At 49.9% G+C, this 111,277-nt stretch overlaps 3 protein-coding genes across 6 annotated transcripts; 2 read left to right on the forward strand and 1 right to left on the reverse strand.

Moving 5' to 3' along the window:
* Positions 1-16,178: 16,178 nt before the first annotated feature.
* Top2a (DNA topoisomerase II alpha) lies at positions 16,179-47,151 on the forward strand. Its single transcript, XM_032913131.1, has 35 exons — positions 16,179-16,324; positions 17,377-17,529; positions 18,065-18,155; positions 19,057-19,120; positions 21,794-21,939; positions 23,411-23,508; positions 23,696-23,908; positions 24,835-25,008; positions 25,136-25,237; positions 25,361-25,498; positions 26,957-27,095; positions 29,374-29,531; positions 29,834-29,959; positions 30,261-30,371; positions 30,487-30,592; positions 30,677-30,786; positions 31,166-31,258; positions 32,716-32,830; positions 32,931-33,052; positions 33,499-33,647; positions 36,127-36,358; positions 36,512-36,646; positions 36,764-36,964; positions 37,463-37,658; positions 39,020-39,111; positions 39,518-39,679; positions 39,805-39,888; positions 41,457-41,639; positions 42,402-42,492; positions 43,531-43,683; positions 44,303-44,426; positions 44,550-44,605; positions 44,941-45,075; positions 45,709-45,908; positions 46,163-47,151. The coding sequence occupies exons 1-35, from the start codon at positions 16,304-16,306 to the stop codon at positions 46,286-46,288; spliced, it is 4,599 nt and encodes a 1,532-aa protein (XP_032769022.1). The 5' UTR covers positions 16,179-16,303; the 3' UTR covers positions 46,289-47,151.
* Positions 47,152-57,041: 9,890 nt separating this feature from the next.
* Gjd3 (gap junction protein delta 3) lies at positions 57,042-59,058 on the forward strand. The gene is made up of 2 exons (XM_032913493.1): positions 57,042-57,108; positions 57,785-59,058. Exon 2 carries the CDS (start codon positions 57,789-57,791, stop codon positions 58,623-58,625), a length of 837 nt encoding a protein of 278 aa, XP_032769384.1. The 5' UTR covers positions 57,042-57,108; positions 57,785-57,788; the 3' UTR covers positions 58,626-59,058.
* Positions 59,059-63,749: 4,691 nt separating this feature from the next.
* Positions 63,750-109,054, reverse strand: Rara (retinoic acid receptor alpha). 4 transcript variants are annotated; one of them, XM_032912614.1, is made up of 10 exons: positions 98,706-98,916; positions 89,478-89,646; positions 86,493-87,045; positions 71,556-71,704; positions 69,965-70,106; positions 67,891-68,051; positions 67,573-67,749; positions 66,554-66,758; positions 65,998-66,156; positions 63,750-65,259 (listed from the first exon to the last, which is right to left on the reverse strand). In XM_032912614.1, exons 3-10 carry the CDS (start codon positions 86,668-86,670, stop codon positions 65,042-65,044), a joined length of 1,389 nt encoding a protein of 462 aa, XP_032768505.1. In that variant the 5' UTR covers positions 86,671-87,045; positions 89,478-89,646; positions 98,706-98,916; the 3' UTR covers positions 63,750-65,041. The 4 variants fall into 4 exon arrangements, with proteins under 4 accessions (XP_032768505.1, XP_032768504.1, XP_032768506.1 ...); XM_032912613.1 differs by lacking the exons at positions 89,478-89,646; positions 98,706-98,916 and adding an exon at positions 108,960-109,054; XM_032912615.1 differs by lacking the exon at positions 89,478-89,646.
* Positions 109,055-111,277: the final 2,223 nt, after the last annotated feature.

Raw genomic sequence — 111,277 nt, forward strand, 5'->3', positions numbered from 1 at the left:
CGCAAGGCCCTGGGTTTGGTCCCCAGCTCTGGGAAAAAAAAAAAAAGAAAAGAAATAGACACCAAGTCTTTCGTCCTTCCTAGACCTGCATTGCTAAGAACCCATCCCAGATTACAGGAGCTCTCCTGATGGTGCGACCTGTGTCTCCCCCACCGCACTGGGACTCTTACGGTTTAGCGTGCCTCTCAGCAGGAGAAGCTGGTCAAGGAGGATAGCATAAACAGAAGTCAGAGCGGGGCTCTGAGTGTAAGTTGTCGCAGATCTGCTACTTAGCATCCTTTTATTTAAAAAAAAAGATTTATTGGTATTTATTTATTTTGAGATGGGGGGTCTCATTATGTAACCTTTGCTGGCCTAGAAGTCACTGTGTAGACCAGGCTAGCCCTGAATTCATGGAGATCCACTTACCTCTGGTTCCTGAGTGCTAGCATTGAAGACGTGCCACCAAGCCCAGCTATTTTTTAATTGTGTGTTTAAGTGTGTGTCTGTTACGTGGACGCGTACATGAGTGCAGGAACCCACAAAGGCAGGGAGGCCAGATCCTCTTGGAGCTGGGGCTCTAGGCAGCTGTAAGCCACCCGAGAACTTCTGGGAACTGAAGTGGAATTCTCTGGAAGCTGAGCCATTTCTCACAGGTCCCCATTTAACATTTAAATGGGTAATTTTCATTACTGAAGAAATGAAGGGCCGGAGGTAAGAAAGGAAGTTGGGGGGAGGGGCAAAATTCTTGGGCTCAACCACAGAGAATGGTTAGAAGAAAACATGAGGTGATGACAGGGGTTCTGAGAACTGGAGATATAGCTTATGGTAGAGTATTTACCTGGCAATGCCTGAGGTCCTGGATTCAAATCTCTGTAGCCCTCGAAGATCATTTTCTCCAGGCACAGTTGTCCATGCCTATATGCCCAGTACTTGGGAGAGGCCAGCCTGGGCCATACAGTAAGACTCTCTCTCAAACCATCACCACCATCCAGAAGAATGGGTGTAGTCTGAAATCCACAGGCAAGAGTTACTGGCACCGACTGGTTCCTCCATCTGGCTTTTTGCCTCCTGTGGGCTGGATGCTCCCACAGTGTGCCTCCCGGAAACAGAATTCAGTCCTATTTCCCTGCTCTTGCCTAGGCCAGAGCCTGGACGGCTTTGTCAGTCCCTGCTTCCTGGGACCTGGGAAGACACTCTAGCTGCTGCGCAGATGAGGAAAATCTTCCACTCCCTTTCATTCAACCCCTTCCACTCCATTCTCTCTCTGACTTGTTGTTCAGCCAGTCTCACTAGCTAGCTGCCTGACTGGGACAGTTCCAGACTTCTGCTGACCCTGAACACTCCTCACAGAACAGATTCGGGGTCGGGGTCCAGGTCCGGGCTCTCAAAGCCAATAAAGGCAGAGTTGTGGCTGGGCATGGTGGTGCATATACTTAATCCCAGCACAAGCAGAGACAGGAGGGGAGCTCTGTGAGTTTGAGACCAATCTGATCTACATAGTGCGTTCCAGGACAGTCAGGGCTACACAGTGAGAGCCTCTCGTAAAAGTAAATAAATAAATAAATAAATAAATTCTGTTCTCAGGGAACGCCCAATCTGATAAGCTTGCCCTCGTGGGCATCTTGTCTGATGGAATAGACAAAATATATAATTATGAGAATTAACCCTTTATCTACCACTGACCGTGTCACTCGGAGCTTCACAAAGTCCACGTTATCAGTATTGTCCTTTTTAAGACAGGAAAAACGAGGCACATAAGGATTACATAACTCACTCACAGTCCCCTAGCAAGTAGAGGGACACGGATGTGAACCTAAGCTGTCTGGCTCCAGTCTGCACAATTAACTCTTACGCCTCACCGTCCCTCGAATCAGCCATCAGCAACACTCGACATGGACATCAAGGGCAGAAGACTATGACAGAGCTTAAACTGAGCACTCCGGGTCAGGTGGAGGTAGTATCTGTATGGGAACATGCCCCAGGCTCCTTACAATTTCACTATCCAGCCCACTCCTGACTGCCCTGGACTTTACTGTGTCGACAGTGATCCCCTTCATATCCGCTGATATCCAAGTACTGATAGGGCAGCCCCATAGGTGCCTCCCCGTGTGGGCCACGCAAAAGCATAGCAGGACAGCCTTCTTCCTGCCTACCAGGGCTTCATACTTACAGAGATGTCATCGGGAGAGCCAGGCTCGTCAGAGAAGCCCCGCAATGCAGAGAGACCTCTAGTTCAGCCTATCTCTAGAGATTTCTCCCCTCCCTTCCATCCTACTGAAGGACAGGCAGGGGAGAAGGCACAAAGAGGGCAGTCAGGCCATCTGCACTTGGGCTGCTGGGCACCCTGTTTCCTGTCTTCAGGTCAGCCAGCTTTGTGAGCATTTCTTTTCCTCACTACACCCTCACTCTTTGTACAGTGGCGTGGGAGAACCCGTTGGGTTTTGAAGCCCTGTCCACTGCTGACAATCTTGGAATATTAGAATTCTGGAGGATATTGTTTGCTTTTGCTTTTTGCTTTTTGTTTTTTGTTTTTCTTCTTTTGAGACAGGGTTTCTCTGTGTAGCCCTTCCTTGAACTCAAGAGTTCCACTCGCCTCTGCTTCCCAACTGCTGGGATTGAAGGCATGTACCACCACCACCACCACCACCACCATCACCACCACCACCATCACCACTACTACCACCACCACCACCACCACCATCATCATCACAACCACCACCATCATCACAACCACCACCATCATCACAACCACCACCATCATCACCACCACCACCACCACCGGCAAAATTCCGGAGTTCCTTTGTGGAGAGACAAAGCACCCTCTGACACAGCTCCCAACACTCCAGAGTCTGCATTGTCTCCAGGCCAGTGGGCAACGATGAAATCTCTTTCTCACTGACTGGAGCCTATAGAGAAGATAAGCCAAGAGAACAGTGTTGGACTCCCTAAGAGCTCTGTCACCACCCGCAGAATGATAAGACTCGCCCAAAGGCAAGAAGGTAGCCAATGATCCTGCAAGTCCTGTGTGTAACAGATCAACTTCCTGTGCACACTCCTACCTCTGTGCCAGAGCTGTTACCACAAGTTCCGAACTCAAGGAAGGCTGGAAGGGAGAGAAGAAAGGGCAGTCTAGAAGGTTCTACAGACTCTCGGCAGACAGAGCCATGAGCTAGCATAGAGAGAGCACTTGCTTTGTCTTCTCTACCAGGAAGGTCAGAAATCCCTGTCTTTTCTCCTCCACACACTAGAGGGCTCCCAGGCCTTGCCTCCTAACCTCCCAACTCTGGGGAACAAAGTGCTTGTTACCTACCCACTAAAGAAACTCTACCAAAGGACCTTTGAGCCAAAAGGAGAACCCTCAAAAGGGCTCCAAGCTTAGAGAGACCTCACAGAGGGTCCCTGGACTCAGCAAACCCCAGAGAGAGTTAAGTCGAAATGCAGAGAAATCCCAATACCTGTACACACCCATAAATCATTCATCCCGCACCTATATGGCTTCTCTTTCCTGACAAGCACTAGGAGTCTGCACACTGCCCTCTGCTGACTTCCGGACCTCTTCGTGTCACCAAAGTGGTAAAAACTCTAAATCCTGACAATACCAGGATTTGTAGAGGAAGGGGGCTTTCCACTCAGGCTGCTAGATATTAAGAAGACAAAAATGGGGGTTGGGGATTTAGCTCAGTGGTAGAGCGCTTGCCTAGCAACCGCAAGGCCCTGGGTTCGGTCCCCAGCTCCAGGGGGAAAAAAAAAAAAAGAAGAAGACAAAAATGTACTACTGCCTGGACAAAACCTCTAATTCCACCCCTCAATGCGCATTCCCAATACAAACGGGTGTGTTCTGAAAAGCATCCGAGTGCGTTCCCCAGGTGCTGTTTAAAATACTACAGTGGGTGCAGAAGAGATGGCTCAGTGGTTAGGAACACTGGCTGCCCTTCTATGTAAGCTTCAGTTCCTAGCACTCACGTCTTGGCTCAAAACTGTCAATAACTCCAGTTCTAGGGGATCCAAGACCCTCTTCTGGCCCCCAGGGCACCGGGCACACATGTGGCACATAGACATACATGTAGGCAAATCACTCCTACATATAAAACTTTAGAAAATATAGTCCCCAGTGAGTTGATGAAGTACCTCGCAGGTAGGGGCACCTGTCATCCAATCCTGACAAACTAGAGCCCACCATGGAAGGAGAGAATGAACCCCCAAAAGTCCTCTGACCTCCAAAGACATATGTGCAAGCAAAACACCCATACACATAAAATTAAATTAAAATTTAAAAAAAATTTTGGTGGTAAAAATTACTGACATAGAAACTTAAGGGTTCTTTAGAGAGTCGATTGTGTCGGATGGTAGTTTGCTGAAGCACGACCCGTGCTGAGGCAAGGCATGTGGAGGACACGTGATGTTTGCAGGATATAAATAGGACTCCACGGAGTGACAAAGACAGAGCTTAGCTAGCTGTGCAACGCTTGTGGGCCTTGCATCTTCGCTGATCTTCGATTCCCTGAGAGGCACAGTTGAAAACTTTTCCTGTTGTTCCTGTTGGTTCCTCCTGCTGACTAGAGCCGAGGCTGAGGCCTGACTCTCTGCTAGGCCGCGTCACCGCTGTTGCTAACCTGACTCTAGCAAACTGCGAGCACTGCTGGTGTATCCATGAGACATTTGAGAGTGCATTGACCTGCAGCTGCCAACCTGTGAACTGAACCAGCGATTTCCAGCCAAAGAACCTTTCTAAACAGGTCCACTTCCCCCATATCCTTTCTGTTCAACTACCTCTGGTGGGTCGTGGGCTAAAGGGAGGTTAAAGCGTTTCAGAACCACCATTAAAAATAGGATTTGAAGAAAATTCAAGTTACAAGTTACCGCCAGGAAAAAGAATGGGGACAAACGTATGGAATATGATTAATGATTATCATTTATTTATCGGGTACATACACTCGCTACGTGAATATTCACTGAGCTACACGTCTTTTGTTTCTTCACACTTCTCTGTACAAACGCTATGTTGGAACACGGTCAAAGGAATGACGCATAGTGAACTGTGCCTTGGGGAACTGTGAGAGAGGCTCCAGGGAAAAAAAGAAAGAGGACCTTTAGCTCAAGTGCATTTTGTTCCCTGAACTGTTCTTGGATGTGATTTTGTGCTCCTGCAACAAACGTTTACGTTCAATTTACACGACAAGTTTATTCTTGTTGGGTGTCGGAACACAGCTACTGAAGGCAATCTGGTGAAAGGCTGTGCTGGGCGCTGTCCTCAGAGTGCCCTGGATCTGGAGCTGGCCTTCTGCCTGGCTTCGTGTCTTCCCAGAAATAATCTCCAGCACGCGCCAGGCGACTGTGTTTAGGTTAGTCGGCCCTGGGAAAGTTCTGGGAACCAGCTGCTCTGTTAATATTTAGTACGTGCTTACTGGCATTTATTTACATGATTTTCTGAACTCAGCCTTCCTTGGATTACTACTTTAATGGTTTGGTGTACATATGGGTGTAATATATGTGTGTCTGTGATCGCAACTCTGTGTGTGTGTGTGTGTGTGTGTGTGTGATGTGTGTGTGTGATGTGTATGTGCTCGCGCACATGCGTGCACGCACACCGCACTCTGCTGAAAAGGTGCGTGTTGTTTAAGCAGAGGCAGGCATCAGCTGTCTTCCTCCATTACTCTCCACACTAGCTTTTGAGACAGGGTCTCTCCCTGAACCTGGTGCTCACAGATGGCTACAATGGCTGGCTAGTGTGGTCTGGGTATCAGCCTGCCTGCCCACTGTCCACACCACCTAAGATTAGAGAGGCAGGTGATGACATCCAGCTCCTACATCAGTGCTGTAGTATCCTAACGTGTGCCCTCATGTCTTGCTTCAGGTACCTGATCCACTGAGCTAGCCCCTCAAACCCTATACTTCATTAAAAAAAAAAAAAAAAGGCTAGTGAGACAGCTCACCTGGTAAAAAGAGCTTAGTGCCAAATGTGAGGGCTTGAGTTCCCATCACCTAAAACCTGCCTGGGAAAAGAAGAGACCGGACTTCTAAAAGTTGTCTTCTGACACTACACGCTACACACACACATGCATGCATGCACATGGACATGCACACACACACACACACACACACACACACACCTAAATAAATAAAGTGTTTTGAAAGGTTAAATCTTTTGTTTGTTGTTTTGTAGTGACAACTACAGATACAGCCTTTCGGAGCTGTATTCCTGCCAACAGAGTCCAGAGTTAGCCAGTGCCTCAGTGTCCCTGTCTTTCACAGGAAGCGAATTTCACATAGGGTGATTAAGACGATTAAAAAACAAAAAGAGGGGGTTGGGGATTTAGCTCAGAGGTAGAGCGCTTGCCTAGCAGTGCTTAAGGCCCTGGGTTCGGTCCCCAGCTCCAAAAAAAAAAAAAAAAAAAAAAAAAACAAAAAGAGTCCAGGCATGGTGGTGGTGCACACCTTTAATCCCAGCCCTCAGGAGGCAGAAGCAGGTGGATCTCTGTGAGTTTGAGACAGAAAGTTACAGAGAGAAACATGTAATGAATGTCCCAAAAATGAAAGAAAGAAAGAAAGAAAGAAAGAAAGAAAGAAAGAAAGAAAGAAAGGGAGGAAGGAAGGAAGAAGAAAAGAAGTAAATAAAGAAAAGAAAAAAGGGGGGCTGGAGAGGTGGCTCAGCAGTTAAGAGCACTGACTGCTCTTCCAGAGGTCCTCAGTTCAATTCCCAGCAACCACATGGTGGCTCACAACCATCTGTAATGGGATCTGATGCCCTTTTCTGGTGTGTCTGAAGAGAGCAACAGTGTACTCATATACATAAAATAAAGACATTTAAAAAAAAAAGAAAAAAAGAAGAGAAAAGAAGACCTTCAATAAAATACTCAAAATGGTACCCAATACATAGTAAGTGCCCAGTGAGTATTATTAACCATGACTGGCCAAGTGAGTGGGAAGTCAAAATGCCTAAAGTGGTCCTGGATTTGCTCTTAACTGGCTCTGGGATTTGGCAGTAATGTCTTCTCTCTATCCTCGAATGCCCTCTGTTGTAACCGAGGGATAGTGTCAGCCCAGCCTGAGAGGATTGGGCAAAACTTCGGGGATGACACTATGTCTGGCAGGGTTGGTGTCAGAACGTTAGCCACTGTGATCATAGTTACCATGGTAACCCTATAAACCTACATATAGATAGAGCTCCAGGCAGTAAAAAGACCAGCCTAAGGTCATTACAGCTAAATATGATTGAACCTATTTGTGAGACAACGGAGCTTTGACTCCACTGACAACTACCCAGCCTTCAACACATACACACATATGTGCATATATACATACATACATACATACACATGCACATGCATGCACGCGGGCACATACACTCAGACTTGTATGTACATGGACATGTGTACACATACATTCACATTCATGCAGATGCATACACATTGACACACGTGCACACATACATATACACACAGAGGTACCAAAGCCTTGGGTTTCCTCGAACCTAGCAGTGTCTCTTCCACCATTGGGCAATGTTGTTAGCCCCTACCCTTCGAGCTGCAGCAACCAGAGTCCCTGTGTCCCCATGAGCCAGCTGTAGAGCCAACCTGACAGTTCTGAAACTCTCGGTCAGGGTGATGAAGACACAGCCCTGGCACCAAGTCCAACTATGGGCAAACAGACTCTCAGAGAGAAACCCCAGGACTTCTCCCTCTGATACTAAGACACTCTTCTGCTGCAGTCTTGTCCTTGGCCTGACAGAAGAAGTCACACTCTGAAAACGGGAACTGGTTAAGGGCAGAGGGACGAGACTATGTGGCCCTAGAAACAAGGCCTACTGTACCCGATTCCCTAATCATTTAGCCCCCTGTTCATTCCTGAAATCTCCCCACGCTCCCTCAGCCCATTGTGTCTCCAGAGACTTTATGTTTGGGGAGAGCAAATTTCCAGATCTGTGCAGTCAGATTCCCATCCTACCAAGTCACAGTGCCAGAAGGGCATCAGAAACTGGGCCCTATGCTAGACGGGACGCAGAGGACCAATGACAGAGGAGATCTCTGCTCCCAGATTTGTATGCACTAGTAAGACTGAGAGCCTGGTGTCCCGCTGTCAGAGCCAGGGCTGCAAGGCCATCTCTGTCCCTATCAGCTGTGCCATGTGAGCTCCCCTCTCCAGTATGGTTGGCCTCGCCTTTGACATCTGGTCCCTGATTCTCTCTGTAAGACTGTTGAGAAGGACCAGATCGGGGCTGGAGAGATGGCTCAGCGTTAAGAACAGCGATGCTCTTGCAGAGGGCCCTTTTTAAAGGGAATACAACTCAAAATTTAATTGTCTTTTCACACAGCCTGACAATATAAAATATAATCTTAGAGTATAGATATAATAGTTTGATGTTGACAAAAATACGTATTGTCATGTTTCCACATACCAGATATGGTCATTTAAAGTAATGGTCCCCATTTTTAAAATTTCACTTTATCAAATTGTTTCTAACCAAAAAATGGTGTTTTATTTAAAATTCTGCTTTTAATTCATTAAATAATGGCTGGCATTGTTAATATTTGAAACAAATGTACAAAGTTCATCACACTTGGAAGCAAGTAATACCACTCAGACACTTTCCGTTTGGATCCATCCCTTAGGTGCGAACTTCGACTGACGTCTCCTACAAAGCTCTCAGGTGCTTATTCCTTAAGAAGAGTCTGATGCAAACATTTATTACAGTCACCTTATCCTTCTACAGAACTCTGGTAGGTGACCCAGCCAGTCGTACAACTGCCTTTAACCTGATGTTAACTTCATATTTAATCTTACTTTATACTGATTGATGTTAACCTTCATGTAAAAGTTTTCTTCCTGTAACTTTGTCTTTTAATATTACCCACAGAGTCACACAGTTATTACCTCCCGCTTACATCCTGGAATTTTGCTAACTGTTAAGTTTCATCATGGCCCCTTGGATGGACCCTCTCCTGCTGTTCCCCTTGGTGTCCTTTGACAGCCTTAAAGAAGTTACTAAGAAGCCAGGTGGCGCTGGCACACTCACAGTTAGTCCCAGCACTCCAGTCAGAGGCAGGTGGATCTCGGCGTTCAGAGACAACCTGGTCTACAGAGTGAGTTCCAGGACAGCCAAGGCTACACAGAGAAACCCTGTCTCAAAAAAGAAGAGGAGAGGGCTGGAGAGATGGCTCAGCAGTTAAGAGCACCCGACTGCTCTTCCAAAGGTCATGAGTTCAATTCCCAGCAACCACATGGTGGCTCACAACCATCTGTAAAGAGATCCGATGCCCTCTTCTGGTGTATCTGAAGACAGCTACAGTGTACTTATATATAATAAAAAAATGAATAAATCTTTAAAAAAAAAAAAAGAAGAGGAGAAGGAGGAGGAGGAAGAAGAAGAAGAAGAAGAGGAGGGGGAGAGGAGAAAGAAAAAGAAAGAAGAGGAAGAGGAAGAAGTAGTTGTGTTGTTAGTTGTTATTTGGAGACCAATACCCCAAACCCCAAAATCCCTGAAAGCAATTCAGGCAACCCCTAAAAGAGAGACTCCTGGGGCCAACGCATCCCTCTTCTATCCATGGAGGGCATGGGCATTGTTTCTAGGATTCAGAACTAAAACAGCTGGGCTGAAGCCTTCTTTGCCTCACTTGACTTGTGTTTCATCAGCTCAGTTCATAAGCTCAGATCAGCTTATCCTCAGGACCAGCAGAACTCCTTGATCGCCACAGTGCTCCACCATGAGAAGGGACAGCTCTGACTGCTGCTAAGGATGGGACCTGTGTCCTCCTCCACCAACACTGTTCCATCCATGCCGACAAATCCTAACTAGTTTGAAATGGGGTCTAAAGACAGGGGACTGGACAAAATTCTTTCTGGTTCCCTCCCACTCTGGCTCCTCCTCCTGTGGGGTCGCTCCTCCCTCCCACTCTGGCTCCTCCTCCTGTGGGGTCGCTCCTCCCTCCCACTCTGGCTCCTCCTCCTGTGGGGTCGCTCCTCCCTCCTACTCTGGCTCCTCCTCCTGTGGGGTCGCTCCTCCCTCCCACTCTGGCTCCTCCTCCTGTGGGGTCGCTCCTCCCTCCTACTCTGGCTCCTCCTCCTGTGGGGTCGCTCCTCCCTCCTACTCTGGCTCCTCCTCCTGGGGGGTCACTCTTTTGTTGTATGCCCTGAAGTTATCTGTATTTTGATGCTAATTCCACTGCCCCAAGGACAGCTGCCTAGTCAGTACTCAGGAATCAGGTACTTCACCAGAACCTCCCCATTGAATTTGTAAAGTACAGGTGAAGGGCAGGTACAGGATAGAAGGAAGCCTGTCATTGGAGGAAAAGGAAGGATGGGCGGGAGAGAAGTTTGAAGGAAGAGGAGGAGACTAGAGGAGAAGGAGAAACAGGAGAGAGGAGAAGGGGAGAAGTCATGGCAGGTGATGTTAAGATTCTGCTCTGTGTATTTACAGGTTGATATCAATGTTCCTAAGGGATGGATGGTACCGGGCTTTGTATGTTTAAGTGGGCAATTATATCTTACCAATTGGGTCAAAGATTATTGTGTTGTGTGTTCTTTTATGTGAGGGTTTGAGTGTAGGAAAGTGTGCGGCTGGGATGTGTTTCCCCAAGATATCTGCTCTTGGGGCACTGCGGTGCGGACCTAGCGGGGTAAAAGACCACACTACCTATTTTATTTTTATATTTTTACAACAACATCACTCCTCCTCGTTCTCCTCATATTGGTGTTTTCCTTTTAAACTTTTTACTTAATGAACTTCACCCTATACCCACACAAAATGTCCCAGGCAAGCTCTCTCAGTAACTCTAATCCTACAACAGTTTGCTTCGATACATCTGCAAAAAGACCTTTCAGATGCTGTGGGGAAACTGACCAACAGGCTGGCCTTGAATTTACAGAGATCCATGTGCCTCTGCCTACTGAGTCCTGGGATTAAATGACGTGCGCCACCACTGTCTGGCTGCAGTCCATTAGTACTCTTCCCCTCTTATATGACCAGAGGACCCCCCCCCCTTCAATGGACTCAGAACTACCCCCTCTGACAAAGACCCTCCTCAGCAGAAAACAGCTTATAACGCCCCTGCCCTGCATTTTTTTTTTTTTTTTAAATCTCCTCTCAGTGTTAAGAATGCTTGCTTCCCGCTGCAAGACTACACTTCCCAGCTTCCCTTGTGGACTCCGGAAGCCAGTTTTGCCTCAGAAGGAGCGCATCTTCCCTGGCAGACATTTTGACCATCCACATGTGTGGGTGACAGAGACACCCCCTCACTGTGGCTATGAATAAACATGATCCCTCCTGAGCTTAGCATCTCTTTCTTTCTACCTTCCATCGCCCTTCAGTCGTTTTAATAATCTAAACAAACATAAAGCACTGTGCAAGTCAGTGAGGTTGTGGGATAGCATTTGTGATTCCTAGACACTAAGTTGTTGAATAGATACATAGAGCCAGAGGGAACTTCTCAGCACATTTGAGAGTTAATGGTCCCGAGTCACCTCCCATTGGGACCTCCTTTATTCTTTTCTGAGGTATGTGGTCCTCTATCTCCCCTTTGGGGCAGGCCTCCCAGAGACTGAGCTCTGTAGGCGATCTGGGGATCCAACTCCTGGGTAGTATTCTGAGTAAATGGGAGGAGGGAGGATACAGAGAGAGAGAGAGAGACAGGGGGCCAGGGAAGGGAAGAGGGGGTAAAAAAAAATCCAGAGCTCCTACTCAATTGGTAGTTAATCTCATTGAGGGAAGGAGAAAAGCCACCAACCCAAACCAACATGGCCAAGTTAATTAAAACAAGCTTTTTTAAAGTTTGGATACACGGGCTGCCTCCCCCTTAAAGCAAGGTTTGAGGGGTCAGTCTTGGATGTGAGGAAGACAAGGTTTTAATTGTCCAAGTGCAGGGGTTTCCAGATACAGGATTTAGTGGGCAAAATAAGTGGGGTTACAGGAGCAGAAAAAAAACACAACAAGTTAGTCCTATCAACCTTCCAGAACCAAGACAGGACTGTGAGGTGGGCGTAACAGCCGGCAGTCACAGCAAGGCATCCATAACAAACCTTTTGTAACAAAGGTAGGGTCGCAAGATGGTTATTAACTTTTTTGAAAGGAAACCACCATTGCCATTCTTGGAGCGGGAAGTATAGAACTGTTCATGGTTAAGGTTACAGGTGGAGGATAGCCCAATCCTTGAGAAACAAGTTTAATCAGAAAAGGGAATGAGGGGTTGGGGATTTAGCTCAGTGGTAGAGCACTTGCCTTGCAAGCGCAAGGCCCTGGGTTCGGTCCCCGGCTCCGAAAAAAAGAAAAAAAAGAAAAGGGAATGAGCTCAGTTCATCTTTATTGTAAGAGGGCTTTAAAGTCTAAGATGGGGACAGGTTGGTTCCTCACAACCCACTACAGGGAAGACAGGCAGCTCCGACCCAGGAGTGGCACACAGAGCCTTTGGAACCTCCTAACCTCTTACAGCTGCACCAGAAAGACCAGACACACACAGGAGAAAATAGCCAAACCCTTATTAAAGAAGTGCACATGCTCATGTAAATACACGGCTGACAGAGACACTCCCTAGACACAGGACTGACTGTTGAGGCGGTGTGGGGAGAAGGGGAAGCCAGTCCTGAAGGGAAGTAGAGGTGAGCACTGTGGATATCTGCTGAGCACCTCGTCTTTCCTAAGTCGTTTACGGGGCACTTTATCTGTGAGTCTTCACCCCGACTCTCAGGAGGAGCTCTCAGTCAGCGCCATTTTAGATGAAGGAACCCACCCACCACACAGCAAGTTGGCACAGCAAGATCCAGTGGCTTGCCCAAGTCCAGATACCTAGCAAGTACTCAGTGACATCCCTTCGGGTGGAGGCAGGTCTGAGGCTGGAGAGCAGAAGCCAGTTTAGGCCCCTGTAGAGTCAGGAGGGTCATATGGATGGTAGCCTTCCCCTCCCTTCTGCCATCACCACAGAACTTTGGAACTGAGTCCAAAAGCCTGGACTCTCCAACATGTAATGACTGGAGAGGTGGCTCAGTGGTTAAGGGCACTGACTGCTCTTCCAGAGGCCCTGAGTTCAATTCCCAGCAACCACATGGTGGCTCACAACCATCTGTAATGGGATCCGATGCCCTCTTCTGGTGTGTCTGAAGACAGCGACAGTGTACTCACACATATATAAATAAATACATCTTTTTAAAAAGTCAGTTAGTGGGCTGGAGAAATGGCTCAGCGGTTAAGAGTTCCGACTGCTCTTCCAGAGGTCCTGAGTTCAATTCCCAGCAACCACATGGTGGCTCACAACCATCTGTAATGAGGTCTGGTGTGTCTGAAGACAGCTACAGTGTACTCATATACATTAAATAAATAAATAAATAAATAAATAAATAAATCTTTAAAAAGTCAGTTAGCATCTAGCTAATTCTGGAATTCTCTTTGTGGGCAATGCCTTTCAGTTCTGTCATTCCCATACATGCCTACCCTACCCCCACATACATCCTACTTCCACCTTCAATGGATCCTACAAGTCCTGTAAGACACCCCACCCTAGAGGACTCCTAGGAAGAGAGAGTTCTGGCAGAAATGGGAGGGAGCTTGCATCCAGAAAAAAAGGAAGGGAGGGTCAGAGCAAAATGCTACCTTTAATATCTAACACTAAGCCAGCATCTGGGAGGCAAAGACAGGAGGATCTGAGTTCAAAGCAGATCTGAGTTCAGGCAGATGTTGAGTTCAAGGCCAGCCTGGTCTGCAGAGCAAGTTCCAGGACAGCCAGGGATACATAGAGAAGCCCTGTCTCCAAAAACCGAAATAAATTAAGTATTAACATTAAGTGCCCCCATATCCCATTTAGCTCCATGTACCTTTAGCAATGGGTAATGTCATGTGGGGAGGGGGCTGAGGCAGAAGTTATTTGGGGGCTGGTGGTGTATTCAGTTAGTGGAGTGGTTGCCTAGTATGCATGAAGCCCTGTATTTGATCCTGAGCACTGCACTTTTTTTTTTTTTTTAAGGTTTATTTATTTATTATATAGAAGTACGCTGTAGCTGTCTTCAGACACTCAGAAGAGGGCATCAGATCCCATTACAGATGGTTGTGAGCCACCATGTGGTTGCTGGGAATTGAACTCAGGACCACTGGAAGAGCAGTCAGTGCTCTTAACCACTGAGCCATCTCTCCAGCCCCTAGCCTTAACCCTTAGGAGGCAGAAGGGAAAGAATCAGTCAGAGGTTCAAGAGCATCCTTGGACACAGCAGGCTTCAGGTCCAGTTTGGGATACCTGAGGCCTGCAGGGATGGGAGGAGTGACTCTGCCTTCTGAGATTTAGAACAGACAGAAAGTCATGATCCAGTTGAACTTGTGGGGAGACTTTAAAGCTCATGCCTCTCATCTCCACTGAAGCTGTCCTAGAAAACAGGGTTGAAACTGCTTCCTGTGGGAACTGAACTCCTGTGGCCTCGTCTCCAGGTAGAGCCTGCAGGCTTCGAGCTGGGATGAACTACAGGACAGAGGACCGGAGCGAAAGGGCCTCCTTGGGAGGAAGCATAGCCACCTGGCTTCTGTGCTCCAAGAGGGGAGGTAGCTTGCCTGGCTTCTGAACATCAAGGAAAGCTGCAGAGAATGACAACCCTGGATGTGGCACCCATAGCCTCGTCGGTCTTCCGACTGGACAGAAGTCCTAATTGCAGAGTCCCTACTGGCCCTAAGCATTGAAGTCAGCCTCCTTTATTAACACACAGGATAAGGCTGAAAACACTGAAGAGAAAGAGAAAGACCAGAATAAGATCAAAACTCTATTCCTTTGGTTTTCCTATCATCCAGGCCACATTCCTTCACTGACCTTCTCTTTCATTTGCCAGTGGGGTAATTGTTGGACGTGTGGAGTTATTTAATAATGGTTGACCCTGGGCTTCTTTTGGAAAGGAAAAATATTTTAACTCACCAAATTCGTTGCTGATAATAGCTAGCTTTTTTTTAGGGGGGTGGTGGGGTTAGAGACAGGGTTTCTCTGTGTAGCCCTGGCTGCTCTGGAACTCACTCTGTAGACCAGGCTGACCATAAACTCTGAGATCCACCTGTTCCTGCCTCCCAAGTGCTGGGATTAAAGGTGTGGTGTCGCACACTAGCTTCTTATATCTATCATTTCTGGGTTTGTTTGTTTGTTGGTTTGTTTGTTTGTTTGTTTTTAGCACAGGAAATTGAAGCTTTCTCCACCGAGAACCCACCAAGCCCCAGCCTCCCATGTCAAACTGAACGGCGCTCTAGACTGCATTGTGCGTAGAGGGCAAACATAAAGAACACTTGTGGGTTCCCTCACCAGCTGAGGGAGACGTTATGGTCTCATGACCGCTTCTCATCTTCTCCACTGAAGAAGCACGAATGAATCTTTTTTTTTTTTTTTTTTTTCCCGGAGCTGGGGACCCCAACCCCAGGACCTTGCGCTTCCTAGGCAAGCGCCTACCACTGAGCCAAATCCCCAACCCCACGAATGAATCTTTTTATCAGTGGTGATCCACAGGGGATGTTAGCGCTGTCTACGATTCTACTTGGTGTCTACTCTTTCTGTATGGAAGGCTAAGTCCACAGCGGAAGAACTTTACAGAATTTCTCCAGAGCTAACCCAGTGCGTCTCAACTTCCACTTCCTAAGGTTGCAGCCCTTTAACACAGTTCCCTTATGTTGTGGTGCCGTCCTATCATAATCATCCCATTGCCATTTTATCACTGTAATTTTTGCTGCCGTTATGAATTGTAGCGTAATTATCTTCTATAGGATCCCCCTCAAAGGGGTCACGACCCACAGGTTGAGAACCGCTGCCCCTCGTCAACCCCGCGAGAGAATGGGCGTTGCTTCCTTGGTCAGAAAAAAAAAAAGCACATCCCAGGATTAGGAGAGAATCTCTGTAATATCAACGAATCTGAAACAAAGAATGTGCATCCGTGTTCTAGTTTTATTCAGGAAGACAGTTTAGTCAACCGCTTTGCACTTCCAAAAAGCCTTCTCTCTTCAGAGTATCTCTCAGAGCACAAAGACCCTCCTCATTGGTCAGATTTCCTGTCAGTCACAGTTACAATAGCTATTGGTCCATCTTGCGGTTTCTCCCGCCTCCCTTTACCTAATTGGTTCATTCGAAAAGGCCGCCTGTTGAGTAAAAGACCTTTGTGAGTAAAAGACCGTCTGCGATTGATTGCTGTAAAAGAGCAAATGAGAGCGAGTCGGTGATTGGTTCCTCTGATTTGGGCGGGCTAGATGAATGTTCAAATGAAACTAGGGAAGCTCTCCTAACCGACGCACGTCTGTGGAGAAGCGCCCAAGTCGCCGGTCGCCTAGCGTTTCTCACTGATTTTGTCGCTTTTAGGATTCTCGAGCCCCTTCAGGACGGTCACCATGGAGTTGTCACCGCTGCAGGTACAGCTCGCGGATGGGACCGGGTGGTAGAGCCTTTACGCGGCCTCTGCGTTCATGGCGGGTGATGAAAGTTGAGGCTCCTGGGCCGAGGGCTGGCCGGCGACCGGCTAGGATCTGGTCAACTCCATCTTCTGGGCCTTGAGGGGTCATGGACAGGGTGAAGCTCTTTACGAAATGATATCTATAATCTAATCTGGCTTCTTGAGTGTCGTGTTTTTATTGTTGGTGGGGGCAGGTTCAACTGGTCCTGTGATCGGTCTGTATTCTAATGGCCCTAGGGTGACTTCCAACCGGCTTATAGTTAAATTCGATGGCCCACTTTCCTTCCCTGGTTGATTTGAATAACTCATCACGGAAGGTGCAGAGCATGACAGTTCCCACTGAGGAGCTGGCCGACCGAGTGGCTCAAAAAAGTCCAGTTTCAGGATGTGAATGTGGCCAAGGGTTTGCATCCCTAGCATCCCAACTACTATGGCTGGATAACACCACCATCTGCAATCTGCACGAGACTGTGTGGGCACTCTGTAAACATTTTTCCATTAGATGAAAGAAGTTGAGTGCAGTTTATCGATGACGTAAAAATATTATCCAAGGCAGAAATTTCCATACTTGGCTGAAATAAAATACTGTTTTAAACGGGCACCTGTTGCCAGACCTAGTGGGGCAGGCCTGGAATGGCATCTGCTCCAGAGACTGAGGCAGGAGGATGGCTTAAGCTAACTAATGAGACACTATCTCAGAAACAGCAACAGGGGGTTTTGAAAAGCAGGTCTGGGGAATTTGCTCAGTGGTCAGAGCATTTGCCAAGCACGTGCATGCAAGGAAGGCCTTGCGTTCCATCCCCAGCACCACACATACACAAACCACAGAACCTAGTTCCAAGGATTTTAATTGAATTGTTTGTTCGAAACTATGCAAACTCTCCCGGTACCTACAAGCAGAGGACAGATTGTGATGCAGTGTATTGACTTTATCATAACTGCAGATACTTTGTTGGCCACTTCTGATAAGGTTGTAAAAATCAGTTTATTTTTGCTTCCCCTAATGACTAGCCTGTAAATGAAAATATGCTACTCAACAAAAAGAAGAATGAAGATGGCAAGAAAAGACTGTCCGTTGAAAGAATCTATCAGAAAAAAACACAACTGGAACATATACTGCTCCGCCCAGATACCTACATTGGCTCTGTGGAGTTAGTGACCCAGGTAAAACCAAACTAGCTAAGTGCACTTGCTCTATTGTTACACGGCATACTGTGTCAGGTTAATGTTTCTTACTTTACTTGGCATCACTGGAACTGATCCTTCATTGATGCAGATACGGACTCTGTGTGTGTGTTTCAACATTTATTCTAGAAGACTTTACTCCTGGATGTATTGGGCAGGCCTTTAATCTCAGCACTCAGGAGTCAGAGGCACATGGATCTCTTGAGTTTGAGGCCAGCCTGGTCTGTGTAGCCAGTCTCTGGCCAGTCAGTGCTACGTAGTGAGACACTGTCTCAGAAAAGGCAAGAATATTAATGTCAAAACAATAAATAAATAAATAAAACTAGTGAGACACTGTCTCAGAAAAAGCAAAGTATTGGGGTTGGGGATTTAGCTCAGTGGTAGAGCGCTTGCCTAGCAAGTGCAAGGCCCTGGGTTCGGTCCCCAGCTCCAAAAAAAAAAAAAAAAAAAAAAAGCAAGAGTATTAATGACAAAACAATAAATAAATAAAAATAACTTTCTTTGCCTTTTCTAGCAAATGTGGGTTTACGATGAAGATGTTGGTATTAACTACAGGGAAGTCACTTTTGTTCCTGGTTTGTATAAAATCTTTGATGAAATTCTAGGTAAGTAAATATTTTTATATAAAGATCTCCTGGTTAAGTTCCTAGGTATCATGCATACCAAACCTTCTGTAGACATAGCCCCTGCTCCTGTCATTTCAGGTAATTAGTGGTCAAAAGTGAGGCAGTCAGGCTGCCTGTGGCAGTCACGTCTTTAATCACTTTGGGGTACAGGTGGGCAAATGTCTGCATTTAAAATTGGCTTGAGGGTTGGGGATTTAGCTCAGTGGTAGAGCGCTTGCCAAGCGCAAGGCCCTGGGTTTGGTCTCCAGCTCCGAAAAAAAAAAAAAAAAGAAAAGAAAAAAAAAAAAGAATAAAGTCGACTGATCTAAGTAGTGAATTAAAGGCACTTAGACCCTACCGCCAAAAAGGAAAACAGACAAAAAAAAAAAAAGATAATCCAAATAAAGTCCAGAAAGTTAAGTTTTTCTCTGAAAGTAGTACTATGAACAGAGATTGGTATACTAAAGCAGCGAGGTGTTAATTCTAATGCCCAGGAGAAAGATGCAGAAAACTCAAAAGTTCAAGGTTATTCTTCACCACGTAGCAAGTTCAAAGTCAGCACGAGATGCGTGTGATTCTGTCTCAATAAAAACTGCTGTAAACGGGGGCTGGAGAGATGGCTCAGTGGTTAAGAGCACCCGACTGTCTCAGAGGTCATGAGTTCAATTCCAAACCTGGTGGCTCACAACCATCTGTAAAGAGATCCGATGCCCTCTTCTGGTGTATCTGAATACAGTACTGGAATAAAAATAAAAAAAAAAAAAAAAACTGCTGTAAACTAATTTTTGTTGGGGTTTTTTGTTTTTTTTTTGTTACTTAGAATGTGTTTTTCTTTATTATAGACCTAGTGTGTTGTAAAGCACTTTAATGCCTTCTAAGTGTGTATTTTATTTTCTTACAGTTAATGCTGCTGATAACAAACAAAGGGACCCAAAAATGTCTTGCATTAGAGTCACAATTGATGCGTAAGTGAAGCTGTCTGTGCTAGCGCTCCTATTCTTGTGCTTGCTTTGATTACCGTGAAGATAGCTTCTTTAAAATTAATGTTTCAGGGGGTTGGGGATTTAGCTCAGTGGTAGAGCGCTTGCCTAGGAAGGGCAAGGCCCTGGGTTCGATCCCCAGCTCCGAAAAAAAGAACCAAAAAAAAAAAAAAAATTAATGTTTCAGGGGCTGGAGAGATGGCTCAGAGGTTAGAGCACTGACTGCTCTTCCAGAGGTCCTGAGTTCAATCCCCAGCAACCACATGGTGGCTCACAACCATCTGTAATGGAATCTGATGCCCTCCTCTGGTGTGTCTGAAGACAGCTACAGTGTACTTATATATAGTAAATAAATAAATAAATCTTAAAAAAAAAAAAATTAAGGTTTCAGGCTGGAGAGATGGCTCAGCCGTTAAAGGCTTACAACCAAAAATATAAAATGGAGATTTCCTGCTGGTCGTGGTAGCACACACTTTTAATCTTAGCAGTTTTGGGAGACAGAGGCAGACTGATCTCTGAATTCAAGGCCAACTTGTTCTACAAAGAGAGTCCAGGAAAGTCAGGGCTACACAGAACAATCTTGTCTCAAAAAAAAAAAAGAAAAAAGAAAGAAAAGAAAAGAAAAAAGTTTGAATTAGTACAGAAAGACAGGATTCTAAAATGAGTAGTCTGTGGGTACCCAACAATTAAAACTAATATGTATCGGTAGTTTTGGTTTTTTCCTTTGGTGTTTTTTGCTTGCTTGTTTTAGTTGGTGGATGGGGGTCTCAGTGTGTGGCTCTAGCTAGTGTGGACCTTGCTATATAACTTCAGTGTGCTGGCCAAACTCAGGGACCCACCTGCCTGTGCCTCTCAAGCACTGTGATTAACTGTGAGCACCTAATGCCGTCAACAGTTTCTAGTTGGGTCTGGTGGTAGAGGCTGTAATCCCAACTGCTTGGGAGGGTGAGGCAGGAACGTGACAAGCTGAAAGCCAGCCTGAGCAATGTATTGAGACCATGTCCCAAAAATGTCCCAAACAAAAAGTGTTAAATTAAAGGACCGAGAGGGCTGGAGAGATGGCTCAGCAGTTAAGAGCACTGACTTTTCTCTTCCACAGGTCCTGAGTTCAATCCCCAGCAACCACATGGTGGCTAATGATCCAATAATGAGATCTGGTGCCCTCTTCTGGCCTGCAGGCATACACGGATGCAGAGCACTATACATAATAAATAAATCTTTGGGGGGGAAAAAGGACTGAGTGTAGCTGGGTGGTAGCATGTGTGTAGTCCAGACCCAGGACTACAAAACCAAAAAGCTTACCAGATGTGGTGGGTGGCATATACACTTCATCCCTTCAGGAAGAGGCAGAGACAGATATCTGTGCATACCAGGCCACCTAGAATTTCGTGGTGAGACCCTGTCTCAAAACAAAACAAATTTCCATAGTTGCTCTGAACCATTTCAAAATAATTTATAGACATTATGCTTAACCATGCAGTCATGGTTGAGACAGGGCAGGATGTCAGCTAACATTTGCAATAATTATTCTAGTCATCTGAAAGTCTAGAAGGATTTGGGGTTTTTGTTACTGTTATTTCCTTTTTGATGATGCTATTGAAACAGCAAGCCAGCAGCTGGTAGTGGAGAATAATTTGGGTTTATATTTCTGGTTTTAAATGCGAGTGTGCCTGATTCACATTTTTTATTACCCTGATCCATGTGATGTAAACTGTTTAAGGCTCCTGGAAGGGGTATGTTATTGATGACCAAGTACTTGAGTGCACTTAAGGACTTGATAATGATCTTTTCAGGAATGTTGACCTAGTTTTTTTTTTTTTTTTTAAAGATTTATTTATTCATTTATTATATATAAGACACTGAAGCTGTCTTCAGATGCACCAGAAGAGGGCATTTTCGGATCTCCTTACAGATGGTTGTGAGCCACCATGTGGTTGTTGAATTGAACCTCTGGAAGAGTTTTAACCACTGAGCTGATAAGTTTTTTAACTTTTTTAATAATATTAAACCAGTATTCTGAGAATTAACCCAAAATAAGATAAAAGTCCTAGTAACTGAGCTGGGAACATGGGTCAGTTTTGAGAACTTGGTATTCTTGTATAGGTACCTGAGTTTGGTTGCCAGCACCCACACTGGGGTGACGGGGGAGTCCAATGCCTCTAAGCTATGCAAGCTCTTGCACTTATGTGCAAATAGGTACACACACCTGTAGACAATTAAAAAAAAAGTCTGAGTGACCGTCAACATTTTGCTAGTGAGCAGGGAAGTTTGTTTATTATGGGTAATATTTTTCCTTTTTAATGCTTTTCAGTGTGCTTTATTGGGTGGGAACACTAAAGGAAGTACGAACACACAGATGATCCTCTTGAAAATGGTATTATTTCCTGATTTTCTTTCTTTCTGTTAGCATAACTAATTTTCTTTTGTTTATCCTAGTATTTTTAAATTTCATGTTTTTTCAGCATTATCAGTGTCTATCCAGGTGTTGGAAAAGGTTTCTATTCCCAACCCTGCCTGGTGGAAAAGGCTGACCATGCTAGCGAGTAGCTTCAGAGGGAGTCACAATGAAATACACTTGTAGATTTATGTAGTTTATTTTTCAATGTTAAGCATTAATTTAACATTTGTTGTATAATAAAATTTTCTATCTTTTCTCAGAGAAAATAATTTAATTAGTATATGGAATAATGGAAAAGGAATTCCTGTTGTTGAACACAAAGTGGAGAAAATGTATGTCCCAGCTCTCATATTTGGGCAGCTCCTGACCTCCAGTAACTACGATGATGATGAGAAGAAAGTGACAGGTAGACTACTGCTAGAAAAGAATGCTTGTGGCTGGGAAAGACACATCTTTTAAATCACTGTCTGCGGTATGAGGATTAATAATATGGAATTAGGGGACTAGAGAGATGGCTTATTGATTAAGAGAATTGACTCCTCTCTGAGAGGACCCAAGTTTAACTGTGAGCATCTAAGACTTGTAACTATATTAGATGGCCTCTTCTAACCTCTGTGAGACCATGCATACATGGTGCACTGACATACATACAGGTAAAATATGCATACAATTAAAGTTTAATACAAATTTCAATATGGGAATAAGCTGGATATAGTATCTGGAAGCAAAGGCTCACTGTGTGGCTCTGGCTGGCCTAGAAATCTACTATGTAGATCAGGCTGGTCTTGGTGTCAAGACAGCCAGGGCTACATAAAGAAACCCCGTCTTGAAAAACCAAAGGAAAAAGACGAATGTCTTAGGGTTTTACTGCTGTGAACAGACACCATGACCAAGGCAACTCTTATAAGGACAACATTTAATTAGGGCTAACATACAGGTTCAGAGATTCAGTCCATTATCATCAAGATGGGAGCATAGCAGCATCCAGGCAGGCATGGTGCAGGAAGAGCTGAGAGTTCTACATCTTCATCTGAAGGCCTCTAGAGGAAGACTTGCTTCCAGGCAGTTAGGGCAAGGTTGTGAAAGAAAGCCCACGCCCACATTGACACACCTACTCCAACAAGGCCACACCTCCTAATAGTGCCATTCCCTGGGCCAAGCATATACACACCATCACAAGGAGATAGAGAAACAGGAGGAAATCTACTCACAGAGATGTTCCTGCCTCTGTCTCCCAACTGCTGAGATTAAAGAGGTGTACCACCACTTTATGTGACTGACTCAGAATGAGAAGGCTAAGCTCGGTGATGCACACATTTAATCCCAGCACTGGGAGGCAGAGGCAGGTGGCTCTGTGAGAAGCCAACCTGGTCTATAGAGCGAGTCTTAAGACAGGGCTATACAGAAGAAACTCTGTCTCTAAAAACAAAGGGAAAGGGGGGAGAGAAAGGAGGAAATTGATTAGTAAATAAGGTAAACTGTATTTAATAACTTCTATGAGCAATAAAGAAAACTTGGAGAAATGCATTTGCCAGGTCCAATTACAGTACCCAGATGGTGCTTCACAACCATGTGCGATTCCAGGCCTAGCAGAGCAGACACCCTTTCTGGGTTCCGCACATGCAGGCAAAACCCCAATGTGCACGCGCGCACACACACACACACACACACACACACACACACACACACACACTCTCTCTCTCTCTCTCTCTCTCTCTCTCTCTCATTCACCTCAAAATACTAAAGCTGTGTGTGCTCAGTAGTAGATTGCTGGCTGCTATGGGCAAGGCGGTGTTCCCCTTCTAGTATTCAAAAAGAAAATAACCATAAGAAAAGGAATTTAGTTGAGTAATAGTGTTATATATTTACTTGCCCAGGTGGTCGAAATGGCTATGGAGCTAAACTGTGTAACATATTCAGCACCAAATTTACTGTGGAAACAGCCAGTAGAGAATACAAGAAAATGTTCAAACAGGTAAGTAAATAGGTATCTTGTGATTTGCTAAATTGCAGACCAGTCATTTATAGCATCACTAATGTTCGGCTAAATTGAACAATTTTTAAACTACATAAAATTACTTTCCAGCTGTACACTTACATTGTTTGCCTCTAGGTTGTGAACTGAATCGCTTTTTCCTCGTTCCTTTTCTTTACTGCCATAGACATGGATGGATAACATGGGGAGAGCTGGTGACATGGAGCTCAAGCCCTTTAGCGGAGAGGATTACACGTGTATTACCTTCCAGCCTGACTTATCGAAGTTTAAAATGCAAAGCCTGGACAAAGATATTGTCGCACTGATGGTCAGAAGAGCGTACGATATTGCTGGTTCCACCAAAGATGTCAAAGTCTTTCTTAATGGAAATAGGCTGCCAGTGAGTATTTTCCTGGGAATGCAGGCTGCAAAGGAATTCCTGATCATTATCGTCAACTGCACAATTTGTTTTCCACCCTCATTTTTCTTACTACTTCTCAGATAAGTTCCTGAAAGAAAAGACTAGACTAGCACAATTTATAAGAATTATCTAATTTTAAGCTTAGAGAAAGAAACTATTGTTTCTTTTTTTTTTGAGACAGGATGCCACTGTGTAGCTCTGGCTGGCCTAGAATTCCACTATGTAGATCAGGCTGGCCTTCTAAGTCCTTGTAAGTTTTTTATGCATGTGGGCTTTTGCCTGGCCTGTGTAAGTATGTGTGCAACGTGTGTGCACACATGAGACTTTTTTATACATTTATTTGTGTGTGCATGTGATAACACATACTACATGCCACAGGGGTGTTTGGAGGTCAGGGGACTGTTCTGTGCAATCAGTTCTCTTCTACCATATGGATCCCAGCGGTTGAGCCTGACCACCTGAGTTCCATTCTCTGGAACACATATGGGTAGGAGTGACTGAGTCCTGACATTTCTGCACCTCTGTGCATACTGCCACGGCACATCCCTCTTCTCTCCCTCCTCTTTCACATGTACATAAGCTAAAGTTTCAAAATAAAAAAATTACAATCCTCATTTTTTTATTTTAAACATTTATTTTATATGTGTGAATGTCTTATTTGCACATATGCATATGCATCCCATGAGAATACTTGGTGCCCAAGAAGGTCAGAAGAGGTCATCAGATCTCTTGAAACTGAAGTTAAAGATAGTTGTGGACTTCTGTATGGGTGCTGAGACATAAATGCTGGTGCTGCTCAAGAGGAACAACATCTCTTCAGCCCTCTCACAGTTTATTGTTGATTTTATTTTCCATTGTTTAAGTTTCCCATTATTTTAGCACGCCCTTCTTTAATTCCTCTCCAGGTCAAAGGGTTCCGTAGTTATGTGGATATGTATTTGAAGGATAAGGTTGATGAAACTGGGAACGCACTGAAGGTGGTGCATGAACAAGTAAATCCCCGGTGGGAAGTGTGCTTAACAATGAGCGAGAAAGGCTTTCAGCAGATTAGCTTCGTCAACAGCATCGCTACTTCTAAGGTGAGTTCTGAGAATTCTTACTAGGTTTTTACTATATAATGTAAAGTGGAAGTGGGTTTAGACCTTTGTCTAAGTTATGTTTACAGTTATAATCTGGAGGAGTTTTAAAATGATATTTTTTCTTTAGGGTGGCAGACATGTCGATTATGTAGCTGATCAGATTGTGAGTAAACTCGTTGATGTGGTAAAAAAGAAGAACAAGGGAGGTGTTGCAGTGAAGGCCCATCAGGTATGCAGCTTGTCAACTCCCCTGTTCTAGAATCAGGAAGATGAAGCGCTGGGGTATAGAACATTTGCTTTAAGTACAGCAGGACATAAAGACATTTCCGTGACATATCATCTTTCACTACAGGTGAAGAATCACATGTGGATTTTTGTAAATGCCTTAATTGAAAACCCAACCTTTGACTCTCAAACAAAAGAAAACATGACTTTACAAGCCAAGAGCTTTGGATCAACTTGTCAATTAAGTGAAAAATTCATCAAAGCTGTGAGTACCTACATGGAAATTAAAATAGAGAAGTCTTATTTTTCATTATCCTCCACTCTGCAGAAGCAAAGATTGCCTGCTGAGCTGTGCCTCTTCAGAACTTCTGCCTTAGTTTGGCTTCTACTGTGTGAAGAGACACTGTGACCATAGTAACTTTTCCTCCAAACAGGGACATGTGACGAAGCCTGTCACACTGTCACAACACCCTACTCCTGATGCAAGCTTGTCCAGTTAGTGTTGCTCTGGGTTAATTCAGCTCACACTTCCCGGTCATAGTCAAATCACAGGGTCTAGCTTTGTAGCCCATGCTGGACTCTTAACTCAAAGTCCTCCTACCTTGTACCCCAGTAGTGCTGGAGTTAAGCAGTACACCTCTATGCCTAGCCCTGATCTGACAGGCTCACCAGTCTTACCCAGGTGCTGTCTTACCCTTGACTTGTCTGTATTCCCCCAAAACACAAATTGAACTAGTTATCCAATACTCATCCTCTTAAAAGGAACCCTGCTCTCCACCAAACAAAACTGTTAGTTTAAAAGCGTAAATGTATTTTTTATTGTTTTGTTCTCCCCACCACCGCACCCAGAGGCAGGGTTTCTCTGTGTAGCCTTGACTGTTCTGAAACTTGCTCTGTAGGCCAGGGACTGGCCTCGTACTCACAGAAGTCTTCCTGCCTCTTGGCTCCTGGGTGCTGGGGTTAAAGGCATGCGCCACTTGTAACTTCTTATTTCTGTCTTCCATGTTATACTTTCAACTACATGAAGACACAAATATGGCTTGTTTGCTTTTCTGTTTTATATGCATGTAGTGTGCATATGTGTGTTCATGGTTTGATTCTTTAGGCACATACATATGTGTGAGAGATGTGCATGGATGTGGACGCCTGCCTGGGTTGAACTTGAGGATTATTCTGGATCACTCTTCCCCTGAATTCAATGAGGCAGGTCTCTCAATCCAACTTAGAACTGGCCAATGTCTAGTCTCACTCTCCCAGGCTGGGATCAGAGGTAGCCTGCCATACCTCTCTGGTATTTACTTGGGATCTATACAATAAGCCATTATACTTCTGTCCACAAGCTATCTCTTGTCCTAATTTTGACCACTGTATCACCAACAAGTTGCTCAGTGCCAGGCACAGCATAAGTTCATTAAAAACACTGAGCCGAAGCACCAGCCTCCTTACTGATAACAGCTAACATGGAGAGATCCAGGGTCACTATGGCACACACACCACACCCAGTCTAGAAATGTTGCAAGTTTTTCAAGTTTTGTTTTGCTTTGTGGTGTTGGTTGTTTTTTAAATATCTCATTAGATAATGGTGGCTGGTCTTAAACTCACAGAAATCCACCTGCCTCTACCAGCCAAATGCTAGGATCAGTGGTTTATGCCAACATACCCAACTTGTATTCTATATTTGACTGAGTCTTCCTTTCCTAATGCGAATGTTTTTGTTTTGAAGGCAATTGGTTGTGGTATTGTGGAAAGCATACTAAACTGGGTGAAGTTTAAGGCCCAAATCCAATTAAACAAGAAGTGTTCAGCTGTAAAACATAACAGGATCAAGGGAATCCCCAAACTTGATGACGCCAATGACGCAGGTACACACCTCACATGTCTCTTTCAGTGATAGCAGCACACCCACACTCACAATAGCCAGCACAATAGCTCTCTTTAAAAAATTAAACAATAGGGGTTGGGGATTTAGCTCAGTGGTTAGAGAGCGCTTGCCTAGGAAGCGCAAGGCCCTGGGTTTCGGTCCCCAGCTCCAAAAAAAAAAAAAAAAAAAATTAAACAATTTCTTATTGAATATTTAGGTTATTTTAAATTTGTGGCATTTTAAATAATATTGAGATGAAAGTGGTGATCTACCTAACAAGTATTTATAATATGATATGAAATGACTATCCAACAGCAGCATAATTATTATGAGGCATTGGTCTAATAGATTATGATGTTAAACCTGGGAATGGTGGCTCTCGCCTTTAATCCTAGCACTTGGGATGCAGAGACAGGTGGATCTCTGAGTTCAAGGCCAGCCTGGTCTACAGAATGAATTCTAGGACAGCCAGGGCTACACAAAGAAACCCTGTCTTGGGAGTTGGGGGTTTACAATACTCCATTATTTGTATGGGGATGTTTTCTTAAAGCCTCAGTGAGTTCCAGATACAACCCCTGGAATTCTTTTTCTTTCTTTCTTTTTTTTTTTTTTTTTCCGGGGCGGGGGACTGAACCCAGGGCCTTGCGCTCTACCACTGAGCTAAATCCCCAACCCCCTGGAATTCTTATACTTATGATAAAATCACAGTGATTGTAGCTGATAGAACAGTTAAAGCAATGTACACTATAATAACTATGTCACTTTGCTGCACTCACCTTATTTATGCATTCTGGGGAATGTTCTATTGTAAGAGAGATGAGTAAGTTCATATATGGTATTGCTTGCTTGTATCCCCAACATAGCCAGGCAGGTCTCTGATCAAGGCCAGCCTAGCTTATGCAATGTGTTCTAGGCCAGCCACATGATGAGAGAGATGAATGACAAGCAATGTGACGTTATGTTTATTTACTATTAATGATTATTTGAATTCATATTCAAGTACTGTGGTGCCAAGAAAAATGATCTGACAGCTGAGAGATCTACTAAGTGACTAACAGACAAATAGTGTATGAGCACTTTGAGAAAGTAATAACTGATGTTCCAGGCAGAATTGCATGAAGTTTGGAAACATCAGAGAAACCTAATGAATTGTCTTTTCTTGAACCTTTGGAAATGTGTGTGTGCTATAGCACACGTGCAAAGGTCAGGACAGCTTGCAAATGGTTTTTCTTCTTTTACCATTGGGTCCCAGGCTGTCTTTGGAGACAAGGGCTGGCTCTGTTTTAGGGTTTTTGAGGCAAAGTTGTATTAGAAAACTCAGGCTGGTTTTGAATTCATGATCTTATTTTCTAAAGTTCTAGGCTTACAGGCGTGAGCTGTCATAATTGGGTATGAATTTTCCCTTAATATTCTCAGGCTATTGTTAATTGGAAATGTGGAAAAGTAAAACCATAAGGCCTAGAGAGATAGTTCAGCTTTAAAAAGCCTGTACTAGTGTTACGGGGGAGCCAGGATGGGTTCCCAGTGCTTATGTTGGATGACTCACAGCTTCCTGTAACTCCAGCACCAGGGGAATCCAATGCCTCTGACCTCTGCAGGTACCTGCAGTCACACAAATGAACCTCACAGACATAGAGTCCAAAATAATAGAAATATGTTTTTAAAGCACACCATAGGTAAGGTGTACTACTGTATTAATTTACTTATGATCCTTAACTGGAAAAGAAATGAGTATGAGGGAGTGTGGTGGAGAGTTAGTTCAGCAGTTAAGAATACTTGGGCGTCTAGCAAACGCAAAGGCCCTGGTTGGGTCCCCAGCCCCAAAAAAAAAAAAAAAAAAAAAAAGAATACTTGGGCTTGGGGTTGGGGATTTAGCTCAGTTATAGAGCGCTTGCCTAGCAAGCGCAAGGCCCTGGATTCGGTCCCCAGCTCCGAAAAAAAGATAAGAAAAAAAAAAAAAATACTTGAGCTTGAGAGATGGCTCAGAGGTTAAGAGCACTGACTGCTCTTCCAGAGGTCCTGAGTTCAAATCCCAGCAACCACGTGGTAGCTCACAACCATCTGTAATAGGATCCATGCCTTCTTCGGGTATGTCTGCAGATGGCTATACTGTACTCATATAAAAATAAATAAATAAGAATACTTGATGCTCTTAGAGAGGATACAAGTTCAGGTTCCCACATTATCTGCTTTATTATAGTTTATTGACAGTATATTTAAATGATTATGCTTTAAATTGAGTTAAATGTGCTAAAATTAATTTGTATGTTTTATTTTAGGGAGCCGAAACTCTGCTGAATGCACACTTATCCTGACTGAAGGGGACTCAGCCAAAACTCTGGCAGTCTCAGGACTTGGAGTGGTTGGAAGAGACAAATATGGGGTGTTCCCTCTCAGAGGAAAGATACTCAATGTGCGAGAAGCTTCTCATAAACAGGTAAGTGGTTATACTATTTTCAGAATCTGAACCTAGGGCTGAGAGTGCAGCTCTGGTACAGCACTTGTCTGGAATGCACAAGGCCCTGTGTTTAATCCCCAGTACTGCAGAGGGGCTGGGGGAGGGAAGGGAAGGGGATCTACGTCTCGTTTATAATGCAGGACTCCATGCTTGTATTTTGCTTCCTCACTCACTGGCGTCTTAATAGACCTGATTTACTAAAGTGTAAATAATGATTCAAAATATAGAGGCTTATAAACACTCAAGCAAAACCTATGATTATATCTCTTTATTCTTTTCAGATCATGGAAAATGCTGAAATTAACAATATCATCAAGATTGTGGGGCTTCAGTACAAGAAAAACTATGAGGATGAAGATTCATTGAAAACTCTTCGTTATGGGAAGATCATGATTATGACAGATCAGGTCAGTTATGTCAGATTTTTAAACTGCTGTCAAATGTGTGGGCTCAGCTCTCCAGCTCCTACAGCCCACAGAATGACTGGGACTAAAGCAGGTGTTACTATTGCTCTACTTCCTGCCACAAAAAGATGTTTCTAGAAACTTTGTCCATTATCTCTAGTAAACATATGTACAGAACAAGTGAATTTACTTTTAAATAGGCTTTGTTTTTAATTTGCATAGAAGAATTTTTGTAAAGTTGCCTATCGGTGGTAATTTTATTTCTAAATAGTTCTTTGTGTTTTGGCTTTTCAAATATTTGTAGGACCAAGATGGTTCCCACATCAAAGGCTTGCTGATCAATTTTATCCATCACAATTGGCCATCTCTTCTGCGACATCGTTTTCTAGAAGAATTTATCACTCCTATTGTAAAGGTATGAATGTTCAAGGATGCAAAAAGACTCTAAGGCCATGCTCAATGCTGGGTGTACCTGTAACTGGCTACGTTATGTAGGGAGCCTGCAATGACAGATGTGCTCTTTACCACAGGTGTCTAAAAACAAGCAAGAAATAGCATTCTACAGCCTTCCCGAGTTTGAAGAATGGAAGAGTGCAAATCCAAATCATAAAAAATGGAAAGTCAAATACTACAAAGGTTTGTGATGAAACCTACGTAGAAATTCTCAGTTTTGTCTGTAGGGCTACGTGGGGAACTGACCTGTTTTGTTTGTCTCTGTAGGTTTGGGCACGAGCACATCAAAGGAAGCTAAGGAGTATTTTGCAAATATGAAACGACATCGTATTCAGTTCAAATACTCTGGCCCTGAAGACGATGCTGCAATCAGCCTGGTGAGTTGGAGTCAGACTGTCCCTGTCCATTCTGCCTCCAGAAGTCACTATCAGTGTGCTCGGTTACAGTGCTTAGCTCCCAGAAGAGGGTGTGTGCTAAATTTTAGCAGTTAACCCTAGAAGAGTTTTTTATGAAATAAACTGTTTTTTGAGGGCTGGAGAGATGGCTCAGAGGTTAAGAGCACTGACTGCTCTTCCAGAGGTCCTGAGTTCAGTTCCCAACAACCACACGGTGGCTCACAACCATCTGTAATGAGATCTGATGCCCTCTTCTGGTGTGTCTGAGGACAGTGACAGTGTGCTCATATACATAAATAAATTTAAAAAAAGATGGAACCAGTAAGTACCAGTGACATCTTTTCTACCTTCTAATCTGTAGGCCTTTAGTAAAAAACAGGTCGATGATCGAAAGGAATGGTTAACTAATTTCATGGAAGATAGAAGACAACGGAAGTTACTTGGCCTTCCTGAGGTAAGAGCTTTAAATATATCCCATAAAATATGCTATTTTAATTGACTTTAGAATTGGTGTTACACCAAGTTAAAATTACTAAACAGTTTCAGTAAAAAATTTGTAATAACTATAGTATATAACACTGGTCCTATGAGATTATGATAGCATTGAAAAAGTTTGGGTTTTGGGGGTTCTTTTGTTTGTTTGTTTGTTTGGATTTTTTTGTTTTTTGTTTTTTTTTTTTCCAGACAGGGTTTCTCTGAGTAGCCCTGGCTGGCCTGGAATTTGTTTTGTAGACCAGGCTGGCTTTGAATTCACACAGATCCTCCTGCCTCTACTTCCCAGTATTTGGATCATACGCCTGACCACCTCCTTAAATGTCTTGAAGTTAAGAGGCAAGTTTATGCTGATGCTGCTATAAACAGTTACCATGTGGTCAGGCACCTGCAAGTGTGTGCCCTTGTGTGTAATACGAAGTATTTATATGACAAGCAGCCAGGCCAGGCTGGGCTAGAGAATAAGTAAAAAAAAAAAATTTAAGGGCTGGAGCTACAGCTGAGATCAAGTGCTTGCCTGGGCCTTGAGTTTAATTCTTAGTATCACTCCACTTCCCCTACAAAAGAGCTTCAGTGTTTTACACACCATGGTGTTAGGCAGCAGCAACATCATCCACCTGTTGATTTCCTTTTGTGATTGTCTCTTTGTTTTTCTCTGTTTGTCCTCGGCTGTTGTAAAACTTGCTCTGTAGATCAGGCTGCCCTTGAACTCACAGAGAAGAGATCTCTACCTGCCCTCTGCCTCCCGAGCACTGGGATTAAAGGTGTGTGCCACCACTTTCTGGCTCACCGATTGGTTTTGTTTTTGTTTTAATTGTGGAATATTTATTATTGCAATGAAGAATATGTATAGTATAAATGGACAAATGAAATTAATTCATACAATATACTGAATAGAATCCAAATCAATTAAGACAGAAACACAGGAGATATTTTAAAGACAGAATGTTCTCAATTACAAAAAGACAGAAGGAAGCATCAACTTAGATGGCTTCTCTCAGTTTGTGCTTGGTGTTTTGAGTATTTTCTGGAGGAATTCACTTACTTCTGTACAGGCAGGATTTAAACTAAGTTCTAACAAATTCTGCCAGCATTTTGAAAAGGAGTTGTCAAGAATGCTCAAACATCAAATGAAGAAGGAAGAAATATGTGGTTACAGGGATTCTAGTCTCTAATGAAAGAAAAAAAAATTATGGACAGCTAGCTAAACAGACAGGTCTAGAGAAGACCTCAGACCACCTACTGCAGTTGTCCCTGCTGCAGAACACTGGTCTTCAGTGGTCTCTTGCCAGCTCACTTAGGGTTTTTTAAGGAGTGAAGAAGTGATAGTTCTGAGTGTTTTTAGTGTTGTACTAAGTGTTGGTAAGACCAGCAGTTTATTTCCAAGCAGACCCTGTAATGCTGTCTTTGGTCCCTTAGGATTACTTGTATGGACAAACCACTATGTACCTGACCTATAATGACTTCATTAACAAGGAACTTATCCTCTTTTCAAACTCTGATAATGAAAGATCTATCCCATCTATGGTAGATGGTAAGTGCCAGTGGGTTAGACTGTTTTTACCATGAAATGGTGATTTATGCCCAGAAATTACTAAATTGAAAATGCTAATGATTGTTCTTTCATTTTAAAGGTTTGAAACCAGGTCAGAGAAAGGTTTTGTTTACTTGTTTCAAACGGAATGACAAGCGAGAGGTGAAAGTTGCCCAGTTAGCTGGGTCAGTGGCAGAAATGTCCTCTTATCACCATGGTGAGGTAAATGCACAGTCTTTAACACTTCCACCATGTCTTAGAGCAGGGATAATTGAAAGTTATTCTGGAAACACAGTTGGTACAAGTGTAAGCTGCTCTCTCTGTCCATAGTAGACAACAGCTTGTAAAACCTGTCAAAACTAAAATGTGATTACCCTCTGACCAACAGTTCTATTTCTAGAAATAACATTCCACTAGGATAGGCCAAGTTATGTTCATAGGTTTTTAGTAAGATTTAGTATTCCTGTGTGATGTAAAAGTTTAGACACCTTGAAGTCTTATGTTTTGTGCCCTTTCTGCCATCTATCCATCTTGAAAAGATCACTAAGCATCTAACCCTCACAACCTTAGAAGATTGCATGACTGAGTCGAGGTAGTGAAGACGTACACAGACACAGGTTTGTGTCCCTCTTTGGATCAGAGCAATGATTGTTCTTTTCCCTCCACAGATGTCGCTGATGATGACCATTATCAATTTGGCTCAGAATTTTGTGGGTAGCAATAATTTGAACCTTTTACAGCCTATTGGTCAGTTTGGTACCAGGCTGCATGGTGGCAAGGACTCAGCCAGCCCTAGGTACATCTTTACAATGCTCAGGTGAGTTGCTTTAGTGCCTGGAAGCAATATGCAACCAAAGGATAAAAAGGTCAGTGCTATGGATGGTCAGTTTTCAGCCTCAGCCTCACCTTTGCAACAACACTTAGCAGTTGTCGACCACTGTCCACACTAAACACTGGCCTATGAAAGGACTTCTTCATCACACTGATCTAAAAAAGCCACTTCCAACCAAAAAAATGTATACATACACACATCCTCCAAAACCAAACCCTCGGCTAAGATTAGCTTAGTCAGCAAAGTGCCTGCTGTGCAAACATGCAGATCTGAGCTCACACTCAGAATTCATGTTGTTAAAGAAAGCGTCAGGTGTAAGGGCCAGAGAGATGGCTCAGCATTTAAGAGCATTTGCTGCTCTTCTATGAAGACCCAGTTTGACTCCAGGCTCCTCATGGTGGCTCACAGATGTCTGCGCTCCACTTACTTCCAAGGGATCTGGCACTCTCAACTGGCCTCCTTGGTCACCAGGCCACACGTATGGTACACAGACATACACGAATGTAAAGCACTCATTTTGTTCTTTGCTTTGTTTGTTTGTTTGCTTTTTGAGACAGGGTTTCTCTGTAGAGCCCTGGCTGCCCTGGAACTCACCCTGAAGACCAGGCTGGCATCGAACTCACAAAGATATACCTAAATCTGCCTCCTAAGTGCTATTTTTTTTCATAATTTATAATTATTAACTTACGATCCCTACACTGGTAAGGTGGAAACAGGCAGGTTCCTGGGGTTTGCTAGGCATCCATCTAAGCTAATTATGGAGCCTCAAATAAGAGATGCTGTCTCAAAAATCAGAAAACTGAGGGGTTGGGGATTTAGCTCAGTGGTAGAGCACTTGCCTAGGAAGCGCAAGGCCCTGGGTTCGGTCCCCAGCTCAGAAAACTGTGGATGGCTCCTGAGGAATGGCACCCAAAGTTGATCTCTGACCTTTACGTGCATATGTACATGTACATATGACCTTATGCAAAAGACAAAAAGTTCAAAATCAAAATTCATTTATTCTTTTGCTTTTTTTGTTTGAGATCAGGTCTCACTATGTAGCACCGGAACTCACCAGAGACCGGGCTGCCTCTGACTCCCCAGTGGGAAAGGTGTGGGCCACCACACCTAGCATTTCCTGGGGTTTTTTGTTTTGTTTGTTTGTTTTTCAAATCCTGAATTGTCCTTATTAAAAAAACAAAACAAAACATGTTCTCCTTCTAATTGTTCAGGCTAAAACCTTGAAGTCACCCCTGACCCTTTCTTACTATTGTATTCAGTTTATTAGCAAGTGCTGTGATTCTGCACTGGATAAGTAGTAAGCACTCACCTCACCATCTTCCCAGTTAGTGTCTCACCAAGAGACGGCTCAGTGAGGGATGCTCTTGCCTCACAAGCAAGTGCCTGCATTCGGAGTCCCAAAACCCACATAAGAACTGGGTGCAGTAGTTGGCACATGTCTCTGATCCTGTGCTCTGATGACATTATGGAGGTGGAGGCAGTAGAGTCTGTGTAAGCTTGAGGTGGAGTGAGGAGACAACAACAAGGTAACCTGGCCTCACAGTAACAAACAACGAAAGACCCTGTCTCAAAAAGGTGGAAGCAAGGACTGACATCCAGGGTTGCCTTGTACCTCCACATGTGCGTCCACACTAACACTCTCCATGCACATAATGCATATTACATACACACCTTCTCAACATATATACACAGAGAGAGGTAGAAAAGAGAGGTCGGAAGAAACTCATGTCGCCCAGGTTAAACTAACTCCGGGCCTGAAGAAATCCATTTGTACCAGCTTTCCACGGGCGCATGCCTCAATTTGACACTGTTTTGTAAGTTCTTACCCAGTTTAGCATTCTTTTGTGTCCATACATGCATGTCTGGGCAGCCTTGGGTGTCATCCGCCCCCTTTCTTTTTTTAAGGCAACACCTCTCCTGACCTAGAAAAAGGTGGGCTGGCTAGGCTACCTGTTTTCACTTGTCCAGCACCAGGGTTATAACTGAGTGTGTTGTTCTGGGGTTAACACTCATGTCCTTGTGCTAGCATATGGACTGAGCTGTCTACCCAGCCCCAGCACCTGCTTTATTTAGTTTGGTTTTAATTTGGGATTTTTGAAGCAGTCTTGATACATATCCAAGGTAAGCCCCAAACTCAAAATTGTCTGACTGCATCTTCAGGTCCAGCGTTATAGACATGTTACTATAACACTCATTTCTTCGCACCCTAAGTAATCTATTATTTAAGTTTCCTTTTTAGCCTTCTGCCCTACAGAATACATGTTCATTATCTGCCTGCCTATACTGAATCTTGAGCTTGAGAGGCTTGCTGTTGAAGCAAGGTCTCACCATGTACCCCGCCTGGCCTAGAAGTCAGAGAGCTGCCTGAGGCCTTTGCCCAGAGAGTGCAGGCTTGTGTCACCACGCCCAACTGAGTGAAAAGTGTCAGGACCATTTTCTAAATGATGTTCTTTGCTTTCTTTAGCCCTTTGGCTCGGTTGTTGTTTCCATCAAAAGATGATCACACATTACGGTTTCTGTATGACGACAACCAGCGTGTTGAGCCTGAATGGTACATCCCTATTATACCCATGGTGCTGATAAATGGTGCCGAGGGAATTGGTACTGGGTGGTCCTGCAAAATCCCCAACTTTGATGTTCGTGAAGTCGTAAATAATATCAGGCGGCTGTTGGATGGAGAAGAGCCCCTGCCCATGGTGAGTGCTCTGGGTTAACTGTTTCTCCTCAGGCACAGTTGAGTAGATTGGACAGTAAGAGAGGGTATAAGTACGAGATTTATTTCTTAGTTTAGATTTGTTTGTCGAACATATTTGTGATATAACATTTAGAAATCTTTGTTATTAATTTAGCTCCCAAGTTATAAGAATTACAAAGGTACTATTGAAGAACTGGCGTCAAATCAGTATGTGATTAATGGAGAAGTAGCTATTCTGAATTCCACAACCATTGAGATCACTGAGCTTCCCATCAGAACATGGACCCAGGTAAGTAACTATTGAATTCTTGGATTTTCAAGAGAAAGATACTGTTTTTGCTGTTGACTGTTCAAGAGACTCCTTAACAAAGGTTATTGTGTTTTGGTTTTTGGTTTTGTTTTTTAGACATATAAGGAACAGGTTCTAGAACCTATGTTGAATGGCACTGAGAAGACACCCCCTCTAATAACAGACTATAGGGAATACCACACAGATACCACTGTGAAGTTTGTCATAAAGATGACTGAAGAAAAATTGGCAGAGGCAGAGAGAGTGGGACTACACAAAGTCTTCAAACTCCAGACTAGTCTCACTTGCAACTCTATGGTATGTCTTATTTTGTAAAAGATAATACTTTAAAACTATTATCATCATAATCCTAGCACTCAGGAGATCCCTATGAAGTCCAAGGTTATCCTGGGCTATGTAGTCAGACCCTGTCTCAAAAACAAAGGCTGGAGCGATGGCTCAATGATTGAGAGCACTGACTCTTCTTCCAGAGGTTCTGTAAGATCCGATGCCCTCTTCTGGTGTCTGAAGACAGTGACAGTGTACTCATAAGAGCACTTAGTACTTGTACATTGGACCTGTGTTCTGTTCTCGGCACTCACACCAGTTCACGACTGTCTGACTCAGCCATAAGTGATTCAAGGTCCTCTTCTGGCCTTCATGGGATAGTGCTACAAGCATAAGCTGCACATATACATGTAGACAAACATCTGTGTAAATTAAAAATTATACATCACAATTTTAAAGGGTGTATCAGGCAACTTTTATGAGGGTTAACCAATTTATTGTTTAATTTAATGTGCTTTTCTCTTCCAGGTGCTTTTTGACCATGTTGGTTGCTTAAAGAAATATGACACTGTGTTGGATATTCTAAGAGACTTCTTTGAGCTCAGGCTTAAATATTATGGATTAAGAAAAGAGTGGCTTCTAGGAATGCTTGGTGCAGAATCTTCTAAACTGAATAATCAAGCTCGCTTTATATTAGAGAAAATAGATGGCAAAATAGTCATTGGTATGTAAATACCTATAAATATCTAAATGGTGGGGACCGCTCTTCCTGGATCGTTTATTATTTGAAAAGCTTTAGTGGTACTGGGACTCAAATACAGGGCCTTGTACTTGCTAAGCCTATATTCTGCATTAGCTTCATCCCCCTAGATTGAACATTGAAGAAATCTATACTCAGTTAATGTTTACACAAAATCTAGAGAACTAAAAGACCTTGTGTGGGGCTGGGGTGTAGCTCTCAAAGTGGTAGAATGCTTTCCTGACATCCACAGATCCTAGGTCCACCCCCAGTCTCTGCATTAGCTTTATGTGTTAGTGCATGCCGTGATCCCAGCACTCGGGGGGAGGCAGAGAATCAAGGCTAGCGAGCACATGACCCCTTGTATAGCTAAATTGATCACAAGAAGAGACACTGATTTGATCTTAAAATGAAGGAAGGTTATAAATGCCTTATAAGCACAGAAGACTGGAAAATGGCAAATCTTCGTGATGTTTTATCTTTTGCTTTACTAGAACTTTCATAAGCAATTAAACAGGGTTTAAATGAGTAGAAAGAGTCTTGACTGAAGCTGAATATAAGAAGGAAGATTAGGGGTTGGAGAGATGGCTCAGTGGTTACAGCTCTTATTTATAAACAGCCCAAGTTCAGTTCCTAGCACGTGTTGTTTTGCTATCATCCATAACTCCAGTCCCAAGGGAGCTGCTGCCCTCTTATGGCCTGCATAGGCACCACACAGACACATGCACAATAGGTACATTGCTAGTGATTTTGACTGACTTTAAAGCATGATGGTCTGCAACAGACACTGAGAGAACTGCTAGAGAAAGGGAACAGACGTGCCCCGTGCTTCTGTAATTAAGAGATTCAAGCTCTGTGCAAACTGCCCTAAAACCTAGCCTGATGAAGTGTTGAAATAAAAGCCAGAAAACATGATTGAGTTCCAGGCTCTTCAGAAGTGGAGGTTTTCATTCTATTTTAAGATTATGTAGATTACTGTCTCATCTATGGTCTAACTGGAACTGTCCCACGGTAATTCCTTTGTCCTGGCTTACAGAAACTTGTCTGTTCTGCACAAAAATGTAGGCAAAACATAGTTTTGCAGGGAGGAGAGTTGGGATAGGGGAATTGTTGGTTTGTTTTTCACGACAGGGTTTCCCTGTGTAACCCTGGCTATCCTGGAACTCACTCTGTAGACAAGGCTGGCCCCACTCAGAGACCCTCCTGCCTCTGCCTCCTGGGTGCTGGGATTAGATTTGAGTGCTGCCACCACCTGGCTCTAATTTTCCAGTTTTAATCTTTTGACTTAACGTAAAAATAACTTGTTTTTCCAAATCTTACTCAAAGCTTTCTCTCTTTTTAAATAGAAAATAAACCTAAGAAAGAATTAATTAAAGTTCTGATTCAGAGAGGCTATGACTCCGACCCTGTGAAGGCCTGGAAAGAAGCTCAGCAGAAGGTATTTCCTCCCTCTCTGTCAGCCCTGCAGCTCCACATGTGCTCGTCCTGCTTACGATCCTGCTGTGACACACACAGAAAGAAAGTAGAAAAAATACTTCGTTAAAACATGTAAAATTTGGGGCTGGAGTGGTGGCTCAGTGGTTAAGAGCACTGACTGCTTTTCCAGAGGTCCTGAGTTCAAATCCCAACAACCACATGGTGGCTCACAACCATCTGTAATGGGATCTGACGCCCTCCTTCTGGTGTGTCTGAAGAGAGTGACAGTGTACTTATATATAATAAATAAATAAATCTTAAAAATAAAAAAAGTAAAATTTACTTTCTAGCATTTCTAGAGGTCATAGTTCAGAGTATAGGAAGCTGTGTGTCTGTATTTCATAGTCTGTGTGCAATTCACCCTTCAGGTCCCAGAAGAAGAGGAGAATGAAGAGAATGAAGAGAGCGAGGGTGAAAGCAGCAGCCCTGCAGCGGAGTCTGGACCGACCTTCAACTACCTTCTTGATATGCCCCTGTGGTATCTAACCAAGGAGAAGAAGGACGAGCTGTGCAAGCAAAGGGACGAGAAGGTAAGCTGCTGGTAGGAGGGGTGCTCAGTGTTTAATTCCGTTCTCATGGGAAAATGGTGTTCTGTTTAAAAACGAATGGTCCTTGTACATATTTACTAACCCCATATTTTGGTAATCTTATGAAGGAACAAGAGCTCAACACATTAAAGAAAAAGACTCCATCGGATTTGTGGAAGGAAGACCTGGCTGCTTTTGTGGAAGAACTGGAGGTTTGCATTTATAAAGCCTGTATTACTATTTACAGCCTAGCAACATTCCCTTTCTTATTTTCCTTATGGATGTGGGGGCGGAGGGGGAGTAGGTGCAGGTGCCCACAGAAGCCAAGGTGCCAGTCTCCCAGAGCTTCAGTTGTGAGTCACCCAGGGTGTGTGCTAAGGACAGAACTCAGTCTTTGCAGCAGTAAGGGCTCCTAACCACCGAGCCATCCTTCCAGCACGAGCAACCTATCTTTTTATCAAGAAAGTTCCATTGGATAAAAGAAAAAATATAGGAAGAGAGACTACATGACAAAATAATGAAGAGGCTGACTGTGGTAGCCATGTAGACAGCCCTCAGACTAAGGCAGGGACATCACAAGTCTGCGGAGCCTGGGCTACCAAGTGAGTTCAAGTCCAGACTAAACCATAACACAGTAAGACTGTGTCAAAAACCAAGGTCTAGGATGTAATACAATTATAGAGCACTTTCCATACACTTAGAAACCTTTGCCCTCTATGCTTTGCACTTCAAAAAATAATAATGTGGCACAAAAAATAATGGCATAGCATATGGTGAGTGAACATAAAAGAACCCTGGCTGGGCTGGAGAGATGGCTCAGCGGTTAAGAGCACCCGACTACTCTTCCAGAGGTCCTGAGTTCAATTCCCAACAACCACATGGTGGTTCACAACCATCTGTAATGAGATCCGATGCCCTCTTCTGGTGTGTCTGAAGACAGCTACAGTGTACTCATATATAATAAACGAATAAATCTTTAAAAAAAAAAAAAAAAGAACCCTAGCTGGGGTGGTACAAGCCTTTAATCCCAGCACTCAGGATGCAGAGGCAGGCAGATCTCTGAGTTCAAGGCAGCCGGGGCTATACAGAGAACCCCTCTCGGAAGAGGGGAACCACACGTTAGGCTGGTGTGGCACACCAGGGATTGGAGGCCTCCTGCACAGCTTGGAGACAGAAGCAGAGAGGGCAGTCAAGGTGGCTCAGCCAATAACGCCCGACAGAGAGAGTTCAGTCCCCAGAGCCCAGGGGAGGCGCAGAGTGCTCCTCTGGTTCTGTAAGGTTGCTGTGGTGTGACCGTGACCGTGCACACACACATCAGTAATGATAATGTGTGTGCTTGTAGAGAGAGAAGGAAAAACAACATTATTAAGTAACAGCCTGAAGCAAATGATGGCAAGAAATAAACTAAAATTAATATTTTTACAAAAGAAAGGGTAGAATTGTTCATTTTGGGGGTGGTCCCTCTGTTACCGAATGTCCTTTGTTACTTAAATCCCCCAAACAATACTTTGTTTCTGGATATTGCAGATATATGTGTGTGTGCATGGTTTACCTTATAGCACAGCTTCCTCTTTGTTTCAGAAAGGTTAAGTGATGAAGTTAGGCATAGGCACTCAATTCTTTTGTTTCTGCTTTTTCAAAGTAAGCCCACACTGTGTCTTCATCATGGCTGATCACAGAATCACCTCAACTGTAAAATTCTAAAGTTTGCTCAACTGATGCTTTTTAGGTGTTGTATTTTCTCCACGTATACATTTGTTCTCACTCTTCCCTCTCATAGGTTGTTGAAGCCAAGGAAAAACAGGATGAACAAGTAGGACTTCCTGGAAAGGGGGTGAAAGCGAAGGGGAAGAAAGCGCAGATGTCTGAAGTCCTGCCTTCTCCTGTGGGGAAAAGGGTCATCCCGCAGGTGACTATGGAGATGAGAGCTGAGGCAGAGAAGAAAATCAGGAGGAAAATTAAGGTAATAACAAATTAAAAATAGGGCCAGTCAGATGGCTCAGGTATAGGTTTGAATGACCAACGTTTTAGTCCCTGGGATCACATGGTGGATGAAGAGAGCTGGCATCTGACCATAAATAAATAAGTGAAATACCATTTTTTTTTCCAATGGAAAAAATAATATATAAATTTCTAATCCTACTGATGAAAATTTATCCTATGTCCAACTAGCTTTCCTTTTTCAAGCACCCAATTTTTTTAATTCTTAAATATTAGAGATCATGACTTACCTGTATTTGGATCTCTTAATATTTTACGTCTATGGACATTTGCCTACACCACGTTCATTGTCCACAGAAACCAGAAGATGACATTGGATCCCTTGGAACTAGAGGTACAGACAGTTGTGAACCTCCATGTGGGTGCTGGGAACTGAACCCTGGTCCTCTGGAAGAGTAGCCAGTGATCTTAACCACTGAGCCATCTCTCTGGCCCTTTAATTAAGACTTCTTTTCTTTTTGTTGGTTTTGTTTTGTTTCCAGACAGCCTCACTATATAGCTCTGACTGTCCTGGAGCTTACGAGATAGACCAGGCTGGCCTTGAACTCTGCCCCCTCCACACCCAAGTGCTGGGATTAAAGGCTGACTTATTTTTTCACTGTATTTGTGTCTCTGTCATCTATATATGTGAATATTTGACTTTATTATTCCAAATTGTAAGACAGAAGTTGAGTGGTTCTGTTTTGCTGAGTTTCCTTATTCCTTGCATGTTGCTATCTTTTAGAGCGAGAATGTTGAGGGCACCCCTGCTGAGGATGGTGCCGAGCCAGGAGGCCTCCGGCAGAGACTAGAGAAGAGGCAGAAGAGAGAGCCAGGTATTGTAGTGTTGAGCAGGATGGTATAAATTCTCGTTTAAACTGTTAACTATAGCCTACATAGGTGTTGTTTTTGTACAGTTGGACTACGTGTGTAAAGGAAAGTGCACATGAGTTTTATTTGGACCTTGTGTTGCCCTTGATGTTTGACTTATTTTAGAAGAGTCTCTTAGAATATAGTTATTAGGGGGCTGGAGAGAAGGCTCAGCAGTTAAGAGCACTGACTGCTCTTCCAGACGACCTGAGTTCAATTCCCAGCAACCACATGGTGGCTCACAACCATCTGTAATGAGATCTGATTCCCTCTTCTGCTGTGTCTGAAGACAGTGATGGTGTACTTATATATAATAAATGAATAAATCTTTAGAATATAGTTATTAATCTAATGACTTGAATTCCTTAGTTGGGATCTAAAATAGCTCCCAGCCTTTCCAGGAAGTCCTACTTGTTTCTCCTGGGCTTCAACAGCCTACAGGAGAGAGATGTGAGAGCAAATTCATAACTATTAAAGCATTGTAGCACGTGAGACTATCTTTACAGCCTGTGAGCATGGGTGACAGAAAGAGGAAGGGTAATTCCTAGTGAGCCCCAGATCTCAGCTCAGACATCTACTTCTCAGGGAACGTTGATACTTAGGCATTTGTATCACATTATTTACTAGAAATACATCATCATATACTTGTGTATTAAATAAGCAAACTCTATAGGAACAGGAAATGCAGCTGTTTCTACTCATGCTTATACCTTACCCCTTTACAGTATATAGGTAATGATGAAGAGGCCAGAGTATATCATACAGTTATTTTCTGGGCCAGTAGAGTGGCTTACTGTGTACAGGACCATGTCATTAAGACTAACAACTTGAGTTTGATTCCCCACGACCCATATGGCAGAAGGAAAGAACCAACTCCCCATAAGCTGTCCTCTGACCTTCATTCAGTGCGTGCGCGCACACACACACACACACAAATGTAATAATATAAAACTTTTTTTTAATATAAAACTTTTATAAATAGTAAATTCCTGTCTCCCTTCTAGGTACCAGGGCAAAGAAGCAAACTACATTGCCATTTAAGCCTATCAAAAAAGGGAAAAAGAAAAACCCCTGGTCTGATTCTGAATCAGATATGAGCAGTAACGAAAGTAATTTTGATGTCCCTCCACGAGAGAAAGAGCCAAGAATTGCTGCAAGTAAGGAAAACTACAGAAGAGCATGCTAGCAGTGCTGGAGGATTGGGTGGCCATTGGGCAGTGGTGGCACACGGCTTCATTCCAGCACTTGGGAGGCAGACACAGACAAATCTCTGTGAGTTCACAGAGTCTAAAGAGTGTGGTCCAGAACAGCCAGGGCTACATAGAAAGGCCCTGTCTTGAAAAAAAGAAAAGAAAAATAATGTAGTATACATATTCCTAAAAAGTCAGGGTCTGGAGAGGGTCTCAGTGGTTAACACAGTGGCTGCACTTGACAGCAGTGGTGTGGGTGTGTTCCTTTAATGCCAGTTCTCTCTCTCTCAGTTCAAGGTACAGGACCGACAGAGAAGTTTTGCAGAGAAACTCTGTCTTAACCCCACCACCACCAAAAAAAGAAAAAAAACATTAGTTGCTCTTCCCGAGTACCTGGTTCCATCCCCAGCACCCACATGCATTATCCCGAGGTTCTGTCTTCTGGCCTCCACTAGAATCAGGTGTCCACGTAGTACACAGACAGAAATGCAGTGAAGTGAGCACTATGGTAATGCGTGTGCACAAGACGGATAACCTATGCTTAGTGTCTGTATCCTCTCTGCTTGTTCGTGTATGTATTCAACAGCAAAAGCCAAATTCACGGCGGATTTAGACTCTGAGGACGATTTCTCAGGCTTGGATGAGAAGGATGAGGATGAAGATTTCCTCCCATTAGATGATACTCCACCTAAGACCAAAATGCCCCCAAAGTAAGTACCTTATCTAACGTAGTTAACCATGGCTATTTGTCTATTTCTTGATCATTGATGTTTTACACAGGTAGAGTGGGTTGGCGGGATGTCTTCTGAGTGCTTTTGTTCTTTTTCTTTTAGAAATACTAAAAAAGCACTGAAGCCACAGAAGAGCGCCACATCAGGTATGCATGTGGGTAGGATCATTAGAGCTGCACATCAGGTATGCATGTGGATAGAACCATTCAGTGCTTGGAAGATGGCTCGGTCAGTCCTGTGTGTGCTACCCAAGGGTGAGGACCTAAGTTCTGCCCACAGCACCTGCATAAGCGCTCAGGACTTAGAGGAAGGAGGTTTGTAAGTTCAGAGCCAACTTGTGCAAAGCTCTGTGCCCCAAAAAGTAAAAAACTTAAATTCAACTAAGTTCTAAGATTATTTAAAATAGTCCAAGCAAGTTAGGATGGGAATACATAGCAGCAGTGGAATGTTTGAAATTGTTATCATGACCAAACATTTTCCTTCCTGTTTGAAGTTGATCTTGAAAGTGATGGGAAAGACAGTGTGCCAGCTTCTCCAGGCGCTCCTGCTGCTGACGTCCCAGCCGAGACTGAACCCTCCAAGCCGCCCTCCAAGCAGACAGTGGGAGTGAAGAAGACAATAACCAAAGGTAAGCCTGGAGACCGCTGGCATTAACTCACTTGGCCAAGTTAAGCTTAATTTTTATTCTGAAAATATCTGTTGATCATGAAGTAAAACATTATCCAAATGGGAGTGGCATCTTTTACATCTTTATTTTCAAATAAAATATAGTGGGTGCTTAGAGAGATGGTTCGGTGGTTAAGAACATTGCCTACTTTTCCAAAGGACCTGGGTTCAATTCCCAGCACCCACCTGATAGCTCACCACCGTCTGTAATTCCAGTTCCAGGAGATCTGACACCCTCACACAGGCATCATGGAGGAAAAATACTAGTGCTCTAAAATAAAAATAATTATTTTAAAAACCAAAATTCAAAGTTTAAACTCAGCACATTACTTAGACTCCAGACATTGTGTAGTTCATTTCTTTGAATACAGAAGGAATTTCTAGGCGCTGGAAGTAATCCGTATAAGGTAACTTAGAAACCTAGGCTGGGCGGTGGCTCGGCTGGTGGGTTGCTGACCTAGAACGTATGAATCGCTCTCCAGCACAGCATGCACCAGGCGTGTGGTGACTGATTACAGTGCTGGGGCAGGAGATAGAGTTCACAACGAGAAGACTTTCCAGAGCGACTGTGACCCACACTCATGTTGACTTACAGGCCAGCCTTTAACCTCCACTGCTGGTACCAAAAAGAGAGCTGTACCAAAGGAGACCAAGTCAGACTCAGCCTTGAATGCTCATGTCTCCAAAAAGCCTGCTCCTGCCAAAGCCAAGAACAGTCGCAAGAGGAAGCCGTCTTCTTCTGACAGCTCGGACTCTGAGTTTGAGAAGGCGATTTCTAAAGGTGCCACAAGCAAGGTATTTATCACTGCTTAACTCATCCGCCCTAGGTGTCCTACGTAGGTTTTGCTCTTAATTTTCCATATTTTTAAGGAAGTAAATTTTAAACCTCAGAGTTCATTCCCATTTCACTGTAGGAGGTTTAATCTGTCAGTCATTTGCTTTGGACCTTTTCCTCACTACTTAGTAGAAGGTGGGGAGTGACCCCGGAGCCGTGGGAGCTGCCCCTGTGCATTAACCATGGTAAATTACTTGGATTTTCTCTTTTTTAGAAACCCAAGGGAGAGGAGCGGGATTTCCATGTGGACTTAGATGACACTGTGGCTCCTCGAGCAAAATCCGGACGAGCAAGGAAACCAATTAAGTACCTGGAGGAGTCGGATGACGATCTCTTCTAAGGGGTGAGGGAGATTTCAGGAATGATTTTACTGAGCCACGTTAGTTTTAAAGTTCTTCCTTAACCACTCTGAATTTAATTGGGGGAAGACTTTTTTTTTAAATAAGAATATGCAAGTGAGCAGGGCCCGTGTGGCCTTCACCTTTGTTCTCAACATACTGTCAGTAGTGGCCATCTCGTGGGCATTGTCGTCTTCTCTGATTCGTCTGTTTTATGTCTGTTTTCTTTGGTCTCTGAAACCTGGCGTGAATTTTTTTTTGGATTCCACATAATTATATGCTTACTCAGCACAGTAGCATTTATTAATTTAAACTAAAGTGGAAATGGTTTCAAAAGCACTCCTGCCTCCTTTCCTATCCCACTAAATATGAGGTAAGACAGCCCTTGTTTTCAATTTTATAGGTAGAATTCAGTCATAAAGAACGGGTTAGTTCTAGTACAGATACAGTGCCCAGCCTCTGATGTGATGGACTTTTGTTTGGCCATGAGAAATTGCTCGTACCTTTTGAACATCATCAGAGGCTGGAGGAAGTCACCTTGACCGTGTCTTCATGACTCAGCACAAGCAGCAGGATGAAGAAAGTTAGGCCAGTTACTTGAAATCTTGACTCTTGTTGGGGGTGCCTTCCGAACTCGCGATCCCTGGGGGGAGGCAGGACTGTTGACATCTCCACACTCAGCCAGAAGTGCGATCCGTGCCAATCTCCGTAATTCCGACTTGTGAATGCTGAGACCTTCTGTGCTGTTGTATATGTTACTTAAGTGCTGTTATCAGTGTCTTTTGTAAATATTTAATATGTCTGTCTATTCAGCTTAATTCCATCTATTTTGTACTTTAATAAATGTTCTAAACATCGAAAGTCATCCACTCTTATTTTACATTGTCTCCTATAGTCAGGTCTTGTTACAGCAATATTCTGCTAAGACTGTCAGCCTGTGGCAGGTAAGTATCCAAAAGAGAGACACTGTGTCCTAGATGGGTCCGGTTTTACTTAGAATCTTATACATGGCTTCTCAGTGCTCAGGGAGTTAATTATAAAAGTGCAGGTATCGCGTCAGGAATGGAGCTGGCTGGCATGCTCTGGTGCTTGCCGAGCGTGCACGAGGCCCTGGATTCAGTCCCCAGCGCTGCATAGATAACGGTATGGTAGCATCCACCTGGAATCCCAGCACAACGGAAGTGGAAGCAACAGGCTCAGGAGTTCAAGGCTGCACTCTCTCAAGTTTGCACTATGTGTGCACATTTTTGAGACAGGGTTTCTCTCTGTAGCCCTACATGTCCTGGAACTGGTACTGTAGACCAGGTTAGCCTCAAACTCAGAGGTCCACCAGCCTCTGGGTCCCAAGTGCTGGGATTAAAGGCATGTGCTAGGCCACCTGGGAGTATATGAGACAAAACAAAAAAAGCATATATCTTTTAAAAGATGACTACCTTAGCCATTTTGACAACCTAGTCAACTACTAGATGGAATCAATAAAGTTATATTGGAGCGACTGGTTAATCCCTCTAGATAAAATGGTAAATTTACTTCCTTCCTTAATATATGACACAAAATTCCATCAAAATAGAGAGTTTTGTTTTTATGCTGAAGATCAAGTCTGGAGTGTGGTGGATATTCTGGGAATTGTACCAAAGCTACCACCCACCCGAGACCAAGTACTTAGATGTCAAAGATTAGAAAGTATTTCTCGGGGTGGAGAAAGGTGACTGTCCACAAGCCTGACCTGACTTGGATCTCCAGGACCCACGCGGTGGACAAAACTGACGCCCACGAGGCTTTCTCTGGCTTCCTCACGGCAAATGACTTCTTCCCCTCCCCCAACACACACACACAGAAATGCATTTCGTGTTTGTAGGAGCGGAGAGCACTGATGAGCTGCTCAGTGGTTAAGAGGAGCTGGGTTCAATTCCCCTTTCCCAGGGGAGGCTCACAGCCATCTGTAACTCTAGTAGCAGGGAATCGTGACACACATGGGGTGCACGAACAAACGTATTTGCTAGAGTTTCAGTGACAAAGTGAGCAGTTATCTATGTCCAGGGCCGGGGACTGAACAACAGGACTAAACATGGCAAATGCTCACTGGACACAGCTGTACCCTTGACAGGTTGGACCTTGCTGAGTGGAAAGCAGCAGCTTCGAGGCAAGAAACACAGTCTGGTGGGAGAAGACCACAAATTCACAAAGGAAAAATCAGAAAAGGTTTGCTCTGGCTGGTCACACGTGCTGTGACTAGAGAAGTTAGTACCTTGACTAGTCACTCTTCCTCATGCTAATATTCAAGGCCTTTTCTTTTTTAAAAGAAAACCTACCACTAACAACTCGATGGTTACAGAAATGTGGACTCTTCTTTAGAGAATTTGGTTGTTTTCCTATATGTATGAAGCATGATATAGTTATTTATTATAAACAGTTATTGAGAGAAGGGATTCAAATCCTGTATTAAGGGGCTGGGGAGATGGCTAGGTGCATGCTGAGTTAGGCTTACAGCCTTCCCCATGACCTCAGCACTGGGGAGCCATGACTCTCCAGGGGACTCAGCCAGCCTAGCTGCAGCTGAGCTCCGGGTTCAGTAGAGTCCCAAAAGCTAGGTGGGAGAATGAGAAAACCACCCAGTATTGACTCCTGGCCACCGTACTGGCGAGTGTGCCCACCCAAACACCGACATACCGTCTAGCGTCGCACCAAACCAAAAAAACTAGTGATACGTGAGCTGTCCAGACCTATCCATATCTAGACTTCGTCCACAATTCCACTTCGCTAAGTTGTGTGAACAAGGGCCGGTGTGGCGGTGCAGGCCTGCGACCCCAGCTTCTTCAGTAGTACCAAGAGGCTCTATATGGCTCTAGCCCATCTCAAAAGTAAAAAGATGAGACACAGACCTAGAGACGGCTCAGCAGGTAGGAGTTTGACCCTTCTTACAGAGGACCTGGTCAGTCATCAGCACATGCATCGGGCGGTTCCCACGCAGCTGTATTTCCAGGGGATCCAGTACCTCTGACCTCCTAGGGTATCTGCCCTTCCATGTGTACACTCCTCTCAACACAGAAACATAATGAAAAGTAATAAAAGTTAAACCTAAAAACATACGTCCAGAGCCAGTCATCGAGTCGAGCATCTAACTCAAGTTCAAGGCCAGACTGGACAATTCGAGAGCTGTCCATCTTGCAAACAACAGGTATCCATTAAAGCGCTATTTTCACAGGTGGGCAATTGGGACCAGCACTGATGTCAGCCACGGGGTCACTGAGATTGAGCCAGATGCGGTGGCTGTCGCCTGTAACCCCAGCACTGCGGAGACGGAGACGGAAGGATCTCTGCCAGTTCTGAGTCCAGCCTGAGCTGGAGTGAGACCGTGCCTCAGAAGGAAAAACAGAAAACACTTCATTTCTCATCTGCAGTGAACCACACAGCCACCAAACACCTTTCCCCCTGTATACTTAACACAAAAACATCCTCAAGCTGGTGTTTGCTTCTTATTGCTGGGATAAACACCAGTGACCCCCCACCCCACCCCCCCAAAAAAAAAGCACCTCAGAGAGGAAAGTGTTTGGCTTGCCATCACCGAAGGAAGGAAGCAGGAACCTGGAGGCAGGAACTAAGGCAGAGGCCATGGAGGAGTGCTGCTCACTAGATTGCTCTCAGGCCTGCATTCAGCTACATTTTTATACAACCAAGGACCCCCTTCTCAGGGATGGCACCACCCATAGTGCAGTGCAAGGGACCCTCCCATGTCAATCATGAATTCTAAAAACTACCCCACAGGCTTGTGTGCAGGCAGTTAAGGTTCCCTCTTCCCAGATTCCCGTAGCTTGTGTTAAACTCACAAACTAACCAGCACAATAGCGGAAGCAGAGCTCGACCCCTGATCCTCTTGCCTCTGCCTCCCAAATGCTGGGCTACAGCATGCAGCGTCACACCCAGCATAGTGTATTTGACTTCTAGAAAACTTCATTCCAGTGCATGGTCCTCAGACCAGCCGTCACAGCACCACCCACAGCATGGGGGGCTGAAGAGATGGCTCAGGGGTTAAGATCACTGACCGCCCTTCCACAGATCTCTGGTTCAATCTCCAGCAACCACATGGCTGCTAACGAGTCTGCCACTCCAGTTCCAGGGCATCTGATGCTTTCTGGCCCCCACCAATACTGCACGCACGTGGCGCGCAGACACTCCTGCAGGCGGAAAACCCAGACGCGTCAAATAAGAATTGTAGCTTTTTGTTATTTTGTTCGTTAGAAAGTAAGGAACGAACAAAAAGGGGGGGGGGAGAGAGAGTGATCAAAATTCTGGGCTCAAAAAGACTTCTTCTTTAAAATGACGCTCAGCTGGGGAGGTGACTTGGGGACTGATCACTGTTCTTAAACTGAAAACAGGGGCTGAGAGATGGCTCAGCTTAAGAGCACCGACTGGAGGTCATGAGTTCAATTCCCAGCAACCATGGTGGCTCACAACCATCTGTAAAGAGATCTGATGCCCTCTTCTGGTGTATCTGAAGACAGCTACAGTGTGCTTATATATAAATAAATAAATCTTTAAAAAAAAAAAAAAAAAAAAAAAAAAAAAAAAAAAAAAGGAACTGAAAACAATGAGTTTTCTTGTTTGTTCAGGTGGGTGTTCCTGCTCTTTAGCCTGGGTTTGCCTTGACCCCTTCTCCCTCAGGCACCACATCAGGCTGTTTGAAAGCCTTTACCTCTGCATGCTAACAGGCCTCATCAGATACCTCGGAGCCAACCACGGATCTGCTGTCCACACCTACGGGTCACTTGTTCCTGTTCCATTCCCCCTAGAAGTGGAATAAACCAGTGTCCCGGTCTTCGTGCTTAGCTTCTTTTATTTAGTACGACAATGTCTTCCATTTTATTCCTAGTTAGGGACTGGGGATGGCTCAGTGGGTAGAGGAGTTTGCCACACAAACCTGAAAACCAGAGTTTGTGCCCCAAAACCCAAACGAAGATGGAAGATCTGACTCCACAGAAATGTCCTCTGACCTCCGGGTTTGCTGTGGGACATGAACCCCTACCCCACAATGATGGTTTTTGAAAAATAAGTGTTAGCAAGTTAGAGTGATGGCTCAGTGGGTAGGACCAGGGTTCAAGTCCCAGCACCTACACGGTAGTTCAACTCTCTCCGTAACTCCAGTTCCCAGGAATCTTATACTTTCTGTGACCTCCTCAGGGGACGAGCTCTCATGTGGCACGAAGACACGCATACAGGCAAAGAACTCCTATACATAAAACTAAAAATATGGAAGAAAGCCAGACAGGGTGACCCACACCTTTAACCACAGCACTTGGGGAACAGAAGCAGGACGATCTCTGAGTTTGAGGGCTGCATAACCTGGTCTACATAGCAAGTTCCAGGACAGCCAGGAGATATATATGTATGTATATATGTGTGTATGTGTGTATATACATATATACATATGACAAGACAAGCAGTGTCATCAAGCAGTGCAAAACCTTTAAAATAAAATAAAAATGTTAAATAAAATTTAAAATGTACCTATACTGCATATATCGGTAGTCCCTTTTTCAAAACAGACAAAACAAATACTTTCTTTTTTATTACTGCCGAGTATTACTCCATTGTACAGGTTTGTTTATCCAGTCACCTGTTGATGGATATTTGGGTCATTTCCAGGTTGGACCTGTTCTCTATGGGTGGAATTCCTGGCATGGGACCTCTGGGTCCTGTGTTTAACTTTATAAACCGAAGAGCTGTCTTTCCAAACTCGGGTTCATTTATACTCCCTCTTACATTTTTCCTGGAAAATCAGACGCGTTTCTTTGGTATAAAATGTCACACTCACTCACCTCAGGTTTCCCAGTATATCCTCAAATCAAAAGATGTGCCAGAAAATGTCATTTTAGCAGGAGGAAAGGAAGCCCAGCCTACAGGTGAACTTTCTAAGGTCCGTCTCAAGCTTGGTCCTTTGGATGGAGAGAGGCTGCCAAGGAGGATACGGCTGTGGTCCACCAGTGCCTTGGTTTCGGGTGGAGCTGATTCCTGCTCTGCCTACATCATCTTCCTCAGCAGATAGACCTCGGAGTGTTGTCAGGACCACACCAACGGCAGGATCTTATGCCTCGGGAAATGGCAGCTAGGAGCAGGCTGTGTGTAGCGATGTGGCTGCTTGTATATGCACACAGAGACGCAGGGTTTGCTGTTTGCTTTGAGACAGAGTCTTGCTCTGTCATCCAGGATAGCCTTGAACTTGCCCCCTGATTCAACATCCAAAATATAGGAATTACCAATCTGTGCTACCATCTGGCCGCCTTTATCTTGAAGTTCACAGACACCAGCCAGCCAGTCTGAGCTTCGCGGAGAGGGACTTTGAAATGTTTTGTTCTTAAGGATTTTCTTTAAATTTTAAGTTTAGGAGTATTTAACCTGCATGTATGTGTGTTCACCACATATGTACCTGGTGCCTGAGGAGGACAAAAGGCAGCCTTGGATCCCTGGAACTGGGGTTACAAATTGTGAGCTGACATGTGGGCGCTGGGAACCAAACCTGAGTTCTCTGTAAGTTCTCCCAATCGCTGAGCTGTCTCTCCAGCCCCAAAAGATGCTACTTAAAGAGTCAAGCCCAGGGGTTGGGGATTTAGCTCAGTGGTAGAGCGCTTGCTTAGCAAGAGCAAGGCCCTGGGTTCGGTCCCCAGCCCCGGAAAAAAAGAAAAAAAAAAAAAAAAAAGAGTCAAGCCCAGGGCTGGAGAGATGGCCAGGACTACACAGAGAAACCCTGTCTTGAAAAATCAACCAATGGGGCTGGAGAGATGGCTCAGTGGTTAAGGGCACTGACTGCTCTTCCAGAGGTCCTGAGTTCAATTCCAGCAACCACATGGTGGCTCATGACCATCTGTAATGAGATCTGATGCCCTCTACATGGTGAGTTCTAGGACAGCTAGGTCTATGTAGAGAGACCTTGTCTCAAAAAACCAACAAAAAGAATATAATAAAAATTTAAAAGACGGAGCATAGCAAGTGAGATGGCTCAGCCTAACGGCCTGATCCCAATGCCTGGGACACAGATGCTTCAAGGAGAGAAATAATTCCCAAAAGTTGTCCTGTGACTTCCATATGCATGCTGTGGCCACCTCCCCTGACTCCACCACACACACACACACACACACACACACACACACACACACACACACACACCTATAAATATAACAAACGTTTCTAAGAGGGTCGATCAGCGAGATACTTCAGGGGGTAAAAGCACTTGCTACACAAGCTCCCCGACCACCTGAGTTTGGACCCTGAACTCTCCAGAGACATCATGTGGAGCAGGTCTTAGGCAATGTCCCCATGGTGTCGACTGCACGATGGTTGCAGTCCTTTGTCCTTCTTTGTGGAAAGTCACTACCCTCTCTGTTAATTAAGCCACTGGTTACGACCAAACCAAATAGGATAGAATTCCAAAGGGGGTATCCAAGCAGAAGGAGATGGGTTCTAACTGTAAGGACTGCAGCACACAGAAGCCAAGGCCTTGTAGTCATGAGGTGTCCTGGGATGAGGGGGACATGAGGCCGTGAAAAGGTTCAAAGGCTCAGGTGTCAGTGGCTTTTAAGTGTCGCACTTTTCCTCTTAACCCAGCTAGCTCCCAAATAATTGACACTGGATTGTTATATTTGTTTAACAAGCTTTAAGGGCACAACGACTGAGCAGTAGCGTTCTATCTTAATCCTCTAAACTAATCTGCCTACCTCCCAGTCAGAATCCCAGTGACACTTGCATTTTAGTACGGATCTGGTTCTCAGGGTTCCAGATGTTTTCTCATGGCGTCTCCTGGACTCTCTCCCCCTGTCAAATCCTCATGTCTTTCTCCTTCCCGCCTCTCCTGGCTGGGAGGAAGTCCAGCCCTATTGGCTGATCAGCTCTTATTGACAAATCAGAGAATAAATGGGGAGCAGTGCTTATACAACATTGAGGCAGGAGATAATTAGACTAAGCCTCGAAACCAGACATGGAGGCAGGGGTCAGCATTTGAATAATAAAGATAATCTTTACAGAGTCTACAAACAACGACTCACGATATTACGCCTACACTCAAGAGCTATGCAGGTTTGAAGGTAGCTACAGAAGGACCGGAAATGCTGGAGAGCTCCCACCCCTGACCCCACTCAGGAGCTGGCCCTTCTGCGCAGGCCTGTGCATTTTGCATGGAAATCTCATACTGACTGGAACACTTACTGGACAGAAGGCCAGGGGAACAGGGAGAGCAGTCGGCTGTGGATTGGCTCTGACCGTGCCACCCCCTTTATCTGCCCAACGGACAGCTCAGTCCGCTCCTAGCGATCGAGGGGCTGGGGCGGGGTCATGGAAGGGAGCGCCCAAAGTCCCACCACTAATAGCGCTTATACGTTTAGCTGAACAGACAAATAAAATATCTAATGATCAGTACAGAGGAGAAAGGCAGGAGGGGATTAAGTTCAAATATAACAATACCACCGAGAAGGCCAGGAATGATTCCTCGGGTTTTTTGGGGGGTGGGGTGGGGGAGGCTTATTTGTTTCATTTTCAAAACTGCCGCCCTGTGTCTGTTACGGCACTGTTATGAACCTATTAGATACGAACATGTCCACGCCCCTGTGTGTGTCCACGTGTGACTGATACAGGACTATGGCTCTCCAGCCAGACTGAAGTGTCTGGGACACAGACAAACAGGGGAGCACTCTCTCATCCCAGCCCTTCTTCAAGCAGGGCCAAGAAGGGCCAATGCCACCAGCTCTGGGTATCGTCAGCAACACCTTCCAGGCTGCCCGCTGCTATCTGGGAAGGGGACCGGGTCCTGGAGACTGTCGAGTCTCCTCTGGCATGGGGAGCTAGGTGGGGGACAGGACAGAGTGACGGTGGCGCTCCATCTACTGCTCCACCCCAGCTATCACCATGGCACTTTCCCACTCCTGCAGTGCCACACAGGGCGGGATAGGGTGGGGTCTGGTGGGCTTTTTCCAGCCTGACGAAGCAGGAGTAATGGGACTGGGGCCCTTCCTGGGCAGTTAGGAGAGAAGAGATGTGACCCCGAGCCTCCACAGCTGAGGACAGGGAGCAGACGGCAGCGCGGCCGGAAGCGAGTGGCAGGGGTCGACGGTGCTCCACCTCACATCCTGTTTTCAGAATGTGGGGTTCCAGCACGTGCTATTTTCTTGGCTCTTATCCAGGGTAGCACCCCCACACCCAGGCCTGTTCCTAAGAGACCCTGCAGGAGGATGGAAATGTTTAAGGGCACACCCAAGCTGGCGTTAACCAAAAGTTTTTCCAGGCGGGGCTGGACCCCTGACCGAGCCAATCGGCAGAGAACACATCTCCCATCAAGGACCCACAGACAGATAGAAACCCATGCGGGTCTTTGTATTGACTCGGGGAGAAAATCTATCAGAGTATGAGGACTAATGACCTTTCCCTTCATAGGAATAAACACAGCCCACCTCAGTGCTGACACCCTCCGGCCCACGCAAGACGGCGGGGAGGCCCCGCCCAGCTAAAGAGAGGAGACAGTTTTCCCTTGCATGCTGCAGCGAGCATGAGGCCCAGAACCATTGAGGCCAAATGTGAGTGCACGCACGGTCTGCCTTTCTCTGACCGCACATCTGGGACTCTCTAAGCCTCGGTTTCCCCAGATGTAAATGGCGCGCTCTCCTGCCTGGGATGCTGAAGAATGAATGAGTGGGTGGCTGTGCTAGACAGAAGGAAAAGACCAAAAAAAAAAAAAAAAAAAAAAAAGAAATCTCTTCCCGGTCCACTCAGGTCCCCCATGGATCCTTTACTGTGGCCTGGCATCTCCCTGCACCTAGACTGGTAGAAACCCCTCCACATTAGAAAACCGTTGGTGGAAGCTTTTTGCCTGCTGTTGACCTTATGAGGTTCCAACACTCCTCACGGTGAAGCTAGACATGGCTGGGAAGGAGAGACCAGAGCCTCGGCTTAACCACAGGAGGCAGCTGCCACCCACACCTTCAGGACGTCAGTTCGCCCGGAGTTTCCCCAGGCATCGGGTTTTGGGTTTCTCTAACACACTTGAGACCTGATCGTTAAGATGGACAGCTACTGGGGATGGGGCGTACATACCTAATGTCCTGGCACTGGGGAGACTGAGGCAGGAGGATCACTTACTTAGGGGCAGCCGGGCCTACACCGTAAGGTCTGGGCTTAAACTACACAGTGAGACTCTGTCTCAGAACAAAGTAAGATGGGTCTCAGAGTCTAGCTGGCTCAAGTGACAGACCAAGAGGTCTTAGCCCTAATGACCTAACTGGCTCACCCAAGGTGCAATAGTGGCAGGGCCAAAAACCAAAAAAGAAAAAAAAAGGCCATCAGATATTTGCTGTTCCCTAAAAACCCAGGTATCTCTCTCCAGCCCACCAGACCACCTTCAAAAAGGGGGTCAGTCAGTTGTGGTGGACTTAGTCTTCAGTTTGGGGAGTCTGTCAGGAGAGGGGTCCCATGATTGATCTCCCTGGCTTCCTCAATTAAAAAAAAAAAAACAAAAAAACAAAAACCACGAGGCTCTAGTTTGCCTCAGCCCATCGGCAGATGGAGTCATGGCTACGGATGGGCATAGGGGCTAAGGGGTGGAAAAGGAGGGCAGGGAGGACCCAGCAGGGGGTGTGGCCCTGGATCTATTCCCAGGGTGGAGCCACACCACAGGTCACCCTGTCCCTTTAAGAGAAGGGGGAGAGCTAGCCCCTCTCAGCCATACTTGTCCTATCGTCCATCCCAGCCAAATCCAAAAAGGAAAATGAAAGAGGGACCCAGAGGGACAGGCCCCAGCTGTCTCCCAAGGTCCTCCGCTCAGCTCTAAGGCCCAGGTCCCAGGGTAAGTGGGGTTGGGGACATCTAGAGGCCACTAAGGGTCTACAGGGACATGGTGTATTCTGTGTGTCTGGGGAAGCTTACAGGAGATGCTTGACAACTGCTGTCAGAGAAGAGTAGAGGGGGCTGTTCCCGGTCTCCTTGGCTGAGGTGGGAGAGGAAGGGAGGATGGAGGGTGAGAGATCCCTAAGTTAGGAAAACAGGCTTCTGTGTCAGCCTCCAACCCTGAAAGGCGTTCCTTCCCTGCTGCGAGGTGAGAGAGAAAGAAGACAGTAGGGACTTAACTGGGCCAGGCCCTCCTCCCCTTGCTTCCAGGGGTCTCAAACAGAAGGAATGTGAAATTTCAGACGCCAGCAGCCGCTCCTGCTCCTGGAAATTATCCTGGTGCAAAAAGCCAGGCCAGCAAGGTTGGCCCTGCAGAAGAACCTAGAATCTGGGAGACCTCAGGATCTCCCTAGCCAAGCATGCCCGTGGCCTGGGGTGCGGGGGAATCCCTCCTCAGTCCTCCTCTATGCTCAGATGAAGGAATCCCATAGTTGAGGCTGGCCTATCCTCACACTCATTGAACCCCATAAAATCTCCTTCCCCTGGCGCCCTCCGATATTAGAGATTGTTGAGGGAGGGGGATGGGAGGGGGCTTCAGTCCGTTCCAGCCTGACTACCCCCTTTCTCGTCCCCAGCACCATGGGGGAGTGGGCGTTCCTAGGCTCCCTGCTGGACGCCGTGCAGCTGCAGTCGCCGCTCGTGGGTCGCCTCTGGCTGGTGATCATGCTGATCTTCCGCATCCTGGTGCTGGCCACGGTGGGAGGTGCCGTGTTCGAGGACGAGCAGGAGGAGTTCGTGTGTAACACGCTGCAGCCGGGTTGTCGCCAGACCTGCTACGACCGCGCCTTCCCGGTGTCCCACTACCGCTTCTGGCTGTTCCACATCCTGCTGCTGTCGGCCCCGCCGGTGCTGTTCGTCATCTACTCCATGCACCAGGCCAGCAAGGAGGCGGGTGGCGCGCAGCCCGCCCCGCCGTGCGCGCGCGCGGCGTGCCGAGTGCCGTGCTCCCCGTGCGCCCTGCGCGCCCGCCGCGCGCGCCGCTGCTACCTGCTGAGCGTGGCTCTGCGCCTGCTCGCCGAGCTGGCCTTCCTGGGCGGCCAGGCGCTGCTCTATGGCTTCCGCGTGGCCCCGCACTACGCGTGCGCCGGGCCACCTTGTCCGCACACGGTCGACTGTTTCGTGAGCCGGCCCACCGAGAAGACGGTCTTCGTGGTCTTCTACTTCGCCGTCGGGCTGCTGTCGGCGCTGCTCAGCGTGGCGGAGCTGGGCCACCTGCTCTGGAAGGGTCGCCAGCGAGCCAAGCTGCTCCCGCCGCCGCCGCCGTCGCCCTCTCTGCCTTCACAGCGCGGGGATCCCGACCCCTTCGGCCCGCCAGCCTACGCGCACCGCTCACCGGCCGGCGACAGCGAGGGCGAGGGCGGCAGCGGCCACAGCAAAGCGTCGCTGGCCACCGTGCACCAGGACCTGGCCATCTAGCGGCGAGATCGGAGGCTGGATGTCAGCACCTGGGTCCTTGGAGGCAGAAGACGTGGCTTCTGAAAGACTGCATAGGACCCTGCCTGAGCAGAAGATGAGCAGAGGGGGCCCCCTGAGCGGAAAATACGCAGAGGGGAACGCCGGGGTGAGGGTGAGGGTGGTGTCGCTAGTTATAGCGTCCGTGTTGAATGGGGGAGGCTCCTCCATGCTGTGATCCCAGAAGAAAGGGAAGACACCGAGGGTCCCCTGAGAGGAGGCAAACAAGCAGTGGGCGACTTGATTGTTGCACCAGGGACAAAACCGACAGTGATGGCAACATTCCCAGGTCCCCCGCTAATTCAGAGAAGAGTGGTTCTCTGTGGGCGCTGTGCACACAAGCACACCTGGACACACTCAGATAGGTTGGTTGTTCGAGAACAGTAAACCTTTATGAGCTGTGTGTGTGTTTGCATGTGTACGCTTGTGAGGGTCCGCACACACGTGTGTGCACAAGTATTCACCTCCCCAGTGACGGGAAATACAGACTCCGGTTCATGCTTGTGTGCACAGACACGCACATGTATGTCTTTGAGGGTTGATACATGCATCCATCCTGTATAAGCTCTGTGTACACACCTACACACACACACACACACACACACACACACACATTCTGTGTGTGCATCTGCCATCACTGCCAGTCACTCCCAGAACCCAAAGCCAGGGCAGCCAAGATGGCCTCCTCCCTATTTGACCTAACCCAGCCACCTATGAGGGCATCAGTGTCCCCCATAGCAACAGACTGGTTCAATCATCAGCCTGTATCTGTGCTCTGCACCCAGTGGCCAGGCAGGGTAGCCAAGCCCCACGGTGGAGGGAGACTGGGAGTGGGGCTGGACTTGAAACAATGTTGTTCTTTTGGTTTACTTCATCTCTGGTCCCACCCATCACTGTTCCTGTGATCTGTAAACAGGCTTGAGCCCTTCCCACCCTCCAGGAAAACGGCCCTTCAATGAGAGATGTTTGAGTCCCCATTCCCTTGCAACTAGCCCTACTTCTAGCCCAGACTTTCAAAGAGATGCCACACAGCTATGGCTCCGTCACACCTCTCTGTCTGTCCTCTCACCTGCCTTCCTCCTTTGTCACCCGATTCTGAATAGTCCTTGGGGATTTGGCTCAGTGGTACAGGGCTTGCCTAGGAAGCGCAAGCCCTGGGTTCGGTCCCCAGCTCTGAAAAAAAGAACCAAAAAAAAAAAAAAAAAAAAAAAAAAATAGTCTCACCGGGACCAAGTGATAAATCCTGACAGAGCAGGGCTGACGCCTCCCGCAGCACCTGTGGCTCTGTCAGGTTGCCCGGGCCCTGCTTTAAGCCCCCATACCCCAAACTGTTCATTCTCTCCCACACCAGCCTTCCTCTGTCCTTTATGTGCTGATCACCTGAGAGCTTTCTGTATAGCCTTACTTGGCGCCCGGGGGGTGGGGGTGGTGGTGTTTCCCTGTCCTTGGAGTACAACCAGCTTTTTCCACCAGGCTTCCTGCACACTGGGCTCCCCTTGGTTGGGCCTCTACCCCCACCTTGCCATCTGTCAAGCCAGCCTGAAGTTTCTGTCCCCAGCAAGCATGCCCACGTCGGATGCCAGTTTTAGTCACGCTGTCAGGTGCGGTCTTACTTCACGAAGCCCTGCCCCCCACCACTGCCAGGCCTTGTCGTTTGGACTCATTTGAAGGAAACTCGTGCCTCCAGGCATGGCTTTCTCTGCCCCAAGCTAGAGTTCCAGCCCTGTACCATCTGGGCATGACATTTAGTAAGTCACTCCGTCACGACACTGAAGCTCATGCCCGCCCTCCCGTGGACATGCCTGGCTCTCAGATGGTGGGTAGCTCTTTGTCTATAGCCTGGAGCCCTCCACACGAGCATACTTGTAGATGTCCAGCTGCCATCCAAAGGTAGTCAGTCACTCAACAAATATTGATTCAAGATCGGCATCATTCAATACAATTGCATATGAGGCACAATGTAAATTTTCTGTTTGGTTTGATTTTGATTTTTGAGATAGGATCTCTCTATATAGCCTTGACTGGCTAGGTAGACCAGGCTGGCTTCAAATTCAATGAGCTCCGACTGCTTCTGTCTCTGTTTGCCGGAATTAAAGGCATGCATACACCACCACGTCCGTCCAATTTACAATGTAATTTCCAATTTTCATTCAGCCACATTAAAAAAGCAAAAGGAAACAGGCATGGTGGATGTAAGTAGTGTGATTTTCTTTAACCCACTTTATCCAAAAATAGTGCCATTTGAGTGCATCGTCCATGTCTGGAAGGATCACGGAGGTATTTCCTGTCCTTTTTCTCACACAAATCTAGAGTGTACTTTACACATAAGGCGCATGCCAGTTCAAACCGGCCCAGTCTGCACACATGCAGCACAGATCTGGATGTTGGGCTATCGGATGGTACCTCTGTCCTCGCAGAGTTTGCATTCTGGTGGGAAAGACATCAGAAAAGATAAGGGGAGAGCGATGTTCCTGAGGAGGTGACACTTAAGAGACCAATCATGGAGCCGTTTCCAAAAAAGCATTCAGGTGGTCAGTGCCAAATCCCTGAGGTGGAGGTTTGCCAAAGCCAGCGGAGAGACAAGTGTGGCTGGAGTTGAGTGAACACCGATGACTGTGGTAGGGAGTGGCCAGCAACTTAGACCGTTTTTAATCGTTCCTCTCCATTACTGGCTCCTCCATCCCATGGGACCTCCTCTGCCAGCTGTAGTCCTGCCATCTTCAGCTTATTTTCTGTAAGATACCAGTCACCTACACCTCCCCTTTGACTTCGTCATCAGCATCTCCTGTGTCTGCTCTGTTCAACCCCTGCAGACGCTGCTCAGGACCACCCGTGCCTAGAGCTGCCCACAGCCTTTGCTCCCGCCCCGCCCCGCCGCCCCGCCCCGCCCCGCCCCGCCCCGCCCCGCCTGCTCCTTCTGAACACCTGTCTTGCCAGCGTTAATCTCCTTTCAGGGCTGAATCTTGCCCCTGTCACCCACGTCCCAGCCTCTGCAAACATACCTTCTCCATATCCACTCACACACAGATGCGAGCCTCTGACAAACTCTGATCATTAAAAGCCACCGGATTACCCCCATCCCCCACACAGTTACTGTCCTGAAAGAAGGGGGGACTCACCCACAAAGATTCCTGAGTCTCGACGGGGAAACACTTCTGATTTACCAATCTTCTGAGTCCCTCTGTTCTCGGAAGATGAGTCTCGGCACAGCACAGAACTCAGCTAGGGGTGCATCTGCCTCTAGGGGACATTCCCCCAGCCTTCGAGGAGGCATGAGTACACGCTGCAGGCGGAGTTTAGTTTGGTGGAGTGCTTACTGAACAGGAAACCATGGGCTTGATCCCCAGGCATGGGGCTCCTAATACTTGGGAGATAGAGGCAGGAGGATCAGAAATGCAGAATTGGTTATATAGTGAATTCAAGGTCATCCTGGGATACCCAAGACTGTCCAAAAACAGAAGGTTGAGGGGGCTGGAGTGAACTATGTGTGGAGGCACACGACTGTAATTTCAGAATCTGAGAGGCTGAGACAAGGGCTGGAGAGATGGCTCAGTGGTTAAGAGCACTGACTGTTCTCCCAGGGATCCTGGGTTCAATTCCCAGCAACTGCATGGTGGCTCACAACCATCTGTAATGAGATCTGGTGCCCCCTTCTGGCTGCAGGCATACATGCAGATATTTATACATTAAATAAATAAAATCTTGAAAAAGAAAAAGAGGCTATTAAGAGGTTATTAAGAGAGGCTGAGGGGTTGGGGATTTAGCTCAGTGGTAGAGCACTTGCCTACCAAGCACAAGGCCCTGGGTTCGGTCCCCCAGCTCTGAAAAAAAAAAAGAAAAAAAAAAAAAAAGAGAGAGGCTGAGGCAGGAGGGTCTCAAATTCCAGGCTTGCCCCAGCTGTACAGCAAGACCAACAGAGATCAACAATGTTGTTAACCATTTTGAGCACCCAGGACAAACACTCACAGCAAAAAAGTGATCCCACCCAACCAAAAATAAATGAAGATTTATTTTTATGTGAGTACACTGTCGCCGTCTCAGACACCAGAAGAGGGCATCAGATCTCATGACAGATGGTTGTGAGCCACCATGTGGTTGCTGGGAATTGAATTCAGGACCACCTCTGGAAGAGCAGTCAGTGCTCTTAACCACTGAGCCATCTCTCCAGCACCCAGCCCTGTTCTTTGTTCCTGCTCTATAACACAATGATGGCAAACACCCTGGTTTTTGCTTTTTTAGGGAAAGATTTTACTGTTGTAGTCCAGGCTAACCTGGAACTTGTAACACCAGGCTGGCTCTGAACTTGTAGTGATCCTACATCCTATGCCTCTCGAGTGCATATTGGTTCTTGGAAACCTGTGTACATTTATTTCAGCTAAGTAACCACATTAGAAAATTACTAGTGAAGAAGTCCTCCCAAGGCTCCCTTGAGACAGTTACGTGAACAGCTGCTGCCACCAAGTGGCTGACCTAAAAACCGACTAGAGCCTCCGGGGAAAAAAACCCGTTGGCTCAGCTTCCAGGCCAAGGACAGAGCATCTGGTGTCTCAGAAGTGTTTCCCCAAAGAACAACCATGAGTTGAGCAGGAACCCTGAGTGCTGATCCCCCACCTGCCACTGTGTGTCACCCTGGAAAAGGAAGGACACTGGCCTCTCTGGGCTGAGATATGGCAGCAAGGAACGGATAGCTCCAGGATTGTGTAGCCAAATGTAGCCACTGGTCTGTCACTGGGTAACTTCAAGGCCAGGGGCTCTGAGGCCAAGGGCTGGCTTCTTATCTCAGAACGTGGGGAGCATCATTTCTCCTCATGTTCGGCTGGCTCACCTTTCCCAGAATTCCCTGCTGTGGGGGAAACTCTCCCTGCCCCCAGTTTGAGGGCACTGCCAAATTGTGTTCCATCTCAGCTCTCAGGAGTTCCCAGACCCAGACCCCACCAGAGAGCAACCTGGAGAAACACTGGCCAAGCCTTTGGTACTTAGTGCTTGTGCTTAGCCACTGTGACCCGGGGCCTGTAGAAAGCACCCCATCTTGAGTCCCCTGCCCGGACAGGGAGAAGAGAGGGGAGAGGCAGAGAGGCAGAGGCATTATAGAATAAATAGAACTTTATTCTTTCTCCAGTAGATCTCAGTGGAAACCCAGCAGGAACAAGTGCACCAGTGGGCTCCAGGGTGAGACCCCACCCAGGCAGGAGGGCAAGGTAGAGCCTGCTCCCCCAGCCCAGGGGTGTAGGGGAGGGGACCCCCTGGAGTCCCGTCCTGCGGGGCAAGGAGGGGGCCGAGGGGTTAGGGGTAGGCTGGGGGGAATTGGAGGAACTCAGGCCAGGGGTGTGTGTGTGTGTGTGTGTGTGTGTGTGTGTGTCCACGCATGAGTGCATGCGCATGTGTGTTGGAGGGCCCCATGGGGTGCTGGTGGCTATGAGGCTGGGGGCTGGGGTAACTTGGACCCCTTAGCCGGCCCCTTCACAGTGGGGCTGGGCTTGGATGAAGTGAGCTCTGAGGGGCAGTGAGGAGTAACAGCCTACTCATCCCAGGGGCCCTAGCTTCACCTTTACCCTGCTTCTTGGTGAGTAAGGGGACAAGCCAAAAGCCAGGATCCCCTCCTCCCAGGGGTAGCTGCCCAAGATGCCCACACCCAGTGGCTAGGCAAAGGGAGGAGGGAGCTGCTTTCCTGCACAGGGTAGGGAAGGTGGCCTTGGAAAGTTAGTTTTTCACAGTATTAGAGAAAACTGAGGAGAAAAGACTGGGAGGTGGGAGCATCCGCTTGGACATCAGGGGAGAGGGGAGCCCTTCTGAGCCCTGCCCATCCCCAGGGCCCACCCCCTTCAGCTCTAGATCCAGCTCCCCCAATACACAGCACAAATTCCTTCAGTATAAATGTGCTTAAAATGAAAATTCTTATTAAAAAAAAACAAAACAAAAAAATTAAAATAAAAACAAAACCATCGAGAATTAATATCTGGGGGTTGGTACGCAGGATATGTACAGGGGGTCTCCCCCACCCTGGGCATCTTCTGTCACCATCCGAAGCAGGGGAAGTTCCCCAACTGGGGGGTGATGGCTTGAGTTCGGAGGACAGGGAGCCAGGTCCTGGTGTTTGCTGGTGATGAAGACATGGCAAGCTGGGTGAGGGCTCAGGCCCAGGTCCTCACGTGGCTCAATGCCTGGCCCCTGATGCCAGCCCAGGCTGCCAGAAGAGAGCAGGTCCATCTCAGGGTCCAGGCCTCTGTCCACAGAGTCACTGCCTTCTCCCTCCTGTCCCCCCTGGAAGGTCCCCAGTTCTGTCCGGAAGGACAAGCAGGGCTGGGCTGATAGGTCACATGGCCAGTAGGAAGGCAGAGAAAGCCAGGGCAGGGGTGAGGGCTGTCCATGTGTCGAGGTGGTCATGGGGATTGAGTGGCTGGGCTGCTTCTGTGGGAGCTGGGACTGAGGCTGGGGCTACAGCTACCCGGAGGAGGGGCCAGGCCACCCCCATCTCGTGTTCCGCCCCCCGACTGTCCGCTTAGAGTGTCCAAGCCCTCAGAGTTCTCCAACATTTCCTGGATAAGTGGTGGCATGGAACCGGGGATCTCCATCTTCAATGTGATCACCCGTTCAGCTCCTGTGGGGGAGGAGGGGAGGTCAGAGAGCCAGACCAGAAGGGGAGGGTCACGGGGTGAGGGGACCAGGGCCACCCACGTGGGCATCTACCGCACATTGCACCTGGGGGCTCAGTTACTTGACATAGGCCAGCTCTCCTGAGCCCCCAGTGTGGTGACGGGGTGAAACATTCTGAATTCAGGCTTCTTGTCTAGGTTTGGCCCCAATGCCCCGTGTCAAGTGTTATCCAGCAGACGCTTCCAAACATTATCACCCCCCCCACACACACACACACATAGGAAACAGGCTCAGAGCTGGCAAACGCCCTTTCCACAGACTACACCCACACGGCTTATTATAGAGGCTTGTCTTAAAGTGGAAAAGTGACTAGAGAGCCACGGCTTAAGACAGATGGGGACATGCCGATTAGGAAGACACCGTGTAGACACCAAGACATGAGGGACCAGCTTGACTGTGGACAGCAGGTCCCAGGCCAGTCCTGGGCGGGCCTCCCTCTAGGTCCATGGTTCTCAGCCTTCCTAATGCTGCAACCCTTTTAATACACAAGTTCCTGCAGCGGCGGCGACCCCAACCATAAAATCATTCCATTGCTACTTCAAATCTGTTACTGTTATGAACCCTCATGTGAATGTCTGACATGAGACTCGCTGTGAGTCATGTGACCCCCGAGGGATCGTGACACACCCCCCCCCCCATGCTGGAAACTGCTGCCCTAGGTGAAGGCCACCAGGAGACTCACCCTTGGCGCTGATACTCCGAAGGTCCGTGATCTTCATCAGCATCTTGGGGAACATGTGGGGTCGGCTGGGCCTCCGTTTCCGGACGTAGACTTTCAGTGCTTCCAACAGCGGCTCCTGCAGCATGTCCACCTTGTCTGGCTGCTCCAGGTCCTGTCGGTCTGAGCACAAAACTGTCCCTGAGCAAGAGCTCCAGCCCCAGCCCCAGCCCCAGCCCCAGCCCACTCCACCGACCAGGAATACAGTTGCATTCCCAGATATGGCCACTTGGGGGCGGTGTGCCCAAGCCACAGAGGGCAGAAGGCTGCTCCCACACACCTGGCCAGGAAGGGTCTCTGGGCTCATAGGCAAGAGATAGACTTTATACTCTAAAATAAGAGTGGGGTGTGGGCTTCTCAAAGCTCTCCGTAGCAGCTGTGTTGGTGGATATGGAAACCCCTGCCCCAACGCGGGCGGCTCCCCTCACAGAAAGCAGGGGATTCCCAGCCAGGTCTCCCCTGCCACCATCATCACTTCGGCAGGGTGACGCCTCCTGAGAGCCACCTGCGCCTCACCCACCTCCACAGATGAGGCAGATGGCACTGAGCAGTCCGGTCTCAGCATCGTCCATCTCCAGGGGCAGCAGCTGGTTGGCGAAGGCAAAGACCAAGTCGGTGAGGGGGCCAAAGCCAGCGTTGTGCATCTGAGTCCGGTTCAGGGTCAGTCCATCTGAGAAGGTCATTGTGTCTTGCTCAGGTGTGTACCGAGTGCAGATTCGCAGAATCTGGGTGCAGAGGATGTATACGGGTTCAGAGGCTGGAGCGCCCCCAACTCCTGCCCCAGCCCCTGGCACACCAGCTCCAGCATCCCCCGGAGGCCTCTCTCTCCCTGGCAAGCAGCCAGAGAGCATGGCTGGCTGACAAGAATTTTCTCCAGTGATGGAAAGGTTCTGTCTGCAGCATCCGAGACGGTAGCCACCGGCCCCATGTGGCTGCTGAACACTCGAGATGTGGCTAATGCAACCGGGAGACTGAACTGAGTCTGATTATAATTAAATTTAAATAGACGCGCATGCGTACCCAGGCAATTGCTCTGGCCAGCAGATCTAGGCCATGCTGCCTTCGTATAGAGAATCAGGAGGGAAAGGAGTTTCCAGCCAGCAAGAAACAAGGCAGATCTGTTCCTAGGACCATCCCATTCAGCTTCAACACTTTGTGCCAATGGTGCCTCCCACATCTGTGCACTGGGGACCGGGCACATGACACCCTCCCCTTCCCAGCAGACCTGTCCGTGCCTCTAGTTCTCCACCTAGGATGTATCTGGAAGACATTACCGGGAGTACTACTCTTAGCCTTCACTCGGACAATTCTTACTACATCCGGCATCCACAATTCAGGCTACCAAACGCTCCAGCACTGTGTCCCAGCAGCAGGCCCCTCTACTTCCTGCTCCCGGGAATGGCCACCTTCCCGTGATACAGCTAGGTGGACAGGAGCCCACAGTGGACTCCGGGAAAGCATCAGAAAGTGACTGCCTGGCTGGGAACAGACCCTACAGGGGCAGGGACCCGGGGTTGAAGAACAGGGGCGGACTCTCACCAGGATGTCCAGGCAGGCAGCCTTGAGAAGGGTAATCTGGTCGGCAATGGTGAGGGTGGTGAAGCCGGGAAGCTGCTTGGCGAACTCCACAGTCTTAATGATGCACTTGGTGGAGAGTTCACTGAACTTGTCCCAGAGGTCAATGTCCAGAGAGACACGTTGTTCTGAGCTGTTGTTCTGGGGGAGGCAGGGAGAGTAAGGGCCTCAGCTACGACACCCGCTTCAGCCTGGCCCCTGCCTGCCCTCCACCCAGCCTACACTTCCTGACAGGGTAGGACACAGAGGGAGGATAGCAGAGGAGGGCCTGGGCTGGCATACCGTAGTGTACTTGCCCAGCTGGCAGAGGGCTGGGAAGGTCTCCTGGTGTGCTTTGCGCACCTTCTCGATGAGTTCCCCCACCTCCGGTGTCAGCGTGTAGCTCTCTGAGCACTCGGGCTTGGGCGTTTCTTTCTTCTTTTTGTTTCGGTCGTTTCGCACCGCTGGGGGGGGGAGGGGACATGGGTGGGTTAGAGTGAATGCTTCCGGTTCGGGGTCAGGCCCAGCCTATGCTATCCATCAGCCAGATGGACACACAGACACACACACACAGACACACAGACACACACAGAGACAGACATATACACAAAACAGTGCACCACACTAACCCTCCATGTCTATTTGAATCATGTCCTCAATCCTATTCTAGGCCCCATGACTGGCCGAGGCCATACATGTGCACACATGCCCTTGGTCAGTGTGTGGTACTCTGTCAGGCGTCCACCGGAGCTCACACTCTAAGAACATGTGCTAGAAATCCTTGGAGTCTCAGCGCTCCTGGCAGCAATCTCCCTGGGGGATCCCTAAGACTGGCTCAGAGCAGCTCCCTGGGCAGGCAGGGAATAAGGCTCCCCAACCCAAGAATGGGGGGCCCCTGGCAGAGGAATCTCTTGGCCCATTAGCTGGGGAGCTGACAAATCACCGGGGGGCGCTGAGCCGCACACACCACTCAGCTTTAAAGAAGCGATGGGGTCGTTACCAGCCGATTATCCCAGACACACAATCACTCACAGGGCCTCTGTGGCGGCTGCTGACGCGGGAGGAAGGAAGGGTGGGGGTGGGGGGGCCCGGGGAGGGGGCTGGGGTGGGGGGGGAGCTGGCATAATTTGGAGATCACTCATGTCGATTCTGCAAATTCAATAAAGTGCAGGGGAGAGAAGGGAGAGGGAGAGGCAGAGTGGGGGGATAATTTGGGAAGAGAAAATTGCAGCTGTGACAAGACGTTTATCATTCGGAAGCTTTAATTCTATTGAAATGGCAGCTGCTCAGCTCCGGGGCACAGAGCAGCCGGGAGTGGGAAAGGAGGAGAGAAAGGGGGAGTTGTTGTGGGAAGGAGAGGGGGTCCCCACCCTCGTGTCCTGTCCTTCTACAGTTCAAAGGAGGAAGGTGGAGCAAAGGGAGAAGGAAGTGACGGCCCTTTTACCAAAAGGTTCAGTTCTGCACGTCCCAAGTTGTCATAGACTCTGCAGAGGACACTACTTCCTGAGCGAGTGCAAGACCAGCACTCCCAGTCTCTGGTGACGGAAGGCAGCAGGATATCCAGCCCCCGATTCTTGGCTGGGGCTGCTGGTGCATTAGTCAGAACCATCTTTCTCTGCACCCCTCCCCACAAAGGGCTGGAGGGGGTCTTGCAGCCCCCTCCCCCACCTCATCCCCCAAGGCTCAGGCTCCATGGCAACGGCCACGCAGACAAGGAGGCGTCTGTCAGCGTCATTTATCTCTGACATCATCAATCACTGGTCACCACGGCAACACCCATGATTCAACACAAGAGGGTCTCCCTGTCCAGCCCTCCCTCTGTCCCTCCCTCTGTCAGGGCCTCAGCTGAGCCCTCAAACTGGAAACCCCTTTTCCTCTGGGATCTGAGAAGCCCAATTCTCTTCTAACTCTGGGTTCCAGGCTTATCCAGACAATGGCTTCAGGGGTCCTATGTCAGCCCCCCTATACATACAAACCAACTTCACACCCTCTGGAGTTCAGGCCCCTCCCCTAAGATACAGGAGAGACTGGGATAAGCTACTGAGCCACACCCCAAAGGCAATCGAAACCCAGAAGAAAGCTATCCTGGGGGCAGGCACCCCATGCACAAGCACACAAGCACCGTGCTAATGGGATGGCTCTGTGCATTCTGGGGCTTGAACACCAAATGACACACGCACGCACGCACGCACGCACGCACGGACACACAGTCTGCCAGACTCACAGGTTTGCAGCGTTACCTACAAAGCATCCCCAACTAGAAGCTTGCCCGCCCATCACGGCACACATGTTCCCACATGTACACACAGGCACACACACGGCGCCCCTGCACGCCCCACCTTGGGCGGGGCTTGGCCCCTGGCCCTGCGACACTCACACTCCTTGGACATGCCCACTTCGAAGCATTTCTGCAGCCGGCAGTACTGGCAGCGGTTCCGGGTCACCTTGTTGATGATGCAGTTCTTGTCCCGGTGACACGTATACACCATGTTCTTTTGGATACTGCGTCGGAAGAAGCCCTGGGTACGGGAGAAGGAGTCGGGTCATCCACACCCATAGTGGGAGCAGCCTGGTTGCTACCCTAAGCTTTTGCTATGGCCTATGTAAGAGATGGGGGAAGATGGCTCTCCTGTAAGGGTTCTCTTTGGGAGAGCCCAGGCCTATCGCTATCCCACAGGCTGGCCTGGAGTCTTCCCCAACCTATATCCCTGTACCTGATTTCTCTTTCAGAGGCCAAAAAAGAACTCTCAGAGCTGAGTAGAACATAGGACATGCAAGGCTGGAGATGGGAAAGGAGGCATCTGGGACTCGGGACACAGCAAGAAAAGACAGCAGGACGAGCTAGGTGTGGTGGAACATTCCTTTAATCCCAGCACTTGAAGCAAGTGGATCTCTGAGAGTTTTGAGTCCAGCCTGGTCTACACAGAGTCCCAGGACAGCCAGAGCTGCATAACAGAGAGGACCCTGTCTCAAAAGACCAAAAAAGCAGCAGGAGAAGCTGACAAGGGACGCTGTACAGTTACACACACGAGGCCAAGAGGGGACTGTGCAGTCAGTCATGCACACTAGTGAGGCCATGAAGGGACAGCGTGAGGCCACTGCAAGCAAGACAACAGGATATCCACCACCTAGACAAACACACTAGACAGTCACAGAAAAGCCACGCTGTCCGGGGTTCTGCAATGTAAGCTAAGCTAGCACGGAAACAGACCTGACCAGGGAGCAATGACAGGACAAACCAGACAGGGCCAGCACACACAGACACAGTCTTACACTAACTACCCTTGACCTCCACCTTATACCTGGAGATGGCTATTCCAGTCTGAGGTTCCTTCCAGGGCCAAGAGCCCCAAGTACCGAGGAGGTACGGCTTCTAGGCCCTTATCTTTGACGGAAAACACTAGAGCAGAGGCCCTGCCATCAATCAGGTAGAGAGATGATGTCCCAGCCAGGAAGGGTTAGCCACATGCGTGCCCAGAGACCAGTATAACTGAGATGGCAGGAAACCCAGTAGCCACTGGGGAGCCCACAGCCTGGACACCTGAAGGGAGGCCAAGGCAGGGTGTCTGCTACTAGCTGTCTCTTGCAAGGAGACCACGGGTAAGCTTCAGGCAAGGCCACTGGGGGCAGGCCTCCTGGGTCCCCAGCCAAGAGCCAGGCAGCAAGCAGCCAGCTCACCATGACAACCTGGGAAACAGTGGCAGGGCCAGTGTATGTATACCCCGCTGCCGGCCAGAGGATAGACACAGGGAGAACATGGCAGGAGGGAACTTCTGGTCACAGGGAGCGCTGCTCATTTATGGAGGAGGCCTTGCTGCAGGCGTCTTCCTCCACGGTTGCTGAAGAAGCGAAAGTAGGCAGCCTTGGTAACGGCCCTGCCGACTGCACATCGAGGACACGAACGAACGTGGGGGGGTATCCCGTTTATCCAACCAAGACTGTCCTTCTCTGGGACTCCCCGCACTCACCTTACAGCCCTCACAGGCGCTGACCCCATAGTGGTAGCCGGATGACTTGTCTTGACAAACAAAGCAAGGCTTGTAGATTCGAGGCAGGGGCGGTGGTGAGGGAGGGCTGGGCACTATCTCTTCCGAACTGCTGCTCTGGGTCTCGATGGCTAGGAGAGAAGGAGGAGACTTGAGAGACCCAGGTACCCATCCTCCTGCAACCTGTCCACCTTGTCTGTGCTAATCCTGGACAGAGGTGGTCTCTGCAAACTCAGCTTTTCCCTTCCACAACTCCCGACAGGCTGACAGGTAAATATTCAGGCCCCATTACTCCTATGTCCCCAGGATACAGCTTCAATCCTAGATCTGTGTGTGAACACACACACACACACACACACACACACACACACACACACACACACAGAGAGAGAGAGAGAGAGAGAGAGAGAGAGAGAGAGAGAGAGAGAGAGAGAACACAGCTGTAATCGGAGGGTAAGGGACTGGCTTTTATTTCAAAACCTTAATACAAACAGCACCCTTGCCAGGGCCCCCCAAAGTTCAGAAGGAGTCAAGGCTTAATGAAGATGGACTGAAGTGCACAGAGGAAACTGGGGTCGACAGGATGTTCGATGCTGGCCACTCCCTGGCCCCTTTGCGTTTGTTTCCTTTCTACCTCCTCCAGCCCCTCTGACAGCAGCCACGCCCCTTCCCCCATCCAACAATCCCCTGGCTAAGGTGGGGTCCAAGGCAGCACACAAGAATCACAAGAGGCTTGGGCAAAGCAGGAGGGCACTCCCTGAGATGACAGGGGGACCTCCTGAAGACAGTGAAAGAGTCCCTAGGGCTCCTAGAAGCCCATCACTTTAGATGCCCCGCGTCTATAGGGAGACACTATGACAAAGGGGGTCTGTTTCTATCAATGGTCTGTCTGTCTGGCCTAAATACTACGTCCGGGTTACCCCCCTCCGTTCCTGTTATTCAGCTCCAAGAGGGCAGCCAGGAGGGGTGACCCAGCCAGCGGGGGGCAGTCCCCCCTTTCCCTCCCAAGCAAAAATCTCTGTGCCTGGCTCTAGGCCCATCACCCCAGACAGAACATGGCTATTTGGGTGAGAGCTGTCTGTGCCCAGGGCCTGGGCAGCTAAGGATACAGTGTGACAGATGTAAACTATAGAGCGAAGACTATCCCAGATCCCCAGAGGGCTCTCCGGCAGCCTCTTTTGCCACATCTATTTGCAGAGAGCCAAGGATGGGTGAGTAGCTGCTCTGCTGAGTCCCGCCGAGCTCCAGCCATTCCCAGCAAATGCTAGACGTACACAGTTCTGTGCTCAAGCATCCAACAGTATGTGTTATGTCAGGCTGTAAATGACTCCTGTGGCTGCAAAGCCCAGGCAGAGAGGTTAGGACACTTGGGGACATGGGAGCTTGGCTGCATACTACCACCGTCCTACCTGCAAACACACCGGGAACTCTGCCAATGGCCTTGGCAGGACTTTCCTGGCTCCTACTTGGGCCTGGACATCAGCCGGGCGGTCCAGCATTGCTGTAACCATGTCCCCTCTCTAACCAGAGGGAAAGGACTCATCGGTGCCTACAACCCCCCAGGGGTCCAGAGGACTGACCAGCTGCAATCTGCTGCTCATGCCTACACAGAACTGCTCTGCCCTGGTTTTTCACCTCACTTCCTTCTCAGGAGGCCCGACAAGCAAATCAAACGGGGCGGGCGGGAGGCCTGAGAACAGCTGCTGGGGGGCGGGGTTGGGGGGGCCTGGGTGAGGCCAGGAGGCAAAGGAGTGAAGTGACAAAGGAGTCCTTTGTTGTGTTAACTTTTTCCTAGACGTAAAAACAGTAACAATAGACAATCCAGACTTAGGGGGGCGTCAAGGACAAGGGGGGGTGCCCTGGCCTCCAATCCTGGTGAGCATTCCAACAAGCACAGGAAGAAGGCATTGACCTCCTCTCTTCCCTCCCCCTAAACCACCCTCCGCCCTGGACCTGCCACCCCCCAAATCCCAACCTCCCAATCTGAGTCAAATTGGAGGGAAAGGAGGACAGAGGGGGACCAGGGTACAGGGCTGAGGGGAAGGGGGTGCATGGCACAGGGAATCAGGAGAATGAGGAGGAAGAGCAAAAGGCCAAGGACAGAGCAGAGGGGCAAAGGCTCAGAGAAACGTGGAGTTAAGGCCAAGTCCAGAGAGTTGTTTATAGAGATGAAAGCTGTGCTCTTTAAAAATTGTTTTTGGCAAGATGGCGGACACGACCCTAGGAGGGGATAGGGGCTCGGTGAGGCCCCTTTTCAAACCATCGGCTGTAGCTCCGTCAGTACCCTATCCTCAAATGTCACCCCCGTAACCCCACCTCTGAGGGTTCCAGATCTAGGTTTTGAACTTAAAATCCAAGGTCCAGTCCCCCACCTCCCCAGGCCTGGAGCCAGCACCCGAGGGAATCCAGTGTCGGCACCAAGCATGAAATGTGGGTCTTCTCAGCCCCTGCTGAGTTAGGGACACAGTAACAGTGTAGCTCAAGCAGGTGGGGGGAGGGACTATCCTGAGCTGGCCCCACCCCACCGGCCACCCTCCCTGGAGGCCCCAGCCCACAAATCTCTCCACTTCCTGCAGAAAGGCTGGGCTGGAGAAGGACCAGACCTCAGCTCAAAGTTTCAGTGCTCAGCCAAGGGCTGGAACCAGCCCAGGAAGCCCGGCGTCCCCTCTCACCACCGCTGCCAGGGTGCCCCTCCCCCGCTCCCCTCCTGGGCGGGCGCACACGGCGCGGGTCCCCACGCCCCAGAGCCGTTCGCAGGCTCGCGCAAGGGGCCAGTTTCCTGGAGGAGATCAGCAGGAAATCAGCTGGGCCCTTGGCCAGCGGCTCCCCTCCCAATCCAGCTGGCGCCCTCTTTGCAGCTCCCTTCACAGCCTCTAGAGACGGGAGGGGAGGGGGTGCGGAGCCCTCCCTATTGCCCTTCCTCCTCGTGGGGCGATGGTGAGGGTGACTCTGGGTGCAGTATAGCCCAGCAAAGCTCAGCGCAAGGTCCAAACCTAGCGGTCGGCGGGTGATAAGCATCTCTCCCATTCCCCCCACCCCACTACGGGCATCCACGTGCTTCACATTCTTGGATGTCTGGGAGCAGGCGGAGGCGTGAGCTGTGGAGACTGGTGGGGGACAGATGGGGGGCCACATCCTGGGCACCCCTTGTCCTCTAGTGCACTGAAATGGGGGCTGTGGGAGGAAAGCAAAGTCTCCAGGGCTCTGCAATACCCAGCAGGTCTCCACCCACAACCAACCTGCTATCTTCCCTCCGTTGGTGGAGACCAGGGAGTTGTATTCTTCAAGACAACTAGGGGTGACTCAAGGCACCAGATAGTCTCCACACAGCAAAAGACTCTTCTCCAAGGAGGAAATACAAGGCTAGTAGAGGTCCAGTAGCCACCCTGACTTGAGGCCCTTAGAGTGTCCCAGGGCAAGCAACTCCACAAGGGTGAAGGCTGGGGAACAGACTTCTAGCTAGGTTATCCCACAGCAGGTTCTGGGTGCAGACAGGTCTCTACTTCCCCATGTCCAAGCGCTTGGAGGGAGGGAGCAGCGAGGCTTCTGCGTGGGCTGTCTCCCAAGTTCTCTGCAAGCCTCCTCCCTTCAAGTTCTGCGCCAAGAGCTCAGCTGTCCTAGAGGGCTTGGGCTCAGAGATAGGAGCTGGACCTCAGGGAGCTTAAATCCCAGCTTCACCCAGTGCAGAGAAGGAAGCCTGGAGGCTCAGCCCAATTATTCCCTCTAGGGGTGGCTCCTTCCTACAGCGCTAGGATACTAAGAAGGGTCAAGGAGCCACTTCTCACCTCTGCTTTTTTTCCCCCAAAGCCAATGATCACCCACCCCTCCTAGTCTGAAACCTCACAGCTGATTCTGCCTTGGAAGGCAAAGGTCAGGGGGCAGGACAATAGGTCAGGGCGCAGGACAATAGGAAAGGCCTGATAGAGGTGTCTCTGGAAGGGCAGTGGTCAGCTGTCATTCACCCCAGGTCTCTCAATGATGAAGGTTTGTGTGCACGCAGATTCTACTCCAGCCTTCTTCAATATGCTACGCCAGCGGTTCTCAACCCTCCTAACACTGTGACCCTTTAAATATGGTTCCTCATGCCGTGGTGCCCCCCCATCATAAAATTAGTTTCACGGCTACTTCGTAATTGTAACTTTGCTACCGTTATGAATCATAATGTAAGCATCTTTTGTGCAAAATATCTGGTGTGACCCCTGTGGAAAGGGTTGACATCCCCCCCCCACACACACACCAGGGGTCGACACTCAGGTTGAGAACTGCTGTACTGGACCATAAGAGACCCAGTCTTCTGTTGCTCCCTGGCACGCAGAAGGGTGGCAGCAGGTATGGGAAGGTGGGGGCCCTCCTGGGAAGAAATCGCTCCCATAACAGAGTGGGAGACGAAATCTGAGCCACTTAACAATAATACCCTAGAACCAGCTCTCTGACATGGAAATCACACTAATACACACTGCCTCGCGGCTGGGCATAAACATGCCCAGGTGTGCACCCTGGGTGTTAACAGAGCCCTCCCTAGAACCAGGCTGGAGGGCTCAGCGGCCAGGACAACAGGGTTCACATCAGTTCTCCCTCTTTAACAGCACAAGGTCTGGACTTATTTCCCTAGACAGGGTAACAAAAAGACCCAGGAGCAGCAGAGATGCACGCTGATTGCCAGAGGACCCCCAGGCCTTAAAAAACAAACACGCCCTAGAGAACAGCAATTTTGAGTTTTTACACCAGCTTCTCCCATGTTCCCAGCATCAAAGTCTCCAGGATGTTAAGGAAGGTGTCTGGGGCCAGACCTTTCCCCAAGACGGACTAGGTGCCTCTGAAAGTATAAGGGGGTGGGCGGGCAGGCAACTGTCCTGTGAAGTCCCTTTCTGCCACACCCCATTACCAACCCAAAGACAGAGACCAGTCCGTGTCACCCCCACAGTCGGCGGGAGCTGGAGGTAGTAGCTGTCACACAGGGGAAAGCTCATCCTAGGTTTTGGCAGGGGTGGGATCCGGGGAGGTGGCCCCTCCCCTTAGGAACAGACAAGCCCACAGTCAGGACCTTTACCCCACCCTCCAGCAGGCTGTGGATCCTAACCAAGAAGATGTAAATGGGGCGCCAGAGGCTGAGATTTCACGTCTCCTGGAGAAGGAACGCTCAAAGTTACTGAGCCCTAACATGGCAGTGCGCCAGGGTCACTGGGTGGAGGGCAACTGTCCAGCTAGGACATCCGAGTTACAGAGAGACAGACAGAGAAAGTGAGGTGTAGAGAGGTTCCTACCGCCACCCCACCCCAGCTTCTAAGGTAGCAAAGCGGGGGCCGGTACGTACAGTGGTTTGAGCCATTCCAAAGCGGAGTCCGGAGTGGGGTGGAGTAGGGACCCGGGGCAGGGAGCCCCTTCTCCTGGAGCAAACAGGCCCGGTTCTGGTTATAAAAGTCCACCACTAGGAAGGGGTTAGGGGCGGGGGCAAGCCCCCCGACTTCTACACTCTCGTACATCTTGCCCCGCGAAGGCCGAAGATCCAGGAGGGGGAAGTCCTGCACGGGGGCTCTGGTCACTCAGCCGGCGGCGCCATCCGTGCAAATCGGCTAGGGGGGCAAAGGGACAAGTCCCTTCGCCCCGATGGGCGGCCCCTCAGCGGGGCGCCCAGCCCAGAATTGCCCTCGCCTAAGTCCGCAGGTCACTCCGCCGGTCCCAGGTGAAAAGCGGGAAGTTGTGCAGGTTGGAGGAAGAGGTCTCTCGGTGCTCGCTCGCAGGGAACGCCCGGTGGCCCGAGAACTCGAGGATTCGGTGTCCCAGGCAGAGTCCAGCGGCTCCCCAAGTTCGCTGGCCCGGGGCGGGATCAGGGCGGAGACGGGGGTCACCGAGCACTTCCTTTTGCCGGCCGGGGCTCCCGGGCTTCTCCGTGGCTTAGATTCCGGGTGCGGGTGGGGGAACCCCCGTACGGCCCCGCCTCCGCCAGGCCGGCGGCCGGCCGCTTGCTTGGTCTCCGGTGTGCGCGCCACCACCCCCCAAGCCCGCGCGCCCCCTCTCTGGGATTCCAGCCCCTAGCCTCCGCCCCGCCCCGGCCAGGCGCCGCCCCTGGCTTAACCCTTTCCCTGCGGGTCCCACTGCAGAGGGAGAGATGCAGGGATGCAAGGGCCTGAAGGCTGCATGTGGACCACGAGTTGTGGCAGCCTCGGAGAGGAAGCAGAGGCGGGAAAAGCGCTGTGCATAGAACCAGGTCGGGTATGGATAGCAGGGTGCACCGGGAGGCAGGACCGACGAGTAGAGGGCATCCTCCCCATCCCAGTTCCGGCTCCCGGCCTCCCTAGTGCTCTTGGTCAATCCCCTGCTGGGCGAAGCAGCGGCGGGGAGGTGGGGTGGTCCTGGTGTCCTCCCCGTAAACACGCCCCCCACCCCCAGCCCCAGCTTCATTTGCCTAATGCAATGCGACTGAACTCTTGCTGAACTCGCCTGACGGCGCCTCACCTCCGGGTGACCCACCCACTGCTGCCCGTGACATCACCAGCTCGCCAACCCGCCCTCGGGGCTCGCCCACTGGCCCCCTTCTCGGTCCTGTCCAGCCCCAAACTCCGAACAGGCGGGCAGTAGGCATAGGGCCCAGAGGCAGGTGGCCCAGCGTTAGACCACGAATGCAGCGTGCTGGGTGTCCCGGGTGTGACATTGTGCAGCCTGGGTGCTGTGTCGGAATGAGACATCCAGCTTGTGTCACTGTCTGTGACATCATGTGAGACTCCGGCTGCCGGCTCACTCGCCCGAAAACGACGCGGCAGAACTGAGCTGTTAGCACAAACACTAGCGGGGAGCTCTCCTCCCACACTCTGCGTGCTTCCGGCAAGCAAAGCTCCGCCCAGGGTGTCTCCCAGCCCGGGAACGAGGATGGGCCAGCCCAGGACAGATAAAAGGAGACTTCCAGCTGAACCACTTCCTCCCTAGGACAACTGTTTCAGTGGAAGAAAGGCCTGGGTTAGGTAGGTCCCTGGAAAGAAGAGATACCCAGAAAAGACCAGGGTGTCCTATTATATGTCCTCTTAAAAGCCTGATCTACATGTTAACCTTCTAGAAGACAGTTTTTGTCCATATGTGAAGTCCAGAGGTCCGCATGCACTAACAAATGATCTATCTCCCTGCCCAAAGCCAACTTCTTCACAGTATGAGGTCATTTAATTCTCACAGCAACTCCCAAGAACCTTTACAGACAGGCCTGGAGGTACAAGACTATTATCCCAGCTATTTGGGAGACAGAGGCAAATGGGTCCCAAATCCAAAGGCAGTCCCGGCTGCAGAGCGAATCAACATTCTGGGCAATACAGTGAAATGGTGTAAAAGAAAAGAAAAAGGTTAAAAAAAAAAAAAAAAGGTAAAAGAGCTTAGAGGGGGCACTGGGGATGTCTCCAAGCGGTTAAGGCAGCATGCAGTGCACGCGCCCGTGATCCCAGCAGGGGAAGGTGGAAGCAGCACAAGTTCTAGGGTCACCAGGTAGTGGTGGCCCACTCCTTTAATCCCAACACTTGGGAGGCAGAGGCAGTTGGAACTCTTGAGTTTGAGGCTGGCCTGGTCTACAAAGAAAGTTCCAGGATAGCCAGGCTACACGGAGAAACCCTGTCTGGAAAAACCAAGGAAGGAAGGAAGGAACGAACGAACAAACCAACTCACTCTTGGGGCTGGAGAGATGACTCAATGGTTAAGAGCACTGACTGCTTTTCCAGAGGTCCTGAGTTCAATTCCCAGCAACCACATGGTGGCTCACAACCATCTGTAATGGGATCCGATGCCATCTTCTGGTGTGTCTGAAGAGAGCAGCAGTGTACATACATACATACATACATACATACATACATACATACATACATGCGTGCATACATACAATAAATTAAAAAAAAAAAAAGAGGGACCTCTCAGCCACCCAAAGCTCATGTTCCTACCAAACCTGGTCAACTCAAGATAAATTTCATTTTCTGACTGCCTTCCCATATGGCTGTCCCGGTGAGCCTGCCCTTAAAACTTGATGAAATGACAGAAAACAGGCAAATAAACCCACCATCACAAATATGTGTTTATGGACACACACTGCAAGCCGACGAGTGGTACTGTGACGCAACACAGTGTGTTCTTAGGGGAAACTAAGTTCAAGGGTCAGTGGATAACTCAAGGCAGGGACCCAAAGAAAGCTGAAGTTCAGGGCAAGGCAAAGAGGAGTGCTGATAGCCATGCGAAGGTCTGGCAGCCACAGACGGTGTTCATCCTACCGACTGACAGAAACCCACAAAGGGTGCAAAATAAGTCTCCAAAGTCAGTCAGTGGCACACACCTTTGATTTTGGGAGACAGAGATGGGCAGCTCTCTGTGGGTTTGAGGCCAGCCTGGTGTACAGAGTGAGTTCTGGACAGCCAGGGCTATATGAAGAAACCCCGTCTCAAAACACAAAACAAAACACACACACACACACACACACACACACACACACAAAAGAAAACAGAAAGAAAAGTCCATAGGAGAACGTATAAAACCAGGCCAGCGGAGAGTAAGTTAAAGCCAGCCCAGACCAGATGGGTTTGTAGGCTTGAAGGTTAAGTAAAGGCGAGGCTAGATTCCATGATAGCACGAGAAGAGCCTTCCAGGTTACGAAGAATGAGTTAGCAAGAGGGCAAGAATGTCCAGTTAGAGGCCAGGCATGCTAATGCACACCTTCAATCCCAGAACTCAGGAGGCAGAGGCAGGCGGATCTATGAGTTCGACGCCAGCCTGGTCTACAGAGCTAGTTCCAGAACAACCAGGGGCTACACAGGAAAATCCTGTCTTTTAAAAAAAAAGCAAAAAGAAAAAGAACGTCTGGTTGCAAGTCGCTATGGTAATCCTACACACAGCAAAGGCTGGCTTAGTTTAAGCAGGGGTAATAGAGGAGGAGGAGGGTGGGCTCATTTTAAAACACCATCTCATTTATTGTGTATGTATGCTACAGCACGTGGGTGGGTGTCCGAGGACAATCTTCAAGGGGTGTGGTGATATACATACACCTTTAATCCCAGCACTTACAAGGTAGGTGCTGATGGATCTCTCTGAATTCCAGGCCAACCAGGCGTGGGGTGTGTGTGTGTGTGTGTGTGTGTGTGTGTGTGTGTGTGTGTGTGTAAGCTGGAGAGAAACATCAACAGTTCAGGCCAATGGCTACTCTTCCAGAGGACCATGGTTCAATTCCCAGCACCCACATGGTGGCTCACAACCATTCCTAATTCCAGTTCTAGGTGATCCAATGACCTGAGACAGCAGGGAGTCTACTGACTGCAGGAGGGAAACTGCTGGACTCCTGAGAGAGGGCAGAGGCTTGCAAATGAAGGCCCAGGGCAAATGCGAGGCCTTGGCGTGGACGCCCTTTATATTGATGCAGCTCCTGGCGCCAGGGATGCGGTGGACGCTGTGTGCTCATAGCTTCAAGATGCAAAAGGAGCCGGAGACTCTCGTCCTTCATGGTCAGGCAAAGGTCTCACAAATAGCAAAAACTCAGTATAGAATTCGGAGAAGTAACTTTATGGTAGAAAGATGAGAGACAGACAGGCAGGCAGGCAGACAGAGAGACAGAGAGAGAATGTGAGTCACAGGCATTCAGAGGAGGGAGGAGACTGATGAGGATAGGAACATCTGTGAAGGATTCTGGGAAGAATCCTCATTCAAGATCTCCGACTTTAGAAAAAAAGAAAACCAAAGGTCCCTTGAAGGAGGAACAGGATTTCCGAAGCTAGACAGAAAGGCTGGGGTAAGATGTCTGCTCTGGCAGCCATGAGGTCAAGAAGCAGGTCAAGGAGGAACACAGTGTCCTGGGGGCAGTGACAGGAAGGAGGAGGACTGGAGGCTCTGGCCTGCAGCAGGAGCTGGGATACTGGCTGGCAGTGGCTAGCAGGCTGTGGCCTCACCCTGCTCAGTCCCATCTCCCATTCCCAGCTCCCCCTCACCAGGGTTTTATGCTTAGCAAAGCCCTCAGCAGATGTGGGCTGAATCCTCATGGCTGCCACCGCCACCACCTCCAGCCTGTGCCAGTGCCAAACAGGGCTCCCTCCTCTGCCCCAGGGACAGAGGGACGACATTAGGCTGTGTGCCAGACAGACATCAGGGCCTGATACAGGGTGTCCATCTCCAAGACAATACCCAGCCCCACAACCCCCGCCCCACCCCCACTGCTCTTCAAGGTACTTGAAGCTACTGAAGGCCACAACCAACAAGCAGGTTACTGCGGCCTCACAGCAAGTGGCCTACCAGAGACAGACCAGAAGGGCAAAGAGATTCTGAGAAAGGTTCAATGACCTGCCCAAGGCTGCACCGGCAGAGCTGACTTGAAAGATTTTTGGCCCCGGAGCGAGGAGGGATGCAGGTATTCGACTTTAAGCTGAATGACACTTTCAGCAACTTGGGGTCCAGCTGGGCAGGGGAGGACCTGAGTCACTAATGCTACCACTACCAGGGCAAAGGGACCCCCAGTCTATCCTGACTACAGAGGGGTAGGAGGATACTGTTCTAACATTATTTGGAGGTTCCCAATTCCTCTTTTTACTGATGCTACCCTGCGCGCGCGCACACACACACACACACACACACACACACACACACACACACACCCCACCCTCAACACATATACAAAGGCTGCACTGGCACGGCCCCATGGCACACACATCCCTTGTTGAGAGGTTGGTAAGAGGTGGATATAATGCCTGAGGCCCTGACAGGCCTAAGAGGAAGACAGGCTTCCTTCCCTGTGTCCCTCCCCCCAGTCTGTGCTGGAATCCTACCCTGAGAGAGCCTCCTGGAAGACAGATAGTCAAGGAACTCTATTTTCAATGAAAACCCCCGTGTAGGTCTTTTGGCTGACTCTGCAGTTTGGACCCCCAAGCAAGGCACACCTAGGCAGTACCCGCCTCCTCCAGGTCATCCTTCCTATTGTGCCGGGTGTGAACCAGCAAGGAAGAACGGTCAAGTCTGCAAGCCTCAGGAAGTAGCAGAGCAAGGGATGAAGAGACAGGCACACCCCCTCCTCCTTCCTCTGGGCTTCCTTCCCAGGTTCCCCTAGGCCTGGGCTCCCGAGGCAGGGAGGGGGAGGGGAGCACATCCCCATATCTAGACAAGAACCCAGCCAACGAGTAGAAGGAAAATCTGTTACCACCCTTTGAGGTTCCTGTCCTAACTCCTCTATTGATTGCTTCCAACTTCCCTGCCCCCCGCGACACAAATTGCAACAAAATATGAATAACAACTATGGCTTTTACACTCTGTTCCTTCGGAGTCTGTCGGGGGATGAGGGGGAGGAGGGAGGTTGCCGAGTTCTGCAAGCTCACAGACTGCTAGAGGGCAGAGTAGGGTTGGGTGGGGGTGTGAACAGATTGTGTCCACGGCTTCTAGGACAGGATGGAGATCTTCCCTGGGCCCTCTTATCTTTCCAGTCTCAAAACCCAACACGGAGGAGGGGGCGGCCGGGGGTGAGGGGGTGGCCTTGTCTGCGCCCCCTACTGGGGGGGGGAGTCAGAGGCAGGGTTTCAAGATTCAACAATGATTCAACAATGGTGGTGATAAGGCCCCAATAATCTCTACCGGCCCCAGAATGTCCCCCACAGTCTCCTCCTAAAGCTGCCTATCTGGGTGGCAGGCCAAGGGCCTGATTGACAGCTCCCAGGATGGTTCTGCTGTACTCTGGCTTCCTCTGCCCTCCTTCCTCTATACACGAGTACAAGGTGACTGACTCCACTGAAACAGTCCAGATGGCTTGGTGTTCTTTTAAGGCGCAGATAATGTCCCTACCCACAGTAGGTTCTCACCAGGCTCCCATTCTACTGGGTCACATGCCAGGCATACACCAAGTGTCCTCCCGGATGAGTTCACCTCACTTGGCCCTCTTAGGTATCTGGTAATATGCCCCTGTGTTACAGACCAGGAAACAAAGCCAGGGGATCCACGAGGAAGTGACACGGGTGTCTACGTTTTCACCCCTGAAGCCCAAGGAATTCCAAAGGTGCAGAAGCCAATGAGCTTCACCCCTGGGCCCTCAGGCCTGGAGACACAAGAACCTTAGAGGCGGTGCTCTTCTTCTCCCCAGCGCATTATGAAGGCCGAACCCCCCTGAAGCCCTCACACCAGGACGCCTCTGCCCTAAATCAGGCCTGCCCACCCCCCAGCCCGACTGACGACGTTCCCCTCCCCAGCTCAGGATTTGATTCTCTGCAAACACACTGGTTTCACCCAGTATACACAAGCCATTAACCCCCCCTTCTCAGCCCTGACCCCCTCCTCCCAAAGAACACACAACCCTGACCCTCCTCACGCTGCACAGAGAAGCGCAAACCTCCACAGTAAACAGGCTTCGGGGGCCAAGCGCCAAAGGGACAGGAGTCTTGTGCTATCTCTCAGGCCTCCACCCAGGTTCCCAAGGAGACTCCCAGTAGGACAATACCTAGCTCTCCCCACAGTGACCTGGAGAGGCCTCGGCCCTCCCACAGGTCACCTGCTCTCTGAAGAGTACATACAACACACCTAAGGTGCGACCTTGCAAGAGGCCCAGGCAGGGGCGCCCATCTCCACAGCGATGTGCTGTGTGGGACTGGAGCAGGGAGCCTGGAAGGTCCCCAGGGCATCGAATCACTGCTGCGGGCAGAGATGGAAGAGAAGACCTTGCTTCTCACCTCCAGGAACTCCCTGACCCCGTGGCCTAGTCCTGAGGGCTAGAAAGCTGTAAAACTTTCAGCTGTTTCCAGGCACCAGGAGCCCTGAAGGAGAGGGTTGTCTCAGACCCAAGGCATCTGGTCCCTGGTCCTAGAAGGTGCTCAGAGGCTGGGGAGGAGAGAGGTAGAGACTGTTGTTGTTTACTAGGAGAGGGGGAGGGGTGGGAAACCCACAAGCTCACAGAGGATGGGGCAGGAAGAGGGCATTGCCTAACCTGGGTGGAGAAAGCCAAAGAAGGGTGCCATTTGCCCGAAAAATGGGTACTCCACCCTAGAAGTAGGTTACCAGGGTGGGGGCTCACCCCACCCACCTCTAAGAAAGAGGAAGGAGCTTGCAACACTCAGGGGGAGGGCAGAGAATTTACTTTTTCCTCTCATAGTGTCAGATCCTAAATCCCCCTGAAGCCTTCCAGTGAGTCAGGTTCATCTGCCCAGCCCCCTGTGACGTAGTTTGGAGGACTCCCTCACTCCTCTCCTCCTCTCCTCTCCTTCCTCTTTGGTTTGTTTTTGTTTGGTTCTGTTTTTCAAGACAGGGTTGCTCTGCATAGCCCTGGCTGTCCTCGAACTTGGTCTGTAGACCAGGCTAGCCTTATACTTAGAGCTCCTCCACCTGCCTCTGCTTCCGGGGCAAAAGGCATCCTCCGCTACCACCGCCACCACCCGCTTTCCTTTCTGTCTGAAAACCCCACCCTCAAAGAAAGTATAATTCTTCCAGCTTCTGGGATGGCCGACAATGTGAGCTCTCACTCCCTTCAAATGCAGGGAACATTTTTACGAAGGTGTCCTCGCCCAATCCCCAGTGACTCTGAGCCCCAGAGGTTGCTCTCCTCATTAGCCCAGACACCAGAAAACCAGAGCACAGTAGGGGATTCTCAGACTCTCCTGTGTAAGGTGGAGAGGAAAAAAGGCAGAGAGGAAGGTGGAGGCTTACGGAAACTGAGGTAGCACTTGTCCACTCCCTAGCCTACAGCATAAAGGACTGAAGCCTTAAAGGCGCATGGGCATTGACTACCTGCTCCTGAAGGCTGGTGGGGCCTGGAAGGGAGGGGGCTGCGACAAAGCCAAAGGCGGTGATCCAGGAAGCAATGGTGGCTGTGGGCAGACAGCCAGTTGTGGGCAGTGAGGCGCCCAGCCAGAGCCTGCCCCAGGGACAAAGAGACTCCCTGGCTCTGGGGAAAGAGCGCTGCCCCCACACCAAGAAGGGGGCACTGACCCAACCCAGCCGGGCACACAGGGCAGTGGTGCCAGGCAGCTTGCCAGTGGCTGTGGGAGGGGCAGTGGGTGCCAAGCAGGGTGCTCTGTCCCTGCCAACCAGGAGAGGTGGGACACGTTTCCCAGGTCAGCAGCTGACCAGCCAGCCGGCCAGCCAGCCATGGCCGGCTCTGCTGCTTCCACTCCCTCCAGCCCGGGGCTGGGCCCAGATCCCTCCTCCAAGGCTCTGGCCTGGAGCCCAGCTAGGCCCTGGGGGCCAGAGTTACTGTAAGCGGCCTGGCAGGCCCTAAGGCTGGACTTTGCCAGCTGGCCCTAGCCACCGCCACCTCCCACTACCTGGCTTGACCAGCTAGGGAAGGGCACTGAGACCCCCGCCCGGCTAACGAGTGACCCTCGTGGTGGAGGGGAGAGGCAGAAAACACGAGCCCTGCCAAGCCTGTGCATGTGTCCAAGGCCAGAGTCCAGGCAGAAAGCCCCCACGGAGTCCCTCCCTGTCCGTCTGGGGCGGGGGAGTTGGCAGGGGGCGAGCAAGGGCCCCAGCTGTGCTGGGCTGCCCTGGACTGTGTCTTGAAGCCCTTTCCCTCAGAGTACTGGGAGGGAAGGGGGGGGCGCGTGGAGGTGGGGGTTCATGCTCACTGTGTAGGGCTGTCATTTCCACCAAACAACGTTGAGAGGTTTGTTTATCCACCTCGGCCACTGCATCCATTCCCCCTCAGAGCTATTTATAATGCACTCAATAGCATAGCACCAGGGACACAGAGACAAAGGGGGACAATGACATGGGAAGGGACAGAATGGTTTCACCTCTCCTCTACCCCCAGTATCAAAACCACCGATTGGCTTGCGGACCTTCTTCAGGCCCCACCCCACCCCCTACACACAATGGTCACCCCGGGTCTAGAAAAGACCTTGCCACGAATCGTGTCTCCCCAGCAGAACAGATGTGTCCAGGAGCCCAAATCCAGAGGCCGGCCACCCTCCACACTCCCCTCCCCCAAGCCTCCCCACGCAGACTTACTGGCCGGGGACGGTGTGCTGTAGCCACTAACTGGGAGCTGATGCTGGAGGCTGGTGAGAGCGCCTGGTGGGGAGAGTCCACCCAGCATAGGGGGGAAGAAGAAGGCGTAGGGGGGTACTGGGTACCCATTGAGGTGCCCGCCCCCAGGTGTCGGGCAGGAACTGCTATTGCTGGCCATGCCAAGCGGCCACAGTCAGAAGAAGGGCAGGCAGACAGTCTGACAGGCAGCTGTGATGGGCTTCACGCAGTCTCTCTTCCTTGGGGCATGAGGCCTGGGCCCAGAGGGGGTTTGGGTGGTCAGCCCACCCCCACCCCCTTCTGTCCCTGGAGCAGCAGTCCCAAGTTAGTCAACTTCAGCCTTCTGGAGCCCCCTCCCTAGCCAGGGGGGCCAGGTGGGTTGGGGGATGTCCCAAGAGTCTGTCCTTTGGTTAAGCAGTCCTGGGAGCTGACACTTTTGTAGGAAGGTCCAGAGCTGGTCTTCAGGGTATCAAAAAGGATGGCACTCCCAGAAGGGCCCCAGCTAGGTGGCTGGGGGGAGGCATGTCCTGTGATGCTGCAGAGAGAGGAAAGACACAGGTAAGTGGGCACTGAGCAGGCACACGGGATTCCCCATGGCGCTCCCCAACCTGGGCAGCCAGAGATTTTCCTGTGGCACCCAGCTGAGCAGACACCTGGCACCATGCCTGGCTGGCAGCGCCAGCCTAGGACCAGGGCCCAGACACTGCTGGGGACGGCAGGACAGCACAACCGGGCTGGGAATATGGGGACAGGACCCAGAGTACAGGACAGCCTCTCACCCAGAATGCTTGGGAAAGGGTCCACAGTGTAACCCCAAAGATCCCTGCAGCTGAGGCAGGCAGCTGCCGCTCCTTCCCCCAGTGTGGGTTACCTGAGGTCAAGACACAGAGAACGTGTGCTGGCAGGGAGGGGGGGGGAACACCGCTTCCCTAAAACATTGGCACTTCTCAGAAAAATGACTCCTAAGCTAGGGGGGCCTCTCTTACACCACTTCCCCCCTTAAACCTGGCATCCCAGGCCAGTCTGTCCCTCCCTTGAGGAGGAGACCCAATTCTATGCATTCAGGGAAACGGATCTCCAGGTCTCCTAGGCAACATCTCCAATGCAGAACAGTACAGTAGCCCTGGGAAGACCTATGTCAGGAAGACAAGGCTTGCCCAGAACGGAAGTTCCCAGCAAGAGAGACCAAGTTCAGACTTCATCGGACTTCCATCTGTAAAAGCAATACATGGGGGTGGTGGGCTGGTGGGTGGACAGGAGATGCAAGACCAGCCGCTCCCCTCACCAGAGTATACACAGATCCACACCCCACTGGAACAGCTGAGGCCAGAGACTATACACGGGCAGCACCGTGGGGTAGGTGCACAGCTGTGACCTACAGATTCCCTGACTCAGCCAGGTAGGCAGAAGCAGGGCAGAGAGGAAGGAAGAGAGAGTTGAGGACTTTTCAAGCCTGTTTGAATATAGATTAGACATAAACACATACCCTGTACAGGCACACGTGTATGTGTGTGTGTGGGTGGGTGGATGGATGGACGGATGGACAGAGAGAGGAAACACAAAAATAATCACAGCCAATCAAAACCCGCTCTTTACTTCCTTCCTTTCTCCTGTCAGGTGCTGGTCCCGAGAACGCTCTCGAATGTCCACACACTAGGCTGACTGTGACTGGTCAGCTAACAGACACCAGGGATTTGGTTCTGTTGGTAAACAACTTGCTACAAAAATAACGGGGCCTAATTTTGGATACCCAGCCGCCCTGTAAAAAGTCAGGCCCAGGGGCATACACCAGTACTCTCAGTGCACGAGAGGCAAAGCCAGGAGGATTCCCGAGGTTTGCCGGCCAGCCAGCCTAACTCAATCGGTGAGCTCCAGGTTTGCTCAGAGACACTATCTCAAAAATTAATAAGATAGAGAGCTATTGAGAGAGACACCCAATCCCAGTAGCGTCTGGTCTCTACACACACACACACACACACACACACACACACACACACACACACACACACACACATATGCCAGGTAAGAAGTACTGGTTGGGAATATGTAGGAATGAATCCGCACGCTGCTGGTGGAAGTGGCAAATGCTACAACTGCTTTGCAGCACAGCTAGGTGGGTTCCTCAAAAACTCAAGCATGGTGCTAGGGCATAGAGCAAGTCCACCCTTCGGTGTCCACCCAGAAAACAAGACCGAGGCCGTCAGGCACAAAAGGGCTTGTGTGGTAAATGTTCAAAGCAGGAGCACCAACCATGACTGGGGCAGTGAAACGAACCCCAATGTCTATCAATGGGCAACAGATAATAAAATGTTAGAAACACTGACACTAGATTAACACCAGATTCTTTCTGGGCCAGAGGGGGGCGGGGGTGGGGAGGGGAGGGAGAGACACAAGGAGCTGACACAATAACATGGCCCAAGCCCTGAGAACAGTAGAGTTGCCAAAGACCGTGTGTTGTATGATTCCATTTCTAAGAACGTTCAGGAGAAGCAGATCTGCATGCATAGATTTGTGGTTACTAGGAACTGGGGTGTGAATGTGAGGGAAATGAGAAGTAACTGCTCGTGGTAGGGGAGGGAGCTCTGGGGTGGTGCCTTAAAAGCGATAGTGGGTGCATGATTCCAAGTGCATGAAAACCATGCAGCTGCACGCTGCTTGTCTTTCTGGCTTCTTTTTGAGAAAGGTCTCGCGGTATTAAATCGTTCAGGCTGACCGGAACTTGCAATCCCTCTGCCTCAACATCCAGGGCACTGGAATTACAAGTGTGCACCAGCCATGCTTGGGCTTAAGACTGTATGCTTTAGTGGATGTGATTGGTTGTAGTTAATATCTCAGTAAAACTCTTAGGGGAGAGAGGGAGAGGGGAAGAGAGGGGGACAGGCAGAGAGGGAGAGAGAGCACGCCCTAAAGAACCGTCCCTTTCCAACACTCTCCCTCCATCCCTAACACCACAAATTTAGGACATACCAGGTTCCAAGCTCCAAGCTCCGGGCTTAAGCTTGGAGACTGGGGGATGCATATATAACCAGCATTTGGCTGGGGACCAGGATGAGGATGGGGGCAGTTCTTGCCAAGGCCACTGTGGAAGAGTACTGTGTCCTCTGTTCACTGTCCCAGCCTGTGTCTTCTCTGTCAACTGAGGAAGACAGGGAGAAAAGGGGCAGGTAGTGGCCAGCAGGTAGTAGAAACAACAGCTCCCTCTGGAATGAAATCTAAGCTGTGTTAAAAGACCAGGATCTCTACTGAAATCCAACCACTGGGCCTCAATCCTGAGAGTGGCATCTCCTTCCCTTCACAGGCTGATGACTCACGTCAGAGAAGCAAGGGAGGAGGGGACACGCGTAGAGCCAGCTGCCTCTGACCCCAGTCCCTCATGAGATTCTACTCAACAGGAACAGGAGCTGAAGAACCAGGCATGAGGAAGAGGGCTGGTTGACCTCATCAACAAGTGTCTACCCTTGGATCCCTGCACAGACACCGCACACACTTGCAGAAACCCACACATACAGGCCAACGGAAGGCACCTGGGCGGGCAAGAGCACACCTGCTGCCCCCGTCTGTCCAGGCAAGCGTACGAACAGAGGCAGCCTAGGGAGAGCACCTCTCCACTCCTGGGCCCAAGCACACAATGAGTACAGTTCAGGACCTGTGTGCAGGGGCTGTGCACACTCTGAGGAGATAGACAACTGTCACCTTACAGTCTCTCAAAGTCCATGTTTTGTTCCCAGCCCCCACACGGCCTACTGGACCCTGGCCTTCTTCTCATACAAGGAGATGCTTCTGGGTCCTCTCTGTGAGCCATCTCCTATGCTGTGCCCCCCCCTCCCCACCCCATACCAACATATCCCAGGATTCCTCAACCCTCCTGTGGGTTCATGTCTACACGGAGGCGTACTTCCATACAGGTGAGGCCTAGGAAGCAGCTGACCAGAGAGAGGCCAACCAGAACCATGGCTGAAGCCAGACAGCTGCTCACTCCAAACCCCAGGCATCCTGACCTGGCTTTTGGGGGGGGGAGGGTGGTGGTGATACTTAGCTTCGACTTTTGAGGCCCAGTCTTTCATATTCTAGAATCCAGCTTTGCCCACAGAGAAGACTGATGATATCTACCTTACAACATGCCTCGTCAAGTCTCTCCCTGAAGAGGTTAAAACTGGATCGGGCTTACCGGCCTACCCCCAAACACACACCTCCAGGGAAGGTTCTGGAAGGCCTCAGCTCCTCTAGTAACTGACCCAGCTGGGCCTCAACTTCAGTACAAAGTTGTTCAGCTCCCTGACAGAGGAGGAAGGGCTCTCCAGTGAGGGCAGGGACAAAGGTCACGGAAATGGGCCATGGGCCAGGCTGACCAGGGATGAGGGATAGGCAAGGGAGATGGGGTGGAGCTTGGAAGGTCCTTTGGGAGCCATGACCCTCACAGAGATGCCTGGTCCCTGGCCCCTTGTACCCAGGCAAGAGAGTTTAAACCAGCATCAAAGAGGGAAAACAAGTTACCCACACCTAACCTCCACCCTCTGCCAGCAACCTCCACTGTTTCACAGGCGCCCTGCCATTAGAGAGAAAACCACAGACCTGGGCCTCCAATCCACTAAGCCCAGCAGAAAAAAAAGGGGTGGGAGGCATGTTGCCGGCCACGCACCACCTCCTTACTAGGTCCTTTAATCCCTCCAAGTTATCTGAATCCCTTGCACGCGCATGCACACACACATACACTTTGTGCACCACACTCTTAGAGTTTCACACTTTAGAAACAAACAAACCAAAAGGAAAAAAAAAAAAGAGAGATAGAGCTGCGTACGGCTGCCAGGAAGATGGGAGAGAAAAACCCGGAGGTCTGAAGGGTCAAATCTCAGCTCTGCCACTCTGGGTGACCTTAGGCAAGTGGCTTAACCTCTCTAAGCATGTTTACTTGCCGGTGAACTGTCTCCCTTGAGAGCACCCAGCACTGCCTGGTGCAGGGAAAGCACTTAAGCACCCCCTCCCCCATCTCCATCACCTGGGGTCCCTGAGCCCTTTGGCTTCTCTCTGTTGCCTTGCCCCCAGCCAGAGCCAGCATCTGTGGAGAGGGCTAGCATGGAACCTTAGCCATGTTTCTGGATCTGCTTCCTCCCAGACGGAGGGGAGGGTTGTGGGGAAAGGGATATCAGGGGTGTGGGCAGAGGCCTGACCACAACCCTTTCCCAAATTCCCTTCTTGCATTTCACAAACCAAAAAAGGGAAATCTTTGGATTTGGGGAGGGGAGAAGGGGAAGAGAAATAGGCCATTTCCTCCCGTGTTCTGGGGAGAGAGAAGTTAGAGGCCCCCCCAGACCTAGCTGAGCCCCCCCTCCCCAGCCTCCCTTCAACCTCTCCACTCTGCTCCTTCAAAGCAAGGGTTCCCCCAGAGACAGAAGTCAAGCCGTTCCCTCTGTTTTATTTTTATTTTTTGACACAGGGTCTACTGCCCAAGCTGGCCTCTAACTAGCTGATGACCTCACGTTTCTGTTTCTCTGGCCCTTACTCTCCGAATCCTGGGGAGGTAGGCCTGGATCGCCATGATGGGTTTACCTGGCGCCTAGAACACAGGGCTTCGGGCATGGTAGGCAGCACATTACCAAACACGTTACAAACCCGGCCCCAAGCAGTTCCTTCTGAAGGGGCAAAACCTAAAGAGTTTTAAGAAAGGGGAGACGGGGGTTTCCTAATCATTCTAGACAATTAGTGAATCATATTCAAATGAGACGCAGAACGCAAACTTGACTCGGGTGGGAGGGCCTCCAGCCCAGCAGAGAAGGAGCCCTTCATCTTTTGGAACCCCCCTACCCTGCCTGGAGTTAGACGGGCTGGCCAGGCAGGGGCAGGGCAGGATAGGACCGATTTCAAACCAGAACAGTGGGGCTAGAACTATTTATAAGTTTTCCAGGAAAAATACTCGTACACACAAAGCCACAACCCCTCCTCCCCTCCCCCACTCAGCTTCGTCCTCTGCGGCCCCGGGTTGGGAAGTAGTTGTGACCGGAACTCCCTTTTCCCCAAGCCCCCCACCCCCACCCCCAGTCATAGCTCCATTCTCCTCCTCATAGGCAAGTTCATCCTCACTGAGGAAAAAGACTGTCAAGGACAGGACCAAGTGGAAGGGTCCCCTCTTTCCCAGGAGCCAGCCCTACACACTGCCGGCAGGAGTCTGTCTTCACAGCTAGGCCTGACGGGCAAACCAGGCCCTGAGCGCGTCCTCCAGGGTTCAGCGAGGTAACAAAACACAAGTGTTTTGTTGCTGGGTGCCAATGCTGCCAGCAGCTCTAGGGTACGGCACCTCACCCCACAAGAATGGCTCTGATACATCTCTAATTTTATACTCCGCAAAACCCCAAATTCTGCCCCAGCTCCACATGTCAGCTGGGAATGGCTAACGGACAAGATCAATCAGACAATAGAAGCCCAACAAGCTGGGCACAAGAAAAAGATGTAGGGGCTCTGCCCCATACCCCAGAGCTTCTGAGGTACACGTTTATTCATTCGTCCAATCACTCATCCAATCATTCATTCATGCAAGATTTCCCATGCCCAGGATAGCTGAGGGACCCATCAAGAACCAGGACTGTAACTGGGCCTTCCATGGAAACAGAGAGTAGGTGAAAGGCCAGGGGGCAGCCCAGGCCTACAGGAAGAAGGGGGCCAACCCATGAGGAAGGAAGAAAACAGGAAGAGGAAGAAGAGAGCCTGCCTTGGTCACAGCCAGACCACAGGAGTGTGTGGACGGTACAACAGTAACTGTCTATAGAGGACCAAAGGGGCACCAAGGGGACCCCCCAGCTTGGAAATCACCTATGTACAAGCCCAGCTTGGCACGGGGCTTTCCCCACCCTCACCTTGGCAGCTGCCCCCCCCACCTACTCTCCACCATGCACAATTCAGTCATAATTAGAGGAAGGGGTGGGGGGGTGAGCGGAGAAGCAGACAGACCAACAGCAAGTAAGGGGTGGGCTCCACCAGTGCCCACTCATTGCCTCAGTCCAGCCCCAACCCCAGCCCGCTACGCTCTGAATCCTAGGGCACAGTGCCAATAGAACTAGATGCTACCAGTCCCCTCCCATCATCCCTCTCCGGGGACCCAAGCTGCAGGGAAGCCAGGAACACCCCCTCCTACCTCAGGATATCCTTTTGGCTCTGACCCCAGACCAGGCCTGAGTCAGACTGTTCCCTGCCCCACAACTCCACACCCTAGGACCCCCCAGGAACTTCCTACTCTACAGGGAGCCCCTCAGTCCAGCAAGAATCAGGGGGAATCTCTTCCCTCCTCCAACCCTAGGCAGCAGAGAAGCCCACATTAGGTGGGAAAATCTGGTCACTGAGCTCTTGGACCTCCCCTTCTTGCTCAACCAGAGAGAGGCTCGTGTGGCTGTGAGCAGGAGAACCAAGTGGCCATAAAACACCAGGGACCCAGTGGCCCAGAGTCCTGTATATTCCAACTTGGATCCTAAGAAGCCGCAAACTCCCCAGGGAGGAAGGAAGGAGAGAGAGGAAGGCAAGGGTCTATGAAGTGAGGTCTGAAGAGGCAGAAGGACCCAGACTGAAGGGATGCGGCTACTAAATCAGTCTCACACAATCATGGCCACAAGTCAGTCTTCCCAACACAGTCTGAGTAGGTGGCTGTGACTGCTTCCCACAGACAGAAGTCTGAGGGCCCTAAGGGACCTGAGTCGTCAGAGACCACACACACAGACTCAGCTTGAAAGGGCCCCCTAGTCGGGCCTCCCAAGTGCCCCCCCTTCCAATTGTGGGCCTTGAGGGGAGGGGCAGGTCCCTCCCCACAAAAACCAGGGGTAGTGCCTACGGCGGCCATCACCATGGCAACCAACAACAAACATCCCAGGAACCACAGTGGGACAGGAAGTGATAGGCACGTGACAGGAAGACATTTTTTTTCTCGCTGTTAGGGGGGTGCTGACAGGAGAGTTTGCAGCCCTTGGGGAATCAGCTGTCGTTCCCCAACATTCCCCCACCTGGAGCTGGAGAGAAGCGGGATCAGATGGGAGGGTGGCCACTCCCCACCACTGTGTGCACGGTCAGTTCATTTACAGGGCTCACAGAGCCCTCCTCCTCCACCTGCCACTCAAGGTTACCTCCCTCCTCCTCCCCCCTCCTCTCCACTTCCTGCCGTGACTGGAGATCAGAGAACTCCGTGCCACAGCTTCCCCTTCTCAAGTCTCGATTCCTGTGGGGCAAGGGACAGAAGGGCTGGGGACCTGCAGTAGGGCCCAAAGGGCAGATGCTCCCGGGGGAGGGGCCGGGAGGGGCCACCTCATAGGTATCTACTCACAGGCACACAATGAGTAGGTCACCGTGACACACTGAGGCTGCCTGACCTTAGACAACTTTTTGGGGAAGAGGGAGCCAGGACCAGGGGACCTAACCCATGTACCTCACTCACACGGGTCTCCTGGTCCTGAGCCTACGGGTTCGTTTTGGTTTTCTGCTGGCCTCCAAGCAGGCAAATTCCCAAACGTCCAGTCCCCACCACCACTCCCCTGCCCTTTGTGCTGAGGAATCCCCGCTCCCCGCTCCAAGGTGCCCGCCCAGACGAGGGCACCTTGGCTGAGGTGAGGGGAATGGAACCTCCCTCCACTCCCCTCCCCTTCTCTGCAGATGTCCCAGGCTATATTTAGCTCAAACCGGGCGGCCAGCCAGCCCCAGACTCCCCACCGGCCGAGAGCTGAGCTCCCAGTTTTTATGCAATTAAAACATTAAGAGAACCACCCCATCTGCCCCCCATGTACGTATACACACACACACACACACAGACACACACACACGCTCACTCCTGTCAAGAGCTCTAAGAACTTGAAGGAGGGCTGCCTAACTGTACAGCAGCCAATGATAGGGCATAAAGGGGTCCCTCAGGCAGGATAGGTGCATCTGGGCTCCCATTAGGTTGACACTGGGAGGTGGGGGGGATGGGCTTCCCTAGTTCCAACCTGAAAGAGGTATCCAGCTGAGGCCGGGGGCTGGCTGCAGAAATTCCACCTGTCATTTTGCAGCCCCTCAGTGGCCAGCTCCAGTTACAAGGCTGGGGCTGGCAACAGGTGCTGGCCATGCTGGCAGCAGCCTAATCCCCCCATCAGCTCCTGGGACTGTGTGTGGAGCCTGGAGGTCCAGCAGGGGGCTTTGGGGGGGGAGATGCTAAATGGAAGGAGGTATCTCAGGGCAGTCTCGAACCTCTGCAGGAGGCAGCCCCTTTATTGATGGAAGAAGCCGGGAAGCCAGGCAAAACCTACCACAACACCTATTTCATCCTCCTTACCATGCCAGGCTGGGCGGGCGGACCAGAGTGTGGGAGGTCTGTCTGCCTGCCTGCCTGCCTGCCTCTTCCTCCTCCTTAGTAAATTCCTGGAACAGGCAAGGGAGGTTCCAGTTGCAGAGAGAGGAGAAGGCAGGCGGTCCCAGCTTTTTTTTTTTGGGGGGGGGGAGATCCAAGGAGGGGTGTGAGGACCAGGGAGGGAGGCAAGAGTCAGACAAGAGCCAGACGAAGCAAGAGACACCCACACCCAAACCAGACTAGGGACACACACACACACACACACTGACATATTCTCACACTCTGGGCCAGGTCCCCTCATGCCGCCCACCCTGCAGGGACACCCAGACACCCTCAACCGATCTTGCCAATTCCCAGAACACCTCCTGAACACACAAGGAGATCCAGACCCTGCCCTGCCCCCACAGCCCACAGAAAGCGTGTGGGCTCCAGACAGCAGCAGGAGGGTGGAGGGAAACACAGGAGGAAAGACAGCAGGCGTCAGCTAGGATGTGGAGCCAAAGCCTCTGCAAGCTGGGGGTATCAGTGGCCACATTTCTTTCCCAAGACTTGGTAAGTCAAGACAACCTTGGTCATCTTGCCAGAGGCTCTTGCCACAGCTTCTCACACTCCTAAAACCACCACCACCAGACAGGGATGGGGTGCTGGGAGTGAATTATTGTACTTACTTGCAAAGGGATAGGATTACCTTCCTCAGCCGCCCATCACCCTGCATCCCAGCAGAACTCCCCAGCAGACCCTTCCGAGGGCTCAGCTCACGGTGGCCCCTACAATTGAGAAAGGATCCTTCCCTGCTCAGGCATCCCAGGGGTCAGGGATCACGCCCTGCCTGCATTATCACCCAACTCTGAAGACCATTCATCTAAAAACCTCAGAGCTTTTGAACAGAGTCACCTGGTAAGAAAAATCCCAGAAGGCAGGAGCCAGCTTCGGAGAGCAAATGGTTAACAGAAGAGTCTGTGTCAATGTCCCCCAAGCAGACCTGAAGGCCACTCAAGTGTCCTCACCCCCCCCTCACTACACGGGCTGACAGGAACAACGTCATGGCATGTGTGGGTGACTGTGCCCATCGGAGGAGGCACAGGGTGATCAGGATGAGCTCCAGCTAGCTTCCTGCCAGGTTGCCACATGGTTAGGAGTAGGAGGTGAACTAAGAAAGGGACCCCAGGGTGGCAGCAGGTGCATTCAGGGTCAGGAGTGGGGGTGGGGGGAGATGGGGAGAAAGATAGTAGGGCAATGCTAATTCCCAGCCCAGGGGCTTCTCAGAACTGCCACCAGCTTCTCTCTCTCCTCTGCATATACCACAGGTTCACACCCTCCACCGTCATAGGCTCCCAAGGGCCCACTTGAGTCTGACCCCACTGACCTCTCTGCTTCATGGCCCAGACTCCCAGGCAGTACTGATGTGCCAGCCCCTCCCAGAGTACAGTCTTCCACAGAAATGAACCCTGTGACTCCACATCCCCCCTATTCTTCAGGAGGAAGAGCTACAGGTATAACTCCAAAACCTCTTATCCGACGACCCCCACCCCCCACACACACACTCTTCTCCACCCCTCCTAGGGGAAGCCCCAAGGCTCCAGGCCACCCCTACTCCAATCTGGGGCCTTCTTCAGCTTCAACTCCATACAAAGCCCTGGAGGAGTTGGAGGAGTTGAGGGGTCTGAGCCCTGATTTCCTCGCTGCACATCAGAGCCCTTACTGGATAATTCCCACCAACCCAGGCTCAAGTTCTGCCCCGTGAAGCATTCAGATGGAGAAAAAGGGTGAACAGCCTCAGCCCTGCCTGTGCCCAGGATGGTGAGGGGATCAGGAGCAGAACTAAGAGTTGGGTAAAGAGCAACGGGAAACGATTCTGTTGGAGAACACACACACATACATGTGCACACGGTCCAAGGCAGAAGGTAGCAATCTGGCTGCAGACTCGGAAGCTGGCACCAGGTAAGGAGCAGGGGGTACCATCTCTTACATGCCAACGTGCTGGGCACCCTATCCAAGACGGGATGAATAGTGGTGGGGGAGGGCAAGAAACTTCTCAAGACAGTTTGTTGTTGTTGTTGTTGCTTTTTAAATTATTTCCATATGACTTAACCCCCACCCCCAGCCTAGCACACTGGGGGATCTGACCCCCTTTCCCACGAACAGTAATACAGCAGGGCAGTGCCCAGAGAGAAAAGGAGACACAGTTAAACTGATCTGCCAACCACCCCTCAACATACACACATCTGGCTAGCAGCTTCCAAGCCTCGTGGGTGGCACTAAATCCCAGACATCCTCAGTGAAGCAAGGTCGGCCAGTCTATTCTGTCCTTCCCTCACCCCAAAAGGCTTCCACAACCCCCAAGTAACACAAGACTCAGGCGCGTCTCACTCAACTGCTCTGGCTCCCGCACCCAATTCTGACGGCTCCCCCACACTCCGACCGAGACACCAGCTGAGCGGGCCCCGCCCCCCCAGCCAGTTCCCTCTGGTGGGGGTGGGCCCCTGGCTGATTCTCCCCAAACCACAGGGCGGCTCAGGTAACAGGAGAAAGAGTAGGAGGGGGCTAGTCCGTTGGGCATCTGATCTCTCCCCAAACAGGTTTCAAGAAGTCTTTTTGTTTGGTTTGGTTTTGAAGAGAAAAGAGTTCCCAGCAGTGGATCTGCCACGGCTGGAGCGCCGGGGACACGCGCGGCAGACGGCCGCAGAAGCCTCAAGGCTGTGCGCGCGAAGACGCGGCGTAGACGGGGCTCCCCAACCCCGGACACGCCAGCGGCAGGCTGGGAAGTCCAGGAAACCCCAGGTCCCCGTCGAAACCGCCCGGCACCCAGTCCCCGCCCGCAGCTCCGGTCCAGAGCGGGCCACCGGGCCCCGATGTGTGAGAGAGCCGAGGGTTCCCCAGGGTTCCAGGGGAGAGGTTACCTCGAAGCGAGGGGATGCAACCCGTCTGCGCGTCTGCGGGCACAGGGTCTGCCCCAAGCAGGCGCCGCGGCGCTGCCCGGCGTCAGGGGTTTGGGGTCTTCGAAGAGGAGCCGTCCGGGGGGCCGCAGCTCAGGGGCGCGGGGCGACGGCAGCGGCCATGGCGAGTCACGTGCAGAGGCTGAAACTTTACCCGGAGCCCTAGACTGGGGGGGCGGAGGGTATGGAGCTGGGGTGGGAGGGAGGCCCCCCTGCCGCAGGTCCGCCCCTGCACGCCACGGGCCAATCACTAACCGGGGGCGGGTTCTCAAGCTCACACCCGCCCCTCTCTCCTTAATAGACCTAGGGAAGGGCGAGTCTTAAAGGAGACGCTTCCAGCTGGTGGCTGGACCGTGGGAATCTGGGAGAATCCCTCCCTCAACACGCCAGAAAGAGATTGAGAGCGAGAAGGGGTGTGTGTGAAGTTCAGAGAAAAAAATAAAAATACGACACGGCGGAGAAAGAACCTCAGGGTGCGGTATCCTACACACACTCCCTTCTTCCCCCCCCGCCCCCCGCCACACGCCCACACTCAGCGACACACACACACATCACACACACTTACTAAACCTGGGAAGAAAGGAGTGTAATGTGGAGAACGCACTGACTCCTGCCCCAGCTGTCAAGTCTCTGTCTCTCCTAATCACAATCCTCCGGGGTCAGCTGAAACTGAAAGCTATCTGACCTTGAGCAAAACACTTCGCTCCTCTAGACTTTAATATTTTCTCGTCTGCAAAATCCCGGAGTACAAAGAGAAGACCGCCTTCCCCATAAGAACATCTCTCGTCTTTCCCAAACACCTCTCCGGACTTGAGTGGATGAGAGGAAATTTCTAGCCCAACTGAATCCCTCCGAGTAGCTATAAGTATGGTCACCCCAAGTCAGGTCTTGGGACGGCCAGGAGTCCCCCTCCATTCTAGAACACTCCCACTTGAGGGCCGAGGGCAGTTCATGGTTGTTCCAGGAGGACAGGATCTGAATCACACTCCATCTGCAGACCTCGATCCCCAACTGTCACAACCCCCCTCCCGGCCAGCCAGGGAGGTTAACGTTTCCACCTTCAGCACTGCACTGGAGGAGGGTGGGTCCACCGTGCAGTGCCTCCCTCACCGAGTTCCTGGGCAGAGAAGTGGCAAGTGCCCCCCACAGGACATCCCACTGGAAAGGGAAGTGCCACACACCCAGGCCTCCACCCTAGAGACGCTCAGTCTAATCCTGTGTCCGGATTTTCAGACTAGGAACAGGAGGTCCGAGGCCCACATAGCATTTTGTCCACGGTTGCATGAGTGTCTGAACCGGGTCTAGAACTGGAGTATCTGCTTGTCTCTCTCTGGCTCTGCTCTGGCGGCCTTGGAAGGTAGCACAGGTCAGGTCCGTGGGACACTCTGCCTAGAGGTCGGACGCAAGGGAAAACTCGGCAAAGCGGTGCAGCCGCCCGCTGGGCTAGAGCAGTCTCCCGCTCCTGTCTGGATTTCCGCCGGTGCGAACCACCCGCCCAGCCCCTCTATCCCGCCCCGCCCCGATCTGTCCGGTCCAGATCCATCCACAAACATGCGCTCAGCAGGCAAGAATGCGTCAATGGCTCCCAGATGTGGAGGCCGACGCTTAACCCATTCCCTTCCACGCACCCCCTCCGGTGCCCTCACCAAGCCTTTAGGCCAGAGTCCCACAATCATCAGGAGCCTTCAAACAAGTGAGGAACCTTGGCTAAGAGGGTGGCCTAGGGTCAGTCCACCTCTAATTCCCATAGCCTCCTCCTAGCCTAGATCTTACCAGGTAGGTGCATGCATAGAATTACACTGCCTCCCACACGGACAGCACACCTGCCAGCAAATGGATTCAGGTACACTTTTTCCTCTCTTTTTTCTTTCTTTCTTTCTTTCTTTCTTTCTTTCTTTCTTTCTTTCTTTCTTTCTTTCTTTCTTTCTTGTTGAGACAGGGGATTCTCTGTGTAGTCCTGGCTGTACTGGTACTTGATCAGTAGACATGGCTGGCTTTGAACTCACAGAGATCTGCCTGCCTCTGCCTTTTGAGTGGTGGGATTAACGGTGTGTGCCCAGGGGGGTCCATTCTTGTACACACTTCAGGCTTACCTGCCAGCCTATGAGAATGTTCTTGTACACACACCCTGGAACAAATGCATAATCCCACACATATTCATGGTGTGACTATGTGCACCTCATATATATGCACACCCAGCACACACACACACACGCACACACACCCACAAAGCCATGATGGAGAGTGGAGTGTGCTTCCGAATTGATGCAGCCGTAGGTCCATATGGGGATGAAAGAGAAAAGCCCATGCTCACACAAACCACTTCCTACAGGAGTCAGACACAAGATCGGACACACACCCTACACACTCTGGGAAACTTCCTTCATGCCCGGGGCACCACAGGTCCAAAGTCCAGGCCTACCCAAGCATGACTGCAGGATCAGAAGAGGTCCCTAGCTTGGGGGCCAGGAGTCATGAGTCCACAGCAGTGGCTGTGTTGGTCTGAAAACGGGGTTCTCACACCCTTCAAACAGGGACCCTGTTTCAGGAACAGAATACTCAGAATACAGCAAGAGGCTAGCAGAAGAGAAGGGCCCAGGGCGCTCCTAGGGCCTCCACTATCCCTGCAAGCAGGAGACAGTCTGTGGGGGTTGGGGGAAGCACTGGTTTCCCAAGACAAGAAGTCAGTCCCTCACTGGGTTCAGACAGGTAATAACTGTCCAGTGACAGCTCCTAGTCCTCTAAGGAGTGACAGCTTGAGCAACTCCTTAAAAAGAGCACCGAGCCAGGTGTGGTTGCCCACACTGCACCCTCTAACATCAGCACTTGAGAAGCTGCAGCAGGAGCACCGTTTGAGTTCAAGGCCAGTTTAGGCTATGTAGTCATGGCTACGGAGTAAGACCTTGTTTCAAAACAGACTGACCAAAGACCAGCATCAAGTCCGGTGTGGTACATATACATAATCTCGGCATCTAGCACTCCGGAAGCGGAAGCAGGGGGATTAGATGTTTGAGAACAGCCTACAGACAGGAGGGAGAGAGAGGCGGCATAGCACACACACATCCAAGCACTAAGCAGGATCTGAAGTAGGCATGGGGGAAGAATGTCTCTCTCAGACCACCTGAAGGTGGGCGAGGTGAGAGGGAGGTGCCTGGTAGAACCAGCCTCAACTTCCTCCTCCCCAGCCCCCAGATTATTTACCTCACAGGTACACTTCCCACAGTCACCTCAGTCTAACAGGGGTCCTGTTTCCATTTTTATAGGATAGAAAACTGGAGAGATGGCTCAGCAGTTAAGAGCACTGACTGCTGGGGTTGGGGATTTAGCTCAGTGGTAGGGCGCTTGCCTAGGAAGCACAAGGCCCTGGGTTCAGGTCCCCAGCTCCGGAAAAAAGAACCAAAAAAAAAAAAAAAAAAAAAAGCACTGACTGCTCTTCCAGAGGTCCTGAGTTCAAATCCCAGCAACCACATGGTGGCTCACAACCATCTGTCATGGGGTCCGATGCCCTCTTCTGGTGTATCTGAAGACAGTGACAGTGTACTTATATACAATAAATAAATAAATCTCTTTTGTTTAAAAGAAAGAAATTAACCAACTGGATGTAGTGGTTCATGCTTATAGTCCCCAGGCCTTGAGAGACTGAAGCAGGGAGATGGCCGTAAGCTCTAGAACTTACATAGTAAGTCCCAGGCCAGTCCTGGCTACAGAGTAAGAACCTATCTCAAACAAAACAATTGCTTTGCCAAGGTCTTACGGTTTGCCGATGCAGACGTGGGATTCGAACTCACAGCTGTCTGCCCCACACTCCCCCACTTCCTCCTCCAAATCAAACATACCCCACTCTATTCTCAAGCCTGCTACCTCTTCCTTTACCTCCACAGGGTATGTGGGGGAAGCAGCACGCTTGCCTGGCTCTGCAGGTTTATGGGTAGGGCTAGGAGATAAAAGAGATGAGAGAGGACACTGGGGGCTACATGTGTAACCCTCCACCCTAACCCTAGCATGATGCCCACCTACCGGCCGGGTGACTCAGCTGCATCCGGGGAAGATGCCAGGGCAGTGACTCACCTACCGAGAAGAGCTGAGTCTGGTACTTTGCCAGCCCCGGGACAGAAGCGACTTAGTCACTACCAGGGCTGTGCTGCCCAGCAGGCAGGGTCTAAGGATCAGGGACAGAGGCCAGCAAAGTCCTCCCTGGTTACATGCGCCCCCTGGTGAAGGCAGGCTTCAGCATCCAGGATTGAACTGTGGCTCTGCTGGCCCCTGTCCTCCCACTACTGCCCAGCTCCATGACACCAGCTCTGCTCTAGTGCCAGCAAGTTTAGTGAGACCCTCGGGCTGGGCTGCACTGCCCCCTTGCAGCCAGCTCCCCCTGTCCCCCCTCCCGTCATCACTCACCACCTACCCTCTGATTTAACCCCACCTCCTCCCGCCACCCAAGTTGTACCCAGCTATGAGTCTCCTTTAAACATGTCCTGGCAGCACTCCTGCCCCCACAGCCCCTCTCACCGCGCGTACACACACACACACACACACACACACACACACACACACACACACACACACACTCTCTCTCCTGCCAGCAGCTGCTGAAGTTGTCGAGCAGGAGGGAAATCATGAGGGTGGGGCCGGGGATTGAGTTACCAAAGCCAATGGGGTGGGCTGTCACCCAATCCCCCATCTCCCTCCCCCACCTCCCTCACCCACCTGCCTCCCTCCCTACCTCTGGCTGGCAGCCTGCTCTCCCTTGAGCCCCTCCACCCCACTCCACCCAAAGTAGGAAATAAATGTTCAAGGGTACTTGTCATGCAAAGACCAGCCCAGTTTATGTGTAAGAAAGAGAAGAGAGAGAGAGAGAGAGAGAGAGAGAGAGAGAGAGAGAGAGAGAGAGAGGGAGACAGCCGAGCCTGCTCAGTGTCTGGGCTACAACCACTAGGTGTGTCTATGCCGGCTGTGTTGAGAGACTGCAAGGCTGGGAGTAGCTCATGGCTCCCAGTGGAGTTGGTGGAGCCCAAAGGGAGTTGACAGGTTGAACAGCCTCAATCCATTTACTCTATTGATTTCTTACACGGTGCAGCAGGCTTGATGGGGGGCATGATAAATCAGGACCCCAGAGATGGGGGGGACTGGGGAGGGGGGAGGGGCTCCTGCACCATAATTTGTGGCCCTCTTAGAGCTGCTGGGTGAGGAGGTGGCCAGTCAGGAAACAGGAGGGGCTGACTGACAGGGGACAAGGTTGGGAAAGGAGGTGTTGGATTAAGGTCCCCATCTGCAACAACTCCTTCCAGGGCTGGCAACACTGAGAGGTTCTGGAACAACTCTAGGGGGCACCATTCGCCTTACAATTCCATGAATGGCTTTCTCGGCGCCTATACAACGTGGAGTCCCCCAGGGAGATGGAATGCCAATGGAATCCCCAGAGATGGCTTCTTGGCTATTCTCTACCATCCTGTCTCCCTACATCATCCCCTGCTCCTAGGACTCAGACAACCCCACCCCCTAATCTGAGACCTCTGCTAATTGCACTGGCTCCTCACTATGCTGTGGGGGCAACAGCATAGCATGGGTTCTGGGCATGGCAGGAGTGAGCTCAGGATGGGTTCTGGGGAGTCTAAGGATATGTGTCCTTGTCACCCATCTGTCCTCAACTCATCTTGCAACTGTGGACAAAAATCCCTGGCCCTCTCTAGGTCTCCGAAATGAAACAGCTGGACGAGATGTCCCTTCCGAAAGGTGGCTCCAAGCCCCACAGCTCGCCAGCCTGGAGTGTGTTGGAAGCTGTCCAGTGCTTCCATTCACACCAGTGGCCACAGGCCGCCCAAACAAACCAAGCTGGGGTTTACGGAGACCCTGCACAGACAAGCAGGGAGGGAAACAGCCCTCCCTCACGTCCCTGGTCTGAGGTTCTCCTTGCTGCAAACCAGTGAAGGAAGTATAAACTGTGTGGTAGAGACCAGAGAAGTGTGGTATAAGCCACCTGGGCTCCAGTCCCAGCATAGCCAGCCACTGGTCGAGAGTCCTAGGGTAAAACATATCCCTCTCTGGTTCCCATCAGTGATGGGAAGGGCTTGTCTAGGTGGCAAAAGTTCCTTCCAGATCCAAGGGATATTGGACAGAGAAACCTAAGGGGTCCTCAGAGCTATTCTGCTCTGAGCTGAGTTAAGCCCCTCTCAGCAAGCTTGTTACCCTGGCTGACATACTTCCTTGTTCTCTACTGCCCCTGGCCTCTCCTCACTTCTCAGTCTGTCTTTTTACCCTCACCTTGGCCAGCCCCTCGGCCTGCCCGTGCTTTTCTGCACGTCTCTCCTGCCAGGGGACAGACCAACTAAAAATAGTCCCCACAGCCTTTCTCGCCCACAGCTGCCCAAAGAGCAGGAAATAAGGGGGGCAGGGAGGCCTGTGCCCTGCCCTCACCCACCAACTCTCAGCTCAGGACGGTGTCCAGCACTGCAGTCTGGGGCTAGTGCCAACTTGGCCATCTCTGGGGCATCCACACCCCTTCCCTAGAGGGGACGGCCTGCTCATAAGTGCTTACAATCACAGTTGCCCCTGTCCTCTGGGAGAAGAAGAAAGGAGGTCATTGGTCTAGAAGGAATCCTTCCCAATGTCTGACAAATCAATGCCAACCACATTGTGGGCACCGAGAAGGGAAGGCCTGGCTCTACCCACTGGCTTTTGAGGGCATAGGGAATTGGCATTGGTAAAGCGTGTGCTAGTTTCCTTTATCCTAGCTTGACTAGAGGGGAAACAAGCTGGGACTCCAGCCCCAATTATGCTAACCCTCTGCTCTCCGAAAGACACATGGCTCGGATATAAGGGTTCCAATAGGCACCCTCTCAGATACTATAGCCAAAACAGCAACAGAAGGTGTCGGATACCCATATAGAAAGCCAGAAGCCTGGAGGCAGACCCAGGCTGGCTGTGTCCACCAAGCTGGGTAAGCACTGCCTGCAAGCTGAATCAGAGGTCGTGAGAGAAGTCAGCTCTCACTGGTGCCACAGGCTACCTACACACAGTACCTGCTCCCCATCCCATCTGCAATTCCTGGCACCACCCAGCCCTAGGGAAAGGCCTTCTCCAAAGAGACTGCAGGAAAGCAGTTCAGAAACTCTCTGGAGGCCAGCAGGGGAGCCCTGTACAGTGAAGCAGGCGGGAAACCCAGGCATCCTGGCCTCCAGCCCAGAGAGTAAATGAGAAAAATATCTTTGAGGGAAAGAGAGGAAACAGACTTGATAGGAATACACACAGACACAGACACACACACAGACATACACACACACACAGACACACATACACACACAGAGACACACGCACACACTTACACACACAGACACACGCACACTCACACAGACACACACAGTCACACACATGCACACTCACACAGACACACACACACACACACAGACTCACACACACACACACACACACACACACAGACACACACACACATACACACACAATCACACAGACACACACACACACACACACTCACACTCACACACACACACACACACACAGACATACACACACATACTCACACACACAGACACACACACACACATACACACACAATCACACAGACACACACACAGACACATACACACACAATCACACAGACACACACACAGACATAAACACTCACACTCACATACACAGACACACACACACATACACACACAATCACACAGACACACACACTCACACACACAGACATACACACTTACACTCACACTCACAGACACACACAGACACACACAGGCACATACACACACAATCACACAGACACACACACTCACACACACAGACATACACACTTACACTCACACTCACAGACACACACAGACACACACAGGCACATACACACACAATCACACAGACACACACACACACACACACACACACACACACTCACACACACACACACACACACACACAGACACACACAGACACATACACACACAATCACACAGACACACAGACACAGACACAGACACACACACACACACACACACACACTCACACTGCCCCTGCAGCTCTCCCGAGAAGCGAATACTACTTTGAACAGAAGGAAAGAGCAAGAAGGTGAAGCCATGGGAATGGGGAGACAGCCTGGCCCCTACCTCTCCTCATCAGAGTAGTAAAGTGCCTGCATTTTAAGGCCAAGGATCATTCAGGGCCTCAGGTGTGAGAGCTACCCCAAGCTGTAGTCCTTAGTCCCTAGGGGTTCATTCCCGGGCTTCCTCTGGCTCCCCTTTGGGACTAAGCCAGGAGTGCGCAAGCCCAAGGTGCTGGTGCTCTTGGAGTCAGGGCAGTGTCAGGGGCAGCTCTCACACCATCCTCCCCACTGGCTTCCCTCCGCCTGCTCTCAGCCAGCACACATATCTCAGCTGTCCAATCCGATTAGGGCTCCTGCCCAGTGAGCCGGACAAGGAGGCCACTGGGCAGGGAAGAGACAGACAAGGACGCAGACGGGGATGGAGAAAGGAAGGTGGGGAAGAGGCTCCTGGGCTAAGCTGTGTGGCCTCTGAGGAAAAGGGGAATCTGATGCCCAGATCTGTGCCTTGTGCCAGGCATCCTGGTGGCAGGGAAAGCTGTTGTTCTCAGGAAGTTCTGCATCCCTAAATTAGGCAAGGTTCCTGCGTCCCCTGGGCAGTGGTGGAAGGAGACGGAAGGCAGGGAATCTGACCCAGATTTAAGGAGGGTTCCCATCCTGGAACTCTGCGGTCATGACTGGAGTTTACACATTATCTCCAGGGACCTTTTATGGCAGGGTCACAGTCAGGTAAGCCAAGGCTGCTGTGCTTAGCAGTTTTACAAATGAAGAAACTGAGGCTTCGCTGAGGAGAAGGCTATCGATGCCATTTGGTGAAGTCTCTCAAATTTGGGCCTTTGACTCAAAGTCTGTGGTTCCTACCCAGCACTCCACTCTTTTTTGTATTGGGAGCAGAACTAAGTCTAGAATCCATTCCATGGCTGACTGACCCTTTCCTCCAAAGCCAACCATCAGGGGGACCTTGGGAAACACGAGGGAGGATAGAGTACACACAGAACTAGTTTCCAAATAGGTACATGTCACCCGCCCTCACAACGTCCGTCCCCAGAGCTAAACTATGACGGCGGCTTCTATCTTCCTCCCCATCCGGCTACCCCTGGGGCAAGATACACACCTGGCTACTACCAGTTATTCAGACAAGCCACCAGCCCTTCATGGAAACCCACCAAACCATAATGAGATGCCCCCTGAGCTTCAGCAAACAGAGCCTATCAGCCTACCACAGGAGAGGAGAATCAGCCAAGGTAAACAGAAGGTGCTCTCCCAGAGAGCCTGCAGGAGAGCTGGGGACCTCCCAGCTCTAGGGTAACACCAGGAGCCCAAGGCTCTGAAAGCCAAGGAGTGCAGGGAGCTGGCATGGCTGATCAGCCTTCCAGATCTGGTCCACACCCCCTTCCCCAGCCATCTGGCCTGAGCCTGATCTGGCTTGGGCCTCCCTGGGATCTCTCCCTTTGGATACACACAGCCACCTCTATCCAAAACGTATAGGTCTTACAACCACATGGTCTACACACGGGCACTCAAAGGAAGGGGCTTCTGCACTAAGCGCGGAGGTGTTGGCGGGGGATGAGAGTTCTAAGCTGAAAGGACTTTCCCTAGAGAACAAGGTCAGCAAACATTGGAACCTCCGCCACCTTTCTGCAAAGCCCTTGGGCACCCAAGTGTATCATGCACCTGGAAGGAGACCTGGGCTCCTTAGATAGGGAGGGAGGCAAAGTCCTGAGCTCCAGGCTGGGAAGCCACGAGGAAGCATGGGAGAGAAATCCCTCAGGGAGAGTACGGTCACCTTCATGCCCCACACCACTTTTTCAGTCAGGCTACCTTCTGTCTAGGTGAGATGGGGGTGGAGGGCTTGGGGCAATACTGCAAAAGAGGGTGCAAGGGCGTGGGGCCTGGGCAGACCTCCCCCACTTTCCATTCTTAGCTAGAGAATGCGGACCGCCTGAGGGGGGCGAATTGCACAAGGGCGCTCCGGGGGTCGAGGGCTCCGAGGTTTCCAACGCCCCAGGGTTCCCAGGCTCCCACCTCCCTGGACTGTGAGCAATGGGGGAGGAGGGATGGGGAAAGCCTGAACTGCCGAAGAAGGAAGCGGCCGGATCAGAAGCCGGGAGGCCCCAGAGAAAGGAGACCTAGGGAGAATTGGGAGGGGGCGTGCACGATCTTACCTGCTCAGGTGTGTGCCGGCAGGGGGGCGATGGGGTTCCCAGGAGAACCGGGGAAGCCCTCTCAGCTCGATTCAGGATTCCCCCCTGCTTCTGGGTTAGGCTGCTGCAAGAGGCACGGTTCCCGTTGGGTCCTAAAGCCCACTGTTCAGGTTGTAGGCTCACCCTGCCCTCTTACTACCAGCCCCCACTTGGTTAGCCGGTGCAGCGCTGAGGACTGAAGGAGGAAAAGGGAATCCACTGTTAGCAAGATAGAGGGTCGGAGACACGGGCAGGGTCCAGGAGCCGTATCAGGTCCCAACACACACGCCACAGGACAAATGGCCATTTTCTTTTTGCTTTTCCCGAGCCTATGGATTTGGCCTTAAGTCATGGGGGTGAGGCTAATACCTTACTCTCTAACACTCCCATTGGGCTATCAAGAATGTAGGGAAAGCAATTTTCCGTTCAGACAAACAAACACCTACTTTTCTCCTCCTTTTTTTCCAGACTATAGCAGTCTGTTCATCCCACCTCTTTACCTCTTAAGTGCCTAAGAGGTTATCCCAGGGGAAACCCTTGGTCTTCAGAAGAGAGCCGGATGGAATCTCAATGCGGCTGGAGACTATGACCTCAGCCTGTTAGACTGAGGCGTACTTGGGACCTTGTGGTGTGGACTCGTGTGTAAGAGAGTCTGGGCAGGTGGACTAGGGAGAAGGGAAGGCTTTGGATATATCCAGTACTCGAGACGGCAGTTAGCAGGCGATGCCAAAGATACAGAACCTTGGTGTCCAGCAGGGTCCTGGATCTTGAACCTTTATTACCGTAGGAATATATTAAAGTCCGTTTCCTGTTCTGGGGCAGAGGTGTCTCTAAACACAGTAGATCACTTCAAGGTCACTGGCTTTGTAGTAGAGGGTGACCAGCTTTTCTCAAAGGTTGCCCTCTCTCTGGTCACCTTGAAGGAAAAAAATTGAGGCGTGGTGGGCCAGATGGGCCGAGGAGTCTGCAGAGTGCTGGACTGAGCATTTTGTAAACAGTGTTGCATACTATTTCTAGCAACAGAGGCAGGGCTGGGGTGGAGGGTGTCATGAGGACGAAGGGCCAGAAGACCAGAGTATACTGAGGGAAGGAGAGGAACGTGGCCTCTCCTTAGAAGGGGAGAAGGCAAGGGCAGAGCCTCCAGCCCTCAGTCTTGCAGGAAGAACTGGAAGGAGCTAGACAGCTAGTATGGAAGCCCCAGGGTGGAGTGTGTGGGGTGAGCTCAGGTCAAGCCTTTCACCCTAATGTGCCTCAGTTCTCTCCCAGCTGTTAAACCGGACTCCGGATTCTTCCCAGGCAGTTAATGAGTGTTTACCAAAGGGCTTGGAGCTCCTCAGATCTCAGCTGGGCCGCCACTACAGTTATAAAGCTCCAGTAAGAACTGAGTGTTATTTGGGGAGGGGAGGAGCAGGGGAAAGAGAAGCAGACCTAGTCTCTCACAAGCTGAGGATGAAACCCAGCTCCGGGAGGAGCCCAGGCCCGGCTGCCACAGGATATCCTTGTACCCAGGAATGGAGGTCACCCTCCCCCTCCACCTAACCACCACTGAACGCTGGCCTCCAGCTCGCTGTAGGCAGAACCCAGCCGGGCAGCTGGCCTTCATTAACTCCAGCTTTTTCGCCCCCCACTGTGAACCCACAGCTTCTACAGGCCTAGGCTACAGGGGGCTGCCCTAGTCTGACCTTGCAGCTGATACTGGGGTGGGGGGTACCACAGCAAAGGCCAAGTTACCAGCCGAAAAGAAAGTCAAGCGAGACTCCTTTTTTTTCCCACTGGGAGCAAGCAGAGAGGAAAGGAGTGTGGGGGTGAGAGGGTGGAGGTGGGGGAATTTAGGGCAAACAGCAGGCAGTGAAGTCAGCTGGATTGAGGCCCAGAAACCCCCACACCCTGAGGCCAAGTCTTACTCTAGCTTTACTTTCAGCTAGAGTCTTGGCGAGGCCCCAAACTAGGGAAGGCCCTGGCTGCCCCTTTCCGCCTCCCTGCCCCCACCCTTATTAAATACACATTTTATCTCTCAGCATCTTCATTATCTTAACTGAAGGAGACAGGCAGTGGATGGCGGCGGCAGAGAGCGTCAGGGGAGGGGGGGTGCGGGGAGCAGGCGCACCCTCGTTACAAAGTGCTGATCAGGCTCTTTTAGGCAGTGTGGGAAACAGAGGAGGGATCAAAGCGAGTGAGGCTGATTCAGAACTCAATTAGAAATTAAAAAAAAAAAAAACAAAAAACCGGGAGCCGATTCTCCTTTTGACAGCCTCCAGCTTTTTACCCAGCCCCTTGCACCCAGTGAGCTTCTTACGGGC

This window comes from Rattus rattus, chromosome 9, assembly GCF_011064425.1.
Source record: "Rattus rattus isolate New Zealand chromosome 9, Rrattus_CSIRO_v1, whole genome shotgun sequence".
Taxonomy (NCBI): Eukaryota; Metazoa; Chordata; class Mammalia; order Rodentia; family Muridae; genus Rattus; species Rattus rattus.

Bases quoted from the DNA above. Each gene is read 5' to 3' on its own strand.
- Gjd3 (XM_032913493.1), top strand. From the start codon at position 57,789: ATGGGGGAGTGGGCGTTCCTAGGCTCCCTGCTGGACGCCGTGCAGCTG.
- Rara (XM_032912613.1), bottom strand. From the start codon at position 86,670: ATGGCCAGCAATAGCAGTTCCTGCCCGACACCTGGGGGCGGGCACCTC. The intron at 70,107-71,555 runs GTGAGTGCGGGG...TCCCGTACCCAG, and splicing joins GCGCCTGTGAGGGCTGTAAG to GGCTTCTTCCGACGCAGTAT. The intron at 68,052-69,964 runs GTGAGTGTCGCA...TCCCCCCCCCAG, and splicing joins AGTGGGCATGTCCAAGGAGT to CGGTGCGAAACGACCGAAAC.
- Top2a (XM_032913131.1), top strand. From the start codon at position 16,304: ATGGAGTTGTCACCGCTGCAG. The intron at 16,325-17,376 runs GTACAGCTCGCG...CCTAATGACTAG, and splicing joins TGGAGTTGTCACCGCTGCAG to CCTGTAAATGAAAATATGCT. The intron at 30,787-31,165 runs GTGAGTTGGAGT...TCTAATCTGTAG, and splicing joins ACGATGCTGCAATCAGCCTG to GCCTTTAGTAAAAAACAGGT.